A 118,479-nucleotide genomic window follows, 5' to 3' on the forward strand; every position below is an offset into this window, starting at 1 on the left:
TAACAGCTAAGCATCGTTCAGTAAGCATCGTTCTAACAAAAAAAGAGGGCAAATATACATCTATTCTGTTACTTATTCCACGTAAGAACGTGTCTTTTATGCTTTATTTACGTCTTACTTTTACTCAAAGATACAATGTGATTCAAATTCAAAGTTGTGTGTTTCCTTTAAAGACATATAAAAGACACACTATGGGCCTACATGCAATTTATATAAATACAATACAATTTATCTGGAAATGCCTGTTGGCGAGAAAATAGAAAATAAAGTTAGATAAACACGCAGAGAATATGTGCAGAGTTTACACCTTTCACTACAGATGTGCATATTATTTGTTAAGACATGTACTCGAGTAAGATGCACTGACACAAGTTAATTGCACAAGGTCTCATACGTATTTATTCATTACGTATGAGATATTGGACGCGCCCAACTTCATTGCATTGTCTAATGTGACGAAAGTGAAGCTTTGACTTTGAAAGTCATATCGCCGGAATTCAGGCATTATCCATGCTTTTATTTTCTAACTTGTTGCAGGTCCGCTCCCCCTGCCATCCACAGCACCTCTCCAGCTCAGATTTATCAAGTCTCCTCACCGCGCTCTTTGCATTGTGGGATAGGAAACCTCCACAATGCCCAACCTAGTATTATAACGTCAAATAAACAAAACACTCCTAAATTACATTTCAGCTATCACAGTGGATACAACTACATACATAAAATACAACTCAGTGCAAACTACAACCTCAGATTTGATCACAAACAAAAACACTATGTTATAATTCACAGGATAGTAAATGTAACCAGGATCCACTTAGGACCTTAGTACAAAGGCTTGATCAACACATTTACTTTGAAAGGACAATAAGGATCACTGAGCATTTAAAAAACAAGTTGTTTTCCTAGTAGAACTTTAACAACTACGTGTTCCAAACCAAAAGTAGAATGTTCTTTGAAAAGCTTATGTATGAGGACAAAGGTTTTTATCAGTGTAAACAGACGTGTAAAGAGATGTTTAGCATGTGAATGAACAGACAGTGATATGAGTCTCTATCTGAGGAGGGACATTTATTTTCTTTTAAAGCAATTTAGATAAAAAAAAACATCAATTCTAATTCACAGACAAAAAACGAGCACTTTCATCAACTTCCCATTCAAGGCAACTGTAAAAGAGCTTTATTGTGCTGGCGTGAAGATTGTATGCTTTGGCAGCAATTCAAAGAGCATCAGAGTTTCAAATGTATCTGCCAGCTCAGCACAAACACACGTTTGCTCCATCTGATCAAGCACATAGTTCATATCTGAGGCATATATGGTCTTTGATTCCGTGACAAAATCGACAGATGATTGACGACTAAAGCTGCAGAGACACGTGAAGGCCAGCTTGGTCGTCACATTAAACAATGGGACACAAAGAAACAGATCTGTGTTTCAACATGTGATGCTCTTTCATCTTCCATGCAACGTTAACCACATGTGATGTTGCACACATTCACAAAATGAGGTGACTCTCTTGTTTGCTTTACTTCCAATTTTGGGTCCAAAGAGATTCACATACGAAAAAAACAGCAGTCACACAAATATAGTCGTCTGCATTTGTAGATGCTGCACTATTCTATTCTTCTGTTGAGAAAGTAAACATTGCCTTATTGCTGTTGTTTTGGTTGTAACCCAAACCCTGAACCGAGCTCCAATCAGCAAACACAGGAAGGATCCTGGCACTATGTGACACAATGTATGTCCTGTTTACTTATTTACAGACTCATTGAGATTGGATTAAGTTTAGACACTATAACAGACCAGATAAAATTACAATCTTAGATTAAATCATAAAGTGCAAGCATAAGAGTTTATGAGCAAGATATGCTTAGATACATGAAATACTAAATGCTGATGATATTGTGAATATGCTGTTTACTTTTAACAGATGCTTTGTTCTACTCTGTACCATTGACTGTAAATATTGACCTCCACTATCCAGAAATGAAGCCAAAATATCTTGGATATGAACGCTGCCATCTTGCTCTTTTGGGGCCTGAGTCTGTGCAGTAGAGATCAGGGGGTGGAGTTGCACATCGAGGTCCCACCTTAGCACATGCTCGACCAATCATGAGTCAGTCTTAGCTGCCATCATGATGTTTCACTCTGTTTCAATAACATCAAACAACTAATTAAAACCAAACTTACAAGAAAATGAGCACATGAGTAAGCATCAGTGTGATATACCTAAAATGATAGACACCATCTTTTTGAACAAATTATTTGACTTGTACTTTGACTTTTTAGTTTGGTCCATGTTCCATTCACTAACATGGAGAGGGCAGGATTTATGTCCTATACTGCAGCCAGCCAGCAGGTGGCAATCTAGACGTTTTGGCTTCACTTTTGGGGAGCAGTCATGTCGTCCATCTTTGTTTACAGTTTATTAGTAAAGTCAGCATAATTAGATGTGCATATAATATAGGCGCAAAATGTTGAATATAGTAGCACTGCTAACTTTGTCATTGTTGTTATAAGTTTCAATCGTTTTTCTTCAATGAGCACACAGCTGGTTTTACACATCTGAGTCTGTTCACAGGTGTTGAAGAGTTTTGCTGCATAGTTATATAAAGCTTTTAGTGGTTCCAGAGAGAGCTGTGTGGTCTGATTAACGGCCTCGAGGGCGTAATCAGACTTTACGTTGTTGGGTCTGAAAATGATAAAGGAAAAAATCTGGTGGTGTGAAATTCAGAAAAGAATCAGCTTTCCCAGACTACTCGCCATCTCAGTTGGAGGCCGCATTTGCTGCTATCAGGATAACACACACACATCTCTGTACAAACCGTCGGTAATGGTGTTGCATTATAGGAAATACACAACCCAAGTTTTAGCGATAGAGATAGTGCATGGAATGAAAAATATAATATCTCTGGTTCTGTTGTGTTGAATTTTGCATTCTTTTAGCGGACCCATACATTATTGTACAGCAATGCTAATGCTACATGAGAATTCATTTTACAAGCACAGTCAAACTATCTGGGAAATCATGCTTGTTGTCATGCAAAGTCAGATGAGAAGATTGATACCACTTCCATGTCTGTATGCTAACTATGAGGCTACAGCTAGGAGTCAGTTAGCTTAGCAAAAAGAAAACAGGTTGTGTGGTCTGATCAGCGACTATCTGCTGGACCTTTTTTTTTTTAAACAGGTGTCGTGACTTCCTTGAGTCTAGCGGTTACTTGAAGTTCTAGCATTTTCTAGCAACATGTTGTTTGTACATATTGCTTTTTGCATGGAAAATAAATACAAGAGATACAGTTTTCATTTGTTAGCTTTAGCTGTGATGACAGGTAGATTTTGATGACTTTGGATAGTTAGCCATTTCTCTGTTTCCAGCCGTCATGCTAAGCGAAGCAAACATCGGCTGTAGCTTCATGTTTAACATACAGACAAAAGAGTGCTGTTTAATTTCTCACTGAACTCTTGGTAATAAAGTAAATATATATAATTCTTAAAATGTCACTATTGATCCAACGATCTGAATTAAAGTTATGACTTCAGATGGAACATGTAGGCAGTTTTAACAGGACTACAGGCAACATGTAGGCCTTTCACCTTACTGTTTGCACCCTCTCATTGTCAAGCAGAGAGAGCGCACGCATGAAACGTGGCCACGAGAAAACAAAATACTCATGTAAACATTAGTTTTTCAACTTTACTAAATTCCAGAGCACAGCAAATATTTATATAAGCAAGAAGGGGTGGTCGAATGTGAACAATTAGATGCCTATACTGTCTTAATGTTACATCTTAAGATCGCCATATTTTGGTTCATCTCTCAATGGCTTTGTATTCAAACTCTCTTTGTGCTCTAAATAATCTGCAGCTTCAAAGACAGCTGTTAACTATGAAGCACATGCAGTGTAAATCTGACAAGCACTTACATACCAAGCATGTTTATTAGAGTTACTAATAGTGAGAGTTAAACGTTCATATGCGGCCATCAGCCACATCTTACAAATTCAGAGCAGCAACCACGACTGAGGAGATCTTTGAAGCCACAACAGTTTGAAACCAGATCCTTTTATAGACATTTCTCTTTCTCTCTGTGTCACTGTTTAAGAGTTCTCTTGAGATCAAGCTGTTAATGAAGTTCATCCCGAGATAAAAGCCTTTGCAGAATTCATGACATCTGGTAATTGTTGATTCATTTTTCTTGCTTATAGTTTTCCCCCTCTGATGATAAGAGGTGAGTGATAAATCTGGAACGTTGGAGACCTCCACACCAGAGAAGAGAGAAAGCTGAAGGTGGTAAAAGTTATGCAAAACAGATGAGACAAAATTGCCGACCAATAAAAGATGGTCTTCAGTTGTTTATAGCAGTGCTGGGGAGACATACAGTCTATATTTCTATACAAGTTCACTAGCACCCATAAGACAATAAAAGCTTGTTTAATCTGGGGCTAATTGGAAAAAGCCTCCATCATTAATCAGTAACCTGTCCCTGTGATGCGTACATGCCATGGTAGCTCAAGAATGATATAGAATGGCTATAAAATGAAGACAAAGTTTCTGATTATCATCAATATTTACCCTGTGCCGTTATTTTTCTCTTATAAAGAAATACTAAACAACAGGGGTCAAGTAATGTAAAACTGTCAGTTGAACCTTTGCCTGGACGAGGCTGAGAAAAAGCTCAGCCTACATGCGGTCTGTTTTAAGATGAGGTGGGGCATTTTTGATCACTCCACACTTCCTTTCAGCATAAGGAAATGCGCCGGACACTGTTAAAGCCAGGAATACCTTATGCAAAAACAAACTGAAGGCAGGCAAAGCCACTCATCAGCATGAGAACAAACCTCAGAGACATGCAATCCTCAAAGTGAACAATATTTCCCCCTCGGTGATGCTTTGCATGATGATTTCCCTCGTGGCTGATCGTCGCCCCAAAGTGGTGTTTTATTGTCCCTGCGTTTGTGTTTGCATTCCATTTTTACTGGGCAAGTACAAATATCCTCCTTTATGCACAAAAACCTCAGACAGGCCTTCCACTCCATCGCCTGAGCCCAGCCCTCATCCATCCATCAGCAGTGCCCCCCTTCTACACAGGGCCCCCCAAGCTCTGCCACTACCCCCCAGCCTACTCTTTGACATAACGCAATTGTGGCTTTCCGGGCCTTTATGCTGGCTGTTGTCTTAGGCAGATTGAAGACCCTTTGTGTGCGTCAGCCCTTGTCCTGAGTGGCCTGGACGGGAGGAACCTGCTGGGCTGCGAGTGGAGAGACAGGAATGCGCATATGAATGGGCCAGTGTGTGCCGGGCACCCACTGACAGAGGGACGGCGTGCCTCTATATGAGTCTTAGTTCATCAGCGTAACCATCTTGTTCAATTGCACGTGGAACCCGGTGTAACGTTTCCTAGACATTCACACTGAATGGGAGTATTGTCACTGCAGTTGTCAATACTAGTAATCATGTTTTATGCCCGTCGAAAATAAAAGACTGATGTGAGACATGGGTTCGATTTAAAAACTCACAAAGCAACATTGTGTGATGTCACCCCGCCATCAGTTATTACAGCAAGTGCAGTTAAATACAAATGGGGGTTAGGGTCTCAAAAAGTCATATAAACACACTTTAATGGTTAATGCACTTCCTCGAGTCCCCAGCATCCCACCCACCAAGTCTGAAGTCGATTGGATGAGCGGTTGTGGAGTAAAAAAATCAAAAGACAGGCAGACAGGAAAATAGACATGCAAATTAAAACTCAATGGGGTGGATGAAATGTGCATGTGAAACAATATGTTGGAAAACCTCAAAGGAATACAAGGGAAATATGGTAGGTCTGTAAAGTTCCTTTGTAGTTTTTGCAGACGATGCATAATAAGCTGGTTTATAACAACATTCTGGTTTGATGGGATCTAGATATAAGATCTCACAAGCATCACTAATTGTCCTCTGACTCATATGGTACAGCTTATGGGTTGTTTTTCTGGCCATGCTTTTGAGAAGATTACATCTCCATAATCAATAAAAAGAAACGTCCATTCACCACAGGGTCTAAAAAACAACAACAACACATCTGGGACAATAAACTTTCCACCCTTCGAATATACTCAATTACTCACACACACACTCTCAAGCCCTAAATGTTTACTGAGGGCTATTTCCTGGAGAAACTTTTTCCTGATTATGGTCACAGGTAGCGACATTTTGAAATTGTCCAGATGTGAGTTTTAATCCAAGCGTGGCTACGGGAACCCAAACATACATGGCTTTCATAATCATGAATAATGTGACTGAAAAAACGCCTTTGGGATCAAAACATAAAGAATCAAGTTGATTATAGCACGAAAATTAAATTGTATCACGTGGTCCCTTTTGTGTTGGGCTGGATCACCTGACAGGCCTCACACTGCCCACAGCCACAGCGCTGATTGCCTGGAGGAGCTGAGCTGCAGCCCTGAGGACTCATGTCTCTCATCACCCACTGACCTGGAAAGTGGGAGCATAAGATCTGCGACATCTCTTCAAGCAGCAGACAACACGCTGCTTTGAAGTGGAAGTGGACGCAAATTGGATTATGGAGCATCTCTGAAGAGCAGCTCCTGTAGATTTGATTACGCACGCCACCTCACCCAGCACCGACACTCCTGCTTCCCTCAAAGCAGATGAGACGACGTGCGGCGGTGCTCCATGCTGGAGTCTGGTACTGCACTTTTTAATGTGTGCCCATCTGCCAGCCATTTACCTGATTACTTTTGTATAACTCAGATGGCTCTGGCTGTACCAGAGCAGCTGGGAGGCCGGAGAATGGCATTAGGCTTTGGACACAAGGAAGATAAGGACCAGATGACCCTTTTATCCACGAAAACAAGCACCCAGATATCAACTAAATGGAGAAAATTGAGATTTGGCACAATGGAATATAATGTTGAACTAAACAAATTTTGTTGCCACAAAATAAAAACAAATCTAACATATTAATCCATATTCTCAAAATGGAGAAAAACAGAGAACAAGCTGTTCTTATCATCAACTCTTGGGCTGAAGGGCTGTTTAAAATAAAGTCCTAAGCACTGACCAAAAATCCTCCACGCAAACATGGTACACAGACCACCTCCTATTTCTGAGGAAAATAACATCCAGTCCTGGTTTAACTTGGGCTCATTATGGTGGAAGTGGGTTCCAGGGCCAGGACGTTTCATTGCTTTCCAAATAAATCTGACTAAACAGAGCTGTAATCCAAATTCGTCGTCTTGTGGAGTCCTCCCATAGTCGTCACATTACGTGAGAGAGCTCTCAAAAATCACACTTTGTCCGTCCGGATGTCACTCGTTACATTACATAAAACTTGAGGTAAATAGCACAGTTGCTTGAAAGCAACTTTCTAAAAATGGGTGGAAAATCCTTTTTTCTTTCTCCCCCTGAAACAGCTGCTCATTTTCACCCAGCAAAGGCCGGTTTCTGATTGTTTCCACATAAAGGGGCAAAGCAAGCTCTCAAATTCAAAGCAGCTCATGAAGAAAATATCAAAAAAGAATGAGGCCCTCGAACATTCCTCTGATTTTACCGAGTGACACAGAGGGTTTTCATTACCTCGCTCACTGCTAGCAAATCTCAGACATCACCTTTGATTATGTTACATAGAAGCTGGCAGAGGAACAATCAGAGGGGGCTGTGGGTGTGACAGTCTGCGTCGACTGTCAAAATTACTGATTCAATTCAAACGGCATAATGTACTTTTGTTTGTAGAGACATTTAGATGACAAACAGTGTCATTTTCTAACCAGTCTCCACTGCAAAAAAACAAACGCTGCCATCACTGACATGTGGCCCTCATGTCGGGTGATCCTGGTACCAGCTCCTCCGCTGTGTGGCAGAGGGAACTTGTCAGTGAGCGTAAACAGCTCTCTTGGCTTAGTTCTCCGAGCTAAAACACCCCCTCTCCCCATCCCATCTACTAACCCCCGACACCCCATCTCTTTGTGCTGTGTGGCGTCAGCTGCAATGAGCTCCAGATGTGGCCTGGCACCCCTCCAGTCACGGCGCTGGATGTGGTTTGAAGGTAGTTTGGAAACACCACCCACCGGCGGACCCAATGAAAGTTCCTGCAGGCTGCAGTGAGAGGTTTTCTGTCGTGGCTTCTTGTTTGTGCGGACTGCCGGAGCACAGGAGAAGTGCAGTGCTCGCTCTCTGTGCATCTGTATCTACCTCTTGTTTGTGCATGTGTTACTTATTGAACATGCTTTGAATAAGTAAGTATATGAGACAGTAGATTAAATTAATTCCATCTGCTTCAGTAGATATGGAAATATCAACATCCTTTATCCACCCCAGGCTTCCATCCTTTGTTCCCTTTGCTCATAAATACTGGGTAATAAAAGTACTGTAATATGATCTGTCTTTAATAACGTAAGAGAAGACAATTCATGTCATTGAGAGACATGACACAAATCTAATTACTGCCAATGCCTTTAAAACTGTTTAACAATGATATATTCAAGCAAAGAAGTTTTCTTTAAAAACACGAGGTGGCAAAAACGCAGCCAGAGGTTCCACGTTTGTAAACAGTTTCAGGTTTCAGGTCGTTAACTCACTATAAATACAAAAAAAAACATCGACCATCAGCTTCTGACCTCAGTGTAGGAAAGTGGGAATGTTTCACACTAGAAGCAGCAGAATTCAAGTATTTGCTAAAATATTTAGATAGACATGAAACTAGTACAGTAAAAGTAATTTGAGACACGCTCCTTGGAACGGATCACTAATGAAAGATGAGGGCTGAACATGAATGTTCCTAAAGACCATGTCAACTTTATCAGTCTGTATTACCTGGGGTTGTCAGCAGTTTAGGTTTTAGTGTTTGATTTATTTTTTTCCACTTCATTAATACAAAGTAAATAATGGAGACACTGATGCTTTTCTCTCTTTCTCACAGTTACTCTGTTTAGTTTTCCAGCAATGCTCTAAGAGGAGCCAATGAGGTCACTGTGTAAAAACTGGCAGTGAATGCATATGGTGCACTGAACGAAAAACACATGATGTTTGTAAGACAACAGCGCCCCCTGCAGTCAGAGATTCAAATAAAGAGCAGCGAGGATCAAGTCACATGGCATATATGCGTCAGCCACAATATTAAAAGCAGTTATCTGTTTTAATGTCGTGGATGGTAGTTGTAAATTAGGTTTTTGAAGTTTGACAAATAAAACTTATACAGGAAGATGTTGCCTCCAGTTTTAATATAAAGTGCTTGTGTAGAACACAGTGGACTCTTTGGAGGAGGACCCACTCCTCATGAATGGCAAATTCTAAGGTAAAGAAAACATTGTTCTTGGTTTCAGGTGATTATATACGAATGGAAATGTGACAGTCCAATTACACTAATCGACCCCTCATAAATCCTACACATTGGACCTTTAACAATAAACAAACAACAATCCTAACTGAGATAGATATTGCCTCTGGTTGTAATGTAAACTGCTGTGTCAAACATGACAAGTCATCAGTTTAAAATCATAAATACTGCAGTGAGGCTAGATGCTGTTGATCGTGAAGAACTAAATGACTCAATTCGCTCATCGTAGCAGAAAGGCTGATATACTTTTTCTCTTTGTCAGTGATAAGAACAATTTGGAAATGGCCGCTGTCATTGTTTAGTTAAATAGAATTACTATTTAATAATCATTTGTTCACAAATGGGGAAAGATGCGCTTCACAGCTCTGGCTTATCTGACAGGTGTTCTTTAGTGAAGCAGATACAAAGAATTGTGTTCAATAACACAAACAGGTGAGGAAACAAACACTAAGTCAAATCTTTATATTAAATAACATTAGTGTTCCTTCAGCATGAAGGCAGGCTTCAGATCTTACTCTTCGTTATACATTTTATTTAACTACTACTCGACAAGAATCCAGCAGCAGCAGCAGACGGTGGAAACTGGTGTTATTTGACAGGTTTTGCAGGCAGCTTTGGGTGTGTATACTGTACACAAGCAGTAAACCATGAATTAAAAACAGGGTGATGTCTGTGGTATAAATATAGAAAATGTTATGTTGTGCACACCCGGATTCACTCAGTGGTTTTTGCTGATGTTCAGTCGAGAAATAAAATCAGTCCAATATGGTCAATCCAGGTCAACGTGATCCTGAGTCATGTGGACCTCACCTGGTAAATTTGAGTTCATTTCATTTGTCTGATATTAGAAACACAGCATGCCCCATATGCAGTGTGTGTTCGCCGTCACCACGGTGGTTTTAAGAGCTCCTGCAGATCTCCCTGCTGTGCCAGCTGGTGGGACAGCTGGAGCCTCTTGTTCTTCTGGCTGCAAAGTGCTGGACAGTTCTCAACAAGCAGCCGACACACCTCTTCATGGCCCTGTTCTGCAGCCTGCTCACGCATTTTACAAAACAACAAATGCAAACACCAGTTACATGGTCATCAACTCTCTCTCTAAAAAGATTGTTCTTATGGTACTGCTGCAAATTCTGTACCTTGTGTAAAGGCGATGCACCGTCGTCATCACAGAGCGTAGGATTTGCCCGATGGTGCAGAAGGAGTCTGACCACATCCAAGTGACCGCAGTACGCTGATCGATGGAGCGGCGTGGCACCGCCTGGTGTCTGCGGAGACGCACATGCACCGTTATCTAGAAGAAACTTGCACACAGCAAGATGGCCACTGCGACTTGCATAGTGCTGAGACAAAACACAAAAAAGAGAGGCATCAATTTATAAACAAGAGAACAACAGACGCCACAGCGCTTATTTGTTCCAAGCAAGCTATACCAGAGCTGTGTATCCAGATGAGTCCCTCACGTTGATGTCTGTGCCCTTCTGGACCAACGACTTAACCCTCTCCAGGTCACTGTCCTTTGCAGCAGACCAGATGCCTGCAAAGAGAAACACACAGCACACAACACTGTACTTGACTAAGTGCTGCAAAACAGGAAGGAAAATAACTGTTAGTCCAAGTTACTTAATGGAGAAAAAAAATGAAGCAGTAGAAAATTTAAGATTTACTTTATTATTGGGGAATAACAGAGCTACTTCGTCATATTCTAAATTAGTACTAACCTCGTTCAAAATCCATTTCATCCAGAGTCTGGTAAACACTGGGAGAGGAGACAGGATGGGAGCAGCACGAGCATTGTTGTTTGTCAGACGCCATGCTGATCAAAACGGTCACAGACTGGTTCCGACCTGAAGATGAACACTGTTAGTTTGTGAGTCACATGTTTGAATTAACGTCGTGCCAGAGAATTTATAAAATATGATGTTCGGGTTGCCCAAAGACCATCATGCTGTTTGACACTTCCGTGTGTCTTCTTCTTGTCTTTGGTAACAACTTCGTAGTGCAACACCGCCACCTACATGTCAGCTTCGCACACACACACACGAGCCCAGAATTAAAGCTAAGTATCCAGTAAATATGTAAATTAATTAAAACATATTTTATATAATAATTCAGAAACATAATTTCACTATGTTTTGTTAAACAAAACAATAAAGACAATATGTTGTTTGCTCCACTCTAGTCTAAGCACAATGACAGCGTGATTGCGTATGAACACTCGGACCAATCACAGAGCTGCATTCAGGATGATGCCTTCAGGGGCTCACGGGTCTTTTGGGGGTGTATCAGTTTTGTTTAAATAAGAAGCGATGAGACATAACTTTTGTTCTGTGGCCGGATAATGATAATGAAAGATGCACTACTGCATTTATACGACTGATCATTTCATGTATTTACAATCAGATAAACTTACAACTCGTTTTGTTATTAATGACTGGCACAGTCACATTTGCGTTTTATTTGACTTATTTACACCAACAGGAAATACATTTTGATAATTAACTAGTAATAAATACAATGTTGTAACTTTATAATACTTTTAAGCTCAGGTATGGCTATCCATCTGATATATCCACCACTCATCCGGGTTTACAAGGAAAAGAAGGCACGTATCCGATGTTCCCTGCTGGCCAGTGAAGGCAGCTGTAGTCTCGTGTTGTTGTCTGATGCTAAACATCAGACCCAGTCTCCACAGACGCCACAGAAGAAATTATTATACGTATTATAACCAAAGCGTAAAGAATGAGAAGAGTCACGTTGTTTATTAACGGGACGTCTAAGAATGGCAAGGTGGGTAGAAAGTCAGTGTGAGTCTGTTGAGTGCGTGAGCCCCGGGCCGCAGAGTGACTGTGGCTTTTTCCACTCAGCGTACGTGTTTGGTTTTGTTAGCTAACTAACTCACCTCACACTGGAGCTAACTCACGTTCACTCCCATGTTAGAGAAACGTAGCGGTTAGCTCGCTGCTAACTGCTCCATTCATCTTGTATCAGGCAGGAGTGACCCATGTAGCTTCAGGCTTAAATTCCTAACAACCCACTAATTCTTTTTTAAACCTCTCCCTTTTTTAGGTTGTAGCAGTGTACGGGACGTTGTCTGACTTACTATCTGTAGCCAGCAATAAGTTAGGGATCAAAGCCTGTAGTTTATACAATGGTAAAGGTGGTCTGATAGACGACATAGCCCTCATCAGGTAAGCTCCCCTCAGTGATGATGATAAACGTGTTGCTCAAACCCAATGGACGCCTCACCTCATCGTGTCTCTGTGTTTCTTGACAGAGACGACGATGTGCTGTACGTGTCAGAGGGAGATCCATTCATCGGTGAGAGCTGCCATGTCTGCTGCAGGAGTCCCATCCACCGCCAGTGGACGTGTTACACGTGGTCTCAACAACTCTGCCCCCTTCTCTCTCGTGTCTCAGGTCCTCAAGATGAAGCCAAGGTCCGAGCAGATCTGCATGGAGCTCACAGCGACTGGCTGACCCTCAACATCGGCGGGCGTCTCTTCACCACCACCAGGTAAGTGTGCTGGGTTCACTAAGAATGAACACATCACAACAGACTGGGCCTGTCAGAACCACAGGGTGTGTTTACGTTAACTTTGTGACGTGACTGTGTGTGTTTTGTGTTTCAGGAGCACCTTGGTCAGCAAAGAGCCAGAGAGTATGCTTGCTCATATGTTCCGAGAGAAAGGTAAATTATGGGAACCCTAACCCAAACCCTACATCTCAGACTTGTGACTATGTTTAGGACTAAACTGAAAATCCCTAAGGTCAAACCCTCCTTACTGAATGTGGTTTATCTCTGTGTTTGCTCCAGATGTGTGGGGGAACAAGCAGGATGAGCATGGGGCTTACCTGATCGACCGCAGCCCCGAATACTTTGAGCCTATTCTCAACTACCTGAGACACGGTCAGCTCATTATCAATGAAGGCATAAATATAAGAGGTAAGCTTGTGATGGAGTCAACCTGAATAACTGTGAACAAGGTCTTAATAATCTGATATAATTCCCACAGCAATTCCTTTGAAATCTTTTTTAAATTGTGCGCGTGTCTTGCAGGTGTCCTTGAGGAGGCTCGGTTCTTTGGAATTGAGCAGTTGGCTGAACAGCTGGAAGCCGCAATCAAGGTAACAGGAAGAGTGGAAGGCAAATATCTTACATGGAGAAATGTGATGCTTCCCTTAAATGAACTCTGACTCTGCTCATTTCCACAACAGAACTCACAGCCACCTGATGACCACTCTCCCATTTGCCGTAAAGAGTTGGTTCGTTTTCTTCTGGCAACGCCCACCAAGTCAGAGCTCCGCTGTCAGGTACAGCTTAATTTAAGTGTATTCATTTACCAAATCATTTCCCCATATCATATTCATATTTAATTCTATTCCTCTTAATGTTTTTAGGGACTTAATTTCAGTGGTGCCGATCTGTCCCGACTTGATCTGCGCTACATCAATTTTAAAATGGCCAATCTGAGCCGCTGCAATCTGACTCACGCCAACCTGTGCTGTTCCAATCTGGAGCGGGCCGATCTCTCTGGAGCCAACCTGGACGTGAGTCTGAAAACTCTCTTCTTGTGCGCACTGAATGATTCATGTGCACACACACTATCAGGCCGTACAAAGTGCAGGATGCACTCAACACATTTTCAACAGTGGGGAAGCCAACGTTTCCTCATTCCAACTCGTGTGTATCTTTTTTGGGTTCATTTTTGTTGTTGGTCTTCCTGCTGGTGAAAAACTTTTGGTTTGCACTCCTGGTGCCTCAGTTGTGTGGAAGAAGGGCCATTCACCTGCTAAACATGTTTGCCAATGGTACATACTCGGGTAGCTGCGGTAGTTGGTGTTCAGGCCTTTACCAATTTCATAACTTACCCACCGACCCCACTGTCTGTGTCATGTTTTTATAGAAATACAACCTTCTTATTATCAGTGTAGCACCCACGTTTATCAAGAGAGATACAGGTGCTGTACTCTCTACAATGAAGCAACACCACAAAACTTCTTAAAGATTAGTTATTATGAGAAGTGGACTGCCACATCATCATGGTATCCTTTGTACACATCCACTCTTTAGATTCTTTCTATATGCAAAAATGCACACGTGTCATTTTTGTTCAATAAGACCAAATGATTGATGGTTGACGTGACTTAATATCTGCATATAAAACGAAAAGCATGACTCCTGTTGATGTTTGGTTTCTCTCCTGCAGGGTGCGAACTTACAAGGGGTGAAGATGCTCTGTTCCAATGCTGAGGGAGCTTCTCTCAAAGGATGTAATTTTGATGATCCCTCTGGACTGAAGGCCAACCTGGAAGGTAATCTGCTTCAATTCTTCATCAAAGACGACCTGCTCTCACATTTATAGTCATCGTTTTAACCATGTGTCTTTCTGACCAGGTGCCAATCTGAAAGGAGTTGACATGGAAGGAAGCCAAATGACCGGCATCAACCTGCGTGTGGCCACTCTGAAAAATGCAAAGCTGAAGAACTGTAACCTCCGGGGAGCCACTTTAGCGGGGACTGATCTCGAGGTGAATTAAAGCTCTCAGAAAGGATTAACTCTAAAAAACACTTATGTACACTCAGCTGGCAGTCAGTCTTATTTACAGCCACATTTCAGAACCATCAGGGAGAAAATGGTGCAGAACTGAATAAATGGTTTCATAGATCATTTTAATACACTATTTATTTGTGTTACATCCAAGTTATTTTGCCAAAACATTTTTAATGTCTGATAACTCAGCAGCAGTAATGTCACAGTAATACAAGGGTGAACCCAAGGATGAAGTGAATGATTGTTGTATGATTGAAAACTAGATGTATTGGTGTTTTACAGTTAGTTCTTTTGAATGTGTATAAACCAGTGTCTGTATAACACTAATGGTATTTAACAGTTCTTCTCTTTTCTTACTGCTTTGAACCCGATGCCTTTTTTAATTTGCAGAATTGCGACCTGTCTGGCTGCGATCTGCAAGAAGCCAACCTGAGGGGGTCCAATGTGAAGGGAGCCATTTTCGAAGAGATGCTGACCCCTCTGCACATGTCACAGAGTGTCAGATAACTCGGCAGGCACCCACAGGTCCATTGTGGGCCACAGCTGGCTTCTTTTAATGCTCTTCTCCTCCAGTCCTCCTCCCCCATACTTCCCCAACTCCCAATCTCTCTTTACCTGTCTGCAGCACGGGTACTCGTATGCACATCCCTGGTCATTCCACCAATGTTATGTTAGCTTTAAATATCTTGCACTAGAATCTATCCAGGGTTGTAAATGTATGTTTATAAATGTAAAGCTGTATATCACCAAAACAAACACAGGTTTCTTTGTATGTGTAGATGTGTCTGGATGCAATCCGATGACTACACTCATTTAATATTTTACATTATTTATGTTGACTTCATTTGACTTGATCGTAGTCAAAATCAGAGCAGTGAAGTTCAGAGCATCACTGAATGCTGCTGTAGCATAAATTGTAGGTGTCATTTACCGATAACTGTTGTTATAGATTTCTGTCTGTAACTTAATTTTGCTGAATTCAACATATGAATAAGCAATGCAAGCCAAAGCCATACAACAGCACAGTCTAATCAAAGGCTAAAAGTGATACTGAAACTATGCTGCAGGCTAGTTTTACAGTTTGGGTATGCAATACATCATTTACAGCTGTGAGGTGTCTCCTTTCCTACTCTTAAATATTGTGTTCTTGAAAAAAAAAGAAAAAAAAAAAAAGTTTTTTCCATGTTTTGCGCTCTGTGAATCTACCTCTTTTTTTAATCCAGTGTGCGAGTGAACCACAGTTGCATGCATTTAACTGTGGCACTGCTTGGTGGTCTGTTGATGTTATTCATCCCATTATGAGAAAACCTGGGCTTTAACAGAAAGCCATTTTTCTGTGTTCATGTTGTCAGAGTGGGTTTACCTGGAAACATGCTCCATATATATATATCGATGTATATCACTTAATCATGCTTTGAACCTATTTGCACAAATGTATGTTAACTTATAACGTGTTATTCCTTTTCACCAAAAAATGCTTGGTGCTTGTAATCTTATATGAATCAAATCCAGTGCTTCCAAATCTTCCCAGAAAAAGAAATGTTAAATACTATTATAAGAGAGGGCAGGTGTTGGGAGCTGTTGTGGAGGATCTCTCTGCAGTTCTTACTGGACAGTGTCTGTTTGCATGTGTAAAGAGCTGTTACTACTAATCTCTATCCGTGGCTCAAAGCTGCTCCGATGCAATACTATTCACTCAGTTCAGCTGTAGGTACCCAGTCTGTGAGAATGAACAATGAAGGCAATCATACTGTGTATTTCACCTTGAGTGTGAGACTCAATTGAAGAGCAATGGCTATTTATTTTAATACATCTCGCTGAATGCAACATGGGGCAGAGGTTAGTTTGTGTTTGAAAGAGGGAATGATGTAGGTCTCTATGTACGATTATTGCACTCGACCTTGGAATTTTATTTCCATAAATGACTGTTATAAATAAACTACAATGAAGAAAGGCTCTATATTTATTGTGACTCAGTGGGGAATGAATGAGTTTTCTGACTGTTTAAAATACACCACGAAATGACAGGAAATATCTCAAAATGGTTTGTGGTTACACGTCCCATGTTACTTATTCTTTTTACTGAAGGGCCAAAAACAAGCTTTTAAACAGCTCTGCAGGTCGCCAGTAAACGTCTAATCCCAGTTAGTGACACCCCCTGTAGTGAAGTGCTGGGCTGTGAGAAGCGGAGGCATCACAGCCTCATATAAACCTTGGACAACTGTGCAGGAGTACTCACAAAGGACTGAAGACCACCGCATCAGGGACGCTGCCTGTTTAATACACAGAAAGTAAGTGAATCAGTGATGATGGGTACATGCAAGAGACAAATGCATATGACATGACCTGCGTGTAACCACTTCTCCTCAGGATGGCTGTGAAAACCTTGTCAGTGTGGCTGCTCCTCGTGGGGACGTTGGTGCCTCAGCACTGCTGTCAGCACTGGTCATACGGACTGAGCCCAGGAGGGAAGAGGGAACTGGACAGTCTTTCACAAACTCTGGGCAATGTGAGCATTTATCAGTCTCACTCGACGTTTCTCTTTCCTTTTGCATACGTTCATTGAGATGTTTTTTTTCTTCAACAGGTAGTTGAGGAGTTCCCTCGTGTGGACTCACCTTGCAGTGTTCTGGGTGGTGCAGAGGAATCACCTTTTGCCGGAATTTACAGAATGAAAGGATTCCTCGTAAGTTTTACTCATTTCTCATTGTGTTTGGTTTTGGATGCATCCATCAGCACTGCCAAGTGGAAGAGTATAAGGCTCAGGCATAAGAAAAATTACAGAAGAGGAAGATTTGTTTTCCTTAAGCGCTTCGAGAAGAAGGAAGAGGAAGATTTTTTTTTTGTATCTTGTGAATTAAGTCAAAACACCAAGAATTAGGTTAAAATGTCAAGAATAAAGTTGAAATGTCGAGAATTAGGCCGAAATCATGAATATTAAGTTGAAATATCAAGAATAAAGTAAAAAAATCAAGAATAAAGTAAAAAAATCAAGAATAAACTTGAAAAAGTCGAATACTAAGTTTTACCAATTTATCTACACTTGGCATTTGTAGAGACACTCATAACGTTAGTAGTTTCATAAATTGGACTTTAATCTTGAAATTTTAAGTTTATTCTTGACATTTTGACTTTTCTCCACTGTTCTCGAAATGCAAATGTCCTCATTTTTTCATATGCCTGGCTCTAATAATCCTCTGAAGCCAAGACTATTTACTAAAGTTTGAAATGTTCTCACAGATTGAATCTGTTTCTCTCTTTCAGGGCAGCATCACTGACAGGGGGAACAGACGCAGAACATACAAGAAATGATGATTACTGTCTTTTTAAATAAATAATTACAATAGCAAAACAATTATTGTTCTTTACTTCTCCATGTTTTATCTCTCAGTCATTGACACCACCCTCTCTTTCATTTTACCCTCCCTCTCTTTTCCTATCTTTTCTCTCCCCTTTTTCCTTCTCTTCTGTTCCCCTCTACTTCCTCCTCTCCTTTTCGCTACCTCTCCTCCTTTTATATCCTTCACTCATGGGGGATTTAGGTTTTCCCGCATCTCTCTAACCTTTTCTTTCTTCGTCTTTCTGTCCATCATCTTCCGCTGTCTGGCTCTCTTTTATTTCCTTTGTGCTTCAATCTCTCCTTTATCTTTCTCCTTTACCTCTATTGGTTCTGTCTGTAATTTACATCTCCAAATTTCGGGAATTTCACTCCGATTTACTTCCTTCCCATTATCCCTCATCTCCCCTTTCACCACTTCCTCTTCCTTCCTTCTGACCTTCCTCTACATGTTCTTGTCATATTCCTCATCAACCCTCCTGTTCTTCACCCTCCCTCCATCATTTCATCTCATTCTCTCCCTCATCCAACCCCTCACTCACCCTTTGCTTTCAATATTTTGTTACTCACCATCCACCTTCAATGTTATTCCTTTTCTTAAAGCCTTCCTCTTTTCTTTTCTTTCCTTTACCTCTGCTTTCTCTGCTTTTTTCTCCATCTCCCTCCTTTACTCATCCTCTCTTCATCTGCCTTCCTTTACCTGTCCACCCTCTCCCTCTTTACCCCCACCTTAATGGCCGACACAGTTGCTCTGTGCTTAGCACTGTCCCCCTAAAGAACGAAGGCACTGATATCTTATTTACTTTTCGGTGTGCGGTTTACATGGTTTAGCTCCAGCTTCTTCCACAAAAAAAAAAGATAAACATGACCTGTGCCTTTAAATTCAATTAAAACATTCAGAATAAAATAAACATTTGTCTCTGCCTATAACTATACAACCATTGACACAACAACCTGAGTTTTGCTGTTTAGATTTGAACTTCACACACTGTGACTGATCAGGAGCTCAGTGCACAGCCACCAGAGGGCACTATAAACCAACACCAAACTTCATCCTGCTCCCACATTGTTGTGGTATTCTGGTTTTTCTGGTTCATAAAATAAACTGCAGAAAATCCACATTTTTTTATCGACATTTTTTTGTAAACCTGGACCAAATCCATCAACACTGTAATTAGTTGTAATTGACTGTAGCCTACTTTATCGTGTTTGTTCACCATGAGGACATGAGTCTGAAGCCAATTTATTGTATTGCAATCGCTCTCTGTTTGCTTTGCTTGATCCGTGCCCACATTGTCCTCTGGATTAATAAAGATTACTAGTGGATGGATGGGCAAAATGAAAATTATCTGAGCAGGTGACGTGTGTGTGTTTGCCAATATAAGATGGAATTTAAACAAAGTGAAAAACAAACAGAAGTGTATTCATCATGGAGATGTGACAGTGATACAGCAGCCTGTAATATCCTGTGGACTGGTCCATTAGTTCTCTAGAGTTTTGCCTGAAAAAGAAGAAAAAGGAATGAGTAACTTTAACAAATCTCCAGTCCTGACACTTCTTTGACGTTACAACGTCTTGAAATATTGAAGGTGTTGGCTTATCAGTCAAATTGAAATGTAGCCCACGTAGAAATTGACCCTCACCCATTTTATCATTACACTGTTGCTCATTTTAAATCAGGATGTGTGGCTGACAGTGACTCTTTGGCTACAGGAGAAGATTTTATATTCACTCCTCTGGTTCCACACGTGTCTTTTGGGGACTGATATGTATTCACTGGTCAAATTTCACCTTTTGTATTTGTCAGCAGTGGTTTCACTATTACACAGACAATTAATGTCAGTATCATGAGGCTGTTGACAGAACGCAGAGTTTCTATCTCCTGGAGTACAGGCTATAAGAATAAATGATGCACTGATGGTGTATCATCAAGAAACAGCACAGACTGTGTGGGAATCACTATAATGACATGCTGATTGAAATTTCCATCGCAATAATGATGATAATGGCTTTGTCTTTCAGAGACGTTGTTGTTCCCTCTCAATGTTTTCTCCTCTTTTGAAGGAAGGAATTAATGCTGTCCACAAAGGAACTCCACCTCTCATTTAGACTGAAGCACATGTTGTCCCTACAGTTTCTAACAGATTAACATCATGGAAAAAAGATTATTATTACATCAAGGCCAATCTGAGCACACACACACACACACACACACACACACACACACACACACACACACACACACACACACACACACACACACACACACACACATATATATATATATATATGATGCAGCAGTGAAATCAGATGAACCAAGATGTTTAGCCCATGGCTCCATTGATAGAAATTAGTTTTGTAACACAGCTACACAACAGAATGAAATCTAAAGATTAACAATGATAGATGCTGACAGGCAGGACATCAGCTGCTTGTGGCTGTGTCCGTTATGAGCAGTAATGTCATTATTACAATTACATTGCATTTTAATAACCAAAGTACACACTTGTACATGCGGGAGCTAATGCCACTTGAATTCCTCCGTGGTTCTTCAGGATAATGAATCCCCTCCTGGGTGTCAGCCTGACTATAAGTGAATTTCTGGATGTGTGGTCTGCAAATCGTGGCCATGCTGCAGCCTGGATGCTGATTATTACTGTGGTAGAAATTAGACTATGGCTTTGTGCCATGTCTGATATGACTTTTTATAAATTATACTGATCAATAGTCTATACAGAAACAGTACAAATATATAATGTGAGAGGAACTGTTAAGTGCCCCAGAGAAGAGCCGGAATGCTGCAAAAGTCATGCAACGTTTCATCAAGACCATATTCAACTGTAAATTTAGAGAACATTGATAAATTACATTACAATTAGTGCAAATTGTAACTCTTCTGATGTACAACATATACAATGAACACATTACTAACAACATTTCAAAATTAAAAATTCTTAAAGCATTCTTCAGCTGACATTGCTCATAGATCCAACTCTTGTAATCAACAGCAAAACAAAGCTCTTGACGCTTTTACAAGGAAAATCTGATGGTTACATTTTTAAATATGTAGATTTAGTAATTGCTAAACTCACAAGATATGATGCCATGAAACATTATCTTAAGAAAATATGAATCTTCAACTAAGATGAAGAATAGTGTGCCACCTGATGTACATATTAGGAAAACAGTATTGCCCCCTGGTGGTTGCACTGGAACTGTAAAAGAAAGCGAGGAAGAATAGTGTTGCACCATGTCTCCTGAGGCTGTCAAAGGATATATGTTAAAATCTCATTACTTGTCTTTGAAGCAGTAAATGATCTCAGACCTAAATACATCTGTATCGGATCATTCCACTGTAAAAGCGTCGACAAATGCAGTTTGTTTGCAGATTTAGACAATAACACCTGATCAGATGGTGATGTGGGAGGGTTTTTCCCACTCATCAGTCACATCTGTCTGTTTCCTCTTTACTTATCTCAGCTCTCAAACACCAAACTAAACACTGCAGTGATAGAGAATAGTTATCTCTCCTCGGTTTCTCTTTGTTTTGGGAATATACAACCAACTATAGCCCACTTCAGCCTTGGATTTATGATGTGTAAAGACTTTCAGTGTTTTAAACCGTGTCTCCTTGTGGTTCTCTGACCGACTTACGTTATAAAGATCCTTGTTGTATTTGAAGAGTCAAACCTGAATGTAACAACATGAGAAATCAGTATGATTTCCACACCATACACTATGTCATGACAATTTTCTTTATTCCACTATGTCGCGCACAGGTATGAATGTGAAGGTTACTTTGAGATCTGGGAGAAGTTCTGAGAGAGAGAGAGAGAGAGAGAGAGAGAGAGAGAGAGAGAGAGAGAGAGAGAGAGAGAGAGACATACCAATCTGATGGAGTGAAAAATATGTTGTCTTCTTTACAGAAAATAAGAAGAGCACATAAACCTTTATTTTGAAAAATCTGAGGAGCTCAGTGCACAGACAGACACCAGAGGGCACTAGAAAACAACATGAAACTTCATAATGCTTTTCTGAAACACAAAATAATCTTGTGATAATAATAACTTTGTGGAATATTCCATCTGACTGTCGCTGAGATTTTATCTGCACTGTTTTTGAGAAACCTGGATCAAATCCCGTCAACACTGTCATTTATTGTAATTTACTGTACTTTATTGTGTTTGTTCAGCATGAGGACATGAGTCTGAGGCCAATTTATTTTCGCTCACTGTTTGCTTGGCTTGATTCACGCCCACTCCACAATCTCCTCAGGATTATAAAAGAGATTAATCATGGATGGATGAGCAAAATGAAAATTATTTGAGCAGGCGACACATGTGTGTGTTTGCCAATAGAAGATGGAATTTAAACAAAGTGAAAAACAAGCTGAAGTGTATTCATCGTGGAGATGTGACAGTGATACAGCAGCCTGTAATATCCTGCTGAGCACCATATGGGGTGGCCCCCGCTCTTATCTTCAATGGAAAGTGTGTTTTTCAAAGTAGTTCACACTGTCGGTCACTCGGCTGTTGTTCAGCAAACACACACGAGGGAGAAAATTTCATCTTGTTAGTGAGATCACTTCTACTTTCATTGAACGTACACACAACACCATATGGGTCAAGTGTCAAACATTTATTGGCAGTGATATGATCAGGGATAATTATATGAACGGTGATACAGCAGGACATAAAATATTTACTCAAGATCAACTCTGTCATGAACAATAACTCTGGGTGCCCATCTACCCTCTATTTTAAAATCAGAGACTTTATATCAGACTCATTGCTCCCAGAAAGAAACATCATTTACGTTTTTATTTTAAATAGGAAACATCATAGGAATGCTGAATTTTTACTGACTTTTTTTCACAGAGTATTGGGGCATTGGATGATTTCAAACATCATTGTTATTTCTGCACCACAGGTTGTATATCAAGATGGACGATGCATCTCCACCTCCTCCCACCATCCAGAAAGGAAGCCAAAAAGATCCCCGATACTAACGCTGCCATCTTTCACATTTGGAGCCAGAGTCTGTGCAGTAGCAAGGTGTGGTACCAAGGTCCAGTCTCAGCTGTCAATCTTGAAGTTTTACTAGCATTAAATAACAAATTAAAACAAAACTTATCAGAAAAATGAACACTTGTGATAAGAACTATACCTAAATTGACACAAACCATCTTTGAGATGTGGTCATTGTCGAACAGTCATCTTCTACTGGGGCACTGAACAGAGCTATCGTTGATGCTATCCGTAACGTCTCTGTGCTTTTTCCTTTTTCCAAATACAAAAATGTGTCAGCAAGAAATTGAGTATGTTTATTTCTCATTATGTTTAACATTTGATTTTGATACTCTCCTGTCTGTTACTTAATATGAAGCGACTGAAACTACATGTTGGTTAGCCTACTTAGCACACAGACAGGAAAAAGGCAGAAACCGATGGGCTCTGTCCCATGATATCAAAATTATTATTATGCCCTTTTAATACTCACACATGTATATAATATATTTCTTATTTTTATTATAACTATGCTTTCCTTCAAGCTCCGAAATAAAAATTAGTAATAGGGAACATAACACCACCCTAATAAGCCAATGTATTATCAAGTATCCCCAGCAATCACTGTTTCCCTGTAGTTCATAAGGTGCCTTTATCAGCTTGGTGCTCAGTGTCTTTTTGAGGGAAACCCACTGAAACCCCTAAGGAGGCTGTAACCAGGCAACTGAGGCCGTCCGTGATCTACCTCTTTTCTTCTGATCCAAAAAAATGGGAGGTCAGACACAAAGGCCGGGAAGTGAATTGTTAGGACAGGATCGATCTATCTATCTATCTATCTATCTATCTATCTATCTATCTATCTATCTATCTATCTATCTATCTATCTATCTATCTAATCTAGTAAACAACTGATATTTCTATACTCTTATATATTTATATTTTAGACTGATTTGTCATGAATTTGTTCTGAAAGATTTTGTGTGTGTATGACTCATTAAATGAGCTGTTATGTTATCATGCTGTTGTGATTTCCAAACCAATAAAGAGGTAAAACCAGGAAATACTGGCTGAAATGCTTCCTGATAGACCCGACGACAGGAAGCACTGGAACCATTAGGGCAATCGAATAGAAAGAGAAGACAACAGGAAAATTATGGCCGCCGCTGATCCATGTGTTTGACCCCTTTGCATGAGTTGATTCTGTGTGTCCTGTCTGGTTTAGCGCTGTGTGTATTATCATGATTAGGATTCCAGAGTCAGACTTTACCTTTGACCTTTTCATATGCCAAAGCAGCGGCATTAGATCCCTGTCACAAGGGATCATAGGTGTACACGGCAAATTACTTCAAATCTGACATCACCGCATACAAGGGTTTTTCTTCGGAAAAATCATTTTGTAACATATCTCTATTATGTCACCTCATATTATGTCCTCAGGCTCAGTATGGATCCTGCAGATTCCCATATACTGTAGAGCCTACATGTGGTGAATACTGCAGCCTCCTGATCTTTACAAGAATTGGTTAGGGAGATAGATTCACACAAAAGGGGGCAAAGACTTTCTTCTACAAAGCAGCAGCTGTAAGAAAGCTGTTATTAATATGGGAACAAGGCAAGCGGGATGAATTATGCCCGACTCTCACACTTGTAAGGCAGGCAAAAATATGTGACTGAGGAGAATTTAAGAGCTCCAAACAACAGCTTGAGGAAATCTCTGGCAAACTATGCAGTCCATGGTGTTCCTGTGATCTGCGGAGATTGCTTGTATGAGAATCTCTCTGAATTAAAATGCCGAGAGCCAAGATGTTCATTTTTTTTAAACTGCTCCACTGGCGAGGAGAGTCCAGCCCCACAGAGTCATTATGTGTTTGTCTCCAGCTGAGCTTCATTATAAGGAACATTAATGTGCCCACAGCCCCTTCACAGCTACTTTGGGAAACATCATACAACGGCATCATTTGAGTTCCACTCATCGTCAAGTGTCACCGGAGTCCCTGTGCACCTCTTGGCATCTCGGGTTCTTTATCCCTTACAAAATAGACACTCGGACTTCATTCAGTGGTGTTTTTAAAAGGAGAGACAGGTGAGAGGACTGATGGAGAGGTGAGGGGATTGACAGCTGGTAAAGGTTAGATGGGGCCAAAGCAGCAGAAGCACAAACAGTCCATTATACTGGCAAGGACCTCTGAGAGCTCTGCTGCCTCCGGGAAAAACAGTTTGGAGGATTATCTGAGACGTTGTCAGAGTCTAAAATTGCAACATCCTACACTTGACCTCTTGCGACACCATTAAAACTAAAAGGCCCTCAGGAAGCAGATTCCTTACCTCTTCTCCCTTCCGAATCGGTGACATGCTTCTTATTTCAGACGGATAAAAGTGAAACTGTTAACATGCGTTCCCTCAGCATGAATATTTATCACAGGCCCAATTGATCTCTCACAAGGTTTCCCCCCCCCTCCCCTTCCCGTGCATTTAAGCCAACAAACACAACACTGATTTATTCAACACGAACGCATCTAAAATGTGTTGTTATCTCAGACTTCCCCCTGAATAATGCACAAACAGGCAGCACACTGAATTTGACCTCAGACACATACAAAAAAAAACTTTAGTGGTGTTTTTTTTAATGTACATTCAATACTAAACAGAGCCATGTCATGCAAGTGTGGATCAGCATCGAGGCTGTTTAATCTCATGGGCTGTGAAATTCCACAGTGTTTCCGACTGTGGACAACTCGTCTCTGTGTAACATTGTGTCTTTAATTGGATACTTGGGACCAATCGGTTTTCTGTAGAAGGATGTGGTGGAACTGACATATAAGGTGTCAACAAAAATCAATTTTGGCTTAACACACACTGAGAAAGCCAGATGGACCTGAAGAAAAGAAAAAAAAAGGAAAACAAAATGCAATACAACAAATTAAAGAACAAATAGTCTAAATTATGATTAATCAAAACTAAATATTACAACATAGACATTATCATTAAAAAACAATAAGGAATGTTTTAATTCAGTTCAGCACCACAAAGAGAAGTGACCAATAACAGGTTTCCTAGGAGATATCTGCTACGCTACACGGTGCTCTTTATTGCCAACCACATCGATTAACTATAAATTGTCACATCTTTTACAGGCCATACATGTATTTAGTAACGTTATATACAGCAGAAGACAAGGTCCCTTACTGCCATTTTATTCTGTTTTATGGCCCTTCATATATAAGGTTGCTGTATAGAACAAATCATCCTACACACGTAGTACAGCAGAACACAGACCTTGGCAGACAGCAGAGATGCTAACCATAGCTCTTGCCAAGGCTGTTTGAGAAAGATTATTACACAGTTTGCTGGGATTTCAGGTAATAAGAAATGCATTAAAGTGATGCGAGTAAATCGGGCTAAATGAACCCCTGGAGCCACATTTAGCGCGCTAATGTCTTCTCCTTCTGTTCTGCTACTGTGTCGATGATCTCTAACACAACACAGTTCACAACCCCTTGATATTGTCATTAATACTATTAACATAAAACAGAAATACAACCCTAAACCCTTTGTCTTTTTAACCCTCCAGTGGCTCCACTGTTCATGTTTACAACTATACAGACTACAGCTGCAAAAGTGCTCATGTAAATTGTCTGCAGTCGCTCAACAATACATAAACTTGTCCAACCTTTGTACCTTCATTTTGATATCTACTTCCTCTCACTGATTTGTGGGCACTGTGCCATGTTGTTAAAGTGTCGTCAGTCCACTCCCTCTGGACTGCTATTGTGAGGTTTATAACTTTGTAAATGTCAACCTCGCTTTTGCACGCAACGAAGCAAGCGAAGCTCCAAAGGATGACACAATGAGGGCTGGAGAGGCCACAGTAGTTTCTTTGTCTTTTACTGAAAAGGCTTGTAATTAAGAATTGATGCTGATGGATCCATTGCTCAAGATAGACCCCTTGGTGACCTCTGTGCTGACAGTGGAGAGCGGGACGCTCTCGTACCTCTCCGCCACCCCCCAGCAGCGACAGTGCAACAGAGTGGATTTGAGGTGTTTCTGGAAATTGCTGTTGAGGAAACCGTAGATGATGGGGTTGATGCAGGTGGAGGCCATGGCTGTGAGGTGGCAGAACGAGAAGATGACGTCGTGGCTACAGGACGGGATGGCCTCATGGTTCCAGTCGAACATGGTGTTGAAGATGTTGAGAGGGAGCCAGGAGACGGTGAAGGCCACCACTATGGAGATTAACATGGCGTTGATCCTTGTGGAGCCCTTGTTTTTCTTTTGAGTGGTGTTCCTGCCGCGCTCCACCATGTCCTTCCTCCTCCTCAGGCGCAGGTAGACGTGCAGGTAGCAGACCATGATGAGGATGAGCGGGAGGAAGTACTGGAAAACGAGCAGGGAGGTGGTGTAAGCTCTGCGTTCTTCGAGTGACGGCCACCGCTCCATACAAACGAGTTGATCGCCAACTAGGAAGGGGACGCTCAGGTTCTGGAAAGGCAGGGCAAGTACGCTGTATGAGAGGAAAGGCACGGAGATAAGGCATGCCACAATCCAGGTGACAGCCACGGCCAGGTAGGACTGGCTCACCACAGGCTTCCATCCAGTCGGGTGGACAATGAGCTGGTAGCGCTCCATGGCGATAAGGACGAGAGAAAAGATGGAGACAGTGACTGATATGCACTGGATGAAGGGCGTGAGCTTGCAGAGAGTGTCTCCCAGGATCCAGTGGTCCATCAGAGTGTAGATAATGGTGACCGGCAGGCAGAAAATGCACATGAGGATGTCAGAACAAGACAGGTTGACGATGAAGATGTTGGTCACGTTGCGCATCTCCTTGTATCGAGTGATGACAAACACCAGGCACGAGTTCCCGATGAGACCTACTGCCAATACTGTGCTGTAAGCTACAATGAGGAACGTGGTGCCGCTCACTGAGAGTGAACAGTCCTCGCCGAAATCCCACGGTATCTCTTTCCACAAGGCTTGGTTGTGATTGGTGCTGTGCTGCAGCTCCATGATGCTTCTCCTTCCTCACTTCAAACACTGGAAACTAATTCAACTAATTTGTTTTGTCAAACCTGCAATAATTGCTTCGTAAATTGTATTAGCTTTTTTTTTTCAGCTTTGCCTCATCCTTAATCTTGGGACGTCTTAACAGCCATCTTCATTTTCTGCCTGCGAAAAGAAGAACAGAAAATTAGTAACCTTTAACATTTTTTCAGCCAGGATAAGTTTCTTTTTAATGTTATAAACCCTTGGGATGGGTTATCAGTCAAATTGAAATGTAGCCCATTTAGAAATTGACCCTCATTCATTTCATCATTAGACTGTAGCTTTTTTTGAATGAGGATGTGTGGCTGACAGTGATTCTCTGGCCGAAGGAGAGGATTTTATGTGTGTTATATTTATACGGGTTAGGGTTAGTCTTTTGGGGACTGATATGTATTCACTGGTCAAATTTCACCTTTTGTATTTGTCAGCAGTGGTTTCACTATTACACAGACAATTAATGTCAGTATCATGAGGCTGTTGACAGAACGCAGAGTTTCTATCTCCTGGAGTACAGGCTATAAGAATAAATGATGCACTGATGGCGTATCATCAAGAAACAGCACAGACTGTGTGGGAATCACTATAATGACATGCTGATTGAAATTTCCATCACAATAATGGTGATAATGGCTTTGTCTTTCAGAGACGTTGTTGTTCCCTCTCAATGTTTTCTTCTCTTACAGAAGGAATTAATGCTGTCCACAAAGGAACTCCACCTCTCGTTTAGACTGAAGCACATGTTGTCCCTACAGTTCCTAACAGACTAATGTTCCGGAAGAAAGGTTATTATTACATCAAGGCCAATCTGATCAGTGTCTGTAAGTGATCATACCCTCACATATATGTATATATATTTGTTTGTGTGTGTGTGTGTGTGTGTGTGTGTGTGTGTGTGTGTGTGTGTGTGTGTGTGTGTGTGTGTGTGTGTGTGTGTGTGTGTGTGTGTGTGTGTGTGTGTGTGTGTGTATGTGTGTGTGTATGTGTGTGTGTGTGTGTGAATACGCAGCAGTGAAATCAGATGAACCAAGATGTTTTGTCCATGGCTAAACTGGTAGAAATGAGTTTTGTAACACAGCTACACAACAGAAGGAAATCTAAAGATTAACAATGACAGATGCTGACAGGCAGGACATCAGCTGCTTGTGGCTGTGTCTGTTATGAGCAGTAATGTCATTATAATGTGCTGTTTCATCTGCACTGATTACAACCAAAGACAGCATTTTAATAACCAAAGTACACACTTGTACATGCGGGAGCTAATGCCACTTGAATTCCTCCGTGGTTCTTCAGGATAATGAATCCCCTCCTGGGTGTCAGCCTGACTATAAGTGAATTTCTGGATGTGTGGTCTGCAAATCGTGGCCATGCTGCAGCCTGGATGCTGATTATTACTGTGGTAGAAATTGGAAACTCAAAGTGATGCATGCTTTGTGTTGAGGGAAGTTCATATGAAGGAACAAAGAAAATAACAAAGGACAAAATTAATGTTTAACACAAGACTTATTATAAATTACTAGCTGCAGATTACTCATAAAGTAATTAACCTTTAAATACAAATAAGCCCTAAGAGGGAAATTGTGATTTGTGAATATGGGCTCCAAATAAAATGTTATTGATTGATAGACAATCAAAGCGCATTTGTCTCAAAATAGAGATGTATGTAAATTATACCCAAGATCTCCGCTGTGTTCAGTCACCTGCACAAAATCCCACTGATAAATAGCCACCAGTCCGGAATTTCTCATGCCAAATAAAACAGTTAAACATCGGGCACCGTCAGAATGAAAACCCCATATGGATGGAAAGCGTGGAGCGGTTCCTGCGAGTGGATCCTACACTCTGTCCCTGCAGCTGATCCTCTGTGTGCGCTCTGAGGTGGACCCTCAGCTCTGGACAGGTGGAGGAGACTCCCCGGTCCTCCAGTGTGCCACCGTGTGTGTGTGTGTGATCACTGCTGTCCTGTCCTGGGGGGCAGTGACGACCCATCACTAAATTCCCTCCCAAAGACCTGCCGGGTGTCCCTGCACTGAACCAGAGCTGCTTTACACTTGGAGCGCGTCAGATGTTAGATCAGTAAAGTGAGAAGGATTCTCATCTCATCATTACAGCTCATAGACAGACTGACACCTCAGGGGATTCACAACACCAGTGTGCGTAATGAGGATGTTAAAACTCACCAAACGCACATTACACGATCGATTTTTCTTAAAACAGACTTCAGATCTTCCATCTGTCAATAATGATAATACAAAATCCCCACAACAAAATCTACAATAAACATCTTGCTCTCAGTTTACCCTGCACAGAAAGAGTTCCAACACCAAAAGCCACATTGAAATCAGCCGTGTAATTTCTCGGAGGGTCTTACCGAGGTCTTGTCTCCTCCGGGACTCGGCGCTCTGCTTCGCATCCAGTGAGACACGCAGAGTTTTGGGTCGAGCGGGAGACAGGAGGCGTCCTGTCAGGATCACTGATAGCAGCTCAGATACCGTTCTTAAAGCGACCTTACTCCACACAGCGCTGCGCACAGGCGGGGATGTGATGTGCTTGCGAACGCGTTACATAAGATATCCTCTGTGGCACGCACGCACGCGCACACAGAGGGGGCCGATGGGGGGAACTTGAGAGATTTTCAAATTTTGCACACTTGGTCTGCTTTCACCCACGTGAAGGACAGAAATGGGGTGAGAGACATCACATGCGTTGTTGTCGCGCACATGCAGGGGCCGAGGCTACGCGTAATGACGCAGGTGCACTGTAATATAAAACTGATATTATATTATGAGTGTTATTGAAGTGCAATGCTCCAAATTCCTATAGGACTTTGTGTAAATTGTGCATGCTCAGTATGAACCCTGTGGATATACATTACACATGTGTTTTCTCTCCACAGTATAGAGTGCCCCGTGGATGTGGACACTGTGGACAGGGCACAGTGAAGTTTTCACATCCTGTCAGGATCTGTGGACAGGCTGTGAGGCTCTTGAATGAATAGTGTGATTGTTGCTGTACACACACACACACACACATAATGTCGATTACAGAGCACTGTCATGTGTTCCTATTCCACTGTAATGGCTGTATTTGGCCAACAAAAACATGTCGCATATACAAATTATATAACCTAAATCATTTTCTCTGCCAGCATGACCCTATAGATATTGATGGATACTCAATGAAATGTCAGGGTTGTCATGCACGACCACACGCTACTGATGAACTTTGTCTTACATGTCAGATTCAATAATGTACTGCACCCAGGTCCCACGTTCTCTACTTCTGCAGTAATGCACAACATCATCACGATTGATCCCTCTGCAGTTAACACCCTGGAACTATTTTAAACCCATCCTTTGCACCTTCTCTCGCTTGTGCAACAGATTGTTAAATGCTTCTTCACACCGTCCCCCCACACACTCCTGTTTCGAGTGAGGCCGTTTCAGGGAGCAGTAATAGCTGTTTGTCTGAGAGAGGCAGAACGTTGAAATGATTTGCCACCATCAACAACAGCTCTGTGGGTGTGTACCCGACACTGTGACTCGGGGCTCATGTCACTCAAGACAAATGATTTATATGCACATATTTTTTTCAGAGAAGAGCGGCAAAGCTGAAGAAGTTGGGAGGAACTGTGCTGCAGGACTTGATGTTGTTTTGCCACTAATATGGAACTACTCAACTGATTGAAACTCGCAATGGCTGTTGTACTTCTCTTGTGCAATCTCCACTTCTGTCAGTCACATCTGGATTTTCCTTGCAGTTGACAGAAGGGGAGAGGGGAACATTTCTTTGAGTTAGTCTTAAACGTCTGCACAACTGCGTAGCACTATTGCGACATGAAATTGTTTTTTTTGACAGCGCGTCCACCACTGCCATATGATTGATAAGGGAAAAAGTTGATGGGCTGGCGGAAAGTTCAGCACAGTGACGTGTGGCCAGAGAAGCTTGTGCAATCTGGAGAGGAAGAAAACCTCCACCTAATGGAAAAAGGAAAACGGTTTTCTGTCACAGCACACGTGTTTAAACGCACAGACAGCAGATTAGTTTTGTTCCATCACAGGTGATAAGGTAGAACAAGAACAGATAGCATGTTCCAAACATTTCTGAAACATTATCTCGCTGTCACATGAAATATGTGATTTCTCTTTGATGACTTCTTTTATTCAACACACTCTACCAACTGTTTAGACTGCTGCCCTGTGTCCCTTTCTGAAATGCATAACGCAACTGGATTCACATATAAGACCATATTTGGATTCAGAGACTGACTCATTAATACATAAGACATTGTACAGCTGGTTCTTGTGGGAACATTTTTAATAATTTTATGTATCACTGCCTGGGTAAATAATGATAATAATCATGGCCCATTAATAATGAATTGTTTTCCTGCTGTAGCTCCCCATATCCATGCATGGGGAGCAATTGTTTTTGTGTATTTTTAATGTTTAACAGTGGGGCTTCAAAATAGATTTTAAAAGCAGCCAGCCAGAACATAGCAAGACATGGTGGTCAAAAAGAGACGAGCCGGATGGGAAAGAAAGAAAGAAAGAAAGAAAGAAAGAAAGAAAGAAAGAAAGAAAGAAAGAAAGAAAGAAAGAAAGAAATATGTACAACACACAAGGTAACCACTGCAGTATGATATGTATATGTATCACAATATAGTATCTTATGATAACAAGAGGATATCTATCTTTTGTGCACCCCAGTTATTAGTCATATATAGATCCATGTCACAGATAAAAACATAGCAATTCTCAGGGAATAAGAATATTTCTATGATGACTGGTTTCATATATATTATAGTGAATAATAGAAAGGGGTCCGAACTTTGAAATAAAATTTTGTTAACATCCAACATTAATGGTTTGGGAAATTATGGCAAAATCATCAGTGGACCTGATTTGAGGGTTTATCGTCCATAAAGGGAATGTGTTCTAAAGTGAATTGTCTGAACCTGTAAGAAGACAAAATGAAAATACAAATTAATAATGTTAAATAAGTAAAAAGACCAACACCACTCTCCTGTTCAACATCTAAATTGCTTTCCAAAAACTTGAAGGTCTTCTTGCTCTTGCTCTGTAGTTGGTGTGTTTGCCTACTCTTCTTGACTATAGGAGTTCCTGGGTGATGGTTATGCAACGAAGGATAAGATATGTCTTACAGTAAAATCTTTTTTTTAAATATGAGCATCCAAGTCCCAGAAGAATTATGTAACAATAATTAATGCAAATAGGACAGGAAAATATTATTTTCTGAGTTACTAACAGTGAGTAGTGGGGAAAAATGGGTGGAAGCAATGAATAATAGAGATACATTATTCATAGATCATGATGATATACTGTATGTATTGATGGTGACAGTGCTGGAAATTATAATACAGGGCACCACAGTTGTATGTATAATTCACATGTTAGTGTAAAAGAGGTGTCAGTGTTTCCTATTCCCTGCTCATTTTTAGTGTGGTTGTTAAAGATTTACTGCTGCCAACACGACACCATAATGCCACATGGATGTTATTCCTTGCCACTGCATACATGTATTCATATATGTGCAGATTGTATAGGGCCGAAAAAACACAAGCGTTGCACTAATCAATCAAAATCTGCACACATTGTTCTGCAGTTGCAGCTCCTGTGCCGGAGGAGGTGGTGCATTCTGAGCCTAGGTGACAATTACCATCTTTTAAAACATGGGAATGTATGTGGAAATATACTGTATGCATGATTTATGAATTCCTCATTAATGATATTCTGTTACAATAATGGCATGATGACATGTAATGGTCTTTTTTCAAAGACAGAGACGAAGAAACAAGAATAGTATTCAGAAGGGCACACGTGTCCACCAAGCTGCACTGAGTTACACTCACTCATTTATATCATTCCCCAACATGTGCCAGTTTTTTTTCATCAAGATCCATGAATTATTCCAAAACAGTGAAAATGTAGAAAAACTTTATCTTGCAATATTAAAGAAAAACAATCCTTGATCTGCCCCCTGATCCGGATCTGAACCAAACTGAACGAGTTCTCTCCTGACACACACTGTACCACATCCGTGCACCAAGTTAAATCCCCTCTGTAGTTTTTTCGTAATCAAAAAGCTGACAGCCGTCAATATAAAATCTGAATACACCTGAAGTCTGATCCATCTTTTCAACTTTTCCAGTCAACTAAAATCAAACCGTGAACACACGGAAACCGTATTGATCAAGTGGCTCCGTTTTGCCTTCAACTCCTAACTAACCGCAAACCCTAAATCCATACACATTGTGTTCTCAGAGCAACTCATCGAGCGAAGGTCAACCTCCCCTGCAGTATTTCAGCCCCGTACACGAGCCAGGCTGAAGTGATCCTTGACACCGTCACTGCAGCACAGTCTTATAAATCCCAGAGGCTTTAAATAACCCCAGCTAAGAACAAATGCCACAGTGCCTCAGGTAGTCATGGATGACAAACAACCCCCATCAGTTGCACAGATCACATCTGACACGGAGCTCGCCCCGATGCTCCTCTGTCAAAATGGGAGTTTTGGGAGCAGCACATGCTGGAGAGTATTACAGAACAACAGTTTATATAATTGACAGTAACAGTTTTGTTTTTCATTTTCACATGGATGATTTATTTTGATTCTCTGTGAATAGTAAGTGAGTAAATAGTCAGTTGTTATAGTTAAAGAGACTATGATCAAGACCGACTGCAGTTCCCCTCAGTTATATAGAGCTCTTTGGTGTCTTGAAGCCCGTTGTTTTGTTTTGTTGGTCCATATTTTTACTTTATTGAATGACTAGTAAACTAGATGAAGTTAATTCTTTGGTTCATTCCCACCACTCCCATCAACCTCGTTTACTGCCTGCATCAGTAAGCAGATGCAAAAGGATGCTGTGATAAATCCACTGTATACTATAAATACACTACGAGTAAAGTTAGGAAGTAGCAGCTAAAGCATAGTATAGCTAAAGATAGAGCAAGCTATTTCCTTCATTGATGAATATAATCAGTTAATATTCAGAGTTAATATAGGGGTTGGAATCCTCAGGTGGTAAACAAACATTATTGCAAATGGTGCTCCATAACTATAGTAGCCCACAGTGTTTAAAGATGGACGACATGACTACTCTCCAAAAGGGAAATCAAAGTGTCTTAATCGCCACCTGGTGGCTGGCTGCAGTATAGGTCATAAGTCCAGCCTCATCCATGTTAGTGGATGGGACATGGACTAAACTTAAAAGTCAAAGTACACTGCAAATTGGTGTTATTAATGTCATTTTAAGTGGTTATCACATTGATGTTTGTTCAAGTTTACATCTTTCTGATAAGTTTGATTTAAAGTAGTTATTTGATGCTAAAAATATAACGGGGTGAAACGTAATGATTGACAGGTGAGACTGACTTGCATAAGGTCAAGCATGTGAATCGGTGGCACCTTGGAACCGCAGCTCCTTCCCCCAATTGACAGAACCAGGCTGCTTTTCCCCCCCATTTCCCTACTCTTTATGCTAAGCTAAGCTAACCATCTCCAGGCTGTAGCTTTTTTTATATTACAGATGGGAGTCAGTCTTCTCATCTAACATTCCATTAATGCATATTTCCAAAGTGTCAAACTATTTCTGTAAACTTAATTTCTCCACATTCATGTCTAATATGTTTGTTTTTTTAAATGGAAAGTGGGTTCTGTCATCTTGGACCATAAAGTCTGCCAAGCATGAAATGAAACAAGGCTAAAAAAAGCGAATATCAATTTTGCTGCACGCTACTTCAAAATTGCATTTAGTGTAGAGGAATAAACTGATTTGAAGAGAAAAGAGCAAAGAGAAGAGAGAGAAATAGACCAGAGAGGAGCCTGAGATTGGGGTTTATTAAAAACACAACTGCATTAGTGGACCAAAAGGTAGAATCAATCCAGTGTGCATTAGATCTGCTGACCCTCCTCCTTTAATTGGTATAAATGTTCACGTCCTTCCTGCTTTCTAAAGCCACATTCTGCTCGGCTGCAGTCGCATCTGTGTGCAGCACAGACAACAATTCTTACTACCTCACTTTTCCCTCAGAGTTCCTAGGTGTAAGGATTCGATTCAGATCTTTCACTAACATTGTCACAGCCAATCAGACGGTGGATGTCACATACCGAAATAGCGTGCATCCCGATAGCTACACGTGAAAACTGAATTCACAGGCAGCATAATGTGACAGAAGGAGGACAGCAAGTTGCTATCGATCCCCAGAAGCCCTGGTCAATAAATGAGTCCAGATCTAGTGACACGTGGCAGATATGACCAACCATCCACTCAGGTTCTTGGCCACCGCAGCTTTATCCCAATTAAAATTTGATCCACCATCAGCCCCATTCTGCTTGGCCTCATTGCAAGGCCCGAGGTTTCCAGGGTTACTATAGATGGCTGGGTTTCTGCAATCTCACAGAAAATGTGCACTGATCAAGCACAGGCGAACATAAAGTAAAATAATCCTTTCATGTCAATATAAAACTGGAGACAACTCAAGGAAACTGGAGGCTTTATCCATTGCTTTTAATATTCCACCAAACCCCTCCTTGGAGAGCAGCTGTCAAAGCACTGTCCAGCCGAGCTATTCAGAGCTATCAAGTCTCTGCTTGCTGTCTTGTATAATACTTTCCACTGGGAAATGTCGGTTTCCTACCATGTCTGGGCCATGTGGAAAAAAGACATGATGAGCCACATTTTAGTTTGTGTAAACCTGCACACTATTTATGTCAGTGATTTTATTTTTCTTATTTCATTATATTGTTTAGATTTTTTGATTTCCTATATATTTTGTATAGTGTGTAATCTATCAATCTATCAATCTATCAATCTATCTATCTATCTATCTATCTATCTATCTATCTGAACGAACAATGACAAACAAGCATGTCGGAACAGCTGATAAACCTTTCTATCCTGTGGAGAGGCACATACTGTTGGGAGGCCTAAACATTTAAGCAAGACTGGTTTGTTGTTTTTAAAGTCCCCAGTGAGCAGGAGGAAATCTCCCAGCCTCTTTTCAAACAGGACTCTGACCTCTGAGAAGAAAGAGGGGGAGTCGAAAAGGACACCACTTTGGCTGTCTTGCGAGTTGCCATTGTAATCAAATAATAAATGTCAAAACTTTGCCATGTAATTTTTATTTTTATTATTTTTAAATATGGACTAAATATCACATTGTTTCAAACGATCATCCGGTGGAGTGCCATTCCAGCTTCATTCAGAATCCCAACAAAATATACAGATCCTTTCCAAATCCTGTGGCCGTGCAAATGACCCTCCAATGCTTTTCATTTGAGAATAACGAGTGGCAGCCACCCTCAGATGGTTGGCAGGCTCTGTCAACAGCAGCGCTGGTCATTGTGTTAGAGGATTTTTGTACAGAGGAAAATTGATTGCTCGCTACACAATCATCGAGCAGCCACAGCAAAATTGCACCTGTCAGGGCCGCACCTCACTTTTCTAACATCCATTCAACTTATGAATCACAGAGCAGGGAGAGGCTGGGAAGGCTGTTCAAATCTCAGCTCCTATATGTCAAGCACAGCCAAGTATACTGTTGTTCTTTCATGTTGCTTTTTTGCCATATTCTTTGCAGTGAAATCTCCAATGGCAGTTGGCATGGAAACCACCTAGGGTACGAGAAGAGTGAATGGCACCACTGGAGCTCTGCTGTCCCAAACTAATCAGTTGTATTGTCCTCTGTTCTGCCAATTTCTTCTCTTATCAGATCTTGGATACGGGGCCCATGCTGTGAAACCTGGCTGGTACGTTCACTATATTTTCCAGGATGCACTGCATTATTCCTTGTCAGAGCCCATTGTACCCACAGCCATACACACACTACTAATACACTCCTCATCATTGGATCGCCAGTAATGGCACCATTAGATGGTCTACTTCAGTAATCATCTGAATGAAGGTTAAGGGTCTTACACTTGCAGAATTTGTGTAGCAGGCAAGCTTTTTAAAGCTCAAGGTCGTTGGCTTTTTTGTGTCTTGGTGACTGTTGCAGCCAACATCGCTTTTTAATCCCCACTGCCTGTAGCACAGACTGACAGTTAATTCTGTAAATGCAGCCCACTTTGTTTTCGCTGGTTTTTGTCATTTGTTCCCCTGTGCTGCTGGAGAGCCTTTCACCTGATGAGAGGAGACAGTTCGATGCTAATGTCCTGGAATGCTCCAGCCTCACTAATAGCAAAACCAAGCTCTCTGTGATCTCCAGGGAGGTTCAACAGAAAAATCACGCTTTCAGTCTTTCACACTGACGGACAAACAACGTGGACACTAACACAGTCCCATCAACCACACAGGTTATTGTACCTGTGATTATGGCACCTTCATTAGCAAGTGATGTGTGATTTAAAGAGTGAACTGCAAATGGCTCTGTGATATTCACTGTTGTTAGGAAATAAAAGCACATTAGCAGAGTAATTGAAGAATCTAACTGTCAAAGTCAGTTATCGAGATTTATCTTTCTATTAAAATAAAAATGAATTATCCATGAGCACCTTTATTGTCTGTGACAGATGGGTAATATATATGGGTTATGGCTGTTACCACTGTAACACTGCCATAATATTCCTGACAGTAAAATACTAATAATCTGTATGTGATTTTCTAAATTGAAAAATGTATAATTTGGTTGGAAAATGTCATACAATAGTGAAAAGCCAAAGGTTCTCATGAAAAATGTCTTGTTTTGTATGACCAATTGATAATCTGTTTACAGTGGCATGAGAAAATGTAATGTCTGTAATTTTGGCTTTAAAAATTACATTAGCAGCTCATCAAATTTGATTTCTTTCCGATTGACTGATCAATTAATCAAGCAACAGTTTCAGTAATTTATTTGTAGCTGAGCTGGATATAGTGAAAATTAATTTCAGTGGATTTATAGTATGTGCAATGTGTAGAGGAATAAACTGATTTGAAGAGAAAAGAGCAAAGAGAAGAACAACTTAAAAAATCACTTCAAATGGTTACACACAAATTCATTTAAGTAAGCAACTGTGTTGATATAAAAAACGTAATTAATTTGTGTGTCACCAACTTAACTATTCTTTTTTGTAAACTATTCTCCTTTTCAGGACGCTGCACTATAGCTCCATCACTGGCAGGAATTATTGTATTCATTAGCCAGAAAGCAAAACGAAAAAGTCATGACTTTGTCTTTTAAAAAAACATCATATCTGCACCCAAGACAAAAAGCCAGAGGAGCTCTTCCCTTCAATCCTCCCTGTGCTCTCCTCTGCGACGTATATTAGACTAGAGAATAAATCAAGTGATGGATCATTCCAGCAGTGTTTGTGCAAGTGGGGAAAAAATCTCTCCTCTTCATGTTAGGAAATTATATATGCAAATGGAAAAAGAGCCTCAGCAGAAGATGAATGAGACTATAAAACCTGAGAAATATGGAAGCTTTAGTTTGATAATAAAAAAGGAGTATCATGATTCCCTGGCATAAGAAAATATATCTGGCAGCTCAGACAGTTATCAAACATATCACATAAAATCCATCTAAAACATGTAACTCTATCAGATGGAGGCCGAATGTTGGAGAGTAAAGAGGAAAGCATGAAGAATACATAATAATGACAAGGATAAAGAACAACAAAAATGATAATTTTTATAATAAGTTTAGACTTATCAAAGTTCAATCTAATCATATCACAGAAGGATCTAATTTTTTAATGTAAATTTATGACTCAAATACAAAGATCATATGTATTTTCTTGTTCAAATAAATACAGAAATAGTGTTCATCGATTGTATTAAAGTATCTGGGGTAAAAGTTGTAGTTTTTAATGTTTATTTAATAATTATTTATGCAGTAAATACTGAATTACTGAAGCCAGCTCAGGTGTCTAACTATTGTTGTGTAGCTCATTAGTCTCTGACAGATAAAATTAAGAGTGTAAAATTATGGGAAGAAAAATTGCAAATATCATTTTATCCTGTATCTATTTATAAGTAAAGCACAGAGTGTGTGTACTGTGGATTACTATCAAGCTCTGGTGCTGAAATATTTGAATCCTAGATTCTTCAAGTAATCCTATATTTGAAAAAAAGATCCTTAAGAAATATCCTCACAGACATTTGATCAGGAAACAGCATCCTCTTGTGTTTGACAGACAAAGTCACACTGTCTGAACATGTTACTAAAAGGCTTACTTATTTACCTACTTAATAACTTACTGATTAACTGAATAATCAGTGTGAGAGATCATAATATAAACAAGGGATTAAGAAAAGAAAAGAACCAGTTCTTCAATCGTTTTTTGGATTTTGCTTTTTATTGTTTCCATGAAAAATACAGTCACCTCGACCATAGGAGTTATGGTAATGTGTACCTATGAAAACGTCAAATAAAGGCGTACAGCATAATGGAGATCGAAGCATCCCAAAAAAAACAGAACAAGCAAACAAAAACAAAAAAACATATATATACAAACATACATTCACACGTATAAATTTACACAACAGGTTCCCAGCGTCTACATTCATCTTTGTGATGCTGCTCTCGTACAGAATAGAGATTGTGTACATACTGTGTAGTTATGACACGTTTAAGGCACATTTAGAGGCGAATTATGAAAACAAACTACAAAAATGAATAAGAATAAAATGCTAAATTAAACCTTATTATATAAAGGTTGCGACCATAATATTCAGGAAATGGTATTTTTTCATAACTCCCACCCCCTATGATAAGTTCTACACCCTATAACCTCTTATTAACTCTTAGTAACTCTTACAACAAATAGTCTCTGACTGGCTCGTTCTGGGAGAGGAGGCGGGTCTACAGGAGCACGGCGACCAATAGTAGCCGAGCTCATCGCCTGACATCAAAAAGTAAACAGACTTGTTTTGATCTGTCAAAAAGCCACCAGGCACCTGAGCTGGTGAAGTGACTGAAAGGATCAGTGTCACTGTGTCAAACCGGTGTGGTTGGACGGTTGGTTTCCTGACGGGCTAACAACTGTTAGCCTCCTAGCCAAGTTAACGTTAGCTGACGGCTTAGCGGCGTATGGGCAGCTAGCAGCAGGTCAACTGTAGGATAAATATATGTCACTTTACAGTCTCACGTCTTTATATTAGGTTTGTGTGTTAAGCTGCGGTGTAGAAGTAGCGGTAGCATAGCTGTGAACGTGACGATTAATTGTGAAGGGAGCGTATGCACCCAGCTTTAGCCGCTAACTGCCCTGATCCTCCCGTTACCTGTGGTGGGGGTGTCATGGGTTTCTGAAGAGGATGAAACAAACTGAGGATGGTGTCCGCTCCGGAGAGATAGAGACACGCGATGAAGCCTGAACACCAGTGTCTTGCCATGGCTGAGGATGGAGAGCTGAGTCCAGTGGGAGGAGGCGCTGGTTCATCGGGCCGACAGACCTACAGGAGTACAGCCCATTTCCGCAGCCTGCTGGACGGCCTGCTGGCTCTCAGGCAGGGGGGCATCCTGTTCGATGTGGTGCTGCTGGTGGAGGGTCGACCCCTCCAAGCCCACCGTATCCTGTTGGCAGCCTCCTGCGACTACTTTAGGTAAGTAGGACCCACAGCAGGACGCAGTGTTGCTTTTTAATCTCATAATTGGTGTCACGTGATCTGCAAGACCCCCCCACAAGCCCTCACTCATGCACGTGGACACCAGTCAGAACTCACTTTGGACAAATGTGCAGCTATAACAGCACAGGCAGAACAAGCTGCACTCACATGAAAGCCAATTACCGACCCAGGCCTTCTGGCAACTAAATATATCACAAGTCAAGCAGTTTGACACAAATTACTTTTACTTTATTACAGCCCTAAATTTACATACACAAAAATACTCAATCTAATAAGTGAGTGCAGGTGTCTCCTGCCCCGTGTCACAAGACTTGGTGCAGAGTCCAGTTACAAATAAAGTTCCTCCTCTCGCTCATCATCCCCTGCAGCTTATCAACGATGTCATATGATCAGCAGTCATTGTCAATTGACTTTGTTGTTTGCGTTTCCTTGTGCTTTCCTTGTGCTTTCCTTGTCTGCTTACGTCATGACGTAATTGATCCTTCCTGAAATCTGTGTGAGGTCCGCAAACACACAACCGTCAGCATACTGTGTGTATGTGACATAGAGTGGTGATGCAGGTGTATTGACTGTGAGGAGTCAGTATATCAGTTTGTACTTTACCCTGTCTTGTAGTTTACCGTGCAGGGAGGAAGAGAGATGCTTCTCTTGCATTGTGCAGCTAAACCAGAGGCCTACTTTTAGTAGGTAGGCCTGAAATCCCATTATGTTGCTAAAAGTAGGTAGAGACAAGGCACGGTGTGCTTTCACTGTATCCTGGTCAATGTGCCTGTTTACCAGTAATAAAAACTGAAGTTCAAGTCTGTCAACATAGATTTGATTGAGGGGCTTTCCCTGCTGAAAATGGGCTTTTTCTTTTGCCATTTTGTATTTATTACACAGTTTCTAGCACATAATGATAGGACATTTGCAGAGAAAGCAAAAAGTCTTTCGCAGATTTCAAAATGGGGTCATTAGAACAGGCATTTTATCGTCACTGGGCCACCAGATTGATCCAACATAACCATAACCTAACAACAACAACATAACACTCCCCTCTCCACCAGGGGAATGTTTGCTAGAGGCCTTCGGGAGACGCAGCAAAAGGAGATAGCAATTCATGGAGTCTCCTACATGGCCATGAAAAAAATACTTGACTACATCTACACCTCAGAGATTGAGTTAGACCTGGAGAGTGTTCAGGAAGTCCTGAACGCTGCCACACTCGTACAGGTGAGATATCTGTTGCTCTTTTTTTTGCAAAATTAAGCGTTTTTTAATTTGTCAGCTGACCTTTGTCCTCTTGTGATTCATAGCTTGAGAATGTCATCGGCTTCTGCTGTGATTTCCTCTTCTCCTGGCTGGATGAGGGCAACATTTTAGAGGTGCATCATCTCGCCGATCTGTATGGACTGCAGCAGCTTAACGACCGGGTCCACTCCTACATCCTCAGGAACATTCAGACTCTGTCTCGCACCGACGTGTACCGACAGCTCCCCCAAGACATAGTGTTCAGAGCACTGAGCAGCGACGAGCTTCAGGTGAACAGTGAAAACGAGGTGTACGAGGCGGCGCTTCACTACCACTACAGCCCCGAGCAGGTGGAAACTGACCAGGTGTACTTGCAGGTCAGTCCCAAGGTGTGTCTGTGTTTTATACTCTCTTCTCCATCTCCATCACATACAAAGTCTTTACTGAGCAGGAACGTTATTAATAACAGTTGCTTCTTTTGCTATTTCTCTGGACTTAAGGACAATCTCAGGATGGTTGATGCTGTGCGTTTCTGCCTGATTGAGAAACAAGTATTGCAGAGACTGTACGGCAGACTGAACCAGTGTCCGCTGAAGGATTTCGTTTCAGCCGCCTTGCATTACCATGAGCAGGTGATCTGGCAGCCCGTCCTGCAGACTCCTCTCACCCAGCCGCGGTCCACCTTCCATTGTATCCTGGGTTTCGGCGGGATGTTCACCTCCGGCTCCCTCACAGACAACGAGCACCTGTTTCAGGTGTTCCACCCGAGCTGGGGGGAGTGGAGGGCTCTCACTGCAGCATCCGCGCCGCGGATGTCCAACCAGGGCATCGCTGTGATCAACAACTTTGTTTATCTTATTGGAGGAGACAAGAACACCAGTGGATTTCGAGCGGAGACCCGCTGCTGGAGGTAAGAGCCCTTCAGAATATTTGCTTACTTCAGATGAACACAGATCAGACTTGTTCATATCGTGAACTTTTCAAGTCTACAACAATTAGTTATTTTCATTATTCATTTAATTGTAACTTCGTAGTTTTGGCTGAAGTGTCTCTCTCTGAAAATACCAAAAATGCCTTTAGGACCCAGTGCTGGAAGGCAGAGCTAAGACACGCCTACTCAACCCCCCCCCCCCCCCCCCCCCCCCCCCCCTATGAATTTCTTTGACCAACTCATTTTAAAATTGAAAAAATAATTAAATTTTTCAATGATGTCATTTGATTTTCATCAGCTGATGTTTTCATGGATATGTAAAAGTTCCAGTTCCTTTTTTATCAGCCCCTGAAAATATGTTTACATCTACATTTAGTTGTTAAGGCTGAGGTCCAAACCTTTTAACTGACTTTGGAAGTCACAGTTGAGAAAACAGCTTAACTGTTCTGGAGCTCTTAATTGTGTCACTTGATATTAACTAGCAGATGTAAAAAGCCTCAGAAAAACCATTTACAAATCCCATCTCCTGATGAAGATCATATAATCCGATCAAAAGCCCAGAGGAGCTACTAAACAGACCTCGTTCTGATCCATGCAGCTGAATGTGACTCATCTGATCTGTTTTCTTCCAATAGAATTTTCTTTTTCATAGTTCATTTTATTCGATATCTACTTAAGATTTGTTAAGATTTGTTGCCCACTGATTGAATTTCTGGAGTCTTATTTCTTCCTCGCTCTTTTGTCTCGTCCGTTCTTCCCAGATACGACCCCCGTCACAACACCTGGTGTTCCATCCAGCCAATGCAGCAGCAGCACGCTGACCACTGCGTGTGTGTGGTGGGTGACCATATCTACGCCATCGGAGGGCGAGACTACAGTAATGAACTGGATTTAGTGGAGCGCTATGACCCGCACACCAACAAGTGGGAGTTTGTGTCACCTCTAAAAAGAGAGGTATGAGATGACAAATAACAGCATGTAATACTTGTACCATCCACATGATGCTGCTACACACTCACCTGATATCTGTTGATAGGACTGTCCTGCTGTCGACCAGGTATTATCCATTTCTTAAAATCTCTTTAATACAAGTCTAACCTTCTCTTTAGGTGTATGCGCATGCTGGAGCAGTGGCAGGCGGAAAGATTTATATCACCTGTGGCCGCAGAGGTGGGGCTTACCTCAAAGAGACGTACTGCTTCGACCCTGAGGCAAATCACTGGACGGCGTGTGCGGAGGGGCCGGTAGAGCGGGCCTGGCACGGCATGGCAGCTGTAAACGGACGTGTTTATGTCATAGGGGGAAGCAGTGATGAGCGTGGATATCGGCGTGATGTCCTGAAGGTACGATGTCACAAGTGATTAGTGGTGTTAACGCTGCTCAGCGAAGGCAGTGTGTCACACAGTCGCCTCACAGTCTTTCACACAATTTCAGATTAAATAATGCACTCCAGTATTTCGTTTTTCAATTTTACACAGATATGATCTTTGAATTATTACATTTAGTTATTTCTTCAGTTCAAGATATTTTATGATCTGTTGAGTGCAAACTTATTTTACATTCTGGTGAAAGCTTTGATGAGTTCAAAGGGTAACTTCACCCCACGTTTCGGATTTACTGTCTCTCCCTGAAAATTACCTATAGAACACAGTGTTGGAAGGCAGGGCTAAGATTGGAAGGTGGGGCTAAGACTCCCCCCCCCCCCCCCCCCCCCCCACACACACACACACACACACACACACACACACACACTCACTCACTCACTCACTCACTCACTCACTCACTCACTCACTCACTCACTCACACATCTCTCTCTCCCTCCCACACACAGACATGATAAAGTCCCACACACATATAAGAAATACCAGTTTGCTAAAGCTAAGTTATCTTCGTTGTCTGACTCCAGTAGCAGCACACACACTTTGGCGACAGAAATGTGGTTTGAAGTTGAGGCTTCTCGCCTCTAGAGTTTCCTGATGGCCGAGACCATGGTCATCCAGAGACAGCTGGGGCTAAACCGCGTCTGAGGAGCACAGTGGTCCAACATAAGACACGACCCTGAAAGGTCCAAGACGGTTTGATAGGTGGCGCTATGAGCCACGTTCAAGATTTATTCATAAATTTGGTATGTGATATCAAAACCAGCATTAATGTGTTTCTACAAAAAACAGTTACATACTTTTATTTACAACTCAAAAACACACTTAAATGTGCAGTATCTCTGTAGAAGCCCGTGGATTTAATGAATTAAATTACTATTATTACAGTTTGTAATACACTTTCATTAATTGATGCCCCCCTCCTCCTTTTATCTCCTCAGGTCGCATGCTTTGACCCCACTGCCAACTCTTGGTCTTTAATGACCCCTCTCCCCGCTGGACACGGAGAACCCGGCGTAGCTGTGCTGGACAGTTACATCTACATCCTGGGTGGACGCTCTCACGACAAGAGTAACAGGATGAAATATGTTCACGTGTACAACACCAACGCAGACGAGTGGGAGACCGACACAGAGTTTAAGGAGCGTGTCTCGGGCATGGCAGCCTGCGTGGTGCTCATGCCCCCTAATGTGAACGCCCAGGGCAGGAGCTGGGAGCAGCGCACCAAAGCTTCATGGGAAGATGTGGACATCGACAACTCAGAGGACTCTAGTGAGGACTGAAGCAGCTGTGCTGACCTGAATGTCTGGCCACTGGAGACTGTTGATGCACTTTTTAAAACAAATTCAGCATGTTGAGTGTGAAGTACTTTGAGGATGTTGTTGTGGCAGCGGTTATAACAGCATCATGTCCTTTTTGCATGTTGACCACTTTGAGTGCCTCTGAACCAAAGTGTCATTCAGGATCTTTGCACATGTATTGTTACATCTCAGCTACAACGTTAGCCCCTGTTCAGAACTGGTATTAACATCTGTCCTGAGAGATCCGATCACTGGTGGACAGGTCTAACACCCGGGCCACACTGGGTGCTGATCTTGTGTCTCGCCCGCGTCTCTTGTTTACAGCTCGTGTCTGCTGCAGAGCTGCTACGTGAGGTTTCATTGAAACTGGTACAGGCAGTGTAGGAGGAATATTTATTTATTTAGCATATTTGAAAGATATAGACTTTGAAAATGTGGTGAAAGATCATTTTCACTGTCTATTTTGCCCAAAATGAAAACCAAGACGTTTCCGCGATGCACACGAGCTGCTCACGCACCCAGTGTGGTCGGGCATTAGTCCATCTGAGAGAGTGAAGTTAGGAGGGGCTCAGGGAATCCGCTCTACTGTGGAACAAGATTTTATCCATTTGAAAAAATAAATTGAAGTCATGATGTGGTGGCCACAAACAAAACAATGTATGGTCACTGAGAGGTTCAATATGAATTTAATTCATTGTGAACCTGTAGCAGGTCAGAGGAAGTCAGCCGTGTAGGCAGTCCTTCATATCTGGCCCAGGATGCATTTGGGTGCGCTCACACCTGTACTTACTGCTGACCACTTTAGATCGGATCACTCAGCACAGATGTTAAAGGGATAGTTCACTAAAAAATGTAAATGCACTGATCATCTAGTCACCCCTATGCTGATGGAGGGCTGGTGAAGTGTTTGAGTCCAAAAAATACTTCTGGAGTCTCAGAAGTAAACTTTGTAGCAGCCGAATCCGATACAATTGAAGTCAATGGTGACCAAGACTTCAGACGTAATAAAACAACAGAAAAAACTTAACATGCCTCCATACGGCTCCTGTGGTGTCATCCAAGTGTCCACATTTGCGCTGAAGACATTTAGGCTTAAAACACGGTGTTAATGACGCCATTATGTATGTTGGGGCTTGCGGACTCTTGGATGACAGCTTGTTGAGTAGATGATGAGTGCATTTTCATGTTTCAGTGAACTTTCCCTGTAAAACCAGGTCTGAGGCCCCATTCACACCTGGTGTTAACATGTGCTTTTTGTGATCAATCTCAAGTGGACAGCTCTAAAAACAGGTGTGAACACACTCAGTTCGGATATAGATCCGATCCCATCAGACCACATTTGGTCCACACTCTTTTAGCAGTGTGAACGCGTCTCTTCTCGTTGGTTCATTTGTGACCTCTGGTATCCGTCTATCTCGTAAGACAGTGGCAGCGTCTCGGCCGGTCAGGTTCAGTCACATGTGGGGCCACATTTTAATGCCAGGTGTGAACGCACGCACTCTGTCCACTTGTGATCGGATCACAAAAACCCACATGTTAATACCAGGTGTGCACGGGGCCTGAATCCCACCATGACCATGAAACCCTGCCTGCTCAAATGCTAATGCGACTGTTTTTGGCCGATCCCTCATTATTTCCTGTCACTGTAGCTGTTTCAGTGTCGATTGTCATTGAAACGCTATCCTCAAAGTAAAGCAGTGTAGACTACTGGCTATGCAATGATATGGTGGTACAGTATATGGAGAGAGGTACAGAGTTTTCCAGGCAGCTGTTACCTGTTGTAATGTTATTCTTAAGCTAGTCAAATTTCTGTGAAGTCAAGTACGATTTAGTTCTCGTTTCCAGCCTAGAAGCTGCTGGTTGATGCTATGGTTGAGTTATCATCACCTCCAATCTACTGAATAATATTTAAGGCATTTTAACACTGTGCCTTTATTTTTATTTGTTTTTGCTGTAACACATGAGTCTGTGTTGTGAAGTTTTTATTTTTATGTTTACCAGTGTCTGATTAGATGGAGATGAGCCTCAGATAATGTGCCTCGGATGTCAGAGACGTTGAAGTGATTTGTAAGTGGATGATGAAGCACTGGTGCTACAGGATGAAAAGCCCAGCTCCTAGCATGTTGCCACGTCTCTAGGTTCATTATGAATGAAGTCCTTATGTGTGTGAAATGTAAACCTAAACATTATGATAATAGGTTGTTTCCTTTTCCATTGATCTTCCTTACTGTGTGTTATTCCATGGCAGAATCCAAAGAGTAGTAGAATATTACAATTTGTTAATTTTACCTCTGCTCCAATGTTTCTGTTTGTTGCCTCAGTTCACGGTTAACATTATTAGTGTTATTATTATAGTCAGATGTGTTAAATGACACTTTCCTCACTATGCACCTTTTGTTTCTGTCACTGGAAATCCTTCAGGAACAAGTGGAGTCTCAGTTTTGTTTTCTCATAGGATCAGAGTTATGTCTTAAGAAGGAAAACAATGTGTTGGTACTTGCTGTCACACAAGAAATGCAAAATTGGTACTCAAGATAATGTTTCAAATTTAATAAAAGCACATCTCAATACTATATCGCTTCTGTTGTGCCTGCATGTTAGCTGGGATCAGGGCTGAGGATGCACATGCTGGTTAAAGGCTGACCTTAGACTCTTTATTTCTCCATCAGAATTTTACAACACCTTTTAGACTTGTTGGTTAAACGTAGCAATCTCTCGTTTTTTTGTCAGGAATTCCCAAATCTTTTACCCGTAGCATTTCTGGGTTAGAAAAATACTATTACTACTAATCACCTGGAAAACTGAGCCCAGGTTTTGAGAGTTTTCTCTATTCTGTTATAATCTGTCCCACAGGAATTTCCTTAAAAGAATTGCACCTTTTAACTAAAATGTGCAGAAAATTGTATTGAATAACCAAATCAATTAGATAATAATAATAAACTTTATACAGTTGCTATTTCCTTTGACAAAGAAGCGAGGGCAGACTCACTTTAACTCCAGTGAGTTTGTGCTCTGCGTGTGTACAGGTTGGTTTGCCTGGTGCGGTGGCAGTGAGAGTGTTTTGGAAATATCCTTTTTTGTATACAGTGTGTAATTTATTTAATTTTAAAAAAGTGAGTGGACGTGTTGATGAGGTTTCTAACACGTGACGGAGTTAAAAGTGGAAGAACACAACTATCTCAGGATGAAGAAGAGGAGGCCGTACATGCAGAAGACGAAGACTTTGTACAAGCAAATTGTAGAGAAGCCAGATCATACTCAACAATGCAATAAAACAAAACAGATGAAAAACAACAATACAAATATATTAAGTATAAAAACACTTCACCATACAGGTTTTTAAGTGAGTTATTATTTGTTGTTTAAAGTCCCTGCTGTGCCCTTGACTGTATAACTTATACCTCCACTCTTGAATGAAAAGTTTATGTCACTACCTTTTTGTATATAACCTCACAGTGAGATGAATACAGTGTAAAATCTCCACAGGTGACCTTCCTTGTTTGAACTCCTCAGCTGCCTTGTGCCCTTTTATTCCACCCAGTCTCCACCAGTTCCTCTCCATTTGTCCCTACACACCATCAGCTTTATGAAGGCCGACTGCTGCTTTCCTCTGCGAGGCCGTTTCATCTACATCTGTCACCCCCCGCTGGCCCTAAGTGAGTGGCCCCCCACCCCTTTGTGTTTCACACCACTGTGCCAGCCCCCGTCCAGCTTGTCTGCCTGGATGTGCTGACACCAGCGCTGGACATCCACAGGATCCACTATCTGCTGCGTTTATGCATCAGTCCTTTTCATTCCACTGCTGTATACTGCCACCGGGGGGATACTTAAAGACATATGTCCTGCACTCAACCACGTCAGCTGCCTTCACAGACATCTGAGCACAGGTCGATCCTCTGCTCTTTGCCGGAACCATTATCAGAGCAATTAAAAGCCCCAAATTGCCCCATTGACATGCAGCTATGAAGATTAAGCCCAGTGGAGTTGTGAATGTGTGTGTGTCGAACTAATTTTACTAAGTGCTCGCTTTCATTCTTATTTCTACTGCTGTGTGGGAGAGCAGGAGGTCCAACGTCTGGCAGTAAGTCGATAGAGGACAAAGAAAGTCACCTGTGGCTGGAGATCTGGACTCAGAGAGGCTCCTCATCTCTGAGTGTCACAGACAATACAGTGCAATGTTCCTGCTGAACATCTGTGGAGCAGCCTGACCGCTGCGCCCGCTGACCTTTTGTTTCAGTTCAATTTGTACGTGGAAAGCAACAAATCACAACATACATTATCTCAAGCCACTTTGCACAGTAAGGTCGAGATGTTACACTAATTTTCCACACAGCAGCTTTGTCACACATTTGAGAAATGTACCGATAACAGCAGTTACATACAACGTTCAACAATTACAAATGTAAAACCACAGTTTGTACAATATATATGAAAATACAATCAAAATCATATACAATATTAAGAAAATGTTATGGTTAACAGATCAGGAGGAAACATTTTACCAAGAGAAACTAGAGCTTTACAGAATCAATTTGACGGATCTCACTTGGCCCAAAACAATTCTCCGAAAATGTTCCTTCACATATCTTTACAAATATCTTTCTGACCCTTTAATATTTGTCACGCCCAGTTAAATTAATTTTACAGTAGCAGCTCTTCAAGTCAATCACTGATGCTCCACTGCAGATTCATCATTTTTACCTGATAAATTCCATCTGTGGCTCAGTCTGTCCTCTGCCCTCACTTCTACCTGAAAGTGTTCAGCTGCTATCTGTTTATTTTTATTACATACGTCACATTGTTTACATTCTTAGCAATGTGGTGCGAGTGCTTACATTAAATGATCCTCATACAAACACAACCCAAATGAAGCACAGTGCTCGCTCTCAGCTTCATCCATAGAATCAAATTAACAAAAGAAAATGTGTCAAGGAAAAACATTTTTTTTCTAGGATTCATAACAGACTTAATTTTGATTTATGTCTTTAATTTCAGAAGAAAGGATTTAGCTGTGTTGCTTTTATGAAATATTCTCCACACGACAGCGTTTTATTTGTTCAAGAGAAAGATCTAAGTATATTTTCAGTTATCATTCCATAATGATGTTTGAATAATTTATAATAATTCTGTGACGTCTAAGCAAGTTTAAACTGACTTCTCCTTTCTGTTGTCCTAAGAACTTGTTTTATCGTTTTGTACTCAAAGTGTTGACAGTGCATGATTCTATGTTAGATAATGTATAAACTAAGTCACAGGTATAAATCATCTTCTTCACTTCCTCACATCATACGTAATGTGTTGTGAGTCCATCTGCAGCTGCAGAATTAAATCTCTGAATAGGCCAGTGTTGATTTTGCTTATTTGACAGAAATTTCCACCACAGTGTCTATAACACACATTAAGGAAATGGGGACAAAACTGTGATTATGTATTATTCTGATCAATATCCTGTGTCCCAAGCTCTTTAATATCTCAACCAGGGTTTCATTTCCCCAGTTTCTTACTACATGATTGTATCGTCACTGGGTTCAATTTAAAAACTGGCTTCTGGGAGATGTAATCTCACTATTTTTAAGAATCTGAACTTCATCCCAGCGACCGTCTCACCCAGTGATGCAGATACTGTATCTCCCTCCTCTTCCTCATTAAAATGAGTCTATGAACTTTGTGCATTATGTGTTATTATAATATGTACTGGTTCAAGAGGTCTCCGAGATAATGAATCCCACGGAATAAAAATCCACATCAGGCCGGGATTGTTCCTGAAGGATGACCTCCTCCTCCTCCTCCTCCTCCTCCTCCTCCTCCTCCCCCTTCCTCCCCCCTGGACTTTACAACAGTCATTAGTAGCTCATATCCATCCCGGGCGGAGGCGATGGGCCCAGTCTGTGTTTCTTAGTGGTGAAAGGGAGCAGACAATCCCCCATTTTCCTGCTTCTAAAGGCTCATTGAGATGGAGAACGAGAGTCGTGCAGTGTTTTATGATGTTGGTGGGTAAACCCCAGCAGGTGAGCCGCAGTCACAGTAACACCATGTCTTTAATGCATGCTGGGCCTGTCCAAACTACAGAGTGGTCCCCATTACATCAACAAAGAGCAAATACAAACAATCACCACCAGCCAATGTGCTGCTTATCAGAGCTGGCCCTGTGCAATGACTGCAGATGTGCAAAAACAATCCTTCCCCAGTCTCAACTCAGTAAACCTGCAGGATATTTGGATGTAAATCAAAATGCCAGACAGATGCTCCTGGAGTTTTTCAGGGGCAGAAATAAAGGATATGCAGTAGAGGAGGAGTCATGTAACATATAGTTACCGAACTGCAGTAAGCAGCATTAACAGTGAACTGAGGCAACAAACAGGAACATGGAGCAAAGGCCAACTCAGCAAATAGAAACGTTCTACTAAAATCTGACGCGTCAGAAGATAAAAGTCTCATTAAGGATCTGAAATTCTGCAAACTTTGTTGCTGACCTCTGTGAGTAGAGTCAAACAGTTGAGAATACTTTTAATACAGGTCTAAAATCTCTGACATTTCTCTTATTCTTTCACATAACTTAGTAGAAGTGTAAAAATAGACACTGTCAAATTATTTCCCAGAACCGAAAACAAAATGTGAAGAAGAAATGGGCAGTAAGATCACAGATACTCAATGGAAAGACGGATTAGAGAGCATTCATCGATGCTCTAATAATGTGAGGTATTGTTTATTCCAATTTAAAGTTTACACCACCTTCACTAACAGAGGAAATATACCCTGAAGTTTCCCCAACGAGCAACAGATGTTCTTTGGCAGATGACACCCTATAGCTCCGCCCTGTGCCCTAAAGTTCAGAATTACTGGTTCAGTATCTTCAATTTATTATTCCAAATACGATTAAAACCAATCCCCTCATGATCACCCTGGGTATATCCAAGACCTAAAAAATCAAGCAATATACAACAGTGTTTCCTTTGTTATAGCCTCATTATTGCAAAGAAGCTACTTCTTATGCACTGGGGGAAAAAAGAGGTCCCTAATATTGAGATGTGGCTTAGTGACCTCACAAATACACTTAGAAAGAATAACATACACCCTTTAGGACAAGCTTCAGTATTTCGACAAAATTTGGGAGCTCTCTTCATTCACTTCCTTTCACATGCAATATAATTGGTTAAGCTCTCTCTCTCTCTCGAAGAAGAAGTGACGAGGAGTTTTGTCCTGGTTTGTTTTTCCTTCTCAAAGTTCTTTTGTTATGTCCTGTGTTTTCTTTTCTATACATATGTTCATCCGATTGTCTGTCTACTCATGTAGATGTTTGTGTGCCCTTGAGTTTAATTTATATCACCATGTTTGAATAAAATTATCTTGATAAAAGATCCCCAGAACCTTGGCTACAATTTAAACCATCCATCTATATGTCTGTATTATTTGTCATTCCAGTCAGATAAATACACTGAAAGAAGGTTCTACCTCTGTCTGGATAATTTATCACGTGCTGGTTTTACACAACATACCACACAGCTGTCAGAAAACGACATTCTTACACTGAAAAGACGTTAAAATGTGAAGTGTATTTAATCACACGAGGCGGAATCATGTAACTTTTAGTCTTTTATTTTCAGATCACATCACAAATGAAGACATTACTTGCACACTTTTTATTCAGTTATTATTATTACAGTTTTATTCTTTCTTTTTCTTTACAAAAATATTATTTACACTTGAACGAGAGATGAAATACAAAATAAATAGACAGTTAATTCAACAATCCATCAGCAGGGCGCAGCAGCACAGTAACAGGAGTCTGAATCCTGCCGGTCTGAAGACAAGACAGCGACAGTCCCTCCTCACACTTTTCATCTTTCACTTTTTCTATGGTTGTCGCAGGCCCCGGGCCCTCAGCCTCGTCTGGACATGCACTTCAGCGCTGCGAGGGCTGGATCAGCATTCTGGCAAGATGGCGCCACAGCATCACTTAAAGTCACTCTGTCTGTTAACGTTGAGGATCCCTTCACCAGCACGAGTAAGAGAACAGCGGGTACTGGCTCCACTCGGCCACGTTGCCATGGTGATAGCCGTGGTGCACAGCTTGCGTGGTGTAGTCGGCGGTCATGTGGTGAGGAGGTGGGTACTGAGCGGGACCGGGACCACTCCACTGGCCCAAGGGCTGCTCGGCGCCGTAGGGACTGTAGATGTGGTGGCCAATGACCCCGGGCTTGCCCGCCTGGGCCATGGTCATGTTGAGGACCCCTGGGGTGTAGTCCTGGGGGGCAGGGAGGGGCTGGGGGCCGCAGGGGGAGGGCCCAATCTCTTGTGTGCGGGGCTTTGAAGAGTCGTGATCGGGGACGGTGGCGACATCAGGGACCCTGGACTCCATGCTGCTGCGTTCTGTGCCACTGTTGCTGCTGCCGATGCTGGAGGAAGGAGAGGGAGACTTCCCGTACTCGTGGAACCTGAGGAGGAAAAAGGAAGGTGGTCAGTGATTTGCGGATCAGAATGAGATAACGCTCTTTAATGTCACACAACTTGACTGGTATTCACCTGTACGGCTGGTAGGAAGCAGGAGCAGGAACCAGCTGCTCTGCGTTGTACATATCTCTGGTGTCGGCCCCAGCGGGAGACTCAGTCCTCGCTCTGTGCTCCCTGTCAGCGGCCCACGGGGAGTAACGCTCCTCTTTGACCTCACTGACCTCTTTCCTTTTGGGCAGCTCTCCTTCCTCTCCATCATAAGCCTCATAGGATGACTGGCAGAAATCTAAAGGGACACCAATCATTAGCTCCACTACAGGACAAGCAAGTACATGAGAGGAGGAGGAAGAGAGTCTAGAGTACGAACCTTGTGGACTGTCCTCCTCCGAGTCCCTGTCCGAGATGTCTGACGTCTTTGGTCTCTTCTCGGGGCAGCCTGGGTTCTTGTTTGCACGCCTGTAGAGGAACATCATTAGAACAGTTCTACATATGTGGCATTCACTGTAATCTACTGCAGATGCATTTCTGGGAAAACAGGGGGCCCTCTGCAGCTGTGGGGGCCCCAGTCACTGCATGCATCTGACCAGTGTGATACCCACCGTTTCTTATTGGTGCCTTCCTCCCGGAAACCTTTGGCGAAAGGGTTGTGATCAATCTTCAGCTTTGTAATCTGCAAGAGAATAGATGTCAGTTCGGTTAAAAAATCTGTAGCAGTCATGTAGCAGCTTGTGTTGGTTTAATTTAAGTTGTGGGGACTGACCCTGGTGTTCTGGTAGGCGGTGACGGCTGTGAACGAAGTCTCTGGGAAGGTGAAGGTCTGGAAAACACTCCAGCGGACGCTGAACAGGTCGTCGGCCTGGACGATGTGGAAGCGCGGGTGGTAGCGATGCATGGAGTGCAAAATGATCTGAAGAAGAGAGCGATTCAATTTAGATTTATCTTTTCAGTCACTTTGAGCTCCTACTCTACAAGTATTCACTGTATTGTCAATGAAGAACTTGAAATCCTTCAAAAGAAGCCACGTGGAATCATCTGGAAATACAAAGTTGCGGTCTAGCACCCCACCTCTGAGTGCTCTCACTTACATGGCCGTGCTGGTCGAGCGTATTGTTGGTGAGTTTGAGCTTGAGGAAGGAGACGGATTGCTTCATCCAGTGGCTCCCCGGGGCCGGAGAGTCGGGGTGGAGGTATGTCCTGCAGGGAGGCTGGGGCTCCGCTTTTCCTGCCACCTCCCATTTCTCTTTATTCCACTGTAGGAAGAGGGACAGATAATCAGTCTGTCATAATAGAAAAACAAGCGATTTACAGACTCCTCCATTCCCACAGTGTGAGGAGCACAGCAGAGTGGAGAGTGACGGCCGGTAGGTACCACCCACAGAGACAGGGGCCGGTACAGTGGGCTCCCAGCAGGGAATAGAAAAACAGGAAGAGATAGCAGCCTTTGATGTACAATGTCATGAGGGGGTGATAAACAAGGGGTGTCTTGTCTGGGGGATGTGGTAACCACTGTGGGATTTCTCTGGCCGAAGCCAGGACTGCTGCACATTAATAAACTCAACTTTATTTATATAGCCCATAATAACAACTTAACCCTCGACTAGAGTGAGGAAAAACAACAACAACTTTAACATGGAATAAACTGTAGAGACTTCAGAGAGAGTCACACATGAGGGGTCCCTCTCCCAGGACGGACAGAAGTGCAATAGATGGAAATACTTAATTTAACTCTTGACGCATATATAAATGAGAGATTGATAAATTTCGGTCTCACCTTATACCTGAATCCGTCCTCAGGGACCATGTCAACCAGCAGGATGTATTTCGCACATGGAATCAGGCCGGAGAGATTCACTTTACAGTGTGGAAACATCCTCCTGCAGAACATAGAGGTGAACACATGATGAATATAAGAAGAAGCAGACACAGAAACACAGGGGGCTACTTTACCAGCATTTTGCATTTCACATTTGTTTTCTTACCTTCCAGGTTTAGTGATGATCATCTCTGTCCCTATTTCATGAAAGGACTTCCAGAGTTCAGGGTCCTCCAGAGTCAACCTGAGGTTACCCTGGAGATAAGCATCAGGGCCGGCAGCCATGGAGGGAGGAGGAGGTCCGCCGAAGTTAGGCTTCAAGTCTACAAAATAAAAAGATTACTCTTAGGATTGCTTCGCCAAAGAGTGAAATGTGAACTTTCATGCTTGAGGGAGGTGAGATCTGATCAAGGCAAACACTGCTTTAAATTGGAGTCAGTGACTGAGAATCCCTGTGTGAATAAATAAATAAAATAACTCACCTCTGATGGACTGCATTCTTCAGGATCAGGAGCAGCACAGAAGAAATTTGAAGGGGTTCATGCAGGGTCAGTGAAAAATCCAAGTATCAGAGATATCCACAGTGTTTCCTCAGCTCGCCCTCCTTCACATTTAGAGCAAAATCAAAGAGAATAGAAATCCAGCAGCGAGGGAAGAGGTCACTCAGTCTCAGTGGTGTTGCAGGAGCTGTTCACGGATCTAAAGTCCTGCAGGACTGGGTGACCATGACTTTTAAGGGGAGACCCGTGGTGGGTGGGGTCAGGAGAACCATTCCCAAGCTTTGAAGTGGCACAATCATGAGTCAATGCCCCGCTGTGATTGGAGGGTGCTGGAAATCAAAGAGAGTTAACAGAGCCTTGATACCATCCCCACAGGAAGGGCTGCGGAGGAAATGCATCTTTATTAACTGCTAAGAGACTTTAAAACAAATATGGATGCAGTCCTCTGCTGCAGAGCGGGGCTCGCAGCGGCACCAGAGTCTGTGTCAATACCATTCACACACATGTAACCACACGTGAAAATGCTATTTAGTGTGTTTGTGCAATGTGCTAAACACCCAGTGTGATCTATTTGACACAACTGGGAGAAAAGCAGGGGAGGGTGCATTTAACAGAACGATCCACTGGGATTTATGTGTGCACCTTAGTATTTTCAAGTCAAATCAGGCTTTTAAAGTATTATTCTCACACTTACCGCACAATAAATTTATATTAAAATGCATAAACCAATAGAGTTTTTAAACGATTACCTTAATCCTTTTCTCCATTCTCAGCTTTCTCCACGAGAGAAATGACGCAGTGGGTGGGAAACGCTGTGTAAACCCATAATGGTGTGATGATAACATGCACACACTTTCTGCAGGTAACTTTTACCTGGGGGCATCCTCAGAGGCCTGCAGGACTGTGCTGGAGGCGGTGGATGCGTGTGTAGGTGGGGGGTTGTGTATTGGGGTGTCTAGACAGGCCCCTGCTCTGATAGATAATCTCATTAAGCTGGTTTCCCTTGAAGGAGCTGGTTTCTGCATGTGGAGAAAGGCCCCCGTGTATAGGCAGGCAATTAACAGCCAGTTAGCACCACAGGCCCAAGTCGGCCTTGAATGGGACAGGAGGGGTCGGAGCATAAAGACCATGCTGCAACAAACCCAGGTCGCCCCCCCCCAACCCTCCACATCCAGAGCAGAATCCACGGCCGTCACTTTATATTCACGGGTCTGTCTCGGCCTGGAACTTACCGCCTCACTGCAGAGGAAACAAATGAATGCAAATGAAAATGAAATTCTGAAAGTGTTTGCATAGAAGGGGAAATAATTAAAGCTCAGTTTGCCTTCTTGTCTCCACTGGCATGAAAATTTGAATTGAGGCGACTTACACATCTCATTCAACATCCACATTTTCATTGTATTCTCGTGTCTGTGCGCTGCATACAGTGCCCTCTGTCCACTCTGCTCTCCGACAGCCACATACAAAGGTACCGCATCCTTTGCTTTTAGTTTCCTGGATCACAAACCACGTGTAACTCATGATGTAGAGTTCTCACTGCAAATAAATGGTCGCATGGTTTTTTAAGGAGGTGCAACAAGCTGTAGAATCAGGACTGAAGTGTGCATAATGACACGTTTACAGCAAGAAAGTCTTTCCTGTGAAAATATTGACCAGGTCCTCTAGTGCTGGGTCAATGCAGAATAAAACAGGATAATAACATCGTAGCTTTAATGATGCACTTAAGGAAGCTGGGAGCTACTTTAGTTTTTAGTATGTTAATTGCCCCGATGCCCCCCCGACACCTCCTCCCTCGTCCGAGCATGGTGGCACAACATTGGCCTTGAGGATGTGTTTTTATCCACCTTATGTGAAGCCAGTTGTTGTGGAGGAGTTAGTAGTCACAGGTTCAGCGTGGCTCTCCTCACCAACCCTGCATGCCGGGGTCCCGCTTAAACTGTTTCACATGAGCCAGAGAGGTCACACAGCTTTCTTTGGGGGGGGGGGGGAGCGAGATGCCACAAGATATTGAGAGATTCCGCTGATGAATTCCCTGCAGATTAACTTCAGATCTTAGCAGCAGAGGGGGGGGGGGGGGGAAGCGTGTCAGTGTCAGAGCTGAGGTGTACGTTTCAGCAGCAGCCGCGTCAATCCCATTACACAGCGGCACTGGAGGTGACAGGTGTGACTGGTAAAAGGCCTCGGTGCGTGGCCTGGGGGCGAGTTGAAGTGGATGACACAACAGGGAGGTCGCAGAGGACGGAGGGAGGATGGGGTGGATTTTATTTAATGTCCAAATATGTTGTATGAAGGAGGCTACTTATTTAAAGTGACTCATCAGAAACATCTTCAGTCATGTTACACCGCTCACACCCCCTGGTCACTTGAATCCCCACATCTCCTGCCTGACTCCACTGCGTCTCCCCCCCCGGACCACCTTCAGTGGCTGTGGCGTTCCACCTCTCAGGTGTCAGTCTTCGGCCATTTGCTTTAACTGCACAGATCTCCCTTGTGCTCCACATTTAACAGCTGCCAATATACAGCCAGGCCCGGGGATCAGACGGCTCTGCAGCAGCCCAATAAAGAGCCCCCGGAGTGGACTGACGAGAAATCTCACACCTTTCGCTCACATTAGCCATGCAGCATGCCCTTTTGATGCTTAATTGGCCACTTTGAGGGGGTTTGTAGAGATAGCGGCCCCGTGGCTGGAAACATGATGTCACAGGAGACTGCACAATATCACACGGCAGGAAAAATGCCTTCACCTGACAAGTCCATTACATATTTACTTTGTATGCTTAGAGAGGTTGTGTTGCAACAGCAAATGCAAATTCCCCAGATGGCACCAATGCATGTAGGGACTCTTGTTAGCTGAGAACTTTCTGTGCTGTTGTCTGTCAAATCTTAATAAACGAAACCTGGATTCATCATTTTCTTTATAAACTGCAGAAGCTTTGAAAATAAAATAAATAAATATAAAAAAAGGGAGATGCAGCTCCCCTGTCCTAAATGCAGAGTGGCCATGATCTCACGCACACAGACTAAAGGGGGCCGGGCGGGTTCACATTTGGTCGAGCACATAAGAAAACAAACCTCAAATCTAGCTTGCCCGGCAAAGGGGGCAAATGACAACTTCACAGCAACTTCATAAGACACTCCTGGAAGTTGCTAATGAAGACTAATGACTTCCCTCGTGTCGGAGACTTCACACCAGAGTGTACGAGCCCTTTGACCGCAGGGTCTGTGGTCAGCGGGGTGGTCCTGCAGATGCAGCACGGGGACCAGAGAGAGGGACTTATCCTGATGTTAAGTCTGGAGTTCAAAATCATTTCAAGGAGAGATCATTGCCACTAAATCTCACACTGTAATCAAACATTCTGGGGTTTGTCAGCGACAAGTCGATCTATTGTGGGGTTTTTCGGCAGCCATGAAATTCACTGTCAGGATCAAATATGTCACTGAGAAGTGCTGGTGATTAACTTAAATAACATGGTTTCAGTTTCTCAGGCGACACTGGCTGCACATAAACTTGAGACTCTGTTGTGCTGCTGCGTCCACGCTGACAACTAAATAACTTGTGTATATTCGAGTAATTTTGACCACTGCCTTCCATTCTGATTGAAAACAGAGGCTTGTAGTTACAGAAAAATAAATCCCTGATCCATAAGGTAAATCTGCAATTTATGCATTTATTCCTATTGGGTGGATAAAGTCGTCGCGTTGAGTCTTATTCATGAGCTGTAAACTGTGATAGAGGTGCTCGCACTGGCAGGAAAACGTCAACCACATCTGCAGTGAATTATTAAGAGTGATGCAGTAGGTTTTAATACATTAATAAGAATTTAAAACAACATGGAGTGTCTGCTCATGCATTATATTCACTTTCCTGAAACACTGTACAGGTAACAAGTGTCTGTGGTGCCAAACTACAAAGCTTGATCCTTATGAATGATCCCAGTGAAAGGAAAGTGCATGTGGGTGTTGTATATTGTTGTAGATGTGGATTTCCTTTTTGAATTTTTGCGTCATTAGATCGTATAATAAACCATAGATGTAAGAGTAACAGATGATGCTTTTAACCCTTACTGTGTTTCTAAGCTCAGGAGCTTCCTGCTGAGGGTTCATAAACCACCGTCTTATCTGATGCAAGGAACTCTGTGGTTTAATATTCTCAGGAGCACACAGAACAAATATGTGTTTCTCAAATATATATTTTGGTTTGACATCGATAATGCATTCAGTCCAGACATAGAGAACAGTTCCCTTCCAGCAGCCTGAGCCAGGGGAGACAAGTTTAAGCCTTTCCCCTGGTCTCCTCTCGAGCCGTGGTACATTCGCTGAAAGGCAGCGGAATAGTAAAAAACAAACAAAAAACAAAATAATGAAATCAAATACAAAACCATTTTTTTTTCCTAACTCAAGGGTGAGAGTTAACACTTATTCAGTTGTGTGTTGCTTTAAAAATAATTTTTTAGACATCTTTCAAAAATCAGTAAATATCTCTCTATAGAAAACAATCTGTAAAAAACATTCTATTGTCTTCCTCTGAGTTAAGCTAGAATTGTGACAAATTTACCAAAGTGGTTTCGAATGTAAAGGCATCTGTAATCAAGAGTCTGCCCCAGCATGCGTGTCAATTCCACTCAAATCAGGAAAGAGTGTCTGTTAACGCCGAGCCGTTTCCTGAGTTGACTGGAATCTAAGTGGCCTTTTTACACTCTCACACATTCACACACTCCTCAAGCTTAACGCTCCACCCATTAAAGCCAAAACGCATGGAAAGATATTTGGATTGTGATATGTAGAAAATCTAATTCCATAATAAGCAAATTTCCATATCATTCAGATCAGTGCTGGTGACAGGACGCCTTCCTCGTATAAGAACTGCTCTTCTTCGCTACAAATGCACACAGAACGAAAAGAAAAATATATATCAGGACAATTATTATTACAAGAAATACAGTGCATACAAAAATAGCACAAAGTTAAGTGCCAACTGAAAGAAACATCCCAAATATTAAGTGTAAACATTTGCAATCTGCTACAGGTTGTGAGGCTCCACAGACGACCCTCGACTGCAGCCGATTGTCCTCATTTCACCTTTGTGTACATTGAAATATGTCAATCATCAAAAAACGGTGTGTTGCAGATTAAAATCTCATGCTGGAGGGAAAGGTCGAAGTGGAGGACAGCAGGTCCGTGCTGCTGAGCGTCAGTCCACACTGAGGCACCTCAGATCGGGGAGTTATGGAGGATTTAGCTGCAGCTGTGAGATAAGGTCAGCACGCGACAGTGAGAAAGATGCATAAACACGCGAGAGGCCGGCTTCGACCACCGACAAGTCTTTCTCTCAAGATCCAGCGTACGGCCTGGTGCACGAGAGCTCACTAAGCTGATGAGTGATATGCATAACTGGCACGTTACAGACATGCTGTGAGACTAAAGCGGCCGCAGCCGTCGTCTGTCATGCACACCATCACTGCTGACAAGCACAGCAACACAGTGACATGACAGCCAATGACAATACTGCGTGTGTGCATGAGAGGATACAAAAGCATCAACAAACACAGCTGCAGTGATGTGCACCACTTGTTTTTTCTCGGGTTGTTTTTAAAGACGGGGGCAGAGGGTTTGGCAGTCAGGCTGAGTAAAGTTCAGTTTCAGTGTGTGCACGAGGCCTCCAGAGGCTCAGATGTCCATGTAATCCTCCTCCTCGTCAGACTCGCTCTCCAGAGACGACTCCTGGCTCGATGTCTCCTGCACCTCCAGCGCCGGCTGGCTCAGAGTGTCCTTTTTGACTGTGGCTGCAGACTGAGACGACAGGATGACGTTCTGTACGGGAGCAGACAGAAGGGGGCACTGTTGAGACTACAGTTCAGTCAGACGTACTGAGTGTATGGTTATATACATGAACACACACAGAAACACTCACAGACATACATGTTTACAGGCAGACTGCGTACCTTAAGTCTTTGTTTGGTTTCCTCTGAGATGCTGCCTTTGGGGGAGAGAAGAGTGGGTGTCGGAGGTGTTACTGTGATTTCTGGCGGGAACTTGGTAACTGTGGCAGGGATGAAAAGCTTTGGCATGTTGGGGGGGACACGGGAGCGAATTCGGCCGGGGTCTGGAAGCTTGGATTGGTCGTTGCTGGCATACTGCTGCTGGTCTGTGGGAGGAAGAGGAGACGACATTTTCTAAATATTTACACGCTTAGAGAGCAGCTGCATTTCTGTCACACTTTTGGTTCGGAGCTTCAGACCTGGACAAGGTTGTGCTGTGCTACATGTGGCAGTTTCCTCCTGGAACCAGCCCACTGCGGAGTCTTGTCCTTGGGACACAGTGGCGAGTTTCATCTGCTGACAAAGGTGCGACTCCTGCTGACGGTACGCGAGTCCCTCGCAGGACTCCTCCCGCTCGTCTGTGGGCAAAAACAAGAAACACACACAACAAAAAAAATACAGGTTAAAACTTCAACATCGGCAGAACAATCCAAGTAATTGCCAGCTTTGTAGTTTGTTAATTTAAAGAAAATACATTTATAACATTGCAAGTGGAGTTCAATGTTATCTTTTGTTCTTCGACAAGGAAGAACGCAAAGAATATCATGGCATTACAATTTGTATGCATTATTTTCTATTGAATCAAGATGTTGAGGCTGCACAAATTGTGTTATTGGACATAAAACCACATGAGTAAAACAAAGTTGTCTTATTTTAAGGAACGATGAGAGACTAAAAGATAAGTCCCATATTTATATTAACTGAACTGTCTATGTACTACTTGTAATGACAGTAAGATTACAAGTTACTGCATTCCTTAAGCTCAGGCAGACAAAAACATTCTGACACTCTTTCAGGCTTCTCCATTAACGTTGCCTTGGAAACAGTTACATAACACAAACTGGTGCAGCGTCGCTCGATGCTAACCTCTGTGTGTGTGTGTGTGTGTGTGTGTGTGTGTGTGTGTGTGTGTGTGTGTGTGTGTGTGTGTGTGTGTGTGTGTGTATGCAAACTTGATTCTACACCCTTTCTCACAAACTAGAGCAGCTGGAGGTTACAGATTTTTGTTTAACTCTAAATTTCTGCATCTATTCAGTATCTGCGGATATAAAGATATATATTGATTGATTGTCATAACGCTAGCAGACAGTTTTAGTTTGTCACCTGACTTCCAGTGAACAGAGCCTCTTCACACAGACACCGATCACATTAACCAACATTATGTTTTATTAATGTAAAGAGTTTGAATTAATGTGCTCTGAAACACCAGTGTGTATCTATGTTTCATGTCAAAATGGCTGCTGTGACACTGTTGGTGTGAAAGATGATAAAATGGACTTTTCTCTCTCAGTTCTGTCTTGTTTTTCCAATTAAGGACAAAAACACATTTCAGTGCCTTCGCCCTGTTGCAGACTTCCGACAGCTCATTAATTCAAGTGTTGCTCTTTGTTTTTTTGGGCCGATTCTTCACTTAAATATTCTGAAATATAAATTACACTCGAGAGGAAACTGAACCAAGAACAAAATAATGAGGAACTTAAGATTGTGAGAGTGGAGTTTATTCTAACACTATGATTATATTTGTTTTTTTGAATTCTGTTTGTAGAGATCAGCCTTACCGACCGTCACAATTCAGAGATCTACATGTATTAAATATCTAATGTATATTTAAATATACAATTTTTTTTTATGGACACAATCTTTTCAACTGCCACTGACCTCAATAAAGATGGTTTTGTATTGATATCTGAAGTATTATATGAATGGTAAACAGGAAATGTTGATAAGTTATTGTTTCATAGTATATATATTATTTAATTTGTTTGTGAATATATCTCTTAACTGTGTTTCCATGAAAAATATTAAAAAGGTGGCCGATCACATAAGAACAGCGCCCATAGGATTCTACATGTGTGTCTACATGATTGAAAGTGTTCGTGTAAAATGGCCTTTCTCTGGGTCGTATTCAATATAAAGGCAACAACTATATCAAGTTTGTAACCCACAAAATATATCTGCAGACATCGGATGTAAAGGTAATGATTCAGAGTGTGACTAGAGTAAAAAAAAGAGAAACCCAGAGGAGACATCTGGTTGAGAGTCAAATGCAACAGCTCCACTTACTGAGCACTTACGGTATCTGACAGGAAAGAAAAAAAAAATGAAAACAGCCTCAACAACAACAGGATTGACTTCACTCTCTCTAAATGTTGTTTATCGCCCTCTAGTGGCTATACTGACCTCATACAGAAAATCTAATAATTATTAAAACATTGTAGATATCAATTACATCTAATAATGTGAAAGACAGGGTCAAATATTAAGAGCAATTTACCACCAATTACTACATGGTGGAGATTCAGCCTCACATGTTCATCTGGTGGTTTTATTTTTACATCTTCAGATATTAAACATGACACAAACATAACATTTATCCAGCAGAACAGTCATTATGATGATGAGCAGTGATTGTGCCAGAAGCTCGTGTAGGCAGAGAGAAGACTGGAGAATCTGGAGGACATTGATTTCTAAAACTGGGGAACTGACAAAACCCAAAAGGCAAAGACATAACCAGGCCAGAGAGTGCTGTTATATAACAGAGCCAGTCAACAGGCGCCCCCTGCTGATCTCCAGGACTATTAGGATCTTTACAAAGTGAGCTGACAACAGCAGAGCTCTACATTAGCAGTAGTACAATGTTAACAAAACAGAGCATTTAATTAGTGAAATCCTTCTAGGATACGAGGGTTCAATGATATGTGTATAGAGGGAGTATTAACTTTTGTTAAGGTGTATGTACATTTAATTAACTGATACCATGTAGTGATGACAGATGGTGTGAATGAGGGTCGGTGTACCTGTGTGTGGTAGGAAGGCCATGGCTGCAGCAGGGTGGCTCGCTGCTCTCCTGTGCTGTGGCTGATCGTGGAAGCTCGAGGCTTGAGGCCTGGACACCTTGCTCAGGGGCTCGTACACCACTTTGGCTTGGCCGTCCTGGGCGGACAGCGGGTGGCAGATGGAGTGGCTGAGAAGGACGGGCGTCGGCAAGGCGGCGGGGAAGAATAGGTCTCTGTGATCCTTGGCGTACTTAGGGGTGGTCGGGGCATCTCCTGCAGACTGTTGGAAACAGAGGAAGAGCGGGGGTCGTGAGGAGGTGCGACTGAAACCTGGAGATCTATCTGCAGCGCTAACCACCCTCTGCTCAGGTAGATTTCTGAGAAGAGCTCATCGTCCTCCCAGGAGACTGAATCTGCTTCGAGACTCAGAGCCAGAAAAACAGAGTGAGCCACAGTCGATACTGATGAACTTTCCAAACAACACACATGTCCTTCACAAGGTAATGATATCCTCAACAGAGTTGTGATGTCATTCCCCAGGGGCTCACAGGCTTTCTTGTACACAGGGCTGTGTGCTGGGTGCTGGGGCTGTGCTTCACCCCAGCACCCAGCCCTACACCACACTGCATCCCTCTGAGCCCCTTTACAGGGTGTTCTTTCGAGGACCACTTTCAAACACAAGAGCTGCACAAACAACCTGTGACAACAGCCACCCGGCTCCCACGGCAGCTGTCATGGCAACACAGAGCAGCACAGTTAAAAGAAGTGAATAGTATGCACCTTCTCTTGTTCTCAATTTCAAATGGGTCACAAGTTGGACGAAGGCCTTTATAAGCCTTAAAACCAAGATCTTCAGACATGTATATTAACTATGGTCATATACTATATATGAGATTTTAAACATTATTTTAGCAGCCAACAGTTTTCTACATAAAGATATAGTGGAGTAATGGCATCCTGAGAAGAGAATGAAGTCGCTCTCCCTCTGTGCGTTCTGCTTTGTGTTCTTTGTTTTGTTAGCAGATGTGGGCACATGTTCATGTTACTACAGGTTCATATCAGTCCATGCGAGTCCCTCCCTGTGAAAACGTTGGTCCCCCCATATTCATAAAGCAAAGTGGATCCAGCTCTGATGGACAGTGATGTAAACATGATACACAGGTGAACATTGTAGTCCCCCGTTTTCCCTGCGAACTCACCCGTGTCCTGCCCACCATGCTGCTGTTAAACCAGAAACAACTTGGCTTCCTCTTCTTGAAAACAGTCCATGTGCAACATACAGCATGGCTATGAAAACAATGCTAGCCATGCTTACAAGCTGCTAGCAGCCACTCGCTCGCTGGGTGTGCTGCGCTTGGGGCCCAAAATAAGTCAACACATTTACTAAAGACGTTTTGAGGAGTACCCCGCACGTGCCCTTGGGTGACAGCTTTAGCTACATCGGCAGGCATCAGTACTTCTGGTTGCGAACTTTAGGGCTTACAACATGGTGTAAATTACCTCGTTTCAAGTCAAATATGAATGTCAGGGCTTGCGGACACTTGGAGGACACCACAGGAGCATCGATTCACTCACCCCTCCATCAGCATAGTGGTGAGTAGATAAAGAGTGGATTTTCCTTTTTCGGTAAACTACCCCTTTAAGGCTCAGGAGCAGAGATGAGACTCAATAGATCCATTTACCAGTCAGCACAGCAAGTAGCTGGATTGTTTACTTTGCTTTACCTTATTTAATTGTGTTTCTGCTTACAGGCTCACTGGGCTTCACAACAACAACAGACTTTAAAGGCAAAAGAGGTGTGTACAGCAATGCTAGTACCAGTGCGACCCCTAGTGGCTGTTACTACCTTATATAAAAGCTTTAACAAGCTCAAGAAATAATGGTTTCTATATGGCAACACACAATGTCACTGTTGTGCTGATAAAGACCTAAAGACAAAAAAAACGACATGATATGTGCCACACTGAAAGCTTTTGAGCGAGATGTGATGATTAGATGTGCTATGGTTTTCGTCATTTCAAAAACCTTGAGGCAGTGGTGAGGGGCATATTACTCTACTTTCATGATGAGCTGCCTCTGACAGATACTGTATTAGCACAAGGTAATTTGGCAGGAACAGAGCTATCATAGAATTTTTTTTCTCTGCTGGGAGATGAAGTCAAATTGTGCTCTGAATCAGAGCTGTGACTGATGAAGCTCCCGAGGGACTGACGCAGAGCCGAGCACAGGCAAAATCAAACAAACAATAGTAGTCTCCCAAAACCTTAGACCGCAACAGATCATTCAGCCAAACGCAGAGCAGCACAGCAGCTTCCAGCACGCACCACAACTCCAAAGCCAGCTTTGATGCTTCATGTCATGAATTAAACATCACCAACAAAGACACCAACAAGTCAGCAGGACCATGTGCATAAGAGAATACAGTGTACCTGAGAAAATTGCAGCACATAGCATGCAGCCAGCCTGTAGGTTCATCGAGTGTTCAGAGTGGTGCGAGTGGGCTGCTGGCAACTGAACTGAGAACCCACAATGTGAGTTGAGAGATAGTTCTTTGCAATTATCGAGATTGTGCTTTTAAATCCGCTTAGAGCAGCTGTAAAACGTCGTGTGCAGGTTGGGTCTTCTTTCCAACACAATTGAAAGAACATGTTAATTAAATTGACTGCCCAAAGGAGACTGGAGCGGTTTACTGAAGCAAACATCCAAATTCTTTCACGAGCAAATCCTTAATACAATTACATCCAATAGGATATGCTTGATACCTTGAGCTGATGTTGATAATGTTGTGACAAATATTAATTAAATATACAGAGGGTGGGACGAGAATGTTTTATCATCGCGTCTTTCTGAAAAGCGAACCCTCTCCTCAAGAAGTGAGTCAAAACCAAAAGGATTCTGAAAATAAATCAGATATTCACTACTCGACAGTAACAAAGAGCACAGGTCATTCAACCTGAACATTCTTTCTCCCTGAAGTGGCATCAAACTGGGGGAGCAAACAAAACACAGAGCACGACACAGTCGATTTTCCGGCTCAGCACCATACAGGCTGATCTGCCTCTGCTCTTGTGGGGGCTTGAAGGAACGTGTGAATCCGCAAGAAGCAGGCAAGACTTTTTCATATTCACAAGCTGAGATCACCAACATGCCTACTCACATTTCCTAATACATACAATTACAACTGAACGCAAACCACGACATGAGCCTTTCGCACAATAATTACACATAAACAGCAGTTTGATTACACTGCAGATCGAGCCTGTGTGCAGAGGCAGCCTCGGCTGCACCATAATCTCCGTGCCATCGGTTAAGGCGTGAAAATTTGACAAATGAATGAAAAGACACAACAAAACAAAGGCGACAAAGAGGATCATGCGGAAAACAAGATGATATGATAAGTGAACGAGGGAAACAGAGATTTTATTTTGCTACTTCTCATGAGCCGGAGGTTTCGGGGAACATCACCGTGACAACAGGATGTGGGCAGAGAGACCCTTGATGCCTGTGTGGGCAGGAGGAGGGATGTGAGGAAGAGGGAGTCACCGACACAGGATGAGCCCGAGCAATTCATGTTTTGATGACAAATATGAGCACTGAGGACAAAGCACTATACTACAATTAGACACACTTAATTTGTGTTTATTTTTGAATTCAGATTACTTTGTTGTTTTGCCCTTTAAATCACACGCACATTGACCAGGCTATTAGGCAACATGCATATCAATGCTCAGCTGAAACGGATGATAAATTTGGCAACAAGCGAGTGGAGCTAAAGGGACAAGGGAGTATTTACATCACACTTTGAGCTATATTTAGTCCTGGCAGGCTGGAGTAGGATAGACTTGAATAAGTCTGGGAATTACCGAGTTACTCATCAGTTTGGCACATTTTACTACAGATGCTACATGTTACGTCCACACATATTAAACAAACAGAACATCAATCCTTACACTGGCTATCATGAGATGTATAGCAGACAAGTAAAATAATCATTTTACTCACTACTAGTAATAGCAGGTGAGTGGGCTGTACAACCTCTGATGGGTCATTTCAGCTTGGTTAGTTAAGGATATGCTTGCTGGAGACAAAACTTGAATTAGTCTATAGTTTGTCAGTTCAGTGCCAAAGTAGCAACATCTTATAAGAAAATATAAGCTTGGCTAAACATTTACCTGCTGCAAATACAAGCATAATGTTTTTAAAGATAATTTCACGAGGACAGCTTCTCTTTTTGCCATTAAAGTCTTCATCAAGTCACTAAAACAATGCTGCTGTATCATTAAAAGGTAGGATTGGTAACTTGTTTCCGTAACACTTTATCTAATTTGTGGAAATCCTCTTAACGTTCAGTCAATAAACTGAAAAAACTGAAAAAATGCCGGTGTCTGTGGGAGCACTGTAATAATCAAGACAAATCAGTCCTATTGAAATGATTTGTCGGCGCACCTGTCTGACACTAAACGACCTGTCTATTTATACATTCACCACTGAAACCGAGACGATATCTTGAAGTTAGCAAGCGTTGTGTTTTTGGGGCATAGCTTTGAATACAGAGGGATGGAGCTGTTTTTAAAGTGTAGCCTGCTCTCACTAGTGTTTCCAGGATTACCAAACCCTACACATAACTGCTGACTGCCTTTAACAATTGAAACTTGAAAATCTAATCCCAGTACAAGATGGAAAAAGCAGTATTTGGCATCAACGTGCAGGTATTCACAAAATACATGTTCCACTCTCTGTATAATCTACATTAATGCACAGGAAGGAGATAAGCTGTCGAGGAAGCAGGAAAAATGGCAGACGAGCAGAAACGTTAACATGGATTTACCTGTCTTTGGGCTGAAGTGGCCAACTGTATCTGGCAGAACTTCACAGCTTGGTCCAGAGCTACATCCTCATCAACCTGTCGGGAGAACAAGCCAAACAAGGAGGTTAGGGAGGAGCTACAGAACTTCATATTCAACAGTGTCAAATCTGTTCACAAACTACCTCAACTGACTGTGGAGCAGTGAATGCACAGCTGCAAATTCAACATTTATTTCTGAAGGGACCTGTCTTGTGTACGAATCAAGTTACATCTCCACACTGATGCCAGACTAACAACAAATTCTCCTGATGCTGTGTGAGCCGGTAGGAATTTGCCTCTGAGCTCCTGCCTCTGATCATAGCAGCAGAAAAAGAAAGACTCCCATTAGGACCCAGTTCAGTGAGTTGGTGAGCTTAGCTGTTGTTCACACAGCTGTTATGTTCCTGTTAAATGCAGCGATTCAGGGACCCCCCAAGGGGAGGGATTTTACAGCAGCAACATTCCACTTTGCAAATTATGCCAATTGTTAAATGGACTGAGTCGAGCTCCAGTGCGTCACGCAGGACAGGACGGCGCTCTGCTTTCTATTCACTCTGGCTCGCTGCAAACTTTCCCTTTCAAAACACACAGACTTTCCAGTGAGGACTTCTCAGTGTTACATAATGATTACTATTAGAATGAGACTAGTGATCTGTATCGGACTGGAGACAGAGAAGCCCTAGGGAGGTCTGAAGGATTAACATGGTTTTTTTTTAGAAATGGAGGGACCTTTAAAACAATGCGGTTATTAACAGGCAGTGTTTGATAACACCCACAAGATATTATTACAACACTTTTTGAGTCACTGTTCCGGGCTGTAAAATGTACAGTAGTAGGAGCGACCGGCATGATGACACGTAGCTGAACCTCTTTAAAGGCAAAATTGAGCAGAATTTATGCTTCACTTGTCAAGTTGAAAATACTGGGATGGCGGGCGGCAACTTCTCCATCTGTCTGTCTAGACTACACAATTTAGAGGCTCTTCGAATTGTACCACCTTAATGGTGAGCTGTAAGAAAGAGAATTGTCCGCCTGAAATATGCAGCTGTCCTGACAAAACATAAACAAGAATGAAAACGATGCACAGTACAGATTTAAAGTTCGACTGTGTGCAGCTGTGCAATGCAGCACACCATAAAACCACGAAAGCATCTGCTGTTTGTGCGAGGAGGTGCACACTCAGAAAATGCCTCTGGAAAATGTCCAGGCATATTAATTGTATAACTCATCTGGCTACAGGAAACATGTCATGGCTGGTTCTGGATACTCTCTCAGGGTGTGTCTGACACAATATTTATTATATATTGTTCCAGAAACATTTAAAAAAACAAATGCTGCTGAGGCTGAAACATGTCCTCAGATTTCTTATGTCTACTCTGCTGTCCCTCGCAGAGCTACAGCTCTCTGGTATTACACGGTCAGTGACATGGCAACTTCTGTACGGAACATTGATCTACACGTCAATATGGCATCATGGACTGATGTGGGCTGCTGTGCAACTACATCATCAGTGCCAGAGAAAGCACTTGAAACTTGACTTTCATTAACTGAGGAACAAAGAAACTTTCTTTGAAACTTTCTCCTGAGAATGAATGTTAACACACTGATTGATTCAAACAATAATCAGAACTATACAAATAGTAGTCCTTTCCCTGCTCCTACTATGAACTATGGGTAGTAATAATTAACTTTAAAGTATTTTACATTTTACCAATATACATGCTTCATAGAGCCACACCAATGCTGGAGTTTTGGAGCCAATGCAGATACAAATTTTAGGGATTGACTGATTATTTGATACATATATAAAACTGGTCTCTGCAACAGAAACCTGTGTCGGGCAACCGCAATATCATTCATGGTCATCACATCTGTTTGCAATTTTAGCGAGGTAGCTAGCTAGTTGTAGTTTGTCAGTACAGTCAGTGACTCCAACTCTACATTATCTAGTTGCTGATATGCAATGCTGGAAAGCTAAAAAAACATCCAGGGACAGGGTTATGTTAGTGAAATGGGAAAATTATGTCATTGTTTTCACATTTACAGTAACATTTCGTTCACCACTCAACGGTCTTTAAATTGGAGCAATAACTGGCTGATATTGACAGAACATTAATCAGTAGCCCTGTTCAGAACTGGTATTAACATTTGTCTCTAGTGTTGTGATTGGAGGTGGACATCTCTAAGTACTTTGATGATCTCAAAGTGTCCTCAATGCATTTTGGGTGCGTTCACACCTGAAGATAGAGCTGATAACCTGTGAGATGGATGAAAACACCACGTATGAACAGGCCCGAAAATTCAATCTCAGGGCCAATCAGGGAAATGTTTAAATTGTGGGAATTCAGTTTCAACAGATGCATCAATTTTTACAAATTTAACTAAAAACACGTGACATCAGAGAGACCGCCATCAAAGAGGTTTAATATAGGTTATTGAGAGTCAAAGCACAACAACACTTTGAGCTGGTTTGTTGAAATGTCTGACATGTAAAGAGGGGAAGTCCCTGTTGTGTAGTGGGTTTCCTGTAACTAGTTCAGTTAGAAGAGGGGTTTCCCAATTTGTTTTAGAGTGGTTCGTATAAACCACACATGACTTTACAAAATAGCAAGATTAAGTAAAAACCTAGAATATTGCTGTAATGCGTGTGGTCAATATGCTAAATTGAGGATGTTGTAGAAAACTATGGCAGAGGTATTCGTGATTGTATCACATATTATTTGCATTCTGTCTAGTATCAGTCCGTTTCAGTCCTTTATCTGTTTATACATTGACTCAATCATACATTACACAGACTGCACTTGGCATCTGTCAGGGTCAAGTCTGTTTAATGTCCAGTTTAACTAAGTTGGACAGTGAAGCTCCTCTTGGTAATGTCTAGAACATTTCAGGGTTGAAGTGCATGTGTGAATGCAGCTTTTGTTTCTTACACAGTGCAAAACCAAAACAGGTAACAAACTGCTGCCCTACATCTCTGGCTATCACTGAACAGAGGAGACACCAAGAGAGGCATACCTCTCACTTGCACATAGTAGGCTACTGGTGACTCTCTGAAGTTTGTTTAAAAGGTCTGATAATTTAAACTGTTTAAGCCAAATCAGGCAGCTGACCAATAGTCTAACTTCAGTCCGTCATGCAGCACCCAGCGAGAGAGCTTTTTGGTTTCCAGCACTTTCATGGCATCAAACATGACTCAAAAATGAACCAAAATAACCCAGAAAGGCAAACGTCTCTACTGGCAACAGGAAAAGGTGTCACACTCACTCACTCATGTCGCACAACAGCTAAAAAGAAAGACACATTTCAGCAGCACATATACTAGCAGTAATAATGTTATTTGTGTGTATACAGCACAGGGATCCGGTGTGATATGTGGAATGAGGAATACCTGTTTTATGAGCATATAAGTCTCTGACATGATCTTCTCAATGCGTGCCAGATCATAGGTCATGACCTTCTGGCCTTGCTGCCACACCCTATAGGCATCAAGCAGTAAGGTTTTTCCAGATTCCACGTCCTCCAGAAGCTTCCTTTTCCTGTTCGGCCTCCGTAGTAGCCCCTGATCAGTCCCACTGGCTGCCAGAGTGACCTTGGGTGCTGAGGCTTGTAGCTGCTGTTGCCTGGAACTGATACTTAGCTCCTCCAGAGACAGCTCTGGTGTCCGGTTGCTGTCCATCATTTTCTGATGGGGCTCCACAGCACTCAGGGAGGTCCCGGCCTCCATTAGGTTGCCCTGTGAGTCAGTGGTGGTGGAGGACTTCCAGTGGCCAGTGTCCAAATCCATGGGTTCCTCTGGCCCTGCCTTGTGCTCCACACTCCCAGTGGTCTCCACCTTCCCAGGGAAGCTCTCCTGCACATTACTCCCTTTATCTGTGGATGGTGGTGTTGGGGTATGTTGTGTCTGTGAGGCATCCCTGGGCCCTGTGTCAGTGGCTCCTTCAGTGAGCACAGGCTTCTTCGGCAGTGCATGCTTGCTGTCCTCTGAACTGGGCCTGTTGGATGTGTCTGTTGTGGTCATCTCCCCCATGGAGGGCGCAGGCGCTTTGAGAAGCTGCTCAGACACCTGAAAGAGAACAAAACATGTCAAACAATGTGGAGTGTGCATGGCAAACTTCTGAAATACTGAGCAGCTCTCAGCTTTAAGTGTGCGTGTGTGTGTTAGTGTGTGTGAGTGTGAGTACTGTGAGTTGTGCTTTCTTACCCCAGTGAGACTGTTCAGATTGTCCTCCAGGACTTTTACAGTTAGGAAAAATGCTCTCTTGGCCAAAACCTGGCGATCAACATCCCGTAAATACTTCCTTCAATGAAAGAAAAGAAGAAGCGAGGATAAATGTCATGGAACAAATACATGAAACATAACTGAAACAGTCATTGCATACAAAGTTGGTCCTTACTTTCCCTGGTCAGGGGTTCTCTGCAGCATGAAAGAGACTTTCAGCAGAGTATCGTGATCCTTAAGCTGAGACAGCACCTCCAGCAAGAGGACAATAGATCGGTTCATATGAGATGCAAAACTTCCCGGGCGATCAATCTCATCTACTGGAATTCGCCAGATTCCCTGGAGGGGACAAAAAAAAAAAGAAAAGAAGAAGAGGCAGAGTCAGACTGTGCAACAATCCAAAAAAGAAAATACTTGTTTTCAATAATCTGGAAATGGAACATGACACAAACACTTCTTTGTTTTTAGTTTAGAAATAAATGGAAAAACTTGATTTCTAAACATGGTACAGTTAAGCCGAGTTGACAATACACGCCATCTTTTGATCGGGAGTCAATTGTTGTGAATTCATACTACACGACTGATTGACGAAGGGGGGTGGGGTCATATGCTACATGATCTTTCACCAAGAGAAACCCCGACTGGTCACCAAACTACATCACAAAACACAGGTAAGAAAAAACATGGTGAATCCTACTGATCCTCTTGTTCTTCCGTTTCATCCAGCTCACAGAATGACACCTCAGGTTGGAGGAGGTGAAACTCTTCAGTAGACATCACTTGTAAAGAATAGAGAGTGGCTCGGGCCACATTTCTCTGTCCAAACCTGACCCGGGCCTGAGAGACAACTAAAAGAGCCAGATCCAAACCCATAGGTATTCTGTTTTTAGAGTCTGACCTGAGCCCAATACAGTTAATATAAGTTGCACTGAGTTAGTGTTTCTCTGTCCCTCACACACATGGTTATTGCTGGATTTCCACGATAACAGACAATAAAGAAAATGTAAAAAATCAGGGGGCACCTTATCATTACTACCTTCACCACCTTCACCCTGTTCTGCACTCTGATTGGCTGGAGTTGTGGCCGATTGGAGTCGCCTACTTTAAATTTTTTGGGCCTTCAGTTCTGAATAGGACAGAGAGCAGGCTGTGAAGGGGGGAAGACATGTAGCTTAGGGCCGCGGGTCAGAATCAAACCCGGGCCGCTACGGATGAGGCACAGCCTCGATGGAGCGGCAGCTCTACCAGGTGAGCTTTAGGCCGCCCCTCCAGAGTCGCAAACTTTACAAAAACATTGAGCAAGCAGGCTAAAAAGGTGTGTAGGAGATGCTGTCTGCATGTAACTGGCTTCACATCTGACTGGACCAGCCAACAGGCTTATTAGTGTATTTCTGTAAGTTTATATTTTTATGGCTGCTCTCTGCTGCCACTCCAAATGTTTAAAGGGCTATGGAGTGTATGACACACATAAACAATTAACAGAGAGACATACAAAATAGAAAATAGAAGGGAAATCAGGGTAATGTGAGTTAAAACATGGTATTCAAAGAAGAAAGCCTTAAAAGAGGGAATGGAGAGGCTGCAGGAGAGATCTTGCAGGCTGACTGACCATGTAGGAGCTGTTGAGGAGGAGGGGGTGGGTGGGTTTCTCTCTAGGCACACATGATAGGCAGCCTCATTAGTGTTCAGCTCTGTCCAAGCAATGCTACAGACAAGCAGACTGGCTGCCAACAAACACAGTCCTCCTTTGCAGAGAGCGCGAGGAGGTGTGTTTTTTGATGGGTCTAGCTTTTTCAGCGAGCACATGTCCTCTCAGCAGGTGCAGCGAGGCAAGCTCCTGCGCTCTGAAGTTACTGAAGCGAGTGCAGATGGTAGCCTAGGCTGTGTAACGTCACAAAGCACATGGCACAGAGTACAGCCAAGGCCTCGGAAAAAAACGTTTGTGAGACCAAACAAAGATGACCATATCGAGATGGAGGAACAAAAACAAATATGAGATGGCTCTACCAGCCGCTGAAGGCCCAGAGGAGGCTGATGCTCCTCTTAAAAAGACCCCTCCAGATTATTGGGCGATTTTGAAAGCCTTTGTAGAGGAAAACAGCAAGACAGAAAACCAAACAAAACACATTCCTCAGGACAGACCTATATCTGACCATCTAAAATGGTCACAGAAAAAGCATGCTGCTTGTGTGTAATTCCAAGACTTCCCAATAAAATCCTGAATCAAGGACCTAGTATCTAATAATTTTTTTAATAGGCATTTCATTAGATTTGTAAATATGCAGATTTTTCGTTAATTGTTAAAATGTTACAGGATCCAGCTGGTGGAATGATCCCGCTTCACACAGCCAGTGGTTATGAAAAAACATGTAAATGGCTCTCATGCCTGCGTGTGAAAAAAGATTTGTTATTATATGATGCAATCAGCCAGGGCTTGGGAAGGTTTTAACCTTTCAATGCACAGATTAACAAAAGTCTGATGAGAGGGTGGGCTACGCTCACTTAGAAAGACATCTCTAAAGCAGGAGAGCTGTTCTTCAACAGACAACCATCCAGCCACAGCAAATCTGTTTAGGGAAAGCAGAGCCATGGCTTTACACAGATTATGCTGTAGCACAACAGCTAAAGCAGATTTATAAGACTTTAACTGCAATGATTTTAAGCATCTTTCCCCCCCCCCCCCCCTTTTTTTATGAGAGAAAATATGACTGTTGCTTGATATCTGGAGCAACAGCTTTGGCACAGACGTGACCGATACATCACAGACACAGAGAGAAATTAAGATGCATAGTGAACCAGGAATGAACAAGAGATGAATATATGATGAGAAAATCTCTTTGTACAAAATGAAACTGATCTTTCCTTCAACTATTTTCAGGTCCAAAATAATGTATTTGTTTGTATGGCATGAGAAGAAATATTGAACAATTTATGGCCTTATTATTATATGTTCTTATCCCAATCAGACAATACATCCTAAAACGACATTTTAGTTTGAAAATGCACCAACTCTGCTACGGATACGCCTGTCATCCACACATCTGAAAATGCTGCTGGCCTGTTTTAGTTTGAAAACCTCCAGTGCAGCGTTTTAAAGGGGACGGGTTGAAACTGAGATGTTTGGAAACAATAACGTAGACACTCACAACTGCTTGCTGATTGACATGACCCACTTCCGGAAGAAAACAACCAACATTAACCTCGGCTACCAGTGTAGAGCGCAACATGGATAATCAATTACAAGCATAGCTGTTGTCCGGAAAAGAAATCCCTGCTCTTATTTTTGCCTTACTGCTTCTAGTTTGAAGCCTGGCTCTTTCTGCACCTAACAACAAAATGCTTCCAGTGTACACCAGCCCGGGCATGCCTTACCATTAACTCTGGCATGCCCATAATGTGTTAGTATGGACGGGAATTAAAAATGATAAAGAGCCAAAACGCTTGTGTGGACAGAGATGGTTTTGGTTTGAAAATGCTCTTTTCAAACAAAAATGTGGTATGACATAGCCATACTCAACTATTAAAAAAGAGCAACATGACACGAAGACTGCTACAGGATGCCAAAAAGGAGCAGGGGCAACAGTGAACCAAAACAACATGCTGCCTGCTATTTGCAGGAAGGACCTTGTCTTATCTGCTTCATCTACTCATGAATTCACATGCATCAATGACAGGAAAGCCACAGGCCTAAAATACAAACTGCAGGAAAGTTGCACAAACTGTGCGTCCATATGTCTTGTAGTAACCAGCAGTCACAACTGCATCTTTACAAACTACAATTCTACCATGTTACCAGCCAGATACAACTTTAGAATAACCATCAGCAATAATTGGTTAGCTGCTAGTGCGACCAGCATCTGGCTGTTTCTACATTCTTCTCTGTATTAGTGTGCATGACATGCAGACATAACAACTACAAGATCTTCAGTACAACTATTTAGAGGCAGTCCAAGTACAAAGCCAACTCTCACAAAATGATACAGGAACAATGCTCACACCAAAATCAACACCAACTTTTCAGAAGGCAGCAGAGAAAGCCACTCACCATCACCAAAGAAAGCTACTGCACGACACCCGCGTTAGTATTTCTCTTGGACAGTTTTCCTGCTGGCGGCAGCGGCACCAGCAGCCTTAGCAGCGCCTCCACCCTGAGAGAGGTTCAGGCTTTGAGAGCAAAGGGTGGGCTGCAATTGGGTGCTAGGGCAGCGACAGCAGCCGGAGAGGAGAGGAGGGAAGCACAGCTGCACACGGTAGGACAGGAATAGAAGAAGAAGAAAGAAGAGGAGGAGGAGAGGAAGAAGATGAGGGGGAGAATGGCAGCTGCCTGGAGAAGAGGAGAAGCAGCACTGGAGTCAGGGCCTATAAGCTCAGTATGCCACTGACGGACAAGCTGACTCGCTTCTCCCCTGCTTTCAAACACTGCCATCTCAAAACAAAAACACCCACGCACTCTATCTCCGCTCTCCCCTGACCCCAGCTTGCTGGAGTTGTCCCCCCCCCCTTCTCTCTTGCCTTCTCTCTCTCACTATACACAGCACACAGCCAACCCTCCTAGGCCTCTGCCAGCCAATGGAAAGCGAGCTGAGAAACTCCCGCCCATTAGTGCACACCCACACAATATACACACAAACAGAGGAGTGAGAGAGTAATGAGGAAACAGAGCGAGTGCAACAGAGAGAGGAGGAGAGATGAGCAGGGCGAATAAAAGCCAGGGGGAGGGGTAAAGCGTGATCGCCCTTAAGACTGAGCAACAGGAAAAGAACATGAGCGCAAAAAACTGGCTGAACAATCAACTCATCAAAATCAATGTGGTGGGATGCACGAAGAGGACAGCACACCGATAGTGGAGGAGAACCATAAAAGGGAAAAAAGACAGGTTTGTATAAAAGTCTCCATTAACCAGAGAATACCCAGACCGTAGAGCAGAAACGCTTATGACACACACACACACACACACACACACACACACACACACACACACACACACACACACACACACACACACACACACACACACACACACACACACACACACACACACACACACACACACACACACACACACACACACACACACTTTCCTCAGCCAGCAGATCTCAGCCCTCACCTTTCTCCTTTCCTCTCTTTCAACTCTGCTCGTGTCTCTCCAGCTGGTCAACAACACAAACATACTGAGAAAACACACCTTGTTTTTCCAGCTTCCTGTTTTGTTAGTGAGGCGAAAAAACCTGCTGAAAAATGTCAGGCTGTAAAGACCGCAGGGCAGGCAGTGAGAAGCATACTGAGAGCCAGGGTTACCCTTCAAGATGTTAATCAGAATCTACAAAATATTTTCATTGGACAAATACGCCTCCTCATATGAAAAAACATTCTAAGAAAACAAGGTTCTGGAGCTCCACCTACAGCAAATTGCACAGCTGAACACACAAAGGTTCAAGTCATACATCAAACCGAGGGAAGTAATGCAAGTGGAACTGTTCCCCAGAAGACCATTCTAACTTAATAAAACAAGACACAGTGGCCTACCTATGGGCAAAGTAGCATTCAAGCAGTGGAATCAAACATATTTGCTTGTTATGAATAGACAGTATCAGATCAAAACACGTTCTGTGAAAAGTTACATGACCAAGATGGATTTTTGTTTGTATTGAATGTATCAACAAGAACGTTTATTTTCTCTGGAGCTTTGCGGCGATTGAACGAGTGAGTGGGTGGAAGAATATGTAAGCAAGAGTATGTGTGTGCGATGTGTCGGGTTGGGGCGGGGGCACAGGAAGGAGGTAACGCTGAGCCTGAGTGAACACACGGGAAACACGCTCCCTAAACTGTAGTTCTGAGCAGCTATAGGTGCTCTAGCATGACAGCAGCGTTAAAACCAAGAACATTAGATACAGCCTTCTCATACAAAGCGGTAGCATGCTATGCTACATCATCTTTATTATTTCAGGGGAAGATATACCTCTAAAATCTCTTGCAATGTCAGCTGGGATTTGGCTCTAACCCCCAAGAATAAGCAGAATAGGTAATGGATGGATAAATAGTAAATATGTTATTCCTCAAAAAACAGCTATATGCAGGATTTATTTATCACACAACAGAGATCTATGCCAGTATTTAAAAGAATGTCAAATAGCCAAAGCAGCATAGCAAAAACATTTTCATCCCATATCTGGAAATATTAACCTCACTTCATCTATGTCATTATGATTTTACTTTAAGTTTTTCTCTCCTCTTAATTTAAGAGTGTGGTCTTTCCGTGTGAGAGCAGGACTTGTTGATTTCACCATCAGATTTTGTGATGCCTTCACTCAAATCCCTGTGCTTGCATGCAAACACCCCCTGGAAACCTCCGCTCTCTGATTTCTCCCAATGCTCTTGGAATTTCTTTTTTGCACTTGACTTTTTTGTGTGTTCCCCAACAAATAGAATGCCACGTGTGGTGTTGACAAATGAAATTGTACCGCCCTTGATCTGGCTTTAGAGCTGCTCCATGAATGTGCTGTTTTTCCTTCAAACCCACTAACAGTAAGCTGATGTAAACGTAATGAAGCAGTGGATGACTTAACCCAATCACAACGGACAATTACATTAGTCAACAGTACACCTGCATTCCATTGGTCGGGGGATTTAGACTTGTTGCAGAAGAAAATATGAGAGCAGTCATTACACGTGATTCACAGAAGAAGTGTGAGCATGAGGAGAAGAACTGAAGCTGGAGCGCAGGAAATCTGACGAAGCAACAAAATATCTGAGTGCAAGTGCACAGCTTGAGCACAAGTAGAGTAAATCTAAGCACAAGCAGGGTATATTAGACTGCACAGGGTTTTGAGTGAAAGCATTACAAAATTTGAATGTGAAATCAATAAGCACCCATCTCAAACCCTAGAACCAAACTCATAGGGTAGATAGAAAAATAAAATAAAATAAATAAACAAACAACACTATATAGCCATTTTTAGACATTACCTCCAGAGGAAGTCCAGAGAACTGGGTCCGGACTTTCTGCGGAGGTTGCCTTTTAAACATGAACAATGCAGCATGAGATTCTCCACTCAGACGTGTTACCAACACAGAAATCTCTGGAGTGTTCAGGGCAGGGGGGGTGCAGTAGGCAGAGTCAGGAGGTAATGTATTAATTCTGGTGCAGAGATCACGTGGTTTTGTTTACAGGACATCAAAACAGGTGTCGGCCCTAATTGCCGAAAGCTCTCTTGATATCTTGTCAGTGTCTTCTACGTGTGAGGCACCACTTTTACAGCGGGAGATATTTGTTAACCTTTTGTTTTTTTCATTTCTGCGTCTGCCGCGTGTTCAAAACTTCATAACAGCCCCCTCACTCGCTCACAGTGAATCGTGTGAGGGATCTCTTGCTGTGTTCTGACATAAACTCCTCCGAACTTTCTTCGGACTTTATACTAAAGGACCGGCAGGAGAAAGTCCTTAGAAACTCAGGAGGCTCCCACTAGACATTAGCATTCACACATACAGCCCCTCCGGAGAATGTCCGGGGGATATCTGGTGTTCAGTGTATGTCTGAAAGCGGCTCATAACTATTATTAGTTTACTATTGGCTTAAGAGGGAGCTGATCGTCCTAGGGACGTAGTTGTGTCGACAACCACATCAATAAATTATGCAGCACAACCTCATCTGGATCATATTTTATCTGCAGTATATAGGTTACTTAATGTAGGTCCCAGTTAATGTAACTCAGCCAAAGCAAGAGGAAAAAGTAGGGCATCATGACCTACATTAGGGAACTTACTATTCACTAACAGTCTCACTGAGGTGCACACTCAGCCGACAGTCAAGTCTCCTTGACTTCAAGGTGCCGTGTGATTTGTACCATATGTTCAATGTGATTGACGCATGTATCAGCTCTCGTGGACTCATATGGTCACTATGTCACTGAAGAAATTACTGATATACAATGTATGTATTTATGGAACTGATAGAGATATTAGTTAGGCTCAAATGCAGCTGTCGGCTTGAGAGTGACCTGTCCGAAGTATACAGTGTTAAAAAGCTAACTTGAAGGCTTTTGGTTCAAAATCTACTTTTACCTGTAAAAACAGTGACTTTATCCTTCACTAGATTAAAAAAAAGAGTAAGGCTCTAACAATGCATGGTAGTAATACAATTAGAATGGCAATGGTAGAGTTCATAACTCTGTCAAGGCTCAACAGTCCTCTTTAGAAACCAACTTAATTTCACTAAATCCAGACTTTAATTTAGATTATTCTCTGAGAAATCATGGAAGATGTAAAAAAAAAAAAATGCCTTAGTGTTTAAGATTGTGACAAAAAAAAATCCTGGCTCCACCCACTGATCTGGACCCACACCAACGCGTACTGTATCCTTCCACCGAGTTTCGTGGTTGAGTAGTTTTTTTGTAATCTTGCTTAAAAAGGAAATAAAAAGCGGACAAGGGTAAAAAAAAAAAAACTGATGAAAACATAACCATAAATCCTTCATTGAGGTAACAACTGCCCTGCCCTCACAGACTCTTGGAAAACGGGCAGGTTTGATCAGCTTTTAGAAGGGTTTGTATTGTCCTATGGTGGAGAACAGTAAATCTCCAACAGTTGGTATGCCAGGGTGGCAGGTTTGCCTCCAGACGGGGCTCTGTGAGAACCCAGTGGGAGCCAGAGCGCTGCAGTGCTCTCCTCCAGCTCAGACCTGGCCCACATCTCTTCTACAGTCTGTTAGCAGAGGCCTGTTGGAGTCAGTGTTTGACTCTATGTCCAAAATCATATGCACTCCCAAAATACACCCTGACATGTGACTGATACAACGTCCTGACTTGATCTGACATTGTGCAGACATTCTGGTTTTATCTGCTCTGTAACAAAAGTGAGCACATTTAGGTTCTGACGAATCACACGTTGAAAATCACATTATATTTGCTTCAAGTGGAAAGAGGTAAATAAAGTAGACAAGCAAAGCAGATCACAGATGCAGAGTAATCTCCTCCACTGGAACCCAACAGAGGCCTTGAGAGGCTGATAATTCTATCTCACACGGTGTGATTCAATTTATAGCAGCACGTGTCTACTGATCTGTATTTAAGACTGAATTCTTGCATCTATCTGAATTATGTCAATAATATTTGAGGAAAAGCTTAAATCTAACAGTAGTGCGCAAATTGTTCACGCTCAGCGATCATACAGACAGATCATTAGCCACCAGCATGTGGTCATACATACATGTGGTCATACTTCAGTGATTTACATGTTATACAGAGACCATACTACTTCTTGTATGCAATAAGGGAAAAAGATCCGGTTGAGATCACATTATTTCCAAACCTTCTAGCAGGTGTGAAATTACTACATCTGTGCTTTGACAAGCAGCCGGAGGTGAGGCAGAGGTTTAAAAAGAACCAGTAGAATTACTTCAGTGTGAACACACTTACCCAGCAACCTGCACAGGTGATAGTGAGTTACTCCAGAAGGAAAACTAACACGTACTGACCTGACAGCAGAGCACAGAAAAGTGCCCATGTACCATAGCCACAATGTTTCATATACTGTAAAATAAAAGATCACTTATGGAAACAATTACTTATAGTCACGTGATAGCTACTGAATTGTCTATCAAATAACCTTAGAATGGACCAGCATCATTTTTAACTTTAAAAGGTGTATTGGTTCTTATCCAACACACTTTTTGTCTCAACTGTGTTCTGTTCTGTCTGTGTTAGGGAAACATGTTTCTACAAAGCCCTGGCTCTGTCAATTTCACGGAGGCAATAGGTCCGTTTTGTTTATGGTTTTGTATTGTTGTCATATTTGTGTCTCAAGCCTCGGTACGCCTGTTGTTTGTTTGATGACGTTTTATAAGGTTGGTTTTGCTTCAGCTATGAGAAAGATCCTTTCCAGGCCCTATGAGACGCTCTGAATTCCACCACTGTAACTTTTGCTTTGCAATGCATGTCCATGGGGGGGTGGAGCTTCTTAAAGGTCAATAAAGGGAGGGGTGTTTTTGCTTAATATCAGTATCGAATTTCAACAACAAAGTTAATATTTTGTGATAGGAAACAGAGAAATCAAATGTACTTCTAGACACACAGATGGAATGGTTTTTGGACTACTGCAGAAATTAAAGCAGATAAATTACAATAACTATATATATATATATATATATATATATATATATATAAAAATAAATAAATCTTTATTTGTTAGTGCCCTTAAAGGGTCCTGTACTGTCATTACAAATTGGAGCATTGTTAAAAATGATACATTCATTTATCAGATGATATATCGGAATTTTCACTACATTCATTTTCACATGGCTGAATTTTCATCACCTTGTCAGTTCTTTCACATTGTAAAAAGATGTCAAGAGCTTGATTTTAGGCGTCCTTGGACTGGAATGCCGATAAATCCAGTGCCGACAGGTGCCATCATTAAGTGATATGTGTGGTGACATAATGATATATGGAGAGCAGAAAAATAACATGTAGGTATGATGAACTCAGACTTACGTTGAACAGGTTTGTCTTGTTTCTTTCACAGAAAAGTCCTTGTGCTGGCATGTGCTTCAGCTGTTGCCAAGGGACACTGCTTCCTAGCAACACATCTCGGGCCCACTGTAGATTCTGTGTCGGAAAATAAATAAATAAATGAATATAAAAAATAAAAAAAATTACATTTGTATGTAAACCTTTTTCTATATATTACACAATACAATCCCTAACAAGAAAACTACGGGGATACCCTCTTTCACTAGAATAGACTGACAGAAATGATAAACACATCTCAGCGTGCTGTATTTAATTTCTGTCAAGGGGGAAAAATAAGAGAAAATTATGCTCATTTGCAATCAGGAAAATGCAGACCTCTTTTCACAGCATGATGACTCACAAATCCGTGGCAGTGCCCTCTCTCAAAAGATAGCAAGCTCACAACACTTAATGTTATCTTTACCATTACTCCACTAGCCTATAGCATGAAATGTCCAGCTCCCTCTCCCTCCATGTTTGGATGTGGGGATAGAGATGGCCAGTCGATGTGAGAGGAGCAGATTGTCCTGAGGATTAATGGGACACAGAGGCTTTTACTTCTCAATGTTCAGGTGTCAACAGGATCACATCAAGTGACTCTGTCATCAAGTCACTGGCAGAAGGCATTTGCTTTCAGCCAGGCACACTGCTGTGTCTTCACTGGAGGCTGACACTGAGGGAAACCTTACCAAATGTGTACGCCTCAATCAAAACTTACTCTATACTTCATTGAGCCTCAAGTAAATTATCACTCCAGGACTTTCAGACCTTATGACTGCTGAGAGAATTAATATAGACTAAAGAGAAATACTGATACTTTCTTTAGACACCACTTCTAAGAGCCATAAAAGCCATGATGCTTCAAATAGGGAAATTTAAGGTCAAATGAGCAGACGGCAGAACAAAATATAAAAGAGCTAGGACGTCTCCATGGCCAAATCACCCCTATTCAGTAGATTTGTGGAAAAAAAGCTGAATTTAAAAAGGTTCGACAGAGTGCTGACAGAAGGAGGCTACCACAGTAAAGCTCAACACAACCTCCCTGTGCCAAACTGGCTGAGAGAGCACTGCGCTACCACCCACACATACCTCTGCCCACAGAGTCTTATAGCCAACACAGGCTGTTTCAGAAACTCGTGTATCACTGTAGAGTTTTCCATAAGTGCCAGCTGTTCGTTAGATGCCCGGAAATTAGAACATTTTCCAGACGACTCATTTCACTGTCAAGTCACAGTTACTTTTAACAACAAACTTTGACTAGATGAATGATTTTAGTCATTGGACGTCTGCACCTTATCAGAGACACAAGCTGAGCAAACAGTCCCTTCCCACATCCTGTGATTGCCCAAGATTGTCAGACAAACACTGATTTTTTTGTCACATAAATGTTTTTAATCTCTACACTTTTTACCGGGTTTTAAATCACCTTGTTTTGGAGAGAAGGAGACGTCTGCAGATAATTCATCTCCCAGTAAAAACCTTCTCAATGAAGAACACAGATTCCCAGGAATCCTAACCTAGAAACAGGCTGAGCTAATGTTAGCAGCAGCTCTGCTAACAGTCCGCAGCTATAGATCATGAAAGGAATTATTCTGCAAATTTAAATGCAGTTTATTACCACCTTCACATTATATAAAAAAGAATAAAGCATAGAAAATGTGTAGCGATTGCACGAGTGAAAACCCGGAGACCTTATCGATCTACCAGAAAATCCAAGAAAGAAATATGGCCACAACAGCCCGGATACATTTGATACAGTCAATGCAAAGGTAAGTGTGACTTCTGAGGAAATTGTATAGAATTTTCAGTGAGATTCATATTGTGTAAAAGTCACCATTATTAGCAGAAGGCAGAGGAGACTGATTACAGGTTCCATACACCTATAATTGGTTTTATAGATGACCTGACCTTTGAAATTCAATGACAATGAACTATAACTAGCAGTTCACAGGGGATGGACAGACCTGATGCGTCTTGCTGCTGGAGTAGAAGAAGGCCAGGCGATACAGACTCTTGTAATGCTGAGGGAAGCGGCTGAGGCAGAGGAAGAGAGAACGGACGCACATTTCCACCAGCATCTTCCTCTGGTCGGTGCGTTCTGTGGGAAGGGCCTTGGGCACCTCGATCACCTCAGGGGGGAGCTCCGGCTTCCTCTTCCCCTCGCTGGCTGGGGTCTGAGGAGTGGCCTGTTGAGAGGGGGCTGGCTTTGGAGGCGTGGCTGGGACAGGAAGCGGATGAGGACAAGGGTCCGCAGAGACCTTGGGGGCTGAGACCTCAGGGATTGTCACCACCACAGCTTCTACGATAACTTTTTCTTCGGTCTGGATGCCAGTTTGCTCTCCACGTGATGCTGAAGTGAGGTTAGAATTAAATTTAAGACTTGAGGACAGACAGAAAGACAGACAAACATCCACTGAACTCCTGATAATTATGTGGAGGGTCTGGTTGCAAGAATGCAAATGTCTGAGTCGGTTGCCGCAAAACATTCTCCGGAGTTGTTCCTGCCAGCCCCTTGGTAAAAACTCTGGACAATGTCCAAATGAGTCAATGGAAGAATACAGCAGGAGATTGTCCGGAGGATTCAAGGCGAGTGAGTTGATGCGATGATGATGATTCTAACACGCAACGGATGCAAAAAACAAACCAAAATTATATCTCAGGGATCAGATTAGAAAGCTTTTGTCTATAAGGGCAGACACCCTGTAATCCATTGTAAGATCTTTGAGAATAAACTGTCAATATTTTAAAAGTCTGTCATGGAAAATCTGGAATTTTTTTAGATCCGTTTTTCTGTTTTATTAATGCGGTCCAATTAAAACACCATTTCTGATCATTTAATTTAGTGCAGATTGTCATACAGATCAATTACACTGAGCAAAAACAATGGAACCGTGCAGGTAAGCACAACCAGAATATGTTCCATCCTTTAAATCCCTCTATACCTGTGTCCTCAGACGTATGCTGACCATCCTTCACAGTGGTCGGACTCTCTGACAATAATGGGCCAACTTTCCCAGAGCCCGGTTTGTGGCTGCTGTCCTGAGAGCTGGTGGGATCTGTGAAAGCATCCTGGGTGGAGTTGGAGTCAGAGAGCAACACCACCTCACTGTCCTGACTTCGCTCTGTCAAAACAAAAGACAACATTGAGCATGCTGCCAATTACATGAATGCAGATAAGAGACAAAATAAACTTAAAATGTGGAATATTGTGAATAAAAACATAGAAAATTCTTGTCAATGTGTGACTATTTTTTAGAAATGGATTAAACTGTAATTTCAGGTTTGATATCCTTAAATAAATTTGAATCCAGGATAACAAACACTAGCATTCTGTGAGGGCCTTTTCCAAGCCAAAAATTCCCAGTTGCAGTGCGTGTGCGTGTGTGCATGTGTGAGTGGGCTGGGGTAGTGGGGCGAGTACAGTAGGTCGTGAGCCACAAATCCTTATTAGTGCATTACTAATGACTCAGTGTTGTGAAGGAAATCTGATTTGTTTTTGTAAGTGGTCCAAAAATCAAAATGCCAGCATTCCTCTTAATTGCCGTGCTGTGCAGCATCAGCAAAAAATAAATAGTCTCTGGCAGGATTTGAAAATAACAGAATCAACGGGGCAACAAGCTTTTGCTATTTCAGAGAATAATACACACATGGGACTTTTCACAAGATTCACAAACATGAGTTCACAGCAAAGAAACTATGGTACTGTAAGATTTGTGTAAAACTGGCAGCTGTGTATTCAGTGCGTTCTAAGAGAATACACTTTCTTTTGGATCACAAAGCATAGCCTCTAAAGAGTCTGGTGGGTTTGAAGATCAGTACCATTCAGGGAAGCCAGCCACATTGAAGACCTGGGCAGGCAGTAATCATGGTCAAACTCTGGTGAGGCTGTTGGAGATATGGGGAGCTGGTTTTAAAATATATTCAAGCAAAACTGCACCTCCAAACTTATTTAAAGAAATTAGCAATTGCCTGCAGTACAGATTTAATGCCACTCCCTTAAAACTCTAGGACCTAATTCAGACAGACATTTCTTTCTGTGAGACCACACAAAATGTGCAGTGAGTTAAGTTACCGTTCCGAAGGTCTTCAGCTCAGTTTGTACAATGATCAACATTAGCATCCCTGCAGCCTGCAAATTAAGATCATACTCAGTGAATAAAAAGTTGAGCTTTTCTTTTCTCAAATTTAAAAATAATCCATGGTAAAAATAAATTGCAGATGAGATTATAAAATAAGCATTTTGCTAATAATAATAATAATATTAAATGCATGTCTGAATCTGGCCCTACAGTATAACCACCTTGATGTGCTTTAAGCAGGACTCCAGCCAGAGAGATTAGACACCAACAAGCAAACATGTGCATGGTGGGATATTTCCTTACTGCAGTCGTAAGCCAATGACAGGCCAGCCACATTCCTGACTTGACATTTTCCCACTAATTGGCCATAATTGGAAATCACACGCAATTAGTGGAAAGTAGAAAACACATGATTCAGACGAGATTTTGGAACATCTCAGGGGAGTTTGACTTTTTCGTCAAATGAGGACCGCACCAAAGTCAAATAGAAGTAGACCACATGATACACCAGAGAATTTAGTGGATTGTGACAGAGGACTGGCGTCGTCCAGTCGTGAAGACATTCACCCCATTAGAACTACATGCATATAAATGGCAAAGCAGGTGGTAAAAAGCAAGCAGGCAAAGAGGTAGCAGGCAGGTAGGCAGGTAGGCATAGGAAGGAATCTGGAGAGGGTGACAAAACTGGCAACATGGGCAATATGGCTGCGTTATTTGCACAGTCAAGCTAAACATGACAAAAAGGGTGCGTGGACGGATGTCACTGGAAATAAGGGTCAGTACTTATGTTCTCCACACAGCATGATTATGTGGAGCTCCTTTTGGTTCATTCTGACATCCTGGTTAAAACTCAAGCTCAAACTCAGGCATACGTAAATGTTCAAACAGCGACAGTTATGACTTGAACACTGCAAGAACAACAGCTTACATAAAAGATAGTTAATGTGCATGAATCAAAAAGGCCAGACTTAATGTTCTTTGTACGGTCTGTACTGGATGTACAAGCCTGTGAAAAGTACACAGTTCTCTGCAGGTTGTCTAACACTGAAAACATTGCTGTTTATCAGAACTGTTCTGCACACACTAGTATCCTTATATCTGGATTATAAAAAAAACAATTCCCCAAATTGTCAGTTTTTGCTGCTTTCAGACAAACTCATCTCTTCCTTATATCCAACAGGTAAATACTGAGATGGACTTTTATCACCTTTCACAATATAAATAGACTCAACTGCAAAAGATTTAGAAATTTAAACATCTAATTCAACTGGATGAGTTTAAACTTTTAATTCTGAATCTTTGTAGAGAAGTCTAGTGTTGTTTCTGATACAGTCTGTAGTATAATATATGTGCTTGGCTGACGTCTTGGTTTGTTTAGGGTCTTATCTACTCTATGTTTCGATTTATTTATCACATCATACTCAGGGGTCTCTTGCAAAAAATCTGAATGTAAATAAATTACTTTTATTCCTATTATACTTTTTCCCCGACAAGTGTAGTGTGCTTTATTATTTTATTTCTCATTAATTTTGAATGTTAAATGTTTGTTTCTGTATTATTTTATTTCCTGATCTTATTTGCCTTAGTCCTGAAATGTTTCAATCCTGTCGCAACCAGGTAATGCAGTGACTGTGAAAAGTGCTGTATAAATAAAGTGAATTATTATTATTATTATCATTTTACTGATTCATTTGTAAACAATGTAACTGACACTTGACAATTATAGGAAAAACACTCCTGATTAGCACCTGGATTCTTTGAAAATGCAAACCACTTTTTTTGGAATGTCACTAAATCAACATCAGCTGATTAAGACTAAAAAAAACACACAAGCCCCCAAACTGCACAAATCCAGATGAGGTTATGGGGAAATTAGAACAAAGCAACAAGTGTGAAATAAGGAGAGGAAAGGTGATTGGTAAGGAAAGAAAATATGACCAGCAACAAAGCAGAAACAAGAAATGGATGTTACTCAAACACACACACATGCGGACGGACGCACGTACCCACACACTCGCACGTACCCACACACTCGCACGTACCCACACACACACTCGCACGTACCCACACACACACACACACACACACACACACACACACACACACACTCGCACACACACTCGCACGTACACACACACACACACACTCGCACGTACACACACACACACACACTCGCACGTACACACACACACACGTACACACACACACACACTCGCACGTACACACACACACTCGCACGTACACACACACACACTCGCACGTACACACACACTCGCACGTACACACACACTCGCACGTACACACACACACACACACACACACACACACACACACTCGCACGTACGTACACACACACACGTGTACACACACACACACACACTCGCACGTGTACACACACACACACACACACACACACACACTCGCACGTACACACACACACGTGTACACACACACACTCGCACGTACACACACACGTGTACACACACACTCGCACGTGTTCGCACGTGTACACACACACACACACACACACACACACACACGCACACACGCACCAAATTTTTTATATTTTTCTGTAAACATTGCAATTTTCGCAGGCATAGTAACTTAGTCAAATAATCAGTAGCCATATTGCCCATTTCACCACATCCCAATCACCCGGTGCATGGGGATCATCGGAACTGAAAGGGAAGCCATTAAGCATGGTGATTAGCGATTGGAGCGCTCCCCGGTGGGCTTCCTGTCCCAGTGCAGAGAGATCAAAAAGCCCAACCCCAGAGACAGTGTCTAGGACTTGGACTGTACCATCAGCCTGCTGCTCCTCATGCCGCTGCTGCTGCCACTGCTGCCGTCGAAGTGTTTTGCGTTTGGCGTAATCGTGGTCAAACGGCGTGGCCACGAAAGGAGGGCATGCCAGACCTGGGGTGGCAGCTGATGGGAGGGAGGAGCTGAGGACGTTCCCTATGCAAACTGAAGAGCAGTTAAAGTCTTCATCCATCATGGAGGGGGGTTTCTCCCTGGAATGAACCAAGAAGAATGTTGAATATGAATATTTGGCCATAAAATCTAATTATTATCTTAACTCTTGCTAGGTTATAATTCTAAAGCTTACTTTTCATGGGACCTCGGCATGCTTGGCATACTCTTCTCTTCCGCCCTCGCAAATGGCCCTGTAGCTGCCTCGACCAGCAAATTGAACAAAAGCTCATGTTCCAGATCAGGCTTCACAGCCTCTAGTAGTTTTAGAATGGTGGCGCCCAAACGGAAATGCAACTAGCGGAAAGAAGTTAGAAAAAAAAAAGGTTTAATGGTTCACAGGTATTTTGACAATGTTGTTCAGTGTGAATGCTTTTAGACACTCATCTTATTCAACACTACAAGCCCCTGCTCAGACCTGGTATCAACATCCATTCTGAGTAATCTGATCACAAGTGTTCAGCGCTAAGTGCAGGTTTGAATGTACCAAAATGCCTCCTGAGATTCGATCACCATATTTAGAGGTGGTCTGGGACACACATTCTTTTTGCTGTGTGAACGCATATAAGAAGGACCTCCTATTCAGCTGACATTCTCTGACCCGCTGCATCTTTTAATGCTTCTCATTGTCCATTTGTTTAAAGCCCCCGCTACAATATCAACACTGATCACCCCATAATGATAAATATGTGGGGAAGTGGTCACAGTAAACACATTTTAATGCCAGGTGTGAACAGAAACTTAGCGCTGTCCACTTGAGTGGATCTCTCAGGACGGACGTCAAGTCTTAAAGGGATAGTTTACCGAAAAATGTAAATTAACTCATCATCAACTCACCACTATGCCGATGGAGGGGTGAGTGAAGTGTTTGAGTCCACAAAACACTTCTGGAGTTTCAGGGGTAAACTTTAGAGCAGACATTCATATTGACTCGAAACAAGGTCATTTACACCGTGTTTTAAGCCTAAAAGTCCACTGGAAGTGGCTAAGCTAGCAGGTAGCCACACGATGGTGAGTCCAAGGGTCCGTGAATGCACCTCGTAGGAAGATATCAGAGGACTTTTAGGCTTAAAACAGGGCTTGCAGACACTAAGATTACACCACATGAGCAGTATGGAGGCATGTTATGTTTTTTCTGTTGTTTTATTACATCTGAAGTGTTAGTCACCAGTTACTTCAATTGTATTGGATTCTGCTGCAACAAAGTTTACCCCTGAAACTGTTGGTCCACCCCTCCATCCCTCCATCAGCATAGTGGTGAGTAGATAATGAGTGAATTTTCCTTTTTGGCGAACTATCCCTTTGACAAGGCCAAAGTGACTAGAGATCTTGTAACTAGATACTATTTGAGCTCCAGCCACAGGTAACTTACCTCCAAGGCCTCCATGGCCAAGTCAGGAGGATTATGGTAATGGATTTTGCGGGGGTACCTGGCAGCTTCTTCATGCAGATAGTGAGCTGCCTATGAATACAAAACAGAAGGGTGTCAATGATTGAACACAGTCATCTGGTGATATTAATTCAATATAAGCCAGTTAAAATGGAACGAATAACAGAGCTATGACTAAGTGATCTTTGTTCCCATAGGCGCATTATTAAACCTTTAACACAGGATTCAGTCAACATACGTAGAAACTGACAGATTGTAGCTGCTTCCAAATTAAATGATCACCTCAACATCAACATTCATTATCAAACATAAACGGCTGATTGAGCTGCTTTGATAAATGTGTCGCCTGAAGTCTCCACAACTGTTTACCTTATTATAAAGCTGCAGATATTCCACTGGAGGCTGTTTGCGTTTCTCTGCTATTTTCCCGAGCATGTAGTGAATGAGCCACTCTTCTTCATCACTGTCACCCTCACAACGGGACGCACCCTGGAAACACTGGAACGCCGTCTCCAACATGGAGTCTCTCCTTTCTTCCATCTGGAACAACACACACAAACACAGACACGCGCGCACACACAAAGTGGAGCCTTCATGAGTAATTTAGCTCAAGGCGAGAGTTTAATTGACTCTACAAGAAATTCACATACATAACAAGCAAAAGTGACAGGATGTGACATCTGTTTAGCTTACATGGAAAACCTAACATTAAGAAAAAGCTGAGTTAACACAAATTGACAGGGAATATAGACAAGCAAAAATGTAACTCTGCTCGTATTAACATGTGTCTCACCTGTTTAACCACATCTGGGGGGAGCTCATTGCGCCACTGCTTGAGCTGCCGCGAAGCAAACGAATGCAGAGAATATGATATGGTACCATACTCGATCCACAGGGACAGGTTGGAGCGGTCTATCTCCAGGGCCCTCTTAAAGCAGCTAAGCACAGCCTGAGAGTGTTTCCATATGGGAACGTCACTTTTCAGCTCGTTAGAGTTGAGCTTGTCCTGGATACGACTGGCTCTAGCTAAAGCCATACCTGCCCAGGAGTCAAACCTGATGAGGAAAGATACACAGCTCTATCAAAAGTCACTGTGGTTGATGTGCTAGTGTGAAACACAAGAAATCAAAAGACCACACAAGCATTTATCAGGGTTGGGTACCGAACTCGAACTTCGGTACCTGTGAGCACATCTGGGTGAGAGAGTATGTATACGTGAGTGAGAGTGAAAGAGAGAGTATACGTTAGATAAAGACAGGGAAACCAAGACCATGTGACTCACCCCTGCAACCTGATCAAGCCAGGCTCATTTCGGATCAGTGCATACAGTCAGAACTATTGGCAAGTCAATGGCGCAGACACCCAGGGAGCCATGCATGGTGCCAGGGTATGGACCCAGGGGCCGTCAGAGTGCACACAGCCCGGCCACAGCGCCACCAAGGCAGACACCCAGGGAGCCATGCACAGCTCCACTATGTTCGCTTACAGTGTTGATTTGGGTCTTTTCATACATGTTTTTACTGGCTCTGACAGTAATTTAATGCTCTTCTTTGTGTCTCTTTCATTCGCACTGCCAACCGATCTCCTCCGGCTGTCCATACATTGTCTAAATTCACAAATGTGTCCGGTGACACTGTTCGTGTGTGTGAGTGCGTGTCAGTGTGAGAGACCAGCTGAATTATCAATGAATGAATGCGCAGCTTTGAAGAAAGATTTGACTCATGAAGAAAAGTATCGATCATTGTGTAATGATCAGAGTTGATATTGTGGTGTCATTTCAAACAAATCAACTTTTAAACGTAGTGGATCAGATAAGTCTTTGAGACAGAGAGAAGTGAGCAGCAGAGTCAGTGTGTGTGTGTGTGTGTGTGTGTGTGTGTGTGTGTGTGTGTGTGTGTGTGTGTGTGTGTGTGTGTGTGTGTGTGTGTGTGTGTGTGTGTGTGTGTGTGTGTGTGTGTGTGTGTGTGTGGCTGATACCTTTCCCTCAAGTTCTGGGACTATCATACAGAAGCTACACAATTCTTTAATAGTAAGCATTTGCTTATAGTGACGAATTTGGCCCACGACGATCGTGATCCCTATATGCGGTTTTCACTGTACTGGAACCCGTCACGAGGCGGAGGCGGCAATAAAGTAATGAAAAAAAGTACTGATGGGACCAGTACCGGTTCAAACATGAACGGTACTCAACCCTAGCATTGACACTGGTGTAGATGAATGGGTTACCTGTTGGGATACACACAGATGTCGTGCATATAGAACTTGATGGCCTTGGACTGCTCCTTGTTCTTGAAATGGTAATCAGCCAGCAGGTAGTAGATCTCATCAATGATTGCAGGTGCTGGGGCGCTACCTTCAGGAAGGCACGGGGCCTTAAAGAAAAGAAAAAAATCGTCATGATTTTAAGTACACATTTGCAAATGAAGTTAAGGGTGAAATAAGTCAAGAGAAACTTAAACTAGAATGAACAGCTCACGTGCATATGCCAATGCTAATCAGTCAAGTTAACATCCATGTCAGTTTAGACTCGTAATATATGTAGAGCGACATTAACATTTTTATATTATGTCAAAATATAAACATGCATTTTTAAAACATTTAATCCTCAATTTTATGATACAAATTATGTTTGGTTTTACAAGGGTATGCAAAAGTATTTCAATGTTTTCTCCTAATTCAAAACCTTTTTCCAATAAGTGATAAATATTGCAATTAATAGGGGATCACGATGATCAACAATGTGATGACTGTCAGCAGTCGGCCCAAACGTAATATGGGTACATACTAGTGACGCAACATGGTGTTATGGTGATCGGCTCTGTGTGTGGGTATTTGGAGAGTTGCTTTTTGCTGTGGTATCGAATGAGGTTTTCTGAATCGTGGAAATTTCCTGGTACCGTTATAGACTAACAAATTTTTAGTAACGTAAAATCCCTAATACAGACATATGGGCACGGGCCATGGCTGGCGCAGAGGCTTGGAAACAGCTTGAAACTAAGGAAACTGTATCTGACTCATTTGTGCTCCTCACATTCAGTGTGAACCCAGAGACTGACCTTTTCCGTCATGCCCTCAATGTAGGCTGCCACTTCATCCATGGTGAGGATGGGAGTGTCACTTGGGGGTGTGATGCCAGTGAACCTCCTCAGCAGATTAGCCAACTCTGCAGACACTGTGCTTGTCTTATAGCTGTCGAACTCAGGCAGTGACTTTGGTTTTAAATACTGGAACATGAAGAGAGCGTCACTCCACAGCAGGTCAACCTGCAAAAAACAGGAAATGTTAGTGTCGCAGTGCATCGTGTCAGAGTGTAACTACACAGAGCGTCAGAGCCAAAGACTGGTAACAAGGTCTCCTGAGGAATCCTCTCTAGCACTCTGGTATTGCATAATAATGCATAACTCAGAATGTCATCTAAATGCAATGACACACAACTATGGGAATGACACCCTCCTGGTGGCAGGACACATACATTACAAAAATATTAGAGACCAACGGCTGTAGCCACAAAGCTTCCCAGAACGAGTCATTCTCGTGGTTAAATTCTCATAATCCTAACTGTGTTAGGACACTGTGTCAGATTTTTGTTTTCAAATTTTAGATGTAATCTAGCTGTTCAAAGAATAATTTGAGAAATAGCTCTTAAAGTTAACAAATTCTAGATTGACAAAACAATTTTGTTCTTAACAGAAAAAAAAAAGGCTCCAAAAGGCAGATAAAGACAAAACAGTACATAAAAGGGGAGAGAGTAAATCACTGCAAATGTTGTTTGTGGTGTATGTGAATGTGTTCACATTTCTCACTCAGTAAATGAATGCTATTATACCATTAATGCAATTTCACGGCCTCAATTTGTTTCAATGACACCAGACATGTGCACTGTGTAAGCCAACAAAACAATATTAATGGAAAAAGCAGACTTCCTCTGCGTTATGAGGCTTAATGAGGGCAAACGTGTGCGTCACTGACAGTTTGCTCTAGTTGAAACAATATTTATGTAGGTTTGTCACCAAATGTTAGAAATTATGAATTACACAAAGCCATTTTCATCACCTCTTTATTGCTGCTCCATTGTTTGGATATAATGTAAAAATCTGTTTAGCCGCGTATGGAGTTTCTTGTTTTACATTTTCAATTAAATAATATATTGAATAAAAAAATGGCCCAAGCAAGCTTAGCTGGGAATGACTTGTGTGCTCTGCAACTAATTTGACTAACGTCTGATTGGCAGAGGGACCTTGAGTTCAGGTAACAAGTTAAAATTAATTAACGGCACGACAGGACAGACTTAACCATTTTCAGACATGAACTTCTGAAAATGTCCGCACAATGGGGTCCGGAGTTTGCCTTTCACATATGAGCAACATAGCAGAAGGGCGTGACGTATGAACTCCACTGCACAGGTCACAGCTTTTGTTTACAGCACAACACCAATGGCTGTCCTTATGACCAAAAACTCTTGATTCTCATCGTCTTTCCAAGTTAACATCCTGTTTGGTGTCTCTACGTGTATGGCACCTCTTTTTCATCCTGAGATAATTGTTGTCTTTTTCTTTTTTTAGTTTTGCATTTGTCGTGTGGTGTAAACATCATCAACGAGCCAACATGCTCGCGGTGAATCCTCTGTATAATCTCCTACTGCATTCTCACTCAGATACTATCCAGAGTTTTTACTAGGGGGCTGGCAGGAGACAATAACACATACATTTGCATTCTAACATACAGCCCCTCTAATTTCAAGGGACTATCCGTAGTTCAGTGCATGTCTGAAAGCAGCTTTAATTCGTGAAATAAGGTGACACAACAAGACACGGTGACAAAAAATATGCTTTATAGAAGCATCAGAGTATCTGACCTGTGGAGATGTGTGATCCTCCAGGTAGCGGGCCTTGCTCTTCTTACTGGGGTAGGCAAAGAGGCAGAAGAAACACTGCTCCAATGCCATCTCCAACTCCTCTTTGTACGGATGAGAGCCATTGCTGGGAGAGGCTGCAAACTCTTTTTCCAAAACTCGAAGCTGCAACAACGTAAGAATAACGCTCTAAGTGTTAAAATGGTGCAACTGAGTGTAAATGTTCAAGAGCAATTCACAGCATATGGAATAATTGCTATTCCTTAAATTGAAAGGCATTTATGAAGTCTGTACATTCACATATCACCTTCATCGGAATACAGTATTTGCAGAAAGAATTCGACAAACAAACTTACAAAGAACTTGAGGAGGGCACCGTCTGAGCTGCAGCACATGGAGCGACGGCCCAGATACTCATGGGCTGTGTTTAGAAGCATCAGGGAGGAGGGCAGCATAGGAGTGTCTGAGTCATCTGAAAATGAGACTTGATAGGGTCACTCACTGTAACAACTATCATGGTAAAAACGCCAAGGGAAAACTGAAGTAAACAAACCTTCATCATCCCCGACAGACATATGCTGTCTGAGCATACAGTCAAACGCAGCCTCCTCGTGTTTGATAATGCGATACAGTGTAATCCACGGGAGAACCGAGAAGAAATAAGGCTCCTTGGGATCGTCGGATGTGCTCATGCTGAGATCAATCAGCTGAAAACACAGCAACAACCACACAATCAATAACATTTCCAAAAGGCCTCTGATAGTATCAGTTTAACTGTTTCTTAATGAAACCCAATGTTGCCCTTAGCTCTCCCCTGACCTGAATTAGGTTGTTTGCCAGACGAGCCATGCTAGAGAATCGGGGGACGTTGCTTAGAAGCTCCGAGTCTTTAGTGAAGCAGAGCTCGATGCCGTCCAGCAATGTTCCAATGGTGCTGACCCACTCCTCCTTACTTGGGGGAGAGGGGTTTGAGGCAGAGTTGAGCTGCTGCAGCGCTTCGTTCAGAGCCAGCTCGCTGCACTCCAAACACTGCTGGTAGTCCTGCAGCTTCAACAGAGAATTCTAGGACAGAAAATTTAAATTCAGAAAATGACATGTCAATCAAATGTCAATCAAAAGATATACAGGCTCAATTAGAATTGTTAAAGCCCATCTAACCTGCAGTAGCATTAGCTGAGCAGGCCGCTCTGGTGCTGAGCTCACAAACTCCAGAGGTTTGCTCCTGCTGCCATAATTAAGAGTGGGCTGCAGCAGACGCACAACAGACTCAAAGTCTGCAGACTCAGAAAGCCGCTGGATCTCTTCCAAAGACTGACAACGCTCCAGAGACTTCAACCTCTTGTCGATCTGTTGGAGAGGAAAAAGAAAAAACGAAATTAAACCAACAGGCAAACCAGCTAGAAACCCTTGTTGACTTGCCAATGGTTGATTTTCAAAAGTAATTTATTATAATGCTAAAAATAAAAAACAGGTCGTATAAAATCGATCAGATTATTTGTGTTGTGTATTGAATTATTTGGCTTGGTAGCATATTACACCTTTTTATTTTCACAACTTGTAATACATTTCTATTAATTATATATTTAACATAATTCTAAATGTTTGAAATAAAGGTAACACCAACCTCCTCCACAGAGATCGCCGCGTCGACACGTAGGTTAGGCAAATGGATGGTGTAATTTTTCTGTTCAGGGGACTTTGGTTTGCTCTGCAACAGGCCTGTACACACATCATAGCTCTCCAGTGCCAACTCCATGTCTCCCTGACAAAGAACAAGACAGACAGACTGGGTGAGCTAGGTGGTAAAATCTCATGAAATAATAATAAATAAAAAGGTAACCAAAAAAAAACAACTAAAAGAACGAGAGAGAGACACCGTACCTCTAGAGCCAAGAATCGTGCCTTGAGCCAGTAGACCCGCACCATGACATCCAGCCAGTCGTTCTCAAACAGGTCTCTTTGGGACGAACCCAAGGCCAGAAGCAATAAATCACCCTGGAAGTGCTGTCCAGGGAATTCTGAGTCTGCTGTGTCACTGCCAGGACCAATGCTGCTTCTTCTTGGAGAGACTGGATAAGTGGGAAAAGTATAATAATGACTCAAGTGTAAACATGCTATTCTCAACAAGTGACCTGTACATCATTGTGTTTAATGCTGTAATCAGAGTGCACCCTTAAATCTGTTGCTTCAAAATACTGTGGCACAGTACTCTACTATATTCCATCACTCAACCATGCTTTTTCAAAATCCAATCAGGAAAGATGAGGGTATTTACCATTCTTGCCTTTCTTGTGTAACCATTGCTCCAACTGCATCTCCATACAAGCGAGACTCATCGCCAACATTTCCTATACATGTGGCAGATAAACATTTATTAGAGGTGATTGTGGGTACAACATATTTGGTTAGTTACAATGAAGAGCTGTATTTACAATGTTATCGGTCCAAATTAAGAACATTTACAATTTTGATTAGACCCTGGAGGCCACAGGCTGTTCCAAATCTGGGTCCAGAATGAGTCCAGAAATGTTTGAATTTTAACATACAACAAATCAATATTTGGGAATAATGGCAACAAAAAAAAACATGCACAAAAACCCCCCACTAATAATAATCAATACATTTTTCTATTTACAAAATTTTTTTATACCCAGAGGAAAACAGTTAGGAAAGAAGTAAGGCTGTGCCCTGACTCTATTGTACATATTGCAGCCAGTGATATTTTCTGTCTCGCGAGTCTCTGAATTAAACGAAATCAATTTCAAATCACTAACATTTGACCAAGAAATTACAGTGTTTTCTTGTCGTTTACCCTGATGTGTTGGTTGCTGCAGTCCCGGAGCAAAGGGTTAGGCAGACCGCTGCTGTGCTTCCTCCAGGTCTGATAGACTTCCAGCACCACAGACGTCAGCCCCCGAGGCCACTCCTTCATGAACTTCTGACCCGCTGCTTTCAGGTACCGCATCATCAGCTCCAGTATACCACCATTGCTCATATTGTTGAGCAGGAAGTTGTGGACATCTTGTTGCTCTACAAATAAGAATACACACTTTTCAATATGACAAACAGAACAGTGTATTGTAAATACAATATACATGATGCACTTCATACCAGATTCCATGTATTCAATTGAGTCTACAGGCAAGCAACTCCCATGTAGAGGCTGTTTGTCCTCCTTCCCATCACACTGTGGCTCCAGATTACTCAAGCTCTCATCATCGTTATCAGGATCAAACTTCTTTAGCCTAAGACAAACCAGTCAAACCGCATTTGAATCTCAATGACTGTGTTGATCTATGTATTCATAGAGTATGTCTTAAGTTTAGTGTGAACTACCTGGATGGAAGATATTTAAAAAGCAGTTCCTGAAAATCAATCTTCTCCTCCTTCTTGCATTTTGTGTTCCGCACACGTGCTGAGCGTCGCTTGGCCGTCTCCCCGCTATCTTCAATCGCACGCTTCCTTTTTGGCGCTTTCTTCACTTTATCTGTCAGTGAAACGTCTATGGCTATAGCTGTGAACACACAGTAGGATTAAAAAAAAAAAGAGAAAAATAAATATTGTGAATAAATAGTTATACAACAGTAACTGCTAAAAAAAAAAGTGTATAATTACTTGTCATATATAGGCAAAAAGAGACTTTAATATCTTTTAATGAACAACTGACCAACAATGTGAGCAGAAGTGGTGATTTCCACAGTGGTCTGACTGGGGGCAATCTGAGGCTGCATGCCAGGCTGGGGTAGCATTACTGGCTCAGAGAGAATGACTGGCGGCAGGGATGAGCTGGGACTGCTGCTCAGCACTGTGGTTTGGCCCATAGTAACAGGACTGCTGGGCTGGGGGAGGTTCTGGAGGAAGTTTGGGTCGGAGTACTCTGACAAGTCGATCCTGCGGCCAAGACTCGGACGTGGTGACTCACATGTGGTCTGATGTCTGTACATTGCAAGAAGGCTTTCACCCAAATGCTTCCATCTGAAATTTAAAAAAACAACAAGTCATTGATATTAGCTCAAACCAGATATTACAACCATCAGCAGTAAATGTTAGGAAGGGTTTGAAAAATTGTCTATCATAGAGATGCTACGCAATTTGTTTCTAGTAAACAACCACTAACAGTGATCATTCTGGCCCGGGACTAACGTGATCACTATAGGTGGTGTCTTAATGAAGAGGAACAGGAACATAACAGCACAGCACTCACGAGAGGCACCGGATGGGCTGAATCAGGACAAGGTCGGGTTTAGGTTCACAGTGAGAAAGAGCCTGTCTGCGTTTCCGTATCTCCAGGGCCTCTTCCACGATGGATTTGCGCTCCTCTTCCTCCACTTCCACGTAGTGAATGGACATATCGCTGCAAACAACCCACACCATAGCACAGAGGTCCGTCAGTGATGAGAAAATATGGGGTTACCTGCAGCTAGAACACATTCTAAACAGATGGAGGGATACAAAGTGAGCCGGCTTCACCATTTCATGAACATCTGCATTGTGTCTCTCTTTAGACATGGCTGCTCCACGAAGATTTTCTCCTTCAGCACCAGGCCTTTAGTGTAACAATGATCCTTCTCGAGGGCTTTGGCGATGAAGTACAAACAGCCTAGAGGAAAGTGCACAGATGACTTACTTCTCTTTCTATACTTCAGTTCTCGCACTGATAATAACAGTGGATACAGAAGGAAAAAAGCTTGTGATGATGTATTACATACAAGTGTAGTCACTGAGTGTGTAAAGAATAGTTATGAGGTTGTCCAGGCAGGGCCAGTGATCTGGGTTACAGTGCAATCCCTCCTCAAAGGCATGTCGAGCCAGAGGAATGCGCACCAGTCGCACAGCAACCTGACCGATTTTATACCACATGTTCACATCAGTGGAATCCAAAATAACAGCCTGAGAAAAAAGCAGAAAATATGGTATGAACATTTACCGCAGTGTTAGTCATATACATTAAAAAGAAGCATTTCTTTGTACAGAGCAGTGCAATATCAAGAATGATAATTAATCTTTAAACTGGCATTATTTTGTTGTTGTTTTACCTCCAAATAAAACTCCATAGCAGTCTCCAGGTCATCCCGCAATGCAGACATAGTGGCCAAGTTTTTAAACGTGGAGTATTTTAACATCAGTCCAGGATGTTTGAGACCCACCCTCTGATCATCTGAGGGCAGAGCCTACAATAGCAGAGGACACATCAAAATTTAAAAACAATCAGTGTAACACAGATTCATCTTAAGGCTGTCAAGCAATATGAATAACAAACACAGCTGCTGTTACTGGGCAGGGTTTGTGCTTCCATTAAGGTACATTTTAAGTGCATATTGCAAATTTCATTTTAACAGCAAAGCTGAATGTTTGACAATTTGATCCGGATTTAAAGGTCGAAGAGCATTGATGCATCATTGGAGAGAAAACTGAAAAATATGTGGTACAAGAAGTCCTTTATAGGGCCAGTTTAGAAATTTAGAGGATATATATTTTTAACAATGGGAGAAAACTAATCATGAGTGAGCACATCCAATCATCTCTCCAAGAACCAAACAAGTAAATTCCTATACGAACAATGTAGCCACAGAAAATAATTCTATGTGCTTTCATACTTTTATTATAATATTCTTATTACATACATGATTTCAATGGACTGCTCCAATGTGTGAGAAAATGTATTACTGATCAGTATTTTAATGGTTCTGGTTTAAGAGCCAAATGTTACAAATGTGAATTATATTTTTATGTAGGTAAATTTGATTTTTTTTCATATTATATAAATTAGGTATGGTATCAAAGCAGGTGATCCTCCTCACCATTTCGAATGGGTGTAAAACTGGGATTATGTGCACACGCTAAACTGAAGATACACAGTATGTTGTGTCTTCAGCACAGCCATATTAACAAATCCTATTTTGACAGCCTTGATGGGACCATGTACATTGTGATATTTCACCTCTTTGAGCAGTGGAGTTTTGAGAAGCTCATGATAGGCTTTGCTGGACTCCTCAAACTTGTCATGTTTTTGAAGATCTAAAGCTTTGTGATATAAAGCAAAAGCTTCCGCTTCCTGTGGACAAAAATAAAAATTAACACATTTATTCAACAGAAAAAATTGGATGCGCCAGTGAAGATGACAAATATTGCTGATTCATTATTATATACTCTGTACCTGAGCCTCTTTCGTCTGACTCTTGCTACTTCTCAAGGGGTCTTGAGATTCATCTGCAGCCGCCGCAGCAGCGTTCAGCGCTGCTATGCGAATCTGTAAAGAAAAACACAAGAGAAAATGCAAAATCATTTTAGCTAGCAGGTATATCACTCAGGAAGTGGATCTCGTAAGAGCAGCACAATCCCAGTCTAAGATGTATGATACAAAACAAAGAGCTATCAAGTATGAACTCAATGATAAAATAAAACAACATATACCATTTTGATATCAGGAAAGCAGAGCTTCCACTCTCACGGTTTGCAGACTGCGACTGGATCTATAGAAATGAATGGAAACAAGACAAAGACAGATAAAAACATGTGAGACAGAGGGCTAGGTGATAAGGCCAGAAATTCTATCTAGATAAAAATGTTCAAATCAGTTGATGTCAATAATTATTAGGATAAATGTAATTTGTTTGAACAGTTAAGTTCGATCAATTCTGTGTTTTACCTCCTCCTCTCTGTCAGAGTTCCCACTAGTCTAAAGTTTTCAGAACCTGTCCAGGAGTCAACAATTGACCACATCATGGTCACATTAGACAGCTCTGTCTAAGAGACTGGAGCTGAGAAGGCTGTATTTAAACTCCTGCTACTGGGTAGCTCACATTACAATGTCATCAAGTCCGTTATAAGATCTGGTGTTTCCCTTTTAGATTAGTTAATAAAATACAAATAAATGAGGCACTGAAGTTGACGTAGACGATGCAAAATTATAAAAACATTTCAAGGAGAATAAATATTATTTGCAGGATATTAGGGCCATTTGAATCAAATGACAGATTGTTTCCATGACTAGAAACGTACTCTCTACATTCCCAGGTTTTCAATGATGGGAACCCTACTGTGCGTCACAGGTCATAAGCATCATATAAACAATAATTTTGTTGTGTTGCTATTGATCAATAATATATTGTTATCAGCTACCAACAAAGACTGACCCCGGCTGCTGCCTCACATCACCAAGCCGAACAGCCTCGCACTGCGCTGAGTGAAATAAATCAGCCTTTATTCAACAGAGACGACAGCAGCGATGCAGCGCAGTGCAGTGTAGTTACGGCAGACTAGCTCAACTTAGCACGGTCTCAGTGACAACAGCCTGGTTAGCTTAGCTCTGCGGCGGGACGGTGCAGCACTTTGCCGGGTGCTGGTGTTCAGCTCCACCGGTGAATAATTCAAACACACCTTACCTACGTGCATTTCACCGAGGAGCTATCAGACTCAACTTAGCTAACAGCTGCCTCCTACCTCAGCTGGCTGACATTAGCTGACCCATCACAGCAGCTAGCATTAGCTCCTGTTTCACCGGCTGCCCATCACCTGCAAAGCTCCACCACTCACCGCTCATTCCCGGTTTAACTGCATTAGCAGCGATGCTATCACTGAAGCACTGCGGCTCATCCCGTTAACACTGCGGCCATTAGTGCTGATGAAGCACAAAGCAAGTTTCAAACTTCATTTATTCATCATCCTTTGTTGTTGTCAATGTTAGGAAGCGATTTGCGTCACAGCGACACCCGCTACCCGCCAAGTAGTTAAGTCTTTTCTCATTGGTCAGGACACTGTCTGGTGCATTCATGTGACCAATCATGTATGTTGATGTTAGGCGAAGGCGCAGCCTCTCACACACACCACTGACATGTCACTTACCAACACAGGTAAATTCATTTAAGTGACTAAACACATTTTGAATGAGTAGATCACATACATTTTGAAACCGTATCGTAATAAAACTAATTCAACCTTTTTCATATGTATATTCAATTTTGTTGTGTCCACTTAAGTTTTCAAATCTGTGACATGTCGGTGACATCATTAGTCAGATTATAGATATTCGCCTTTATTGTTGTATATACACACAATGTTAAGAACAAACTGAATTAAATCTGCAGCTTTCATTCAATTCTCACTGTGTTGGGGGGGGGGGGGGGGGGGGGGATATCTGCAGCCTGAACCAATCCATCAATCTATATCTATTTAGAAAGTACGAGTCTATATAAACAATATCATGTCTTTTTAATTATTTATTTTGTTCAAAATGTTCTATCATGCAACAACATCTTCTAAAGCTACATTACTTCTACGGCATGCAGAATACAGGTCAAATATGTAGTTATTATGGACTGAATCAATAAAGTAGGAATTATTATATGTAACTTGCACGGAAAATAGATGACCACTAGAGGGCAAACTTTAATTATAATAACCATAGTTCTTAGATGTTGTCTCTGACTTTGAGGTGGTTCTTTAATTATTCACAGGATCTTTCACACTGTTACATCTTCAGCTGAGTTGCTTTGCAGTGACTATGTCATTTAACTTGGATACTGAGATCACAATTATATTATCATTAATATTCTTTATTACAGCAGTTGATGCATTGCGGTGCAACACATTGTCCTCTTTTACAAAAGGTGGTTTTCCTCCCTCCTCCTCCTCCATCATGCTCTATTTGAGGAGCTTTCACTGTTAAATGACAGATACTTTATGTCTTTGTCAGGATTTATGTTGGCAAATAGTAACAGTTTCTGCAGTTTTTAGGAGTAACTGTAAGCTGTCCTCACTGACCCTGTGTGTTGCAGTCCTGTGTTTGTCCACCGCCCATCCCCGCCTCCTCCATCCCGCACACTCATTCTCACCACACCCCATCTCTTCCTTGGCTGAGACTGGCTGGCTGGCACCGTTATCAAATCCTTCTGTCAGCATGCCTGCAAAAAAAAATAGCTTACGTCACAGTCATTACTGGCTCTATAAAAGCCAGAGTAATGCAGATCAGTGTGCAGACAACCCAGCTACATTCCCAGACACGGAGCCTCCTGTCTCTGAAATCATGGCTTCCATCGGCTTTGACCCTTACTTTCCCTCCCCTTACAAGAGGAGAGTGGCGGTGCGCAGTGCAGGATATGGAGGAGGTGGAGGAATTGGATCTAGGTCTGCCTACTCCAGCCACTCTGCCCCAATATCTTCCTATGCATCCTCATGCAGAAGTTATCCAGCCTACTCCCGAGTTAGCTCCAGCTACTCCTCTGTGCTTTCTGCTCCGGTGTCTGCAGCTGCAACTGACCTACGCCTTGAGCAAGCAGCCCAGGTCAGCTCTGAGTTCAAAACCTTGAGGACCCAGGAGAAGGCTGAGCTGCAGGGCCTGAATGACCGCTTTGTAAGCTTCATTGACCGGGTCCATGAGTTGGAGCAGCAGAACAAGTTGCTGGAGACTGAGCTTTTGCTGCTCAGGCAGAGGCAGACACAGCCATCCAACCTCCGGGCCCTGTATGATCATGAGCTCCGCCAGCTCCATGCTGCTGTGGAAGAAGCTCGCCATGAGAAGCAAGCAGCCCAAGATCGCAGGGATGAGATGGAGGATGTGCTGAGAAACCTGGAAAAACGCTATGAGGATGAAGTGATGGGCAGAGCAGAAGCAGAGGGAAGGCTCCTCGATACCAGAAAGGAAACAGATGATGCTGCTCTGAGCCAGGCCGAGCTCGAGAAAAGAGTCTGTACCCTGCTGGATGAGCTGGCCTTCCTGAAGCGCCTCTGCGAGAGTGAGATTGCAGAGCTGCAGGCCCAAATACATTACAGCGCTGAGGTGTCAGTGGAGATGGAGGTTGCCAAACCTGACCTATCTGCCGCTCTCCGTGACATCCGGGTGCAGTATGAAAAGCTTGCACAACACAACCTGCAGTCAGCTGAAGAGTGGTTCTGCAACAAGATGAATGTGATGACAGTTGGCTCCGCTCGCAACACTGAGAGCATAAAAAAAGGCAAAGACGAGGCTGGAGAATACCGCCGGCTCCTCAAAGCCAGGATGCTGGATATTGATGCCGGCCGTGACATGAACCATGCTCTTGAAAACCAACTGCAGGAAGTGGAGGAAAAACAGAGTGCTGAGATCTCTGCACTGCAGGTGAGCAACAGAGAGACATAAATAAATAACAGGGCTGAAAGTATGTTTGAAAATTTTGCTTACTCAGCTGGCAATCATCCCATAATATGCCACTAATATCACTTTATTTTTTCTCTATACAGGATGCAATAAGTCAGCTGGAGGACGAGTTGAGGGCAAACAAGAATGACATGGCTCGCTATTTGAAAGATTATCAGGACCTCTTGAATGTGAAGATGGCCTTGGATATTGAAATAGCAGCCTACAGGTATAATTTAGTATGATAGATTAATATTTGACTCTTTCCTGTGTTGGGGGAAAAAAAGTTAACTATCTTCTTTCATGTGTCTCTTATTCCATTAGGAAGCTCCTTGAAGGAGAAGAGAACCGTATCAATGTGGCGAGCTCCGGGTCCGTCAGTGTTTACTCCCAGGCCATGTATGGCGCTCCATCTTATGGAAGAACACAGATCTCCATGCAGTCTCAGCTGAGCTCGGCACCGCCTTACCTGCTGAGCTCCCGCTTTTATTCTCCATCCTTCTCCACAGAGGAGAGAATATCTGCAAGCCAAGCACATCAAGCTGAGGCCAGCCCTCCTCAAGATGAGGAGGAAGAGCAGGTGGAAGAGGAAGAGGAGGAGGATCAGGTAGAAAAAGAAGAAAAGGAGGAGGAAGAGGAGCACGGAGAAGAAGAGAAGGAGGAGGAAGAGGAGCAGGGAGAAGAAGGGGAGGAAGAGGTGGAGGAAAAGAAGGACGGAGAGGAAGAAGCAGATGAACAAGGTGGGTGTAGTATTTAACTGTCACGTGCACGTGTGTAGACGTGAGCTAATTCTAACTTTTATTCCTCCTTTAGGTGATGAAGAGGGGGAAGCAGAGGATGAAGCCAAGGAAGACGAGGCGCAAGGAGGAGAGGAGAGCCAACCTGAGGAAGAGGATGGTGCTGAGCAGAAGGAGGAAGAGGGTGATGAAGAGGGTGAGAAGAAAGAGGTGGAAACTGAGAAAAAAGAGGTGGTGGAGAAAGCAACAGATAAAAAAGTTTAAATGTACCTGCTTTAAAAAACGAAAAACCCCTGCTAGCTTGCAGCTAAAGGAAGTCCGTGTCTTGTTCAAACCAAATGAGAATATCTCGAAATAAGTGAACCTCACCTGAATATGATTAATCTGATTGATACATTGCATGTACGCACACATGCATACGGGCAAAGAAACAACTTAAAAGCGAAATCAATTAATTGACAAAAACAGGGATATGTCTGGAGTAGAATTTCTGCTTCGTGGAGATTTGTTTGCAAACACCTGTAACAATAACACGCCTGTAACACCAATAACACGCCTGTACGACTTTCTGTTCATGCAATACCAAGTTTGAAATGCCTTATACTTCAAGTCCTCACTGTGTGACTATGATGTGCTGCCTTGACCTCCAATAAAGCCTTGAAGCCTTGTCAACCATAGAGCTGGAGCCGAGCCTTTTATTTCATGTACATATCGGAACTATTGCAGTTAAGTTTAGCAAAAAAACAGTAGAAAACTGTCTCCAATGTTTCAGCGCTATGACTTACTTTTACAAGCAAATGTAGAGATTTTTTATTCAGTGTCCATAGGGGTAAATGGGAAAAGCACATTGCAGCCAAAGTGCACATATATGTATTGATAAATCTGATCAGAAGAGAGGGCTGCAGCAAAGTCAGCAAGTCTGGATTGTTTGAAATGAAAAAAAACACACAAAAACAACAGCTAATGAAACATGAAATCACTGTATCACTTTCAGACAGAATTAAACTTCACAACGTCGACATGATCTACCAATAAAGCCTCATTATATTTCTCTCGACTCGGCTAAATCCAAGTCTGGTCTGAAAGAGGTGAATTGCAGCTGTGTTTAAGTCTTTATCTCAAGTCAGCAGGTCGTCCCTGTCCCGTTCTGCGCCTGTGTACAGTCTCCTGTGTGATCGCTGGAGCTGACACCAGTGTTTTTCTCCTGCTGCCTCACCCTCGTCCACACCACTGTCCATAAATCAGGCCACACTGAAACCTTTATGACTCAGCTAGTCTGCTGCACCAAAGAATCTGGCCAAGTGTCAACTCACGCAGGACAGCAAGAGAGAGAGAGAGAGAGAGAGGAAGAGAGTAATTTCATCATTTCATTAGGGGAGAGGAGGAGAGAGATTGAGGACAAATCAGGGGAAGAGAGAGAGAGAGAAAGAGGGAGTGAAGTGCTAACTGCACTAAACCTTGAAAGAGACGTTTTTTTACTCAACAAAGTGATGGAGAGGCCAGGGGCTTCCTTCGGGCACCTGCAGAGATTCAATCCCTGTCACACAAATAATGAAGCCCAAGCACACAAACACACACACACACACACACACACACACACACACACACACACACACACACACACACACACACACACACACACACACACACACACACACACACACACGCATTCTTTATGCCTCCTCTCCATCTAATAATAATTGTAACACATGCTAATAACTGCACTTTTTTGTACATGGGACTTGTTCTAGCCAACCTTGCAAGTATCAACGCATTTCCTTGACACTTGCAAGGTTGGCTACACAGTATATGCATTCTGCTGCTCCTCCCCCCCCCCCCCCCCCCTCCATCCTCCATGTCCTCAGTGAACCCCGCCCGGTGCTAGACTACATTATCCTTCTCCTTCTGTTGCTGCCGGCTGCTACAGTATGAGACCAGAGCCAGTCCAGCAGAGCACTCAGTTTAATCATTAGAAACGCTGCTTTGCATTGAATTTGGCTTCTCTTACACACACCTCTTACCAATGGAACAGATAGCAATATTGCAAATGTTTCCTTATTGATTGAAAGTGCACTAATGATATAGTGCTGGGCTGGCTGGCCATAACAACTCAAACCACCTGCAGAGAGAATGCTGAAGCATGTGATAGAGCTCTGCATAATACTAACTGTAAACCACCAGCAGGATGTATAGATACTCCCTCAGGTGAGCATATGTATCACTGGTGTCGCATACTGTTAGGGGAGGCTTGCAGGGGTGTGTGTGTGTGTGCGTGTGTCTCAGGGCACAGTGGGACACGGATCCCCTGCAAATGTAGCATATCAAAGCAAATGCTGTATTATTTTTTATCACCTTTCAACCCTCAGATATTGAGTTTCACCACCTATTCTGAGCTGTGAACAGGCCGGTATATAAATCTCATAACTCTCTGCCTCTTGTGGGCACACACTATGTCAGAGGCACGGAGGCCCATCACCGAGACACACTGAGACTCACCAAGACCTCCAATATGCATCCCTCGTTTGATGGAAAACAAAAAGCTGAAGATGCGGCAGGAGGCTTCAGCAGCAGCTGGGATTCTCGTAAAAAGATAGAACAGAAATAAAAGTGACAGAAATGTATACTTACCTTAAAACAGATGTGATTAGTTACAGTGTACACTTCTGCGTTTGACTCTTACCTTCAGAAGGATTTAACAAAAAACAAACAGGCTGGCACGGTTTGAATCACCACACCTCTCCTCATGACTGGAGTTGAACCGTGCCCACTAAATGATTCTATGCCCGTTCCCCTTACTCCCACCTGGTGCCCGCCACATGCCCATGCCTCCCATGCCACTGGGGCGGCCACCTCCTGAGGGCCTCACAGTATCTAATAATTGATCATGAATGCTTTCTCTCATGGTCAGCAGTCACACTGTCCTGCCCGTATACAGTTCCCATCTCACTTTACATACCACAGGTATTTGATAATCTCTTCAGTTGATGTTTGAAGTCCACATTAAGCAGATATTTATACATTACGTAAATGTGTAGGGCGGTCTGTTATAGCAACAGTATGATAAAAAAGATACTCTTTTGTATTAATGCTTGGATTCAGAAGCCTTTTAAGACACTGTTTTTGCAATTAAATGCTAAGGAGAATTTCTGAGCACATCTAATGGTGGGTGTGGTCCTGGAGTCATGAAACACTATCTATATAAGGAACAGAATATTAGCTTTCCACTACAACAAATGCATATTACATTTCAGGAGGATGCAGATACAATGAAACACGGATTATGTCCGAAATCTGATCTGCAATTCCGAGAAACAGCAGCTGCTTGTTATTTGGTTTTGCAGTCAGGTCCACATGACAACATTTAAGTTTGTAGCCAAGTTTGTTGCAGTTTGTTGTACCCTGACGTAGAGACCAGCACAAGAAAACTTATTTATATATACTCATTAGTTTTAATCAATAATAGGGGACTACATTAAAAAAACTGAGTTAATGCTCTCCGTGTCTTTGGGGGAGATTATATCTTCTTCACCTTGAGGGAAACACTTCGTCCTCATTATGTTATTTTTAATTATGGGTGCGGTGTGTGCACTCCTCTCAGGCTGTGGTCCAGACTGCAGACACGGCTGGTCACGCTGCAGTCCGCCTCTCAGCCTGTCACATGGCCCACGCTTTGTTTCCACAGAGAGAAAAGGTAGTCTCAGATAAGAGTTGTGGCTCCCTCTGCTGATCTCAGGGAGCCACCTAATTAAAAGCCTCTGTCAAACGAGCCTTTGCATTGGCCCCGAAGACAGAAGACATCAGACTGTTTCATTTAAAGATATGGCACTCTGCCTCTAAAAATAGGTAATTGCTTTACCTGGGGTGCAAACCCACCGCTGTGTTACAAAGGATGCTTCACTGAGTCAGATGGAGACAAATGTGGGGATGGGGGCGCCTCAGGGCACATCCTCGCTCATGCATCACAACCTTGAAATGAGATATTAAGATATAAATATGGTCACCCCAGCAAACCTGCAGAAGACTGGTGCTGTAATCACATTCATTAACACTTAGTCATGCTGACGGTGTTTCTACAGGCTGCAATTCTCTCACAAATAAAACATGCAAAAGATGTATCACAATAAGTGTTCAAAAATCTGTTTTTTAATAGAAGTGAAGAAAAATAGGAATGGCTTGCTTCATCACCCAGTCAACACGGTGACACATGTGCTGTATCAGACTTCATGCAGCTAGAACTAGAAAAACACATTCTATAAAAGCAAAAAAAGTTTGGATTTGACTTCCTGCAACAAAAGTTAAATGCAAATCAACTGCCACAGGATGTTGAGTCTTTGTCCACAGATTGACCCATCCACATGACAGCTCAGCTCTTACCTGATTCTGCTGCCAGAGAGCCAGGTGGATGCTGAGGCCCCATTTGCCTCTGCGTCCTGAACTCCTGGCAGCCGACCCATAAATCCATTAGGCCTTTAGTCTGCTGTTGTCTCACCTCGGAGGGAGCTACGACCAGCGTTTAGAGCCCTACCTCTCAAAGGCATTTCAAGTCTCGTACAGCTCCTTGCATTATGTGGATGGCTTTGGCTCAGGAGGTAGAGCGGGCAGGTCGTTAATCAGAAGGTCAGTGGGTCTGATCCCCAGCTCTTCTTGTGTGTCCTGATCCTTAAGATGTCCCTCAGTCTGTGAATGGGCGGATGTGATTTGTAGAAAAAAGATGGTTGTTACCAGTAGAGTAGTGTTATATATGCAGTCCATTTACCATCACAGTTCACTGGCTGTAGTAATGTTAGCCATTGAATAACAGTGCAGGCAGGTCAAGGTTTATTTATATGTTACATTTCATGCGGATGCTCGGTGTGCTTCATCTTTGAGCATCCCATAAAAACAAAGCACACACAGAGAGAAGAAGGAAGAGGCACATGCAGTCAAGCATGTACGCACACAAACACTAATCAAATGCGCTAGAGTGCAGGGAGGTGGAGGGTAGGGGGCAAATGTATTATAATTTCAGTTTTCTTTTTAAATGTGCATTTATATGTGTGTATGTTTGGTGACACACCTACCTACCTAGCTCCTAAATAACTACCTACCTACCTACCTACCTACCTACACCTACCTAGCTAGCTCCTAAATAACTACCTACCTACCTAGTTCCTAAATAACTACCTACCTACCTACCTACCTACCTACACCTACCTACCTAGCTCCTAAATAACTACATACCTACCTACCTACACATACCTACCTAGCTCCTAAATAACTACCTACCAACCTACCTACCTAGCTCCTAAATAACTATCTACCTACATACTTACCTACCTACCTAGTTCCCTAAATAAGTACCTAGCTCCTAAATAACTATCTACCTACATACCTACCTACCTAGTTCCCTAAATAAGTGCCTACCACCTACCAGTACCTACCTAGCTCCTAAATAACTACCTACCTACCAGTACCTATTTACCTACCTACCTACCTTCCTACCTACCTATCACCTTACTACCTACCGACCTTCCTACCTACCTACCACCTGCCTACCCACCTAACTTCCTACATACAAAACACACAGGGAGAAGAAGGGAGAAGCACACGCAGTCAAGCATATAAGCACACAAATTGCTCTAGAGTGCAGGGAGGTATGAAGCAAATGCATTATTATTTCAGTTTTCATTTTAAATGTTCATTTATATGTGTGTGTGTTTGGCGACACACTGAGGAGACCTGAGGCAAAGTAAACAGGATAAACTTGTTTCAGGACGGACGCAGCATGCAGCTTCATCTTTTTTTATCAACCTCCTACGTCCTTGCATATCTATCTATCTATCTATCTATCTATCTATCTATCTATCTATCTATCTATCTATCTATCTATCTATCTATCTATCTATCTATCCATCCATCCATCCATCCATCCATCCATCCATCCATGATTGCACTTCCATGTGCATGGTTTTGCACATATGTGATACATGTTCTTTTCTTTTCTTTTAAAAGCTGATTGAGTGTCTAATATGACGTGACACAATCAGATCTAAAGTAGATGTGTGTGGATTTCCTGCAGAGGCTCAGGTTCTCGACTCCAATTATGGAACGTTGAACTCCAGATGAACTTGAGTTCAACTTTGCTTGTTAAGAATGTCCCACACACTAAAACAATGCATGCAGACACACACCCATGACCAGGACACTGCCACCTGAATTTAATGATTTATCTTTAATGATTCTGTGGGGAGAAGAGTCAAGAGTTACTTTATTGAAGCAGACATTTAAAACACGGTGGCACAGCATTATGTATCACACGCCAGTCTTTTATATGCAATAGCACAATGCAGTCAGGTGATGGCAATATTGTATTCCTTTTTAGAGATTAGATTTTTTCAACTTCTTATAACTCTTCACTTTTGAAATGAATTGTGTGAGATTCTGCAAAAGGACTGAGGAGAATCAGGGGTGATAAAAGCACAAGCATACCTGAGGACCCCTATTCAACAAAATTCAAATACACAGTGAGCTCCTACAGCTCAGCCAGAAGTAGGTCACTGTAATCTTGGGTATAGCAGCTCAAGTCCTATTACCTTAGAAATCCTACATGTAGTTGCAGATTACACCATTTAGCACATTTTCAGGACGTGCTCAATCAATGTGAATTTCTTTGGTCGTGTAAGATCTGTTAAACGTGTCCCAGAAAGACAAGGCACTGATAGGTCACAGGATCAGAATCACAGATTTGCTGTTTTGTGTCACATTTTTGTGTGTTTTGGAGAACACATAAGCCCATAAGGCACATGAGGTTATGTTTTCACCTTTGTCCATTTGTTTGCTGTTTTTTTTGTTAGCAAGATTACGTAACAATTAAAGTACGGATAACCACAGAGCAGGGGGTTGGATCCAGGCATCCACTTTCTTTACATTCACATTACATGGTGAGCTAGGATGTTTTTCAACATTTTTGTTGATTTCTCAAAGAATAATCCATGGATCTTGATAAAAGATATTAGGCATATTTGGGGAACCTAAGAGCGTGTGCCATTTGTTGCACATCCAGATAAAAATCCGGATTTAGATCATTTAAATGTGGTTTCATGAGGGGACAGTTGGGCCTTGACAGAGGTATGCACTCTGCTGTGCATCATTCTAGCTTATCATTATTTGCAAGCAGAACTTTTATAATTTAAATCTTCCCATTTAAGTTTTAGCCTGTAAAAAGTCTGTCACAATGCTGTTTTGCATTTTCCATTTGTTTAATAGCTATATCCTGCAAAATAACACAATTCTGTTTGAGTTTTTAGTCAGACCCTGTTGTGTTGTGTTTTGTTGTGTTGTGTTGTGTTGTGGATGAGCTCTATTTTAAAGCAGCCACAACACAATAGATGGAAAAAACTGACATCAATCCGTCAAAGGTGAACTACGACATAAGCAGTGGATGGCTGAACATTATTGACAGCACCATTTGGCTGACCAGTTGCAGCAGAACACACACACACACACACACACACCATGGGCAAACAGAAGGCTAAGTGGGCAACCAGGTCTCGGCTAGCAGCTGTAAATTACTTCAGGGACAAAGGGCGCTGAGCTTCACTTGCGATATACTGACCATGATTAAATGACATTTAAATTAAAGCCAACAGTCTTACTGGTGGATTCCAACACAATCGTTTTTGGCCGTTTACTTTTCCATACAATGACTTGTGTTGCTTGTAAGAAACAGTCTGTGTGGTTAATTAAAACACATACTTATTTTTTTAATTAAAATGTCTCAGGTCGGCAGGCCCAGTTATGCTCCCTCATATGTACCACAATAGGGGCTCATTGAAGTCAGCCAGAGTGTGCAGCATTCATAGAGTTTGCAATTCAAACCTCATTTTAGATGAACACAATAACCTGGTGATAATTTATTAACGACACACCAGTTGATTTATAGCTAGGGTTCACAATAATTAAACCCTCCTCCACGTTGTCACATGTGTGGTTGTTGAACAGCATGAGGAGTCCTTGAAGCAATGCGAGGGCCAGTCCACTCAGTCTCACTGTAATTTCTCTGAATTCAATTTTAGCTCATTGGAGGATTTATGAGCAATTATTACAGCTATCGATTGACTGGTGTCTGGGGCAAAATAGCTTCTTGGAGACGACCCCCTGATGAAATGAAGTGTGTGTGTGTGTGTGTGTGTGTGTGTGTGTGTGTGTGTACTTGTAGGCATAGACCTTACAGAGTGAGAACATTTTTGGAAAGTGAGGATATTTTGGCTTTGGTTGTTAGAGGGTTAAGACTTGGTTTTAGGGTTAGGGTTACAATTAGGTTTAGGTTTAGGTTATGGTTATGGTTATAGTTATAGTTATAGTTAGGTTTAGAATTAGGTTTAGGTGAGGGTTAGAATTATGTTTAGATTAGGGTTAGAATAAGGTTTTGGTTAGGGTTAGAATTATGTTTAGATTAGAGTTAGAATTATGTTTTGGTTAGGGTTAGAATTAGGTTTAGATTAGGGTTAGAATAAGGTTTTG

The 118,479-nt window shown here is 42.3% G+C and overlaps 8 protein-coding genes across 17 annotated transcripts; 4 read left to right on the forward strand and 4 right to left on the reverse strand.

Annotated features, from left to right (window-relative positions):
• Window positions 1–9,817: 9,817 nt before the first annotated feature.
• Window positions 9,818–11,327, reverse strand: ankrd39 (ankyrin repeat domain 39). 2 transcript variants are annotated; one of them, XM_034596711.1, is made up of 4 exons: window positions 11,056–11,327; window positions 10,768–10,871; window positions 10,474–10,677; window positions 9,818–10,369 (listed from the first exon to the last, which is right to left on the reverse strand). In XM_034596711.1, the coding sequence occupies exons 1-4, from the start codon at window positions 11,147–11,149 to the stop codon at window positions 10,223–10,225; spliced, it is 549 nt and encodes a 182-aa protein (XP_034452602.1). In that variant the 5' UTR covers window positions 11,150–11,327; the 3' UTR covers window positions 9,818–10,222. The 2 variants fall into 2 exon arrangements, with proteins under 2 accessions (XP_034452602.1, XP_034452603.1); XM_034596712.1 differs by having other exon boundaries at window positions 10,474–10,602; window positions 11,056–11,314.
• Window positions 11,328–11,969: 642 nt separating this feature from the next.
• kctd9a (potassium channel tetramerization domain containing 9a) lies at window positions 11,970–16,842 on the forward strand. Of its 2 annotated transcripts, XM_034596493.1 has the most exons (12): window positions 11,970–12,124; window positions 12,404–12,525; window positions 12,612–12,655; window positions 12,755–12,851; window positions 12,967–13,025; window positions 13,152–13,280; window positions 13,395–13,462; window positions 13,553–13,648; window positions 13,736–13,885; window positions 14,545–14,650; window positions 14,733–14,866; window positions 15,280–16,842. In XM_034596493.1, exons 1-12 carry the CDS (start codon window positions 12,077–12,079, stop codon window positions 15,394–15,396), a joined length of 1,170 nt encoding a protein of 389 aa, XP_034452384.1. In that variant the 5' UTR covers window positions 11,970–12,076; the 3' UTR covers window positions 15,397–16,842. The 2 variants fall into 2 exon arrangements, with proteins under 2 accessions (XP_034452384.1, XP_034452385.1); XM_034596494.1 differs by lacking the exon at window positions 12,404–12,525 and having other exon boundaries at window positions 11,983–12,124.
• A 223-nt stretch (window positions 16,843–17,065) lies between these two features.
• LOC117767660 (progonadoliberin-1) lies at window positions 17,066–19,123 on the forward strand. Its single transcript, XM_034595459.1, has 4 exons — window positions 17,066–17,180; window positions 17,260–17,398; window positions 17,477–17,575; window positions 18,154–19,123. The coding sequence occupies exons 2-4, from the start codon at window positions 17,261–17,263 to the stop codon at window positions 18,199–18,201; spliced, it is 285 nt and encodes a 94-aa protein (XP_034451350.1). The 5' UTR covers window positions 17,066–17,180; window position 17,260; the 3' UTR covers window positions 18,202–19,123.
• A 6,687-nt stretch (window positions 19,124–25,810) lies between these two features.
• On the reverse strand, window positions 25,811–30,822 carry npy8br (neuropeptide Y receptor Y8b). Its single transcript, XM_034596547.1, has 2 exons — window positions 30,644–30,822; window positions 25,811–28,398 (listed from the first exon to the last, which is right to left on the reverse strand). The coding sequence occupies exon 2, from the start codon at window positions 28,237–28,239 to the stop codon at window positions 27,136–27,138; it is 1,104 nt and encodes a 367-aa protein (XP_034452438.1). The 5' UTR covers window positions 28,240–28,398; window positions 30,644–30,822; the 3' UTR covers window positions 25,811–27,135.
• A 10,427-nt stretch (window positions 30,823–41,249) lies between these two features.
• klhl22 (kelch-like family member 22) lies at window positions 41,250–65,934 on the forward strand. 3 transcript variants are annotated; one of them, XR_004614866.1, is made up of 8 exons: window positions 41,250–41,818; window positions 42,889–43,054; window positions 43,138–43,461; window positions 43,573–43,982; window positions 44,765–44,957; window positions 45,113–45,346; window positions 46,324–46,979; window positions 65,922–65,934. XR_004614866.1 is itself a non-coding variant. In XM_034594831.1 (7 exons), exons 1-7 carry the CDS (start codon window positions 41,580–41,582, stop codon window positions 46,663–46,665), a joined length of 1,908 nt encoding a protein of 635 aa, XP_034450722.1. In that variant the 5' UTR covers window positions 41,250–41,579; the 3' UTR covers window positions 46,666–47,131. The 3 variants fall into 3 exon arrangements, 2 of the variants coding, with proteins under 2 accessions (XP_034450722.1, XP_034450724.1); XM_034594831.1 differs by lacking the exon at window positions 65,922–65,934 and having other exon boundaries at window positions 46,324–47,131; XM_034594833.1 differs by lacking the exon at window positions 65,922–65,934 and having other exon boundaries at window positions 43,138–43,449; window positions 46,324–47,131.
• tbx16 (T-box transcription factor 16) lies at window positions 54,284–59,642 on the reverse strand. Its single transcript, XM_034594834.1, has 9 exons — window positions 57,430–59,642; window positions 57,114–57,270; window positions 56,906–57,008; window positions 56,220–56,384; window positions 55,895–56,041; window positions 55,734–55,804; window positions 55,502–55,590; window positions 55,207–55,420; window positions 54,284–55,118 (listed from the first exon to the last, which is right to left on the reverse strand). Exons 1-9 carry the CDS (start codon window positions 57,443–57,445, stop codon window positions 54,677–54,679), a joined length of 1,404 nt encoding a protein of 467 aa, XP_034450725.1. The 5' UTR covers window positions 57,446–59,642; the 3' UTR covers window positions 54,284–54,676.
• On the reverse strand, window positions 61,091–106,847 carry cabin1 (calcineurin binding protein 1). 6 transcript variants are annotated; one of them, XM_034594825.1, is made up of 39 exons: window positions 106,663–106,847; window positions 105,541–105,599; window positions 105,284–105,376; window positions 105,068–105,181; window positions 104,163–104,297; window positions 103,836–104,016; window positions 103,597–103,726; window positions 103,331–103,480; window positions 102,794–103,101; window positions 102,463–102,640; window positions 101,939–102,371; window positions 101,402–101,474; window positions 101,008–101,195; window positions 100,751–100,888; window positions 100,285–100,473; window positions 99,946–100,188; window positions 99,680–99,833; window positions 99,483–99,598; window positions 99,130–99,291; window positions 97,331–97,537; window positions 96,501–96,646; window positions 95,068–95,329; window positions 94,644–94,814; window positions 94,257–94,346; window positions 93,021–93,181; window positions 92,714–92,925; window positions 89,652–89,717; window positions 88,857–88,954; window positions 88,775–88,817; window positions 87,797–88,182; window positions 85,815–85,928; window positions 75,503–75,666; window positions 75,310–75,406; window positions 74,497–75,171; window positions 71,091–71,165; window positions 66,284–66,542; window positions 63,686–63,844; window positions 63,390–63,592; window positions 61,227–63,258 (listed from the first exon to the last, which is right to left on the reverse strand). In XM_034594825.1, the coding sequence occupies exons 2-39, from the start codon at window positions 105,541–105,543 to the stop codon at window positions 63,115–63,117; spliced, it is 6,720 nt and encodes a 2,239-aa protein (XP_034450716.1). In that variant the 5' UTR covers window positions 105,544–105,599; window positions 106,663–106,847; the 3' UTR covers window positions 61,227–63,114. The 6 variants fall into 6 exon arrangements, with proteins under 6 accessions (XP_034450715.1, XP_034450716.1, XP_034450718.1 ...); XM_034594827.1 differs by having other exon boundaries at window positions 88,775–88,954; window positions 101,939–102,156; window positions 102,238–102,371; window positions 106,663–106,840; XM_034594824.1 differs by having other exon boundaries at window positions 61,091–63,258; window positions 88,775–88,954; window positions 106,663–106,846.
• A 1,234-nt stretch (window positions 106,848–108,081) lies between these two features.
• neflb (neurofilament, light polypeptide b) lies at window positions 108,082–110,654 on the forward strand. Its single transcript, XM_034594830.1, has 4 exons — window positions 108,082–109,222; window positions 109,345–109,469; window positions 109,565–109,980; window positions 110,054–110,654. Exons 1-4 carry the CDS (start codon window positions 108,152–108,154, stop codon window positions 110,239–110,241), a joined length of 1,800 nt encoding a protein of 599 aa, XP_034450721.1. The 5' UTR covers window positions 108,082–108,151; the 3' UTR covers window positions 110,242–110,654.
• The last annotated feature ends 7,825 nt before the right edge of the window (window positions 110,655–118,479 follow it).

Source organism: Hippoglossus hippoglossus, chromosome 9 (genome assembly GCF_009819705.1).
Source record: "Hippoglossus hippoglossus isolate fHipHip1 chromosome 9, fHipHip1.pri, whole genome shotgun sequence".
NCBI lineage: Eukaryota > Metazoa > Chordata > Actinopteri > Pleuronectiformes > Pleuronectidae > Hippoglossus > Hippoglossus hippoglossus.

Coding starts and splice junctions, on each gene's coding strand:
- ankrd39 (XM_034596711.1), bottom strand. CDS start 11,149: ATGGCGTCTGACAAACAACAATGCTCGTGCTGCTCCCATCCTGTCTCC. Junction 10,872..11,055: donor TGAAATGGATTTTGAACGAG/GTTAGTACTAAT, acceptor TTCTCTTTGCAG/GCATCTGGTCTGCTGCAAAG. Junction 10,678..10,767: donor CATCTGGATACACAGCTCTG/GTATAGCTTGCT, acceptor GTTTTGTCTCAG/CACTATGCAAGTCGCAGTGG.
- kctd9a (XM_034596493.1), top strand. CDS start 12,077: ATGAGAAGAGTCACGTTGTTTATTAACGGGACGTCTAAGAATGGCAAG. Junction 12,852..12,966: donor CGTCTCTTCACCACCACCAG/GTAAGTGTGCTG, acceptor TTTGTGTTTCAG/GAGCACCTTGGTCAGCAAAG. Junction 14,651..14,732: donor ACTGAAGGCCAACCTGGAAG/GTAATCTGCTTC, acceptor CTTTCTGACCAG/GTGCCAATCTGAAAGGAGTT.
- LOC117767660 (XM_034595459.1), top strand. CDS start 17,261: ATGGCTGTGAAAACCTTGTCAGTGTGGCTGCTCCTCGTGGGGACGTTG. Junction 17,399..17,476: donor TTTCACAAACTCTGGGCAAT/GTGAGCATTTAT, acceptor TTTCTTCAACAG/GTAGTTGAGGAGTTCCCTCG. Junction 17,576..18,153: donor ACAGAATGAAAGGATTCCTC/GTAAGTTTTACT, acceptor TCTCTCTTTCAG/GGCAGCATCACTGACAGGGG.
- npy8br (XM_034596547.1), bottom strand. CDS start 28,239: ATGGAGCTGCAGCACAGCACCAATCACAACCAAGCCTTGTGGAAAGAG.
- klhl22 (XM_034594831.1), top strand. CDS start 41,580: ATGAAGCCTGAACACCAGTGTCTTGCCATGGCTGAGGATGGAGAGCTG. Junction 41,819..42,888: donor GCCTCCTGCGACTACTTTAG/GTAAGTAGGACC, acceptor CCTCTCCACCAG/GGGAATGTTTGCTAGAGGCC. Junction 43,983..44,764: donor GCGGAGACCCGCTGCTGGAG/GTAAGAGCCCTT, acceptor CGTTCTTCCCAG/ATACGACCCCCGTCACAACA.
- tbx16 (XM_034594834.1), bottom strand. Junction 55,591..55,733: donor GAAGGCACCAATAAGAAACG/GTGGGTATCACA, acceptor GTTCCTCTACAG/GCGTGCAAACAAGAACCCAG. Junction 55,119..55,206: donor GCTTCCTACCAGCCGTACAG/GTGAATACCAGT, acceptor TTTCCTCCTCAG/GTTCCACGAGTACGGGAAGT.
- cabin1 (XM_034594824.1), bottom strand. Junction 99,292..99,482: donor GTGCCCTCCTCAAGTTCTTT/GTAAGTTTGTTT, acceptor ACGTTGTTGCAG/CTTCGAGTTTTGGAAAAAGA. Junction 88,183..88,774: donor GCATACGTCTGAGGACACAG/GTATAGAGGGAT, acceptor ACCTCACTTCAG/CATCACGTGGAGAGCAAACT.
- neflb (XM_034594830.1), top strand. CDS start 108,152: ATGGCTTCCATCGGCTTTGACCCTTACTTTCCCTCCCCTTACAAGAGG. Junction 109,470..109,564: donor ATTGAAATAGCAGCCTACAG/GTATAATTTAGT, acceptor TTATTCCATTAG/GAAGCTCCTTGAAGGAGAAG. Junction 109,981..110,053: donor GGAAGAAGCAGATGAACAAG/GTGGGTGTAGTA, acceptor TTCCTCCTTTAG/GTGATGAAGAGGGGGAAGCA.